The 144,179-nt window shown below is 42.4% G+C and overlaps 1 protein-coding gene across 1 annotated transcript; it reads left to right on the top strand.

Annotated features, from left to right (window-relative positions):
• The first annotated feature begins 26,314 nt into the window (after window positions 1–26,314).
• TRPM6 (transient receptor potential cation channel subfamily M member 6) lies at window positions 26,315–137,403 on the top strand. The gene is made up of 38 exons (XM_065405909.1): window positions 26,315–26,415; window positions 27,651–27,689; window positions 37,571–37,751; window positions 46,533–46,746; window positions 48,819–48,943; window positions 51,641–51,812; window positions 53,312–53,486; window positions 56,211–56,334; window positions 58,493–58,565; window positions 58,689–58,789; window positions 68,168–68,302; window positions 70,654–70,707; window positions 72,494–72,634; window positions 73,949–74,086; window positions 75,474–75,754; window positions 76,963–77,191; window positions 77,358–77,513; window positions 80,861–81,001; window positions 82,698–82,826; window positions 86,351–86,602; window positions 89,518–89,692; window positions 90,633–90,747; window positions 92,620–92,819; window positions 97,799–97,931; window positions 99,814–100,964; window positions 101,136–101,248; window positions 102,783–102,906; window positions 104,313–104,410; window positions 107,772–107,830; window positions 109,477–109,502; window positions 114,714–114,764; window positions 119,044–119,109; window positions 121,944–122,230; window positions 122,481–122,563; window positions 126,168–126,373; window positions 128,458–128,509; window positions 135,645–135,751; window positions 137,273–137,403. Exons 1-38 carry the CDS (start codon window positions 26,315–26,317, stop codon window positions 137,401–137,403), a joined length of 6,138 nt encoding a protein of 2,045 aa, XP_065261981.1.
• Window positions 137,404–144,179: the final 6,776 nt, after the last annotated feature.

The following is a 144,179-nucleotide window of genomic DNA, read 5'->3' as shown; positions in this document are numbered from 1 at the left end:
CCTCCTGTGAGTAAGGACTATTCATTCCCATGAGCATAGGTTTGTAGGATCAGAACCATGGAGAGGTACTAGTACTGTATGTTTATTACAGAAAGGATAGTTGCAGAAAGCAAAGTTCTAAATGTTAAACTTCATTTTTTACAGTTTTAAAACATGGATGGATTGCTCATTACAAATGGGGGGACCATTTGTGGCTGTGCCTTTGTGTTCAAGAGTTAAAGGTGCTTCCAAGTTTGTCCTCTTATGTTAGGATTTGCCTGGGCAGCTGTGATCATTTTTAGATAACTTTTATTATTTTTGTAAAGAAACAAATGCAGTTATGTTTTTTAAATGTTTAAATGAATTCCAAAATATTTTGTAAACTCAAACTTCTTTTGAGTCTAACAAAACATTAACTTTTACCTCTAATGACAAATATTGAAAATGCTGCTGATCAGTATCACGGTTTGGATGTCCTTGGTCCATGTAGAGATGTCTGGCAGCAACAACATGTGTTAACTACTGCTGTGTGAAGTGAATTTTCAGCTAATACACTTGGTTATATTTACTCCTTCAACAGCTAGGTGAACATTAGAACTAATTAAAATTAACTTTAAAAAAGTTCTAGGTATCACAAGGAAAGACAAAGCAAATTCAGGGTTTTTTTTTTTAATATATTCCAAATTAGATCTGGGTAAATATTGAAGAAAAAATTACAAATAAAATATTTGCAGAATTCATATACACAAATATTTTTGAATTATTCACCTGGCTCTATGGACCTGATTCATCAAAACTCTTAAGCATGTGCAAAATCTCATTGAAATCAAAACTCAAGCATGCGCTTTAATGCTTTACTAAATGAGGGCCTAAACAGTATTTATCAAATAATGTAGGGGGAAAATTACATTTTGATTAACTTTATTTGACCAGTTCTATCCCTGTTCCCAATATAACAACTTTTTGCATTACATTAAGATTGTGTAATGTATTTTAATGATGATAAAATGGTGTGTGTGTGTGTATGAGATATATTGCATTATGAAAAGTTTATGAATATAATTACCATTACATATATAAAGTTAATAGACCACTTTTATAGGAGTAATGGTGTAATCCTGTTTCCTGGACAAATTTCAATCTGAACATTACACTCTACCTTAGAATTCTGCCTGTGGTCTATCCTGACTCAGGGCCTAGAGCGCAGGATCTTTACTAGGATTAAAGATTTTCAAATGAGGGTTCATAGATGTAGAGATGAAGAAAGGAACCATATAGACAATTGTTACCAATAATTATTTTGTTCCTCATTCTTGTCCTTGCCTCAACCCTTATTCTCTGCCCAAGTACGTAGGAAAAGGTGAAAGTTAGAGATAGAGACTTGTAAAACCCTATTTCCAAAGCTTGTGTTCGGGGAGGAAGAAACAGAAACATGTTGGGAGTTCCCTATATAGCAGCTTTGTATGTATGTCAGAGTTGGGTGTTGGCTCTTTCAGCACAAAATTAAATATGGACATTCCTATAATAGATCTTGCCTGGCTAAAGCCAGGCTGGTGAAGTATCCTGGGTTTTATATATTTCCTGAACAACAGGCTTGATCCATCAGACCGTAGTGGACATATATATGTTCCAGATATGGCATGGAAACAAGTGGATATTAGTCTCCCTAAAATCATCTTTGTTTTGAAGAGAAGTTCTTATACCTTTAACAAAGCCGGAAAAGAACATCTGCTGTTCTCAAACTTATCTTTTTGGTGCAGTTCTGATTGTATGCTATCTGGATTGTGGTCAAAAGAAGATACTGCACTCAGGTGGAATATCAGAAGCAGGGAATGTGGCACTCTGAAGACTCGAAGCCCCTGGCTAAGCTCACCTATTGTAGATGTTATTGCTGTTAGTAATACCTTACAGATAAGAAATGATACATTGAAGACAAAGAATGGGTAAATGAGCTCTCTGGTCTAAAGGTGAGTCCCTTGAAATAGGATTGATTGATTTTCTAGGAAAATTGTAATAGGAACATCTCAGTAATTCAGACACAAGGAGATAATGTGGTAAAAGGGTAGAATATGCATAGATTCCTGATGGTTAAAATGATAGTTAAGTGGTCTCTGAGGGTATGTCTTCACTGCAATAAACACTTGCAGCTGGCCCATGTCAGCTGACTTATGCTTACAGAGCTCAGGCTGCAGGGCTGTAAAATTGTAGTGTAGATGTTCAGGCATGGGCTAACCCAAAGCCTGGGCTCCAGCCCAGGCCCAAACATTTACACTGCAGTTTTATAGCCTTGCAGCTCAAGCCCCACAAGCCAGAGTTAGCTGATGTGAGGTTAGATATATCCTGAGGTACCAAATATTGGGTCTTTAGAAAATCCTTGTATCAGATATTGGTGAATATGGTGGTAAAGTTTACAACAGAGTTAAGGTGATTGTGTTGGTGGAGTATACTACAAACGATTTTTTTTATTTTTATGCAATTAGTACTAGAGATGACCCACACTGAGCCCTGTCCAATGCCAGGGAAAACATAAAATCTGTCATGACTGAAAGAATTCATATAGTTTGTAATGAGGTGTGAGAAACATGGAATTGTGAAAATGCCAAATGCCCTCTGTCCTTCACTGAAATGAACACAGGCAGATGTGTGCTCCTGCTTGGACCCACAATGAAGCCTATGGGGCTCTATGAGGGTGCTAGGGTATACCTGTGCATAACTCATTGCAGAGCCAGGACCTACATTCTAGGCATTGCTAGTAGCATTGTCTGTTACTAAAGTTGTCCAACACTTCCCATTGTAAGTCCCAGTTTATAGGTTTACCAAAATGTAACTGTTTGGGCTGAAAATTTCCATGCTGGGTGTGTGCCTTAGGCTGAATTTATGTATTTATTGGAAAATGTCGCCCAGAATGACTCAGCTGATTCTGAGAATGAGGTTAGAGACAAATAACTATTTTGCCCATGGTAAAAAGTCATGGTGCCTTTTTCTTTGAGACTCTTTAGCACCCCCAGGTTTAGGAGTAAAAACTTGAAATTTGGCAGGGGGTTGCCTATATGCCTGATATAGAGGGTTACACAATTAAAAAAAAATAATCTTTTATGTCATTGCTCTCTTGTACAGCTCTGTGTTACTTAACAACCAGCTCTGGTAGAGCTGGGAAAGTGAGACGAAAAAGTAGCAAAAATTTGATTTTTTTTCGTATTTATTTTTCAAAAATTTGAAACTTCGTGGGATTTTTTGGGAACCTCCTCGCACTCAAACCTAGTTTTAAACCATACCTCGTTCCTTGTGAAATTTTGATTTTATCCCTAAACTGTAACTGCTCTTTCAAACACTCAACTCCCCCCCTCCCCTGCTTATACTTCATAATAGCAACGCGATGCTTCAGGGTGTGGTATGCTGGGATGGTTGTGGCAGGAGGCGCAGCAAAGACACTTCAGCATGGATGCACACCGTGACCTTGCTGTGACTCATTGCTAAACTGCTGTGCAAATGAGCCACAGCTTGTTCTGTGAGCGCCCTGCAGAGCCTTCTGATTGAAGATGAGCCATAAAGAGAGATTGAGTCACTGATAAGGGGAGTGGAACATTAACCACCCCCTCTCCAGCAGTGGTCCAAGGATCAAGTCTTTATGGAGCCCGGCAGGAGGAGATGGAGATGCCCGCTTGGAGGGACCTCCTCTTCTCGCAGCTAGGCTCAGTGTGCAGGAGCAGCAGGCGGGGAGGGGGATGGCGACACCCTGGTCACGAAGGGCTGTCAGAGGGGGATGAGCACAGAGACCTGCAAACCAGTCCAGATTCCCAGCCCCCGGCGAGCAGGAGGAAGCAGGACGAGATGAAAGTCCCGCTGAAGGTAAGGCGAGTCCCGCCGTCCCCTGGGGGGCAGAGGGAGGGGGCGTGTTAGGCTGCGATCCTTAATTGTCCTCCTCTTCAGCTTCTCCTCCCTGGTCCTAGGGCTCGCCTGCTTCCTCCAGGTTCTGCTGCTGCCACCTCTGCCCTTAACCCTTTACAAGTTGACCTACGTTCCAAGTGATGTAAAGTTGTTGCAGGCACCCCAGCCCAGCTGCTTTAGGCAGCACCAGGGAGGGAACGTGGGTGCGGCTTAATTTGCTTTGATGTGATTTATTGTATCTTGAAAGCTTTTCTCTCTCTCTCTCTCCACCCCCCAGTTCATTTTAATATCGTGGGGGGAGGTTCTGTTACTGCTCTATGTTTTGCTATAATGAGCCATGCATTGTGGATGTAAAGTGTATGTTTGGCGTTATCAAAATGGATTTACACAGACTGAACCCTGGGGGTCGCAGAGAAACGATCCCCCAACCATCCCGTGGCAGGGATGGAGATGAGGACAGATTTGAAGGGATTCTGAATAAACGCAGTCTTTAATCAGCCAAAACTCCCATTGACTTAAATGGGACTATCCTCTGAGTAAGGAATGGATATCCGGCTCCCTAGAGCAGTTGACCTAATGGATCTACAATGCCTTTAGATAAGATTTTTTTTTTTGCGCTGGTTGGGAATATTACCTGCTGTTTAATGAGTAGCTGTGTTTAATGAGTAACGTTTACATTCATTTGTAACCAACAACACATTTAGCTTGAAAGTGAAAAATGACATGGGGGAGAGAATGGGTTCCTTGGGTCTCCATGCTGTGAGAGAAAACATTAAACTCTAGCGTATTTAAATGTAAATCACTTTTCATGTGTTTTTTTTTTTTTAATAATTTTATGGCTTTTGGTGCTAATGATTGTAGATGTTTGTAGATATGGACTTGTACCATCAGATCCCCATTTTTAAATTTAATTTAATATTTGTATTGTGGTAGTAGCCAAAGGCCTCAAGCAAAATCGATGTTTCATTACACTAGCACTGTACAACAGTATTCCCAACCCCAAGTATTCAAATATCCTGAGTCAGGCACCAAAAAATCTTGTGGTTTTACACTATATAAAAATTGCCTTCTGGTTTTTGAGCCATTAGGATTTCAATTTTCTGTGCAACTGTGATTTCTAGAAATGACTTTAAAAATAAGAGATGAGTCACATGCTTCCAGGATCTGTGGCTTTAAGAAAAACACATATCATGCAGGTTTCAGAGTGGTAGCTGTATTAGTCTGTATCGGAAAAACAATTAGGCATCCTTGTGGCACCTTAGAGACTAACAAATTTATTTGGGTGTAAGCTTTTGTGGGCTAAAACCCACTTCATCAGATCCATGGAGTGGAAAATACAGTAGGCAGGTATAAATACACAGCACATGAAAAGATGGGAGTTCCCTTACCAAGTGGGAGGTGAGTGCTAATGAGGCAATTCAATTAAGGTGGAAGTGGGTGATTCTCAACAGTTGACAAGAAGGGATGAATACCAAGGGAGGAAAAATCACTTTTGTAGTGCTAATGAGGCCAATGTAATCAAGGTGGCCCATTTCAAACAGTTGACAAGAAGGTGTGAGTATCAGCAGGGGAAAATTAGTTTTTGTAGTGACCCATCCACTCCCAGTCTTTATTCAGTCCTTATCATGCAGTTTGTGTTGGTGACATGCTATACGGACCCATCTGAAGGGATTGTGCTTGTGATCTATTGTTGAAGGATGCGAAACAGTGTCAGTTAATGAAATTCAGTATTGTTTGTAGCCACTAAGATGAGAGATATATCTGCAATCAAATATGATGCCTTTGTGCAAACAATCATGTGTGTGAATCAGGAGCACCGCCAGCTTTTTTGCAGCCCTAGGCAGTGGAAGGTCCCGCCCCCGAAATGCTGCCCCCAACAGAGGCGGCGAAAAGTCCCGCCCCCGAAATGCTGCCCCCAACAGAGGCGGCGAAAAGTCCCGCCCCCGAAATGCCACCCCCGACAGAGGCGGCCGAAGATCCAGCAGCCACGGTCGCCGCCCCCCAAATGTTAGCGCCCTAGGCGACCGGGTTGCGCTGGCCCTGGTGTGAATATAATTTTAAAAGTATAAAATAAATCTTCTTGAACACCAGTAAAAATGGGGCCAACACTTTACATCTAAGGTCCAGGGCCGGCTCTAGGATTTTTGCCGCCCAAAGCAAAAACAATTTTGGCCGCCCCCGGTTTTTTAATTACCCCACCCCCGGCCCCGCCTCAACTCCGCCCCTTCCCCAACTCCCCAGCCCTGCCTCCTCCCCCCAGGCTCTCAAGCCTAAGAGGGAGGGAGGGGGAGAAGCGGCGCCCGCGCCGTGGCCACTCGGAATCTCCCCCTCCCTCCCAGGCTCTCAAGTCTGGGAGGGAGGGGGAGCAGTGGCGCGCGAAACAGCTGTTTCGCGCGCCGCGGCCGCTCGGGATCTCCCCCTCCCTCCCAGGTTTGAGAGCCTGGGAGGGAGGGGGAGACTCCGAGTGGCCGCGGCGCGCGAAACAGCTGATTCGCGCGCCGCTGCTCCCCCTCCCTCCCAGGCTTGAGAGCCTGGGAGGGAGGGCGAGTAGCGGCGCACGAGCGGCAGCAGCAGCGGAGGTGAGCTAGGGCGGCTGGGGCACATTTTTAGGGGTGGCATTCTGGTGCCGGCCATGCCGCCCCTAAAAATGTGCCGCCCCAAGCACCAGCTTGTTTTGCTGGTGCCTAGAGCCGGCCCTGCTTAGGTCTCTAAAGTTATTCCACTAAATTCATATCTGGGCACCTAAATAAGGGCTGATTTTCAGTGGTGCGGTGCAATACAGCTCTCATGGAAATCAATGGGAGTTGTAGTTCTCAGCACTTCTACAATCAGCTTACTTTTATTTAGGAGCTTAAATATGGCTTTAGGGGTCTAACTTTTAAGTATTTAAGATTGGAGTTATTGGCTATGGTTTAATTATTTTTAATGGAAAGACATTTGGTGTTTTCAAACCAATTTACTGGATTCCTTTTGAATTGCTTGTGGTATATTATAACAATCTGGGAACCTACTGTGTTTATCTGAAGTGATAAGGATCCACATAGTGGCACTTTAGAGCATTTGCTGCTTATCACATTGTTAAACTTCATCATAGATTTCCACCACAACTTCAACCCATCCATTAAACTGTCTCTAGAACACTCCCATGTTAACTCAACTTCCTGGACCACACCACAATCAGCTTCAACAATGGAACCCTACAGGCAACTATCCACCAGAAACCCACAGATCACCACACCTACTTTCATAGATCCAGTAACCAGCCCAAACACATCTAGCAATTTGTTATTGACAGCCAGGCACTGGGATACCACAAAATATTTTCCAAAGAGGAAGTTCGGGATACACACCTTAATGCACTTAAAACTGCCTTTACCAAACAAGGACACTCCACCACAGAAGTAGATCACATCATGGAATGGGCCACCTAATATACTGAGAAAACCTGCCTCAATACAGAAATGAAATCCTCTCCAATGGCCCACCTGTGGTTGTCACCTACCACCCCACCTATATGGGGTATCATTAAACATTTACAAGCTATACTTGATGGGAACCACATCCTGAAAGAAATCTTTCCTGAGGTTCCCCTGCTGGCCTTCAAACAAACCCGGAAAACTTTCTAACACAGGGGTTCTCAAACTGAGGGGCCTGACCCCTTAGGAGGGTCGCGAGCTGTCAGCCTCCACCCTCAAGCTCTGCTTTGCCTCCAGCATTTATAATAGTGTTAAATATAAAAAAGTGTTTTTAATTTATTGGGGGGAGGGGGGAGTCACACTTAAAGGCTTGCTGTGTGAAAGGGGTCACCAATACAAAAGTTTGAGAACCACTGCTCTAACATCATCACAGAAGCAAGCTCCCCACAGACCAGGATATGCCAACTTAAAGTGGCACCAGATTGTACCAGAACAACAGATAGAAAAACCCGCAGACACATCTCCTCTGCTACAATGATCAACACCCTCCACAACACACCTTACGAGATCCATGGGTCCTACAAATGCTTATCCCAACATGTGGTATACCTCATCCAGTGCACTAAATGCTAACAGACCACTTCACCTTGAATGGTTGGTCCCTTGAAATATGTACTATTCTAATCTGTTCCACCTCCTATTTAGTTGTAACATTCTGAGTACAATTCCCAGACCTGGACAAACTTCTGTTGGTGGAAGAGACAAGCTTTTCAGCTTACACAGAGTAGTCCATACCAGATGTTAAAGAGGAAGTGTAGGATATCTTGTAGTGAGCAGTTCTGGGGAAAAAGAATTTTTTCCCCCTTAACACACACTCTCCTGAGTCAATTTTATAAAATCATAGAAATGTAGGGCTGGAAGGGGCTTTGAGAAGTCATGAAGTCCAGCCCCCTGTGCTGAAACAGGACCAATTATACCTAGGCTAGCCTTGACACGTGCTTGTCCAATGTGTTCTTAAAAATCTGGGATTCCACAATCTCCTTTAGAAGCCAATTCCAGAACTTAACTATGCTTAGAGTTAGAAAGTTTTTCCCCCCTAGTATCACAGGTGCTGACTCCATGGGTGCTCTGGAGCTGGAACATGCACAGGAAAGACATAGTTGGTGCTCAGCTCCTCTCCCTCCCCCTGAGCACCTCCCACCAGCCGGGATTAGCTGTTCAGTGACATGCAGGAGGCGCTGAGGGGGAGGGGGCAGGAGTGGGAAGAGGCAGGGCAAGGATGGGGTGGAGGGGGGCCTGGGGCAGAGCAGGGGTCAAGCACCCCCAGGGAAATTAGAAAGTTTGTGCCTGTGTAGGATTTCTTTTTGATTTTGAGGTCATTAAAGAGCTCCTGATGGCCTCTTATATTCTTCCTATCTTTCCTTTGCAATAGGATAGTTTACAATTGTGCCTTAATATTGTATCCTTGAGAAACTGCCAGCTCTCCTGAACTCCTTTTTCCCTTAGATTTTCTTCCCTTGGGACTTTACCTAACAGTTCTCAGAGTCTGTTTAAAGCCTGCTTTTTTGAAGTCCATTGTCCTTTCCATAGGTGCCGACTTCCCCTCTTTCTGTGGGTGCTTGACCCACCTCTGCCCCGGGGCCCGCTCCCACTCCACCCCTTCCATGAGGCCCTGCCCCTTCCCTGCCTCTTCTCACTGCTTCCCCAAAGTCCCCCCCCCAACTCTGCCCCCTCCCTGTCAATATTCCAACTCCTTCCCCAAATCTCCGCCCTGGCCCCACCTCTTCCCCGCCTCCTCCCCTGAGTGCGCCACGTTCCTGCTCCTCCCCCTCCCTCCCGGAGCATGCTAATGCTGCCAAACAGCTGTTTGGGGGTGGCCAGGCAGGAAATGTTGGGAGGTAGGCGGAGGAGCAGGGGGGGAAGGAGGAGGTGTGGTGGGGTGGGGCGGGGGGGAGCTTGCTGCTGGTGGATGCAGAGCACCCACTAATTTTTCCCCATGGGTGCTCCAGCTCCGGAGCATGCACAGAGTCGGTGCCATTGGTCCTTACTTTACTGGTCTCATTCTTTTCTTTCCTTAGAATCTCAAAATCTGTCACTTCACGATCATTTTCACCCAAATTAATTTCCACCTTCAGATTTGCTACCAATTTCTCCCTGTTGGTCAGAATCGAGTCTAAAATGGCTGCCTCCTGGTTTCTTCTTCTGCTTTCTGAAACAAAAAGTTATCCCCAATACATTCTAAGGACTTATCAGAAAGTTTGTGTGTTGCCGTATTACTTTTCCAACTGATGTCTGGTAGATAAAATTCCCCATTGCTACCAGTTCATGTGGCTTGGATATTTCTGTTATTTGTTCTAGAAATGCCTCATCCGCCTCCTTCCTGATTTGGTAGTCTATAGTAGACCCCTACCATGATGTCATCCCTATTTTTTATCCATTTTATCTTTACTCAGAGTCTTTCAACTGGTCTGCCTTTGACCTCTTTCTGGACTGCAGAGCAAGTAAATATATTCTTGATGTGTAGTGTAACACCTCCTCCCTTTTTATCCTGCCTGTCCTTCCTGAAAAAGCTACACCCTTCTATACCAATATTTCAGTCATGTGACTTATTCCACTAAGCCTCTGTGATGCCAGTTAAGTCATAATTTAGCTTGTGTGCTAATACTTCCAGTTTTTCTTGTTTATTCTCCATACTCCTTGCATTTGTATATAGACATCTGAACTGTTGAGCAAATTCCCCCACTGATTTCCCTCTTGTTGCTCCTATGATCCTATTGTAATTTTTCATGTCTCCCCTCTCCCCAGCATTTAGTCCTCTGTTAATGCAGCAGAGAGTCCTGTGGCACCTTTATAGACTAACAGACGTATAGGAGCATGAGCTTTCGTGGGTGAATACCCACTTCTTCGGATGCATGTCGACATGCATTCGAAGAAGTGGGTATTCACCCACGAAAGCTCATGCTCCTATACATCTGTTAGTCTATAAGGTACCACAGGACTCTTTGCTGCTTTTACAGATCCAGACTAACACGGCTACCCCTTTGATCCTCTGTTAATGTCACCTAGGGTAACCAGGCAGCAAGTGTGAAAAATCAGGATGGAGGTGGAGGGTAATAGGAACCTATATAAGAAAAAGCCCCAAATATTGGGACTGTCCCTATAAAATCAGGACATCTGGTCACCCTAATGTCATCTGTTTTATACTTATGCTTTTGTCACCTGCCCCCTTTCAACCTAGTGTAAAGCTGTCCTCACTAGGTTGGCAAGTCATTGTGCGAAGATGCTCTTCCCCTTCTCTTTAAATGTAGCTGTCAGGGTTAGGGAGAACAAAGGAAGACAATAGCAGTTTAAAATATTTCTTTTCTATGTCTGTGACAATCCAGGTGAAAGTATAAAGGTCTAATAATAGTTTTAGAGACTAGAGGATAACCAAATTGTATGGGTCAATATTCTTTCTGTCCATAAAACAAAGTCTGATCTCACTAAATCTGTGTCTGGGTGCATGTGCACACTATTGCAAAGTACATACAGGATTCCACATTTAGCCTTGGGTAAATCTTCTAAAAGCCCCATTTTCAAAAGTGACACTTACGCCCCTAGGAGCCTCAGTCCCATTGAAAATCAATGAAACCTAAGGTCCTAAGTCTCCTTTGAAATTGAGACTAGTCACCTAAGTCACTTAAGCATTTTTGAAATTTTTACCCCTTGTTTCTGTTCAGATGCACCATTTTAATTAACAATGTGTTTTGAAATGACTTAGCTAAACTAGTGCAAAACACAGTGTGAACACTCTTAATTCAATTTAAATTTTATATTGATGTATACTGATTTAGCTTAATTTAATCACGTGTATATAATATATTATGTAAATAATAAATTATAAACATCAATCAAATTCAGAGTGCCACATTGTACTTTGCACTGGTATAATTAAATAGTTGAAAAAACTGTTTTAAAGTTGAACCTGTGCAGCTTTGGAAGATAGACTGCCCTTTCTGGCAATGATTCTCTGTTGCCCTGTATCTTGTTTAGTTATTTTACACCAGCACAACATGAGTTCAAGGTAGATATAAAGCACTACCCCATAGTGTTAGTAACTGAATAAGATGCAAGGCAAAAGAGAGTCTAATGTATTTGTAAAGAACTTTGGGATATCTTAAGTATTAAATGTACTAGGCAACAACAAATTCTATTCTGCTGTCATTCTGTTTTTCTCAGTTGCTTCTGTGTACCACAGTGGCTGGTGTCTTAACAAATCATAATAGATTTTAATAGTCCTAGGGCCAGGGCCGGATTCATCCCTGGATAGTGTTGGCTCTTGCTCTGTTAGTGCTCCAACAGGGGAAAGTCTGCCTATGGGAAGTTGCAATGATGAAAAGTGGATTCAATTTCCTTACTGAAGTTAAGTACAGAAGAACCTAAAATATACAAACACCAGAGTTATGGACTGACTGGTCAACCAGACACCGTGTGAAACTGGAAGTAACCAATAAGGCAGCAGCACAGAGACACACACACACACAAAGGCAGCAAATACCCTGCCTGTATTGCATCTTAAAGGCAGGCACATCTGGGCTGCCTGTCCTCACCCCCACACAGGGCAGTCACTTACAGAAAGACACTGGCCGGAGCCAGCAGAGCAGGAGCAGTGCTGGGGTCTGTGCTGCTTTCATCCCTCCCCCCGAAGGGGGATGCACTGCGCTGTTTTTACCCCCTCTCTCCCGGGATGGGGACATACTGTTCGTTCTCGCTCTCTCACACACACACACACACACCACACACGGCGGACAAGCTTGCAAACTCATGCTGGCACTGAGTAGGGAGCTCAGCTGCTGCTGAAGCCTGGCCTGGAGTGTTAGCTGCTGATCTGTACCCAAACTGCTCTTTTTTCAGAGTTACAGACAGCCTCCATTCCCAAGGTGTCCGTAACTCCGAGTTTCTACTATACAGCCATAAAAATGAGTAGTGCTGTATGGGAAGGGTGGGGCCAGAGGGAGTACTGATTTGGCATATCCCTTTGGTAGCCTTCATCACTATGATTTCTACTGAAGGTATATCTACAGTGAGCTGAAGTTGTAATTTCTAGCTTGACTAGACATACCCACACTAGCTCTGACTGAGCGAACATGTTAAAAATAGAAATGTAGTTATGGTGGTGTGAGTTGCTGGCCACTCCAAGTAGGTACCTAGGGTCTCCAACAGGTACATTCTCAGGGTGGTTAGTTCCTCATGCTGTGCATGCTACTGTAAATACTTCTATTTTTAGTGCACTAGCTCAGTCAGAGTTAGCATGGGTATGGCTATCCGAGATGGAAATTACATCTTCCAACTCCAGGGTAAGCAAACCATTATTCCCAATTGTCTAAAGCTATCATCACCCTGGGAGAAACCCCAGAGGGAGGGGTGGAGATGGTAGCACCACCTGTGCTCCCTAATAATGACTACCCCTGTCATGGGCTGGCTGGCTCTTTGAGGCAGGCTGGGCTCAACCTTGGCCATCACTTAGCAGCTATTCCTCAATCTCATTGAAGAGCTGGCAGCATAAGGGGTAATTAGTGACTCCAGATAGACGTAAAGGGGTTTAATTAGAAAGACTGACCCCAGCTGTGGTGATGAAGGCGCGCACGTGAGCACTACTTAAACAGAGCTGGGCACTTACTAGAGGAAAGAAAGCCCTGGATGGAGGAATAAGGAGAGTTCCCCTCTGGGAAGCCTGTAGAAGTCAGGCTAAGTCACCCACAGGGAGCAAGGTAGACTCTGGGGGATAGAGCCCTGAGTTAGGACTTGCAAAAGAGTTTCATGAGTAGGCTGCTGTGGGGGAGCCCTGAAATAGGGCCTAAAAGGATGAGGGGGATCCTCAGAGGTAAACTGCTGGAGTACCTGGCCAGGGAAAGCAGTAGGGGATTCCTTCTGGGGAAGAAACAAGATAACAGAAGCTCTGTAGGGGCTGGGAGAAGGGGTCAAGAAGCAGAGGACTTCAGTGTTACCTGAGGGGGCAGAAGAACTATTAGTGTGGGCATTTGATTTGGGCTTTAAGTTGGGCCTTTTTGTTATTCCAGAAGGGGAGTGAACTGTTACATGATTTGGCTGGAGGGCTGAGCCATAGAAAACCCAGAGAGGAGGTTGGGAGAAGATGCAAGCTGGGACTTACCATTGCAGACAACAAAGTGACCAGTGGGTGAGATGGAGGGGGATATGAAAGGCAAAATCTTTGCAATGCTACATGCAGGGATGAGTGGGTGCCCTGGAGATGGGGGTACACCTTTGCATCCCTACTGGGATGGAGAAGGGTGGGCTGGGGCAAATAAGTGTAACTTTTTTTTTACCTCTGTCAGCTTTGGAGAACTGCCCCCCCCCCCATCACCCTTCTTCTTTCATCCCTAACCCAGGGTGCTAGGCACTGTACAAACAACATACCAAAAGATAATCTTTTCCTCAAGGAACTTACAGTAAGACAAGGGACTACAAGGTGGATACAACAAAGAGGTGGAGGGAGCATAAGAAAACAGGGACAGTTATGATCAATGTGACATGATTACTGATATGATAATATTGATACTTAAGTAAACATAACTATACTTTTGTTCCAAAATATTGGAATGTAGTAGTGAGGCTGAAATATAACCAGACCTTCTCCATTTTCTACTATTAGTTGGGGGATAATCGGCTAATTATAAAATAGCACAAACCACTGTGACATTTGTATAACTGTCTTTGGCTTTATGTGTAAGGGGTTGCTGTGAGTTACCTTGTAACCCCCTGCCTCAGTGAGGGAGGACTTGTTGGAACTAAACTGTATGTCATCTCCATGACACTCCAGTCTGTTAGCTGTCCTCCCCCTCCCCCCCCCGCATCTCCTCAAAAGCTCTGCCAGCCTCTGTTTTGCCTTGCAGGTTAACCTTAGGTGCACTCTGACCCCAAACCTCATTAAAAAGCGTTCCTCTGATGTACCCAGCCCCTGTCACTGAACACTCCCAGAAATTACCAAATCTGCTGTCTCCAAAGCGACAGTATAAACACCACCCTGTTAGATCAGCTGGGGATCAGCAATTTAATATATTGCACTGTGATGAACTTATAGTAAAACCAAGAATAAGTTTACTAAAAAAGAACAGAGCTTAAGTGATACTAAGCAAAGGTAATAGAAACTGAAAATAGTTACAAATAAAACAAAAGTATAACCCACTTTCTAGAGATTAAAATTTAACAGGCTACAATCCTTGTCTAAGGCAATTTTTCCCATAAAGCCACCTCTCAGCATCACCAACCCACATGACTGGGGATCCACCATTCATGAACACAGAAGATGCTGACTTCTTTGTTCCCTTAGTGATGGATAACCACGTCTCTCTCTCTCCCCCTGCCTTTATAGTTCAGTAAACCTTTGAAAAATATTCTTGCTGTTGGTTCCCACAGTGCTGGTGCCAGGTACTCTTTTCTCATCCTCTTGTTATTTTGCTTTTCCTGTTGAGTTTAGATGCAAATGTTAGATCCCATTGGCTTTGGCCTACCCTGCTCCATTTATATTCCAGACTTAGGCAGACAGGCAAATCAAAATTCCTTTGTCTGGACAAACTTGTTTACCAAGCTTGCCTTGTTTCATGGTTTGAGCATATTTTAGTACATACCCACAACTTTTTAATTGTTACCTGTACGTACACCACGCAATGATTAGGATGACCAGTATAAGTTTTCATTTAATCCCTTACACAACATTGTTTATAGATAAATACCATGACAACAATGTGTTAGGTATAGTGAGTTTGTGAGGCCTGATAGGCAGTGCTGCTACATGACAGTGAACTCTTTGCCAGTGGGCATTGAGGGGCTCTTCGGGTCAGAGCTGGAACTTAAGGAATTTTGTTGACTCCACAGAAAAGTAAGAATCTAGTTTGCTTCCTCTCAACTGTGCTGATTCTGCAGGACCAACAGAAGTAAAGACTACTAAAAATATGTATTATCGATTATTTTATTTAATGAAATGTTGTTATTACAGCCCCCAGTCAGGATAGGGGCTCCATTGTTGTAGATGGAGTACAAACACACAGGAAGACTTTGTTGCTGCTCTAAAGAGCTCATAAACTAAGGCCTGGTATAGGCACAATTTCTGTACCAGCATAATTATTAAAATTAATGGCATGACTTTTTTTTAACCAATAGTTATATCAGGACAAGCCCTTGTATAGATGCAGTAATACCGGTATAAAGATGTCCTATACTGGTATAGTTTATTCCTCTTCCCTATAGTGATACAACTACACCATCCAAGAGAGGGTTGTATCACTTTACTGGTGGACATGGCCTATGGCCTTACATTCCTAAGTCACTTTGGAAAATGGGACTTAGGCACTTCAATTGCTTAGGTGTTACAGGATGATTGGCCCCTTGAAGAAGGAATGGGTCCTGTTCACTTGTGAGTAATTAGCTACCTCCCAATGGGGCCTGATAGAAAGCACCTGGCATCTCTAAAAACCCAAGAGGCAGTTCAGACAGGGAGGAAGAAGATGTAGGAAGGAGTAGCAGCTGCTGCGAACTGTTGAGGGTTCCTTGGAGCAAGCTGCTAGCTCTGCACTTGCTCTTTCCTGCCCCCCCCCCCCCAAAAAAGAGTAGGAGTTGGGAGCTGCTGGGGGGGAAGTGTTAGTGTACAGAAAGAACAGGAGAGAGTTGACTGGCTGGGGCTGGGGAACCTTACCAAGCAGCAGGACCGGCTCCAGGCACCAGGTTGGCAAGCAGGTGCTTGGGGCGGCCACTCCGGAGAGGGGCGGCAGGTCCAGCTATTTGGCAGCAATTCGGTGGACAGGCCCTCACTCCCGCTCGGAGTGAAGGACCTCCCGCCGAATTGCCGCCGCAGATCGCAATCGCGATTGCGGCTTTTTTTTTTTTTTTTTTTTTTTTGGCTGCCTGGGGCGGCCAAAACCCTGGAGCCGGCCCTGCCAAGCAGAAGGCTTGTGCAGTGGCCCCCAGGTAAAGGAGAAGATCTGGCTTAGCCAGGGGCAGGCTGAATTCAAGTGAAGAGGGTGATTCTGGAGGAATTCAGCAGGGATGAGACTTGCAGGCGAAGGAGGCCTAGAGAATGGAATGCTGTGGGGAGCCTGCTCACAGAAGCCCTGAGATGAGGTTTGTGGCAGAAGAGTTGTAAGAAGCTTGGAGAATGGCCAGCAAGGTGGAGGTCCTGGAATAGGGCACAAGTATCATGGAACAAGGATTGTGACCTCTCAGGTAGATGACCTGCAGAGGTGGGGTCCTGGGAGACGGATGGCAGAACTGGTGAACTGTTCTTTCTTAGCTTGTTTTATTTTGGGATTTGTGAACGGTTTCACTTTGAGGGACCTGCAAGTGGATGCACATATATTAATAAATGATGCCTGGAAGAGGGGTTTTATTAAACTCTTAGAGGGACATCATTCCTTTCAGGGCTGGCTCTGGCTTTTTTGCCGCCCCAGGGGCGGCCCCGTTCTTCCCTGCCGGCCGGAGCGCCGGGGGAGGGCGGTGAGCCCGCCGCGGCCCCGCTCTCCCCAGGTGAGTGCCGCCCCCCTCCAGGTGCCGCCCCAAGCACATGCTTGGAGGGCTGGTGCCTGGAGCCGGCCCTGATTCCTTTCCTGGGCTGATGAGATGGCCAATGGTCTGGTCTGTGGAGAAGAGGATGGGCAACTTGTCTGGCTTTAGGAAATGAAGCAAAGGAAACCATTGCAGATTGTGCTTGTTGTGCTGTGGTCAGCCACTTGAGCGTACCCTGTTTGACAAGAATTTTCAGAATTCTACTCTAAGGCCCATATCTTGTAATATGTATTGTGCAGGTGGACTGCTGTGCTCATGTGGAGCACAAGACTCAACAAATGAATATAACAAACAACTGGAGGAAGGGGTGGGGAGAATGAGTGACAGAAATAAAATCATGTGGTTACATAGGCTAACAATGTGCACAATTTGATGGCTCCAAATCATTTAAATTTTAATTATAATTAATCTACATTGAATCAGTACCTACTGTGCCATTTGACATTGCCCCCAATCAAAGTGACCCTCAGCTCAGTAATTATTTATGCCATTTAATTAGTGTGTATTTTGTTTTCTCCTTTGTCCCTGTCCCCAGCCACCTATCAGTCTTATGAACATTATGAGCTCCTCTTTTTATTTAAAAACAAACCCCCCCAGAAGTTAAACAATTCCCATGACTCCTTATCCAGTCTCCTACTCTGCCTCTCTATAAGCCCCACACCCCAAGGTTGCTTTACCCATCTGGAGATAGGAGGGATTTCCTACCCTCTGCTCCTGTCCAAGAGGACAGAGATGGGACAATGTAGGTGTCAGGTGAAAGAAGGAAGAAAGGTCTTTGTTGAAATGTTTTTGTCACTAAGAAATGAAGATTCAGTATGACTCTGAATACACGCAAAGAACAAATCTTTTGAGGAAAAAGATGGTGCCAATTTCCTCATTGTCAATGTTTAGAGCACAACAGAATTTTGAACAGCATGGGGGTGTATTATGGACTTCACTGGATACTAAAGCAGTGATTTTTAACCTTTTTTTCATTTGCTGTCCCCTAAAAAATTTCAAATGGAGGTGCGAACCCCTTTGGAAGTCTTTGACATAGTCTGCAGACGCCTAGGGGTCCATGGACCATAGTTTGAAAACCACTGGACTAAAGAAAGTGAAACACACAGAATTTGGCATGAAGATTGCTGACCATGATAATAGAAAGCTGTGACTAGTGAGGAAGGGGGGGGGGGACCACATAATGTCTATTGGTAAACTTTATTTGAAAAGCATAAACATACAAAACATGTTTTATAACACAGATAATAAAGTGATAGCCATATTTAACATAGTCTAATAAAAATAAACCATATAAGGCTCACCCAGAAACTATATGTAAATTGCTGAATAAAGATAACTTTGAACTATCTGGTGAAGCCCAGTTCTTCTAGGAACAGTAGAGGGATAGCTCATGTTTAGTCTAAGACATCTAGGTAAAAATCCAGGTTGTCCGATCAGCTGTCCAGGAGTAGCTTCAAAAATAGCGTGTGTTGATTGGAACCTCTTTATATTATTGACTTCACCAAGGAAAGAGCCTTTGGGGCTTTGTGAATAGCCACCCTGAGCAAGATTTGGAATTTAGAAGAAGCAAGCATATTACTGGCTAGCTCAGGGGTAGGCAACCTATGGCACGCGTGCCGAAGGCGGCACACGAGCTGGTTTTCAGTGGCACTCACACTGCCTGGGTCTTGGACACTGGTCCGAGGGGCTCTGCATTTTAATTTAATTTTAAATAAAGCCTCTTAAACATTTTAAAAACCTTATTTACTTTGCATACAACAATAGTTTAGTTATATATTAAAGACTTATAGAAAGAGACCTTCCAAAAACGTTAAAATTACTGGCACGCGAAACCTTAAATTAGAGTGAATAAATGAAGACTCGGCACACCACTTCTGAAAGGTTGCTGACCCCTGGGCTAGCTGAATAGTTGAACTTTATGCCCAAAGCATCAATACCCCAAGCCCTGACTGCATTTTGACTACACAGAAAAGCCACAGAAAACTACACAATCAGTCCAAAGCAGAGTGACCTGTAACAATTTATACACTATCCAAATTTGCAGAAAACTCATAATCTGGAAATACTGATCTAAATTATAGATGGAGAGCCAAATCCTGCTTCCCTTGTTTTTATAGGAGTAGCCCTATGATTTCAAATGGAATACTCAGGCAGGATTTGATGAGGACATGCAAAATGAAAACTACACTTGCTTTCAAACTACCAATCTGAAAATTAATAAAGCACCACTTTTCATCATAGATTGACATATTTGAAAATATAGTGAATTAGTCAGCATTTCTTGACCTAAATGCAGTGCCTTTGCACCTTGCTAGTAGTATGGGGGCCAGCTGTAAGTGTGTGTGAAATAATTAATTACAATGACTCTGAGAAATAATCTGTTTTTAAATTCTAGCTGCCAAATCCTGCAGTCCTTACTCAATTGTAAAATACATGCAGTATTCTCTAGCTAATCTTTTTTTCTGATCACTCAGTGCAAGTCTAGATGCCTCATCAAAGCATTAACTTAAGAAACAGAGCTCAGTAAACGTTATGGGCCAGATCCTTAGCTGGTGTAAATTGGCATAGACTGTTAATGCCAGCTGCGCATCTGGCTGTAAATGAAAATATATCAATATTTTCCATCTCCTTTAGCTCAGGAACTAGGGAGCTCACCTTCATTGAGAAGGATCGTTTCAAACCTATGTTTTATTTTTCCCAGTTTTAGTTTGATTATATTTACTTTGTTGGTTGGTTGTGATTTTTGTTTATATTACTGTCTAAGGAACTAGACAGTGTCTCATGAGCATCAGAACATCACAAAATCTGTACTGCGTGTAGTTTAATTTATCTTATTTCGATGTGAAGAAGTTCAGATTTATTGCATTTTGTTTTAACCACACTTCTTAAACCTGAATTCAGATGATCCTGCAACCCAAAGCTTATAATCGTTGCTTACTATTGCTGTCTCTAACATGGAAATAACACAACCACTATATATATTTAAATTCTGTAGAAAGGCCTGACCATTTCATCCCATAAATAAAAATGAAATAATGTAGAAACATTTGTAGGGGCGAATTTTCAATTCTTTTCTGCTCCTTTCTGGTGCAGGGGGAAACTTACTTATTCCCTCAATCCAGCTTTGAAATTGTGTAGAATTTGAAATGTATTATTGAGAGGTACTAGCGAATGGTTTAGGAGAAGCTACTAAGAGTTCTGAAGTGGAATTACACAAGAGATGTGAATGCTGCTGTAGGGGTTGGTGGGGACTCTGGGAATCGTATACCCTCTGACAGTTTCCCCAGCTTTAGAAGGAAATTCATTGATCCTGCACCATTGAGGTAAATGGGAATTGTGCCATTGACCTTAATTGAAGCAGGATTGTGTCTTTAGGGCCTGATCCAAAGCGCATTAAAGTCAATAGGATTTTTCCTATTGATATCTTCAGGCTTGGCTCATTGTGATTAGAATTAGTGTGGTTAGCTACCTGAGGATTAAGTTTTATGGGGGTGATTATTGCCATTATTGTTTTAATCACTGAAAAAAGTGGCTGTGTATTAAAGGAATGCAAATATGCCATGGGAAGTATCCAGAACATCTGGTGTCTATCTTTACCTTTTTTTTAAAGAGACGTACAAATCTAATGCTAGATCAGAATGGGTTGGTGGTGTGACGTTGCACTCCATATGTTTGATGGAAATATGCTAATGAATGTGAATATAATGTAACTGGAATATGCTTCATGCAAATGGTCTCTTGTAAGGTATCATTACAAAGCTTATAGTCTACTGAGTGTGTTCATCATATTTGTATGTATGTATCATTCTTGTATCTAAAACTAGAAATATGAGGTATAACTCTGAAGTCCTATTGTAATTACGCAAAATGTGGGTCACTGATGGTGGTTTAAGATCTTGATGGCTCCCATTAACTAGGACAGTTGGTTGTAAATGACTGTGTTTACTTGCCAGCCTTCCTGCGTTCCTGTGAGTCAGGCTGGGAAGAATGAAGGCTTGGGGTTTCACAGGACATGTGACCATGTCACCTGGTACTGGAATCCATCTTAAACCTGGTGCTTTTCCATTTAGAAGGAGGGGTGGGAACTCAAGAAACAAAAGATTCCCGCCTTGTGCCAAAGCTATAGAAGGGGGGTGAAACAGAACAAAGGGGGCTGCCAGTCATGAGAAATCCCTGAGTTATCACCTGAGCTGGAAATAACAAGGTCTGTACCAGGGGAAAGGATTGGGCCCAGACTAGGAAGGAGTCTAGTCTGTGAAAGAAGCTTATTGGAACATCTCTGAGGGTGAGATTTACCTGTATTCAGTTTCTTAATGTATTAGGCTTAGACTTGCATGTTTTGTTTTATTTTGCTTGGTAACTTACTTTGTTCTGTCTGTTATTACTTGAAACCACTTAAATCCTACTTTTTATACTTAATAAAATCACTTTTGTTTATTAATGAACCCAGAGTAAGTGATTAATAGCTGGGGGAGCAACCAGCTGTGCATATCTCTCTGTCAGTGTTATAGAGGGCGGACAATTTATGACTTTACCCTATATAAGCTTTATACATAGTAAAGTGGATTTATTTGGGGTTTGGATCCCAATGGGAGCTGGGTGTCTGGGTGCTAGAGACAGGAGTACTTGCTGAGCTGTTTTCAGTTAAGTTTGCAGCTTTGGGGGCATGGTTCAGACCCTGGGTCTGTGTTGCAGAAGGCTAGCATGTCTGGCTCAAAAAGACAGGGTTCTGGAGTCCCAAGCTGACAAAGAAAACAGGCTCAGAGGTTGTTTCAGCACATCAGGTGACAGTCCCAAGGGGGTCTCTGTGACCGAACCCGTCACAGGCGGTACTAAAAGCTGATAGTAAGGAATACAGAAAAATAAGGAAAACTACCTATAGTTACCTTGTCTAATGCATTTTCTTTCTATGCTTCCGGACAACATGAAACTGAAAGTTGTCCTTTGGCTTTGAACACTTCACCAAATGGCTATGATGTGGTGTTTGATCTTTTCCTACTCTTTAAAACTTAATAACTATGTTATCACTTGCATTGTGTAAGGTAATGAAGAAGAATTTAAAGTTAGGCAGGCAAAACTTCTCTTGATACCATTCTCTTTGGGCCCCAGCCTGAATCCAAAGCTTCTGTTTATAAATACTGTGATCTTTAGGGGCAGGGACGTTACTCCTGGGGGAATTCCGTGCCACTGCGCAATGCAGAATTTTGCAGAAATTAACATTGTGCGCGCAAAATTTCCTTTCCCCCACAGAAATGGGCCGCAGTACTGCCGGCCGCCACTAGGGGCCGCTGGACCAGGCAGAGCCCAGCTCACACATAAAAGACACTGCCAGGGGGAGAGAGCTAGAGGGTTCTTGGCAGTTGCAGTTCCCAGCACACACTGAGGGAAATTAGACAGCAGCACGCAGGAAACTCCGTGCAAGCCTGGGACCAAGCATCAGGCTGTTTCTCCCTCTGGATCCCTGGGCTTTGGGGGGAAAGGGGGTGCAGGTATCAGGGCAAGGGGGGGGAGGCGGTTTGGCTGTATTGGCTGGGGGGGCACCTTGGCAGGGATCTGGGGGAGAGGGGTTGTGGGTGTCTGGCTCCCCGGCTGGGCTCTGGGGGGAGAGAAGGGTACAGAGAAACAGAAACTTGGTTGTCATAGGGGGTTTCTTTAACTCTCTACTCCTGGGGGAATTTTTGTGTTTGTCCCTATTGTTACAGACATACTTGCTGACGGGTATTTTGAAATAAATTACCAAAATAATTGAAACTGGTGTGATTATGTAGTGTTATTTTCACAAATAGAATTTGCAGAATTTTAAAATAGTGTGCACAGAATTTTTAACTTTTTGGCGCAGAATGCCCTCAGGAGTAAGATGTCTATGGATGAGATGAGTACACTTGATCTCCACTAGAACTACATGCTATAGAGCTGGATCTGACAACTGGACCATAGTATTCCAACTAAGGGAATGCCTTTGGGAAATCAAAAGAATTGGTCTGGTTATACCTGGAAATAGTGTAGCCTAAGGAAAGTCACCTGACACCTTGAGTTACTAATCTCTTGATCTTGAAAAGGACAATTATTCTTATGACCTATTAGTGCTGCTCATAGATTGAAGTGAAAGCAGATTAGGATCTCACCTGTCTCTCAGGGCTGAGTATAGAAATATAAGGGTGGAAAGGACCTCAATTAGTTATCTGCTCCATCCCCCTGTGTTGAGGCAGGACCATCCCTCTTTGTTGAGGCAGTTTTCATCTAACCTGTCCTTAAAAACCTCCAGTGACGGGGATTCCACAACCTTCATTTAACTATCCTTAAAGTTTTTCCTAATATCTAACCTAAATCTCCCTGCTGCAGGCTAAGTAGATTATCTTTTGTCCTACCTTCAGTGGACACGGAGAACAATTGATCACCATCCTCTTTAATATATTGAAAACTTTTCAGTATCCCTCTCAGTCATCTTTCTTCAAGACTGAACATATCTAGTATTTTTCACCTTTCCTCGTATGTCAGTTTTTCTAAATCTCTGATCATTTTTGTTGCTCTCCTGTGGACTCTCTCCAGTTTGTCCATATCTTTTCTAAAGTGTGCCTTCCAAAACTGGACACAACACTTCAGCTGAGGCTTCACCAGTGCTGAGTAGAGAGAAACAATTACCATCCTTGTCTTAGACACAACAACCATGATGACACACACCAGAATATTACTCTTTTTTGCAACTGCATCATATTGTTGGCTCATGCTCAATTTGTGATCCACTATAACCCCCAATCCTTTTCTGCAGTACTACTGCCTAGACAGTTATTCCCAATTTTGTATTTGTGTGTTTGATGTTTTTCCTTCCTAAGAGTAGTACTTAGCACTTGTCTTTAGTGAATTTCATTTTGTTGATTTCAGATCAGTTCTCCTTTTGAATTCTAATCCTGACCTCCAAAATGCTTACAACCCCTCACAGCTTGATGTCATCTACCAATTTTATAAGCATATTCTCCACTCCATTATCTAAGTCATTATAAAAATTCTTGAACACTACTGAACCCATCTTTCTCTTGCTCCTAATGAATTTACAAACCCTCTTCTTATTGCTTTTTGTCCCTTGCTAGATGTAACTCATTTTGTACCTGAGCCTTTCTGATTTTGACTGTAGATACTCATGCTATTCTTTTGTAGCATCCTTAGCAATGTGTCCATGCTTCCACTTTTTGTAGGATTTCCTTTTTGATTTTCAGGTAATTAAAGAGCTCCTGATGGAGCCATATTGGCCTCTTACTATTCTTCCTATCTTTCCTTTGCATCGGGATAGCTTGCTGTGGTGCCTTTAATATTGTGTCTTTGAGAAATGGCCAGCTCTCCTGAAATCCTTTTTCTCTTAGATTTTCTTCCCCTGTTGCCTTTGTCAGTGCTTCCAGGTGTTGCCCACCAAGAGAGCAAGAGATTGATTCCGGATCTCTCATGTTGTACTGTACAGCACTAATCAAGGAGCTATTGGGTCACCCTAACATAGTAATTTTAATTAACAAGTTCAGCAAAATGAATTCTTCCTCAAGGCAGTGAGTAAAATTAATGGACATGCTGTTCTCTGCCACTTTTGATAGGCTTAGAATTTTATTTACAGGAAACAGTGGTGGATTTTTGGAATCCCCATACGCTATAATGGTGTCAATTCAATTTTTTGCTTGACTGCTCAAGAAATAAGGATGGAGTTGTTTGGGAGGCATGAAGGAGTAATGGTTCCTAATAGGAATGTGTCCAAATGGTTTCTGAGAACTGTATATACAAAACCTGCTATCAAATAATGAAACTACTCCATGCAACTCCTACTCAACATTTCCCATGAACTGCATTTCCATGCCTTCTTTTTAAAATTTCCAGTCAATGAATTTCTTTCTGAGATTATTAATATTCCTGTGTGTCTCTGAGCTCCTATCAAACTCTGAGGGTCATCTTCCCCATTCATCATCTTTCTAAGATACAACTAAACTAGCCTCAATTAAATGCAGCAGTTCCCAGACAAATATCCACACAAATAGATTTCTTATATTGATTTTCTTACAAACTCTAATATTAGTAAGTTCCTGATGTAGCTCCTATTATTCAAAGGAAAGAATCTCATTGCTTTCAAGGGGAGTCAAAAGGGGACCTTTTAGATATGTTTACACCTCGTTTTACACAGCTCTTGATGTTCTGTACATCAGTCAAATCAACAGCCATAGATTTGTGTTTGGAATGATAATATTTAAGGATTTGGAGGTGAATTTAAAAAAACAACAACACTTTCCTGATTAGCGGAAATATGATGCTTAATCAAACAAGCTGAAGAGGATTATTCTGGGTTATAACAGAACTCTGCCTACAAGACTCCAAATGGTATACTCTAGTAATTGAATTATTGGCATTCTCATTTGTTGTTATTTACTATTTTACATAGCTCTTAGAGTGTGATAGGCCCTTTACAAATACTGTAAGTATGAAGACACATCATTGCCCTCAATGTTTTATTATCTAGATAGACATTGTGTGGATGGGGCATAGGGAACTAGAAGTACCAAAAGCAAAGTGACAGAAGAGTGAAGTTTAGCATGAGATGATTTGGGGGTTTTTTTGGTCTTGAAATAAATCATGTGATTTGAAAAAAAATCCTGGGGAGATTTCATGAAAAGTTTACATAGCACAGTGCATATCTAATTCACTCAATTTTATAGCCCTTCTCTAGGAGCCTTATCCAATGGAAAGACTCTGGCTGACTTCAGTAAAAGTTGGATGAACTCCTTGGAGAGGCCTTTTTCAGCATTTTTCTGTAGTTTCATGTCAGTAAATGTTTAACTGGGACAACTGCAATTCTTAACATCCTCTATAAAATGAGAAATTGCAATCCTTTCTTTCAGAAAAGTTTATTATAATGATAATTCAAAGCCTGCACCTTTCCAGGGTTACTACAGACTTAATAAGATAGCTACATACTAGACATTTAACATATATCCTCCAGAAGGAGGAGGATACTGACAGATCAGCATTTATTTCATATCTCACCCCAGTTCTGGGTTGTCCTAGATACTTCTAGCAGATGAAGTAAGTCTTAAACCTCCCCTGAGTGAGCTTTCACATTTATTAATAAGAGATGGACTCAAACTACCAAGTTCAGATAGAACCCCTCTACGATTGGGAGTGGGGTATTGGAGTTGTTCTGATTCAGAGTTCTCGTTTGGGCTCCTTGATAATATTAATTGGCATTTGGTTTCCTGACATCATAGTGTAACAGAGAGACAAGGTGGGTGAGGTAATAACTTCTATTGGAACAACTTCTGTTGGTCCAGTAAAAGATCTTACCTCACCCGCCTAGTCTCTCTAATATCCAAGGACCGACATTGCTATAACTATGCTGCACACACATCACAGTGTAAAGCATTCTGAGATCTTTTACAGGTCCTGCACTGTAGAAATTATGTAGTAATTATTTATTTTGCTTTCTGAGGTACAGGACTGTAATTATGTTTGGTATTATTTTTCAGTCTCAGAAATCTTGGATTGAAGGAGTCTTCAATAAAAGAGAGTGTGCAAAAGTCATACCCAGCTCAAAAGATCCTCACAGGTATAGTTGTGGTTTTGGTTTTATTTTTATGTTGAAAGAGAATTGATAGATGTTATAGGGACACTGTGGATGCCGTTCTTACAGTTTTGCAGTGCCACAATTACATGAGTGCCATGCAGTTAGAAGCTCACACCAATGTTTTCTTTAAATATTAAGGAAGGCGCAGATACTGTAGAATCGATGCTGTTATATACAGGAGAGGTTTTAGTCACCTTTAGTCATAACCAGGGTAGGGCTGCAGTGTCATTCATTAAATGTTTCATGGACAGTTCAGTCAACACACTTGTAAAGTGATGACAGGCCCATTGTTTGTTGCATACCAAAACTGGAAGCTGTTGACCATTCTGGTCTTTCAGACATGTAGCTCTAAGTCCGGTAGCTGAAAATGCATCCTAGCCTCCACGTGAGATAGACTGAGAGGGAGAAGTGTGGTGCAGTTCACAGAACCGAATTACTGGTACATGGAAATTCTCCTTCCTACTCCAAAAATGTGACCTTGTGTCAAATAGTAAGGTAGAACCTGCTCTAAATAGAAGAAGAGAGCTACTATTAATCCCAGTATCCCTATCAGCAGGTCTCTGTCTTGAGGAGTGAGATGAATCATGTTGTTCTTCCATAGAACACTGGAAAGAGTCGGAAATTAAAATGCTCCAACCCTCATTTGAGGAATGGACAAAACAAACATTTTTTTCCTCGCAAGCTTTATGACTAATTAAGTGGTAGCTTTGACTAAATAAGGCCTGTAGAATCAGATCCTAAGATTGTAAACTTCTTGGGGATAGTACTATGATCATATAATTCTGAGTGCATTGATGGTACTCAATAAACAATGGTTTCATAGAGTTTAAGGCCAGAAGGAGCCATTAGATGATGTAGTCTGACCTCCTGTGTGTCACAGGCCATTAAATTTCACCCAGTTATCCCAATAACTTGGGTTAGATTAAAGCATTTCAGTCCTCAAGAGACTAAACTGTTTACTGCCTTGTTAGGATGATGATGACTCCAACTATGAAATACTAATAGTATAACAGTTTAAAATTCCAAATAAAACACTGAGCTTTTAGAATAGATCTTCAGATGATGACTACAGTCTTGTACACAAGTTTCAATGCCATTGCTTAAAATTTTTTCACAAGTCTTTTTATTACCCAGTATTTAATATATTTGATGCATCAAATTACAGATATTTTCTTGTATATAATAATACACTGTTTTACTGATATATATTCCTCCAGATGTCCTGCAGGATGCCAGATATGCCAGAACTTAATCAGGTAAGACCTTATAAATATGAGGCTATGCTTTCTAAAATGGGCTAAAGAAACAATTTGTGTTCTTAATCCAGCAAGCAATGGCAAAACGTTGCAGCCACTGAAACGATCAGAACATAATTTCTGGGGTCTGTTTGAAGAATTTATTATAGATTCTGCTAAAGTAAGTTGCATACTAAGACTGAATTCACACACACTAGGAAATGTGCAAAGAAAGACTTCTGTGGCAAATTGTCTTAATCCTGCCCTGATGGGTACCAGACAGAAATAGTACAAAACTCCTTCCTAGGCAGCTAACAATTCCAGCCATATGCTGAATGGCACAGGATGTGGAAGGGATGTGAGAGGCAGTAGGAATCAGATGACAGGGGAAGTGGTTGGAATGGAATCCTTGGGTGGGGGTGGGGGTGGGGGACAATGCAAGGACCACCACTTTTTTTTCCCCTCAAATTTTTGGGACTTGCATCTGCCATCAGCAGATAACATTGGTAGTTCAGGGCTCCTGCTTTGTAGAAACCAGCTTGAAGGTGTAAAGGATATGAGGCCACTAGGAAAGTTTTTGGTCTGTTTTCTTTTAATTTATTAAGGTGGTGTCCCTGTGCCTCAGTGGGTCACAATGGAGAATATCAAATTCAGGACAAGCTGCTGAGAAATAGGGCAACCATACCCCAAAACTGGTGGTTATTCTTCCATAAGATATACCAAACCAGCAACAAAAGTCTCCCCACACTGGCTAACAGGAAGTCAGGAATGCAGCCTCCTTAGGAATTCCAGTCTTGGATTTAACACCCAGACACTAGACTTAATGATGAATGGTTATTTAAAACCAATTTCATCAAACAAAAGGGTTCTTCTGATCCCAAAGGACAAGCCACACACCCAGGACAATATATAACTCAGATCTTCCCCAATAATCACGCTGTTGCCAATCCTTTAATATCTAAAGGTTTATTTATAAAAAGAAAGAAAAGTGAGAGTTAAAGTTGGTTAAAGGAATCAAAAACATACAATAATTGCAAAATTCTTGGTTCAGGCTTGAAGCAGTGATGAAATAAACCGCTGGTTTGTTAAGTCTCTGGTTGCTTCCAAATGATTTGGAAGGTCCTTGGTCCCTTGGTTAGAATGCTCCCATTAGTATAAATCCATAGCCCAGAGATTAGAGAAGGAAAGAGGCAAAATGGAGATGTTTCCAGGGCCTTTTATAGCTTCTGCCATGTGGAGGAAAACCCATTGTTCCAAACAAAGCCCTTAGCACAGTTTGTGGAAAAATACAAGTAACAAGATGGAGTTTAGGGTCACATGCCCTTGCATGCTTCGCTGAGTGATAGCAGAGGTCATTACCCATATTCTAGCTAGAATGTCCCCAGGAAGGTCCATCTGGTGGGGATAAGCCTCTTTTATTGTGAATCCATTGTGAGTTAAGTGTTCTTTGATGGGCCATTCAACTTGAATAGTCCCTTCACAATGTGCTGACCAAACTAGAAATAAACTCCCTTGTGGGTGTGACCACAGGAGCGAACACATTTGAAATACAGGCATACAGTCAATATTCATAATAACTTCAGATAAAAAAATGATGCATGCAAATAGGATAATCATATTCAGCAAACCATAACTTTTCCATAGACACCTTACATGACATACTTCTGCACAACCTTTGTTGCAGTTGTATAACAGTGGTAGCAACAACGATCTATATGGTCATATATTAATCATATAACATTGCAGATGGGAAAGGGGAATACACTGGACTTCACATTGTTTTGTGTGTTTTAACAGGGCAGTGGTCTTTTTAGGCAGCTGATATTCATACTACTTATGTTCATCATCAGATTTTTGATCCCTCCTTTGAAATTAACATTAGTGCCTGGGCACAGCTCGCATTAGTGTGCATTTAAGAGGCTACTGTAAAGGCTGTGTCAAGGCTGCTTCCCCACTTTGAACTTTAGGGTACAAATGTGGGGGCCTGCATGAAAACTTCTAAGCTTAACTACCAGCTTAGATCTGGTCCGCTGCCACCACTCCCAATGTGCTAATTCCCTTCCCTGGGTAGCCTTGAGAGACTCTTCACCAATTCCCTGGTGAATACAGATCCAAACCCCTTGGATCTTAAAACAAGGAGAAATTAACCATCCCCCCTCCTTCCTCCCACCAACTCCTGGTGGATCAAGATCCAACTCCCTTGGATCTAAAAACAAGGAAAAATCAATCAGGTTCTTAAAAAGAAGGATTTTAATTAAAGAAAAAGGTAAAAATCATCTCTGTAAAATGAGGATGGAAAATAACTTTACAGGGTAATCAAACTTAAAGAGCTCAGAGGACCCCCCTCTAGCCTCAGGTTCAAAGTACAGCAAACAGAGATAAACACTCTAGTAAAAGGTACATTTACAAGTTGAGAAAACAAAGGTAAACTAACACGCCTTGCCTGGCTGTCTACTTACAAGTTTGAAATATGAGAGACTTGTTCAGAAAGATGTAGAGAACCTGGATTGATGTCTGGTCCCTCTCAGTCCCAAGAGCGAACAACTCCCGAAACAAAGAGCACAAACAAAAGCCTTCCCCCCCCCCCAAGATCTGAAAGTATCTTGTCCCCTTATTGGTCCTTTGGGTCAGGTGTCAGCCAGGTTACCTGACCTTCTTAACCCTCCAAAAGGATTTTGGAGTCTCTGGCCAGCAGGGATTTTATAGTACTGTACACAGGAGAGCTGTTACCCTTCCCTTTATAGTTATGACGGGCTGTTAGAGCAGAATGTTGACCTTCCTTGGCACTTGTTCTACACTGAAAGTCTCCTTCCCAGTCCTCCCACTATGATGTTTGCTGAATCTGGAAACTGAAACAAAACAACTGCATGAGTTACTGCATGTTAAACCAATGGCTAACAAAGTGGGAAAAATAAGAACTGGGTCCAATGATTGTGATTTTTTTTTTTTTTTTTTTTTAGTGTGCACTTTTCAGTGTTTACATTTATAAATATAAAAATTGTATCCAGCTACATTTTTCAAAACAAAGGATTTTGCTTTTGTTGTTGTTGTTTTTAGCTGAAAGATATGCACAAAGTTTCATTCTGAAAGAATTTTTCTGGGAAAGTTCAATACAGACATAAATGTTACAACTGGTTAAAACTGTATTTATTGGGACAAAAATTCAACCAATTTAGGCCTACTTTGGTCTAGACATTATTCACAAATCATTCCAGATGGCACTGGTTATATTTGATATTTGTAAATATTGGCCTTATAGTTTGGGCAAATTACTTTTCAAATTCGGTTGTTTATGACATGTGGTCTCAAGGTTTGCAATCATTTTAGTGAGTGCCAGTGGTTATACAAATATTTTCAAATAATGAATGGCATGACCTCACAAATAGCTGTTAATCAAATCTGAGTAGTTTAATTGTGAATATATAAGTGACTCTGTCCATTATTCTACCAACTTTACTAAATACATTGGAAAGGCTGACACATGCTTCTGAGCAGCATTGATTTGCAAACACAACTCTATAATGGCTCTGTTACAACCCAGACTGACTTCCCCCTTTGGATGCTCACCAGGCTGCTGTATTGGATCCAAACCTTTGGATCTCATGAGCTTTTAAGTTTACTAATCTGAACAGAATTCAGGAACTGTCTCCAGGTCTGGCTCTTAAATGCGCTCACGAGATACAAACTGCAACTCCTGGTTTCCCTTCTCAGGGCATGGGACAGTAGCTGCTCTAGACCCCAAGTTTCCCCAGGAGGTTAAGCACACCTGCACAGCTCCACCCTTGTGGGTACTCTGGGTTACTGTCTCACCCTTCAGAGAGTTTGTGACAGTTAAAGGAAGTAACACAGAGACTTTGCAAAGGCACTTTTAAACACAGCTACAGCACAATAGATATACAGAGCGCTATATATACATATAACAGCATGCAAGACCCTGCCTCAGTTTCCCAACCCCTCCCGAGAGCCCTTTTGGTCATAGGCAGTGTCCTTCCAGAGAATCCTGGATTCTTGTGCACCCACTTTCCACCTACCCAGTCTTGTCTTCTGTCAGCCGATGGGTAGCTGGAGAGCAAGACCCAGCTCAGAGCAGAATTTGTCCTTTTATGATGTTCACGTCCCTTCTATCAGGTGACCCTTCTGAGGGGCTTCAAGTCTCTTTTCAAGTGATTCATTGCTTAGTTCCCACCCCCCCCCCCCGAAGCTCAGACTTGGAAAACTGGTTTCCCTGGGCTACAACCTGTTCCTTGTTCTAGGGAGCTTCCATTTATGGAAAGCCAAGATTGTTCTCTATTGTTAGAAGTCTGCTAGAAGCAAGAATTTCCCCAACACATTGTGGGTGTTTCAGTTCAAGATGGAGGCCGCAGTGCAGAAGTGAAGGCACAGCACAATTTTACAATTAAAATGGTGTTTACAAAACAGAGTGGGGTTTGATTGATATAACAGGCATACAGGCATATGCTAATCTGTCACAGGGTGTCTCTGTCTGTCTAACCTAGGCACTTGCAGCGCTCTCATTATCTGTGGAACATACTTTTTATGTTTATAGTGCATGTGTTATGCAGCCATTTCCTTTTCTGGAAATTGGCTCCCACCCAAGCAACATTTGTGAAGCAATGACCTTACTGACAATGACTCTCACTGTAATTGTCAAAGGGTTGTAGACTGTGTAAACTGCACTTTATATGACAGTGTTTCCTATGCATATCATTAAAAAAGGGCAACGAGAATGAGGAAAGCTCCTTGGTAAGGTCGGTCTGATCTGGCTGCGTCTGATGCCTCACTCATTTACTCTCTTTCTCCAGAGAAGATCTCCAAGTTCAGTGCTGCTGCTGAGGCTTTCACATTTTGCAGGAGGAGTGACTATTTCCCAGCTTTGCAGTGACCTTGTAGAAACAGCCTCTGTCACAACGATACTTGAGTGTTCGCTGCAGTCAGTTTCTGAAACTGAGACTAAGTTATCACAGTGGGGAATGTAATACTAGCTGTCAGCATTACATCATGGCCCCTACTTTGCGAACTCCCTGGCTCTGCTGTGGAGCTCTCAACCTTCCCCAGCTATCACAACTGGGCTTTACTGCCGCATCATTTAAATCTCCTCCTTGACTCTTTTGTTCCTGCAACGGAGGATTCCCCAAACTGGATCCTTCTATCGTTCTGCTCCTTCTGTGTGCTAGCTTGAGCTATCAGCCTAAATAAGACAAAGCAGCTCCTTTGAAATACATTATTATTGTTATAACACTTTCTTTTAAGTGCACGTTTGCATAGGGTAAATAACTGCATAATGGATGTTTGAATATATGGTTAGTCAATTGTTATAGAGTCCAGGAGGTTGCGTATAACCATCTATAACATCCAGGGAAGTGCGTATAACAGTCTGTACCCAATACTAACTTATAACATCTATCAACCATTTTTAAACTGTTTATAAATATACCCTTAATATAAGGTATGATTGTTGTAAACTGCTCAGCTTTCACTGGACCTATGAGCTTCAGCTTCAGGTCCACTGGAATAACTTATAGTGTCAGATGATGAATCACCCTCTCCATAGGGTAGGCTGAGTTTTCTAGCACCTGCAGCTATAGGAATAGCTGCTGGCATAGTTCTGTAATGCATAAGATGGTCAGTGTATGCTGATATTTTGATAGTGGTTTATTGTGTGTGCTGAAATTGCCTTTGCAAAACACAGTCAAGCTTTGGTGAACCGGATCACTTCTAAGTGCTATGATTTCATTTCCTGCATATGCCTGCTTAACCATTGTAAGTGCTTTCAATAGCTGGCTCATACAGGCCTTGGCTATTGGATTGGATTGTTTAACTGGGATTGCTGTTTGCTCTGTGTTATTCAGTATGATGCCTGAAGCAGTAATGACATAAGGGTATGTTAATGTGAGTCCCACTATACATATATACTGGAGCCCATAAGGGCTTTTCAGGACCATAGGAGAACAGAAGTATGTCCAGATTCTCCCTTTCTCTTTCTTTCTTTTAAAGATGAGCAACAAAATTTTTGCTAGAACTTAAAAATGTGTCTGCAACTTTTCCAAAGAAGTCAAGAGTATATGATCCAGACTCAGAGAAACTGGAACGGTGTGATTAAGAGCTAAGCCCCCAGGACTGCAGGGGAAATTCACTTCACTGCATGGCAATAATACACCTAATAATAATATCATCACTGCCTCTTCCTTGGGGGAATAATTGTAGTTCCTGCTGGTAGTCCTTAGGAGCCACTGAGAAGTGATGAACCAGCACACACTCTGGCCACATGCTCTTTCCAAATAGGCAGCATGGCTCACTTTTTGGACTGTGTTAGTTTCCAACGCCTCCATCCTCACAATAACTGAATTTGTGGCTGGTTTGTGCTGCTACAACTTCATACCCTGGTGGATTATCTGCCTCTGGAAGGGCATAAGCCAACATAAAACCTGGGTGAATCAGATCCAATGATTGTTTAAAAATTTACCTAAACGTATTATAGAAAAATTACTTCCATGAGAGTCTAACGGATTTTGGTTCCAGTGTGACACCACAACTTTAAAAAACTAGAGAAAAGGTATGTGTCAGCTGTGACTGCCACCCTTTTGCTCTTTAGGCTTTCCCAATGGTGCAGCTGACATAAGCCAGGGGTTAGATTTCCATTGCCTATGCTTTTGACTTGAGTGACCCAGGCGGGTATTTCTGTGTACCCATTCTGACATATCTGGATCCAGGGGTTTGTTTTCTTTTTCTCTGACTCTAGCTTTCGGAACGTATACCAAAATAAGTTAACAATTCCAAAATTATCTTTAAAAGCAAGTTAAATAAGAGAAATACAATCAAAGCTATGTAGGATATATCATAAGTATTCTAAGAATAATGAAAGTCTCCCTTAGGCAGGATAAAATTGTCCCATTACACTACACCTTAGAGTTTGTATTTATGTGTGCGTTCGTCCGCCCGTCTGTCTGCCCCTGGCCTCTTTCTGACAGGTCTGTGTTTTCTGTTGATACGTCAGGGTTTGTCCTGACTCAGAAAAAGGCTACATTTAAACTGAGTTTAGCTAGCACTTGTTAACGAAGCCCAACTGAAACGGAACCACTTTGCCTAATCAAGACAAACCCCTAGGGTCTGTGTGGCACATCCTTGTTTCAGAGAAGTTCTCTGTCCCCCACAAACTTCTCTCCACTGTTGTATATTGAATCAGACTGTGGAATGCTTGTTTGTCTTGGAGGTGAACACTTACTAAGCAGTCTCATTATGTTTTGTTCTTCAAGGGTTGAGTCCTCATTACCTTCTGACTTTTAATCAAGCATCATTGTACAAGCAATAGTGAGGCTAGTTACATTTCTACAACTCTTCAATTCTCCATTGTGTGTACCAGTTTACTTTCAGTATCTATGTGAGTTTTCATTCCTCCAAACTCATCCTCCAATCTGCATTTGTAGGACACTGAATAGCTCAAATTTTATTAAGCTTATTTGCTTATATCAAAGAGTTTTGAATGCATGTATAATTAAGCAGTCTCTAGGTGCCAAAAAGTACCTTCATAAACAATGACCTTGCTGTGCTGAATACAATGTATTAGGGTTCAGATGTGGTAGCTTTACATTCTCTCTGTGGCAACTCTGTTTTCCCTAGCTTAATTATTAGTTTAATCAGAGTATTATGTGAGGAAAGATTAATATCCTGTTACTAATTATGTATCTCAAACATGATTTCCCTCAGATGATACTCCAGTCTGTCACAGTCTAAAAAGGGAGGTTTAAAATGCAATGGTTATTTCAAACTTTGTGGTAGAGAGACAAGGAAGTCTGCATTTCAGATTTCTCAGGATCTGCAGGAGGTGGTGATTGTCCTAAATTTTGTGTAGAACAACACTGCTATTGTGTAGAACGACACTGCTATTTTAAACATTGTTGATGTAATTTCCCCCCCTCTTTTTGGAATCTTACAAAAGAGAGTTGGTGATCATTTAAAAATATTTTCTTATCTGCTCTTTTTCTTCTTGCTATTTCCTCCTTCACTTGGTTAGACTTATTTTTTATCTTCCACCTTTGTTTAATGTCTTTGCCTCTCTTTTGTAGCTATTTTTCTCTCTGTAGCAAACCATTCCCATTTGTAATAATTTTTAAATCTGCTTTTAACAGTGTTGGAAAAACCTTAAAAGATTTGGGGTTTTGGCTCAGATAAGTGGTAAAAAATTGAGATACTTGTCTTTACTTACACAAAGTAAAACTATTTCCCCATGCTCCCCCACCCCCCACAGTTCCTCACATCATCTTGTCAATTGCTGGAAATGGGCCATTTTCATTACCACTACAAACAGTTCTTTTTTTCTCTCCTGCTGATAATAGCTCACCTTAAACTGATCACTCTCCTTATAGTGTGTATGGTAACACCCATTGTTTCATGTTCTCTGTATGTAAATGTATATCTTCCTACTGTATTTTCCACTGCATGCATCCGATGAAGTGGGCTATAGCCCACGAAAGCTTATGCTACAATAAATTTGTTAGTCTCTAAGGTGCCACAAGTACTCCTGTTCTTTTTGTCTGAACTATCCATTCCAACCCATCAGTTCTCTTCTCCCATCATTCCCTTTTGCAGTAGAACCCAATTCTGTATCCCCAACTTTCCATGTTCAGCTCCTCACAAGTAGAGCCCTGCTAATGTGCAGATATCCGCATACCATGTTTGTGGATTGGATGCAGATACAAAATTTGTATCTGCGCAGGGCTCCACTCACAAGATTCCCTGTCTCTCTGGAAGACTTCCATAAACCTCTTAACTTTGATCCCATTGTGGGGTTTTGCATGTCTGGTCTTTACTGTGGACCTTGGATCAACTATTGATTTAAATTGTACATGGTCTGTTGTTTCAGAGGTGCTCAAGAATTCATTAAGTGCAAATATTTTGTGAGCTGCTGAGGTACTACAGAGAAGGAAAGGTTTGGGGAAGGTTTTTGGCTGGATGGCAAAAATTGAGGGACATGGTGGGAGCTTGCTGGGTGCAGATTTATGAAAGCAATCTGAATCTTTAAAATTTTGGGTTGATTCGGGGAAAGGATTGGAATTCAGAATAGTTTGTCCTCTTAACTGATTGATTTGCTCATCCATGATTTTTAGGACACTAAAAATACTCCTATCTTTTAATGCTGGTAGACTGGCCAGATTTTCCCTATAGAAATAGACGGGATTAGAGGGAGAACATTGCTAAACCTAAGGGCATGGCAGATTTTAGAATATCACAAGAATATTTTAAAACCTGAAATGTTCCCAGAGAAGATGCCAGGTGTATTAATAAACTAAGCTAGAAAGCAAGACTAGGAACTTGTTGAATAGTAGTGTCTTCTGCTGTGGGTTTTCTATGCTAAATGCAATTCTGCTAATGTCTCATTAACATTCTACTTCAGTGGACGTACTTTATTACATTCAGTTAAGTAGTAGTCAAGAGATAAAATAGCATAAAGATTCTTCTTAATCTCTATCCAGTTAAAGGGCAGCCCTGTCCTTGTGATGTCCTACTAGTCCATGACTGGAACTCCTAGGTGCAACCACAATACAAATAAATTCATCATCATCATCATAATCCATTTTAGAATCCCAGTATTTATCTTAACATAGGCATCCACAAGGCTGCGCATGGTTAGCCTGAAATTCAACTTTCAGTTTAATTCATTAATAGCTTATGGATGTGGCAAGCTGTACAAGCATTTGCAAAGTGTAAGAAAGAGACAAGACCCAGAGACTACAATTTTTCAGTATAGGAATCAAGGTGTTTTGGTTGATTTTTATCCCATGTCTTTTTGTCCTTATTAATTGTTTTGATGGCAGATTGCTATGTAGTGTGATGACATCTTTGCAGATTTAACAAGTGGTATTTGAGATAAGCTATGTAATGCATGATTTTATTTTTAATTTGAGATGTTGCTGTGGACGGCTGATTGGAGACCATCCTGGGATAGATTATAGTTCTCCTGTCTACCAGCCTACCAGAGAGAGGGAGAATGAAGAATGGTCTGTCCAGAAGCATACACATACAAGTCCTACTGACTCATTTGGAACGATCAATTTCCAAGACGGAGATCACACTTACCATGCCAAGGTTTGCCTGTAAACTGCAACTTTATTTGATTTTAACAATGCTGGATTAACATGACTTCTCTTTTTACTATTCTAATGATAAAGAAACTGGACAAGTTAAAATTAGCACTGGGTGAACCTCAAACTGTTTGGTTGAAACAAGAAAACAGACCAAGTTCAAAGCGGCCCAGTAAAAGCATGCATATAGTGCCTTCATGTTACACTATTAGTCTGGGAACAGAATGTAGTAAAATCTCATTCTGTGGACAAGTTAATGATAGAGAGATAAGGGGGAGGTGTCATTTGATTTGTAAAAAGCCACAGAATTATCATTTTAATGGTGTCACCATCTGCGGCATGGCATGGGAAACTCGCTGACGTCCAGGCTCTCAGCCCCGGATCCTCTGGCTGGAGGAAATTTTGATAATACAGTGTCATCTGACATGGGTCAAGTTGGGTATCATTCGAAAGTCCTTTTTCCCATGAACACAATACCAAATACGACAAACCTAGGACAAATATGTATTTGAGAAGTTTAAAAATCAATGTTTTTTAAATTATATCATAACACAGGGATGCAGTGATTACACAGAGAAAGACATTGATCTTTGGTAATCCTAGGAAAGTTAGCCTTGAGAAGTAGGATTCAAAACATTTATTCATCAAAGTCATATCTTCTCCATCTAGGGCACCACTCCTAGCCACATTGTCACACTGATCCTTGTCTGGGCCACATTCACACATTTCCCTACAGGGCAGGCTGTTGGTCAAATGTTTTCAGGGAAATGAGCATCTGAGCTTTGCACACAAGCATTTCATTTGCTGAAGAATTGATTTGGGAGAACATGGTATTTCACACAAGACAGGGGGGATCAGTCCATCCTCCAAGACATACCCATGCCCTATAGGGGAGGGTAGTTTTAGATGCATTCAGTCATCCTGGAGCCATTCCACTTCTTGATAATTTGCCTTCTTGATAGCAGGTAGAAATGTACCCCTTGTTGGCCATTTGTCTGCTTCTTGGAAAACAACCACTAATGTAACTTTGCAAGTGTTGTAATGTTGGTCTTCAAATGGTAAACTTGACATATGAATGATTCCAGTGCATTTATGACCTCATCAGTGACTGTCTCAGCCATTCCAAGCACTTTCAGAGCGAGGAGAGTGTCTTTGGAGGTTGAATCAAATGCCTTCTGATAAAATTTATGCAATTTATGAATTTGGCTGAGCCACACAATTTGCATTGGTAAAATCAGTATTTGTTTCTGTTGCTTTTACCTTTTGATGCAACATGTTACATACATTCTTAGGCCTGGTCTACACTAGGAGTTTATATCGAATTTAGCGCCGTTACATCGAATTAACCGTGCACCCGTCCACACCACGAAGCTATTTAGTTCGACATAGAGCTCTCTTAAATTCGACTTCTGTACTCCTCGAAAACGATATCGAATTAGGCTAGGTGTGGGTGGAAATCGACGGTAATAGCTCCGGGAGCTATCCCACAGTGCACCACTCTGTTGACGCTCTGGACAGCAGTTCGAGCTCGGATGCTCTGACCAGCCACACAGGAAAAGCCCCGGGAAAATTTGAATTCCTTTTCCTGTCTGGCCAGTTTGAATCTCATTTTCTGTTTGGACAGCGTGGAGAGCTCAGCAGCACTGGCAACGATGCAGAGCTCTCCAGCAGAGATGGCCGTGCAATCTAATAGAAAGAGGGCCCCAGCATGGACTGATCGGGAAGTCTTGGATCTCATCGCTGTGTGGGGCGATGAGTCCGTGCTTTCAGAGCTGCGCTCCAAAAGAAGGAATGCAAAGATCTACGAGAAGATCTCTAAAGCCATGGCAGAGAGAGGATACAGCCGGGATGCAATGCAGTGCCGCGTGAAAATCAAGGAGCTGAGACAAGGCTACCAAAAAACCAAAGAGGCAAACCGACGCTCCGGATCCCAGCCCCACACATCACGTTTCTACGAGGCACTGCATTCCATCCTAGGTGCGGCCGCCACCACTACCCCACCAGTGACCGTGGACTCTGAGGATGGGATATTGTCCACGGCCGGTTCCTCGTCAGAAATGTTAGCGGACGGGGAAGATGAGGAAGGAGATGAGGAGGACGAGGCAGTCGACAGTGCTTGCACCGCTGATTTCCCCGACAGCCAGGAGCTCTTCATCACCCTTACCGAGATCCCCTACCAACCGTCCACAGCCGTTACCCCGGACACCGAATCAGGGGAAGGATCAAGCAGTGAGTGCTTTAAACATCTAAACATTTAATTTTAACATAACTGGAATATTTATATTGTTAAGAATGGGCTTTTCATTCACTCATTTAAACATAGAAACTTTTATTTATAACAAAACAGGAATATTAACTATATCAGCAATTTGGTGTTCATGATTTCTTTGGCTTAGTCAACTATTTAGTCCTAACTATGTATAAAAAATCAAATAATGTCCGGATATTCATGATTAGGCCACCACAGGACGCTCCACTCTGTAGTCCCTTCTACTGCAGTTAAACAAAAAGACGGTCAATGTGCCCGGGAATTGACAGAGAGTCCTCCTGGGATAGCTCAGCATAGCTCTCCTGGAGGTACCGCTCAAGCATGCGCATCAGGTTCCGTGGCAGGGCGATCTCGTTCGGTCCACCGTGGTAACACACGTTCCCACACCATGAGTCCATTAAGTAGTCCGGGATCATGGCACGGCACAGCATGGCGGCATACGGCCCTGGCCTCTGCATGCTCTCCCGAAGCATCCGTCCCCTCTCGCTCTCCGAGATCCTCATCAGAGTTATATCACACATGACGCCCTGCTTTAAATTAGGGAGGGGAATGTTAGTATTGGAACTGCTTTACAGCCACGCGGTGGAGGCGGCAGAGGGGCAGCATACAGGGATATTTCCCGGGGACAGCCGCGAGGTGGTGGGACGGGGCAGAGCTCATGCTTCCCTGATTGCTGCCAGCAGAGAGTGGCCTTGCTTTCAGTGCGAAAGGAGCCCAGTGCTACTATTACATTTTTAAGCTGCCACAAGTCTACGGCTTACCATGTTTTCCTGCAACAAAAGTAGAGGTGTCCTGCCACGCTTCTATGATCGCAACTGCAAGACCCCAGGCACTGAAGGCGAGGGCCGAAAATTCAACCTTGTCCTGAGTGCGCATGTGAAAGGTGCAGTGCATGGTGTTGTTCACAGAGAAAGACTATGTTCTTTGTTAGAAACTTCATTTATCTGTCTCAGGAATTCACTCCCTTTTTCCCATTCCCACAGACACATCTGCGACTGTCTCCCAACCCAGCCTGGCATCACACTCCCAGAGGCTAGCGCAGATTAGGAGAAGGAAGAGGAAGACGCGTGAGGACATGTTTTATGAACTTATGGACTGCTCACGAGAGCAGGCAGCCCAGACGACACAGTGGAGGGAGAACTTGTCACAAATGCACAGAGCAGTCATGGAACGGGAGGAGAGGTGGCGCCAGGAGGACCAGCAGGCTACTCAAACCCTGCTTGGACTAATGAGGGAGCAAACGGAGACGCTCCGGCGCCTAGTGGATGTTCTGCAAGACCGGAGGCAGGAGGACAGAGCCCTGCTGCTGTCTATCTCTAACCGCCCTCCCCCGCCCCCAAGTCCCACACCCCCCTCACCAAAAGTCCAAAGAAGGAGGGGCGGCAAGGGCCGTTAAAACTTTCAGTCAGCCCCTGCACACTGCTGCAGCAATGTAAGGCTCTCGTTCCACAAAGTTTGAAAAGTCCTTTCCTACCCATCTCACACAAGCCCACGTCCACGTTTCCTCCCTCCCCTTTTCATGTGCGGTTCATAATAAAACATCTGTTTCTGTTAAGTACTGTTTCCGAGAGTGTCTTTTAGAGGGGATTCTGTCTGAAGGGGGGGGAAGGGGTTTGTTACTTGGACAGGACAGTCACCTTTAGCAGGCTACAGAGGCGGGGGCAGGTCCAGCATCAGGACACATACACAGTGCAGTCACCAGTTGCCCTGGTCAGTCTGGGAGGCGGTTTTCATGTTCTGGGGTGCGAGGGGGTTGATCTGTGACTTTGTGGCGGGGGAGGGCAGTTAGAGATCTTATGCCGCGGTCCTTATCCTGGATCACAGAGCCACGCAGCAGGGGGTCTGTTACCCTCCGCCCCCTGCCAGAAAGTCACTTGGCCGACACATACACGCAGTCCCGCCCAGGACTGCTGGCAGGCTGCGTTGAAACAACCAATCCAGCACTGCGGAGCCTGTCATTCCCGGAGTTTAGAAGCATCATTTGCATCAGAACACTAAACCCGCCCCCCGCCACAGTCTGCGTCCCCGGTTTAAAACATTCCCACGAAAACAGTAAGAAAGAGAACCTTGCTCATTAACAAAACGGAACAAATTTTATTTGTTGGGAAGGTGGTGAAGGGGGTATGTAACTTGGAAGGATAGTCAACAGTAACTGGGTAAAGAAACGGGGGCAGGTTCAGCATCTGTGTCCACAAAGTAAACCGTCACTGGAGACCCTGCTCAGTCAGGAACCTGGCTTTCAAAGCCTCCCTGATGCACAGCGCGTCCCGCTGGGATCTTCTAATCGCCCGGCTGTCTTGCTGGGCGTAATCAGAAGCCAGGCTATTTGCCTCAACCTCCCACCCCGCCATAAAGGTCTCCCCCTTGCTCTCACACAGATTGTGGAGCACACAGCAAGCAGCTATCACAATGGGGATATTGGTCTCGCTGAGATCACAGTGAGTGAGTAAGCTTCTCCATCTCCCCTTGAGACGGCCAAAAGCACACTCCACCACCATTCTGCACTTGCTGAGCCGGTAGTTGAAGAGTTCTTTCCCTGAGTCCAGTGCGCCAGTGTAGGGCTTCATGAGCCAGGGCATTAGCGGGTATGCAGGGTCCCTGAGGATGACTGTAGGCATCTCCACATCCCCAACAGTTACTTTGTGGTCCGGGAAGTAAAGACCTTCCTGCAGCCGTCTAAACAGACCAGAGTTCCCGAAAACACGAGCGTCATGAACCTTGCCCGGCCATCCGACGTTGATGTTCGTAAAACGTCCCCTGTGGTCCACCAGTGCTTGCAGCACCATAGAAAAGTAGCCCTTTCTGTTAATGTACTGGCTGGCCTGGTGGTCCGGTCCCAGGATAGGGATGTGAGTCCCATCTATAGCCCCACCGCAGTTTGGGAATCCCATCTCGGCAAAGCCATCTATGATGAGCTCCACGTTTCCCAGGGTCACTACCTTTGATAGCAGTACCTTGACGATTGCCTTGGCTACTTGCATGACAGCAACCCCCACGGTAGACTTGCCCACACCAAAGTGGTTCGCGACTGACCGGTAGCTGTCTGGCGTTGCAAGCTTCCAGAGGGCTATGGCCACTCGCTTCTGGACAGTCAGGGCTGCTCGCATCCGGGTGTCCTTTCGCTTCAGGGCAGGGGACAGCAACTCACACAGTTCGAGGAAAGTCCCCTTCCGCATGCGAAAGTTTCGCAGCCACTGGGATTCATCCCAGACCTGCAGCACTATGCGGTCCCACCAGTCCGTGCTTGTTTCCAGGGCCCAGAATCGCCGTTCCACAGTATCCACAAGACCCAGTGACACCGAGATGTCCTGGGCGCTGGGTCTCATGTTTTCTGAGAGGTCGGAGCTAGTGTCCGACTTCATGTCGTCACGGTGGTGCCGTAGCCTCCTCTCCTGATTTATCTGCAGCTGCCTCTGGTAAAGGTGGATGAGAAGCTGCGAGGCGTTGAGAACTGCCACAACTGCAGCGATGGTCGCAGCGGGATCCATGCTCGCACTGCTGTGGCGTCCGCGCTGTCAGTAATCAGAAAAGTGCGCGAACTGATTTCCCGCCGGCGCTTTCAGGGAGGGAGGGAGGGCGGGAGTGACGGACGGATGACGACAGGCACCCAAAAGCACCATCGACACATTTTTTTACCCAGTAGGCATTTGGGGCTCGACCCAGAATTCCAATGGGCAGCGGGGACTGCGGGAACTGTGGGATAGCTGCCCACAGTGCACCGCTTCCAATGTCGACGCTTGCCCAGTTAGTGTGGACTCACAAAGTCTCACAAAGTCGAATTACTGTCCGTAGTGTGGACACACACGTTCGACTTTGTAATATCGATTCCACATAGTCGAATTAACTAAAATCGAAGTACTCTCGTAGTGTAGACATACCCTTAGTGTAGCACTCGAGGTGATACACAATGTCATTTGCGTGGGTGTCTTTTACAAATATTTTCTGGACTATATATCTACATAATTGTTCTAGGTTTGTCATGGTTGGTACCATGGTGGTCGTGGGAGAAAGGGCTTTCAAAACACCCAACTTGACCCATTTCCAAGGACATTGTGCTATAAATTTTCCACCAATTGTAGGACCTGGAGCTGGGAGGACAGCAAATCCTCCCCCTGCCATGCCACCGAGGGTGACAGCATTGAAATTATGACTGTAGATTTTTACTAACCAAATGATACCTACCTTACCTTTCTATCATTAACTTGCCAATAGAATTACACACGTGCCCAGACTGTACACTGTGATCAAAACAGGCTGGTTCTTATTCACAGTGGGGTCCACAGATCCATGACTGTTTCTCTGCTCTACATAGGCAGATCAAACCTGTCAATCAGAGGCAGGGGAGGGTAGTTCCACCTCTGAGAAACTGCTAGATTTCATCTTCCTCTCCAGTTGCAGGCAGGCAGACCAGCTCTTCTCCTACTGCAGAGCAAATTTAAAGAAAAAAAAAAAGCTTTAAAATCTCCAGACCATCAGGATCTGCCTTTATCAGCAGGACCCGAGCGGGACAGGGGGGCTGGGGCCTGCTGGCCCCACTCCGGGGCCGCCCGCGGGATTGCACCAGCTGGGCAGCCAGCCCAGACGCGACTGGCCAGGGGCTGGGCGCAGCGTGCGCGCTGCTGGGTCCCCGCAACAGGCCCGGGTTCGGGCCCGGGCGCCAGAGCCGCAGCCGCCGAGCTTGGCCAGCGGCCGCTTCCTCCCCCCGCGGCAGTGGGAGCTGCAGCAGCGGCTGCTCCCGAGTCCCACTGCCCAGGTGGGGAGAACAGACGCCGCCTGGCCACGCGGGCCACCCCCCTACTCTCCCTACCGCCCGACTGAGTCCTGCCTGCTCGGGGCCAGGCCGGACTCTCACTCACCCTGGCCCCGCGCTTCCCCTGCGTCTCCCGGGCCTCCCTCCAGTGCTTGCGGAGGGAGGAGGAAGGGGGGGAGGGGGGTTGTTGTTTTTTGCTCTGCCGCTGTTTTTTTTTTTTTTTTGCTCTGCCCCCCCCGCATCCCTATATTTGACCTGGGTGATCTGGTCACCCTACGCGCACCTCCCTGCTGATTAAGTGCCTGCATGGAGATCTGTGCCTCTTTCGTGGAGGCCCAGGCCTCTCTCAAGTGCTCAGGTTGTGGCAGGGTTTTGGCAGGGTTTCCTGCAACCTCTGTCTCCAAGCAGGAGTACTCCTAAGAAGCAGTGGCAGCACCTCAGCAGCAAAATCCCCTGGGTCTGGCACAGACAGGGACACCAGCCCTCCAATCAGCAACTCTCTTCCTCTTACCCCATCCCTCCATCCCTGAGGAGTGAAGATTGAAGTACTGTACCAAAGGGCCAGGGAAGCTTCCTGCTGAGCTGCTGGAGCCCATGCTAGCCACAACTGTTGGCTGTGGAACAGCTGCCCAGCCCCTCACTCACACCGCTGCAGTGGCAGGGGGCTACCAATAGTGTTCCAGAGCAAGGAGAGCCTGGTAAGGGGCCCTCACCCCAACCCCTCCCTCCATTCTACAGCTTGGCCAGCCCTGCAGTAGCCCAGAACTACTCCTGGCCAACAGTGTCAGCCCAGCTCTGTCTCCTAGTGTAGCAAGTGGCCCAAGGACTCACTTTGAACCTCCAGGACTGAAGCCTGGTGTGCTCCTGGGGTGGGGTCAGCTTATCTCAAGGCCACATCTAAGAATTTCCCTTGAACAAAGCATGGGACCCAGAGAAGCCCCCTCGGGACCCAGTCCAGCACAAACCTCGCACCTGAACCCCCTCTATCTCAGGGTAAGAAAGCTCTTCAAAAAGTAACCACACAGTCCCTCTTCACAGGACTGTCAATATGAAATATCACTCTGCATTTGAGAGTCACCCCAACATAAAGCACACACACAAAAATAGCCCCTCGATCCCCTTCATCTTCTGAAGATCCTGACTTGGGGGATTTCTGTAGGCTGTGCTCTGAGAAGCACAAAGTGACAGTGAAATGTGTTTCCTTAAGCTGCCTAAATCTGCAGAGTATAACAGGTAGACATTTCTCAGCACTTCGTTCCTCTGCTCACCTTCATGGAGTGCAGCACATGGGATATTCGTCAACACCTAGTTCCTCTGTTCACCCTCACATGGGATAATCATCAGTGCTGGGTTCCCCGGCTCACCCTCACAAACTGCAGCCTGGCAAATCACAGATGTGTTGTTTCCTCTAGGTGGGCCATACATACAACCCCACAAAGGGAATTTTCCCTGTTTAGGGCAGGAAGACCATCACTCCAACTCAGAGCTAGAAACTCAAATAGTAAAATATTTTTGTAAAAAAACAAGAAGAGACAAAGACCTTGCAAACTCGGGAGATTTACATGGCTATATGTATGTCTCAATGACGTGGACTTTTATGCTATTCCCAGGAGGTCTCATTTTTTAAAGTCCCTTTGTTTGTGAAACATTAGAATTTTCACAACACGGTCTTGAAGATTTTAGAAATGAGAACTTTCTAAGGTTCCACCATGTCTAGTTTTGGTTATTTAAGAAACATGCAATATACACGAGTGTATTTCTTCCAGTATATTAGAACCTCTTATGACACCAAACTGGACCAGCTATTACATCTGATGGTGAAAGAATGGCAGATGGAGCTGCCAAAGCTAGTGATCTCTGTTCATGGAGGCATCCAGAACTTCAAGCTTCCATCTAAGGTCAAACAGGTTTTCAGCAAAGGGTTGGTCAAAGCTGCTGAGACTACAGGAGCATGGATAATAACAGAAGGCATCAACAGTGGTAATTCTTTTTATCTATCTGCCTCTTCATCTAATACTTGCTCTTCGTTTTTCTCATATGTACAGGCTTGAGGGATGATACAATGTATTGATGTAATGCAGTAATTTGGGGGTACTTATAACACAAAATAAGAAACTATAATTTGGAAATAAAAATAAAAGAAAACAGATATTTTGAGGGCATAGTAGACACGGGTGTGTCATCAGGCTGCTCCAGTTTTGACCAGTATTCTTAATACTTTCTGTGAAAAAAGACCTGATCATGTTATGCATGAAATAAGAAGCAAACTGCAGACCGGTTGGAGCTGGCTGGAGTGCTTGCCTTAGAATAGATTTTGATCTACTTTAGTAAAATGGTTAGAGCCCTAATACTGTATCGACTGCTAGCTATTTTGGTCAAGTGTTTGTTTTAAACAAAATTTCATTTATTTAGATTTCATTCAGTTTTATAATTATGAGCATTTTAAATGATGGTGCTCTGTTAACTAACCTGTGAATGCACTGAAACTCCCTAAAGAGTCACTCTTTACATTCCTCTTTAGTTGTAGTCATCTCACATAGGGAACGTGCTGATTTTGATGCATCAAGGAAGATTTGGATCTAAGGGAAGCTCACAAATGACCTATACTACTCTGCTATTGTGCAATATCCTGTAATGGAAATGGCAATAACAGTTAGTTTATAAAATCTATGGGAGGGACTTTTCCATATCACTGAATTCTTGGTCTTGAGACCTTTAATGGGAGTATGGCAGAGCAACTGTTCATAACCTATACATTATTAGATGAATTTAATCATTTTTCTGTTATCTGTAAATGCTCTGCAAACAGACTTTTTTTTAAAAACAGATTAGCTTGTTCAAAATTGTTGAAACACTTTGTCTGAAATCTGTGTGCTTACAATGAGTTGTTTGCAAACTATTCACAATGGGCCAGATCTTCAGCTAGTGTAAATCAGTATAGCTCCCTGAAAATCAGTGTAGCAATGCTGATTTACACCAGTTGAGGGTCATGCCTTTTGAGTAAGGGCTTGTCTGCACATGGACATTCAGGCAAATTAATCCAGATTAACTAAAGATGTAAATTTGAAGTGGATTACTTAAACCACATTAAATCCCTGTTTGGAATAAACCAAAGGCAGGTCGGGAATACTAACAAAGTGAATTGGTGATGTTTTTATACTCATACCTTTTTTATAGCAATTTTCCAGTTCTAAGTGTGAGTGCTCACCATTGATCAGGATCAGGCCTTGAATCACTGGCTGGCATTCATCATACTGTGGCCTGAGTTTTGAAATTGCTGTTTCAGTGTGTATTAGAAGAGGTTGGAAGGGGATAATAGACAAGAGAAAGAAAGATGCATTAGTTCTCTTAGTTATTCTATAATTCAAAAATCAGAAAAGGTCACAGTCCAGGTATTTTTTTATAATAATAAAATCATTTTTAATTGCTGTTAGTTGTAATAACCGCTTGGTAATTTGAAAGTGAAATGTTTCCTTAACAATTTCTTTTTGTTTTTTACTCAAGTTATTTTGTTAAGTGTAGATCTTCTCCTGAGTATGAGGCTGCTGATTTATTATGTAGGACTTTTATAAAATAACAAGTTTCTTCTGGGTGAAAATTATCCAAAAATAATAAGTTAATTTTTGAAAAAAGATTCTCAAAATTGGGGCACATCAACTTTGATATCCATTTAAAGTTATTTAAATGGTTAAAAATAAAAATTAGATTCAATACTTTTAAAAGTAAATCCTAAAGAAGATCTCCATTTTGGCCTTATTTCTGAAAACACTTGTGCTTAACATTATGCATGGGAATAGTCCCATTGGTTACACACACATAATGTTAAGCATGAGCAAGTTTGGAAGAATGGGGCACTATATTATTGTCTCAATCAATTAAACCTCACTATTCCTATAATCCATATGAAGTGTATCAATAGAGTGTATAATTATACTTGCATTTAAATAACTACAGAGTAAAATAGATGATGGAAACAACTTTGGAAGTGTTGATCACAGTTGTGTAGCAGGAATCTAAATGTAGAAGAATGATGATGATGATTATCTGTTTAGGAGTGTCCAGGCATGTGGGGGACGCATTGAAAGCGCATGCCTCTCAATATTTGAGAAAGATTTGTGCCATTGGAATCCCTCCTTGGGGTATCATTGAGAATCAGAGGGACCTGATTGGAAAAGATGTGAGTTAATTAACTTTTCGTTCAGTCAGTTGTACAAGAGTCTGTCAGCTTTCTTATCCACTTGTTGGTTTCCACTGTAATGTATCTTAATTTTTGGTGGCCAGATGGGAAACTGCCATGCATCATGGAAGATGTAGTCCAGCCCATGGGGGGAATAAAGGCATAAAGCACAACATTACAAGCGCTGATAAGGCACTACAGTAGCTCAGTCATGTGTAGACCTGAAATGAAATGTTTGTTTCAATTTTTTCAAATGTCAAAATTGAAAAAATTAGGAAAAATTGACTTTTTTTTCTGTGGAAAATTTCAGTTTTGTAAAAACTACATTTTCGCCTTAAAAAAATATTGATAGCAAATTCCCAACCAGTGCTAATAATATTAAACCCATAAAAACTTTGTTTAATGACAGTTAAGGATGACTTGGAATGCCCCACCAACTCAAAACCTAAAAAGTATGGAAATAACAAGGGGAAATTCTCCTGCATTTCTTGTTGCTTTCATATTGTCTGCAACACTGTTGATAACTCACTCCTGCACTCCATAAGGCTTTCACTTCCATTTCCAACAGATACAAAAAAAAATGTATGCCAACGTCATCAAACGTGCACTTTAGAGCATGATTAGGCCTCCTAAGTGTTGTGGTGGTGGGGATGATGATGATGATGATGATAATAATAATAATAATGCCTTAACATTGCTGAGGTTACCATTAAGATTTTGTGCTAGAGTGCAAGGTATCACTTAACTATCACTAAGAGAAGTTTGTGTTCATTTCCTAGTTTGTTTGTTTTTTAATATAGGGTTGGTGTACCTCACTGGGTTGGCCCCTAGGGTCAAAGAGAGAAGAGGGGGAGATGCCAATGGCTGAAATATAAAACACCTGTATTTTGGTGTCAGAGTAGCAGCCGTCAAATTGTAGTAGTCCTTAATTACAAATATGTGTTACAGGATATTTTCCCATTGTGTGACTTAAATAAACCAGTTCTTTTTGAAAACAAAACTCTAAAAAAAAATCTGTTATATGTGGATGTCCATAAAAACGTCTCAGATAGGGGACAGCAGGGTTTGAACCCGTGTCCCTTAGTTTAAATCTCTATCACTTGGGCCTGGTCTACACTACGACTTTAATTCGGATTTAGCTGCTTTAATTCGAATTAACGCTTGACCCGTCCACACAACGAAGCCATTTAATTCGAATTAAAGAGCCCTTTAATTCGATTTCTGTACTCCTCCTCGACGAGAGGAGTAGCGTCAAAATTGGTATTGTTAATCCGAATTAAGGTTAGTGTGGCCGCAATTCGATGTTATTGGCAATTAGATGTTATTGGCTACCCACAATGCAACGCTCTGGAAATCGATGCTACTACGGTAGCTTGGATGCACACCACCGAATTAATGGTGCCTAGTGTGGCCGAATACATTCGAATTTATAAAATCGGTTTCCTAAATTCGAATTATATAAATTCGGATTAATCCTGTAGTGTAGACATACCCTTGATGTACAACAGTAACTGCTAGTGTCTACTTAAGGCTCAGCTGCTAGAGGCGGATTTGGCACGAACTTTTTCTGTGGGTTACACAACTGTTTGTTAGATAGCCAGAGCTATAGCACAGCATTCCTGATATCTAGCTAAGAGTATGATTTAGTGGTTAGATAGGATAACCAAAGCACATTCATCGTGAAAGGCAGTGAGGCTGACTAGCTAAGATATGCGCTGACATGTTAGAACCCTGGGTTCTGTGCCCACAGTGTCGTCCTTGTATAACTTCTCTATTAACTTATTTGTAAAATGAGGTCGCAGCTCATATTAGGTTGCCTTCTAGGATGGGGTTCATAACTGATATTTTATTAATCAGCAGATGAAGAACAATATGTGGTGCAAAGCACAGAGTGCTATAGGTTTTTTTGCAAAGGGATCCCAAAAAAGTTAGATAATCCTGTAAAATACTTTAAGAAAGGAACTACTTTGGAACTATTATTTTTTCTGAAGGAAGCCAATTTTCATCAAAACACCATGGAAAATTTAAATAGTGTTCAAAGTTTACATTTGTAAGTTTTGTGTTTACCATTTTATTAAGATTTTTACAAAATAAGCTGAAATTTCTGACCCCTTTAACTAGGGGGTGACTCCATAATAATATCTTCCATTCACTATATATTGCACAGACGTGAAGATTTACTATTTTTTAAAGATTTCCATTCATCTAGAATTCAGAATGTAAAAACGGTCATGAATGAATGAATAAATAATCTGTGATCATGTATGTATTCTCTAAAGCAATACTAAGGTGGCAGAGTTGTCTTTCACAATATAGGGCCAGATGCTAATACTTTTACTCACATTTGGTAGTTTCTTAATCCTCAAATTGACTTCAACCGGGACTTGACATGGAGCAAGGTACTATTCAGTGTGAGTAAGCGTACCACAATCTGGTCCACAGTGAGGCCAAGCAGCAGTACACAGAAAAAATAATTTTGTACATTATCTTCCAGATCTTGATTCCAGTGTACTTTCCACTGGAGTTCCATGAGTGGTGAGAGGATAGACCAGTTGTAGTCTCCCATAGAATGATGTGGAGAATTTTCTCCTAGGTGTGGTAGGAACTTTTAGAAGTTTACCAAGTAACAATGAAGTATATAAAAGTCAGGTCACATGCCAGGTGACATTACTTCAGCCTCCTTTTGATTTTTTTCAGGTAGTTTGCCTATATCAGACTCTCAGCAATCCTCTTAGCAAGCTGAGCACCCTCAATAGCATGCACTCCCATTTCATCCTGGCAGATGATGGGACAGTGGGGAAATATGGCAATGAGATGAAGCTCAGAAGGAATCTCGAGAAATACTTAAACCTTCAGAAAATACACACCAGTGAGTATTGTGATGTCTAATTTATCACAGGTTGAAAGGTTATTAAGATGCTGAGGACTTCCTGTGATATGCTGGGTGTCTTCAACTTCCATGGATTTCAGTGGGAGTGAGGATGGCTCAGCATCTTGAAGGATCAAGCCATAAATACTCAGGGAAAAAAAAGGAAAGGAACAATTTTTTTTTCAAAAATCACTAATGACTTTGGGTGCCTCCATTTTTGAATTCCCAGTTTGGGACATCTATGATGAGTCCGATATCACACACTGAAAATCAGACCCATCTAAAGTCTGTCAAATTGGGCACCCAAAAATTGAAAATGTTGATCTGGAGTTTTAGAATGCCAGAGTAGAGCATGGCTTCTGTTTCACTCTTTATGACAGCACTGGTAACTTTCGCAAATATTTGCCAGACATTTACAAAGAGAGAAAAAAATGTCAGATACAGTGAAATTCAAAGAAATGTGTTCACGTTTTGCAGTCTCACTGTGCAATTCTTTTGTATTGCACAACTGTCACTTTTGCTGTTGGCAAACAGTGCAATAACTGGTTGCAAAAGAGGAATTGTCAAAATGTCCAATCAATCTTTTGTGTCTGTGAAATAAGCAAAAGGCAAGTTTCACAACTTTCATTTTCATTGTGGAATTGTTTGCACGTGTAATACCTCATTTATGTCTGAGTTAAAGAAACCATAAAATATGTATTTATAGCCTGTGTAAAGTACTTATTTTCATGTAATAAGACCATCATCAGTGATTTATGGAAAGCTTGATACTGGTCTAATGATCAAATCACAAGGTATGTTAGAAAGAAACACCATTAGGTCAATTGTAATATTTAAGTTCTTGGTTCCTTTTACCTACTCACCTCTTATAAGCACAGAAACGTATCCATTCATGTTTTTTGTTTCCTGTTCAGTTTTAGATATAAAAAAAGAAAATTCGTAACTATTGTATATTAGGTTTTCATTTGCTATGTCCATTTTTGTTTACTGTAATATTACCCAACTACCAGCTATTTCAAATTATTAAAATCACCTCTCCCTAGAATACATAGCATATAGACAATTTTTTTTAAAAAGCACCCAGTTGCTCCTGAATGTGTGCAAATATTTATATGCACAGTCACTTTTTCTATGCATGCACAGATTTTGCAAGCAGAACTCACAGGAACTGCTATTGCAGGCCATGCAAGAGAAGGGAAGGCTGCTTGTGCCCCATTTCCTTCCTCATGAGTCCATGCCCAGGCCTGCTTATAATCTTGCCCACAGTTTCTCAATAATCTTTTGTTTTAATGACAGAGTTCATTTGAGACAGCCTTGAATTGCCTGACGCAAGGTGGGAGAAATAAAGGCATTGTTTTGTTTTTATCAATTAAGACGTATCTCTCATGGTTTCTAAGAGATATTTTTGTAGGTACAAGTTGACAGACCTATGTTTATGATGTGTGCTGTGGGAGTGATAACTTTGCTCTTAGTAACTGGTGGTGTGTGGTTTGAAACAGGAATGGGCCAAGGTGTACCGGTGGTTGGGCTAGTGGTAGAAGGAGGCCCAAACGTGATCCTAATGGTTTGGGAATATGTGAGGGATACTCCTGCTGTCCCTGTGGTGGTCTGCGAGGGCACTGGCCGAGCTGCAGATCTTCTGGCTTTTATTCATAAACACACAGCAGATACAGGGTGAGTAGCTGCAGGCTGCACCACTTTTTTTTTTTTTAATTATTGTGTGGTGGTAGTGAAAATGCCTATCTCCAAATCAAAGACGATTGTGAGAAATGTAGTGAAGTAGTCTTTGCCAGGAGCTCCAGATTTCTGATACCACCCCGATGACAACCCCTCCAGCCCCTGTGACCTTTCCCTAGACTTACCCTTTCGTATGGAATTTCCCTTGTGATTAAAAATAACAAGATTTGCACAAAAATAATGGATGATTGTTAAATGGTTAATATATAAAATGTAATTTTTTGGTGATCCATTTTTTAATTTTTGGAATCCCCTTGCACATCATCAGTGTGTGTTTTATTTATAGTGTGAGACATTTAGCGTTGCCCACCATCCTAAATATATTGGGCAAAGTGATTTTTGGCTGCTACTGAAAGAGCTCTCATTCACATATCTGCTTGTCCTATGTCCAGCAATTAATTCTGTCCCCCCACAATCCCCACCCCCATTAGGTCAGCCCATAAGTTCATTCCCCATCCCCTAGCCTCTCAGTTCACCCCATGTCAATTCAGCTCCCCCAGCCTCACATCTGCTCCTCCTGGGGTTCTTCACATTCCTATGTGTAGCCCTTGCTGGGCCAGGGTTAGAGTTGAAGGTCTCCTTATTCTGGAGTTAGTGTTTGAATGTATAGGTCTCCATGTGCTATGGATAGGGTTTGGGCCCGTACTCTTCCCTGGCCCAGGTTTAGGTTGGAGACCTCTGACTTCAATGGTCTAGGGCTAGGGTTGGAGGCCAGAGGTTTTCCAAGGTTAGGGTTGGGGCTTGTAGGCCTCTCAGTGAGAGATAGAGTTGGAGACCATAGAGGTCCGTGGGCTAGGGTTAGTATTGGGACGCCTAGGCATCTGTGGGCCAGTATTAATTCTTGTGCCCATAGTTCTGTCCAGTCTATATAGTTAGAGTTTGTGATCCTAGGTGTCACTCTATCCTGAAGTCATCAACTCATTTCAACGCCGACGTCCCAGGGATGCCTGCAGGCTTCAGCCCCAATCTTATCCCCATGGACCTGTGGGCTCCATTCAAGCCATAACCCTATGGACACCTGCAGGCCCCAAACCTGACCTTATCCCTGGTGAGCCCCACAGGTCCTGCTCTGACCCTAATCTGCAGCCACTGACCAGCCCTGGCCTTAACCCTGTTGTGACCTTCAGCCATGGCCACCAACTGACCCCAGCCCCAACTGTAAGCCAGGGCCATAGACCAGCTTGATCCTTAACAGAAACTTACTCTATAGAATACAGTGTCCAGTACTGACCTTGACACTGATTGTGGGTGCTGGACGCCCAGCCAGTCCCAACCATAACACTTGGCAGTGGCTAGCACTTGACTCCAAGTCCAAACCTAGCCCAGGATCACCATTGGCCCTATCCCTAACCCACCCCCAGGGCCAACAATCAGTCCCAATCTTTGCCCAAGGCTAATAACCAGCACCAACTCTAACCCCAGCCCTGCATCACCAGCTGATTTTCCCTAGCCCAGGGCCCTATCTGGTCCCATACTTACCCTACCATGGGGACTTCACCCTGTCCCAGTCATTTTCCTGCGTTGAGGCTCCCATCTGACCTCATCCCTAAACCTAATTTGCGGCCCCCATCCAGATCAAAACTGAACCTTAGGTCTGAGTTTCCAAGCATAATCCTGTCCCCTCTCTACACTTTTCAGTACTAACAACCTGGGGCCCACATCTTCCTGGGGCTGCCATCTGGCCATATTGTATCCCTGTCCCTCATCTGCAATCTGTCCTCAATTCTGAATCTAGTTTGGGGTCCCCTTTTGGCCCCAATATTAAACCTAGTATGTTGCCCCAACTTGCCAGGAGCCTCCAATTAAAGCCCACATTTATGCCCAACCCCAACCTTAGCTCAGGGCCAGAAATGCACCTCAAATCTAAACAAAGGTGGATATTTAAAAAAAAAATTTTTTTTCATGAGAAAATGGGCTTTTTTATAAATCAAAAATGTTAATGAAAAATTGTCCATTTTTGAAAATTTTCATGGACTTATTCACAATGTTGTCATTATTTAAATATTTGTAATATATATTTTGTTCTATACCTCTCTTTGATGTTGTTTGTTAGCTTTTAGAGTATAATTTTTTTTGCTTGTTCTTTTTGTTTTCTTTCCCCCTTCTCTTCCTTTTTTTTTCCATTATTTTTCTTGTCATTAAAAAGAAATTTATTTTCCATTAAGTTTTTTTTTAATTAAAGGAGAAATGAGAAAAAAGATAACAAGAAAAAAACCCAGAAAACAATAAATGGAAAGTACGATACCAAGCAACTTTAATTAAATTTTGTGAACATAATTTAAAAGGTAGAAAAAATTGCAAAAGCAAGTTTAAAATCTGTTTTTCATGAAATTGTTTTAATTTTTTACCATTAGTATTCATAATACTTTTCAAACTAATTAGCTTTGCCATTGATTGCGTTTACATTGGTTCATAACATTTAAATACAGTATTAAACAAATATTGTATATCGGTCTATGCCCTGCCTTTGTTATGCATGAGTGATGCTGTGGAAGGTGAAGGCAATATCGTACTGAAGACAAAGTATGCATTGCTGTATCCACTAGCCTACTGTGTTCTCACAAGTTTCTTCTGTCAGAGTAACAGCTGAGAAAGAGATCAGTGAGATGAGGCATCCTACGGTACAATTTATTCTTGTCTGTGTACTTATCTGTTCCTCAGAGATTTGCCCCCTCAGCTGAAGGAGGAGATCTCAGTAATGATTCAGAACACCTTTAATTTTGGGCAGAAACAGTCCATTCATCTATTTCAAATGCTGATGGAGTGTATGGAGCACAGAGAATCTGTGAGTATGATGGGTTGTTGATTTGTATTATGATCTCTTTCATTTGCTATAAAACTATGATCTTTTTGTTGATTATGAAATATATTGGCCTGGACACAGAGGTTATTGTAATAATATTATCTCTGATATAAATATAGGAGGCCAAAGTTTGTCCTCAGTTACCTCTGTACAGTCTGATTGGTGTTAATGGAAGTTTCATAAGTGTTTCGTCTCCCAAATTGACTTTTCCCATCCCTTTTATGAGACCCAGGTGTTTCAGCACAATTAGTCCAGTGCCCTTAGGCTGGGAAGCAGCTAATTCTGGTACAGGCAGGCTGATTGAACAGAGCTGGCTAGCAAGCCCCAGGTCTCCTGGCCCTTAAAGGGGCAGGCCACCCTGCTACACATCTCCTTCCCTCCTTAAAGCTTTGCTTGGCTGCAGGGCAAGTTCTACCATTTACAGCCATACGTCAAGCTTGGACAGGCTGTTTTTCTGGCTGCCATCCCTCTTGCACTTTTCTTAGCTGGCTAACTTCCAAGATCAATTGGTCTTTTTCCCAGCACGCTTTCTCCATGCTGGAAATCTGGAGACAAAATCTTCCATGTCACATTCCAGCATCATTACTTGTAATTCCAAGCACTGTTTCCCCTCAGCTAGCTCCTTTTTCTCTTTCAGAGCCTGCTGTGTGGCTTTCTCCAAGGCAGCCAGTTCCACACAGTGGTTCTCCTTCCCCAGGTCAGCTCCTGCTTTATGGCTTGTGCCACAACACTTGCATAGGAAGAGTGTATCTCTGATCATCCTAGCCCCGCCCCATCCCTGAGGCCCCACCCCCCACTCACTACATTCTCCTTCCCTCAGTGGCTCGTCGTCCCCTACCGTTACTCACTTTCACTGGACTCGGGCAGGGGGTTGGGGTGTTGGAGGGGGTGAGTACTCCAACTGGGGGGTGCAGGCTCCAGGGTGGGGCCAGAAATTAGGGGTTCAGGGTGCGGGAGGGGTTTCCAGGTTGGGGCAGGGAGTTGGGCTGTGGGAGGGGCTCCCGGCTTTGGGGTGGGGCTGGGGATGAGCGGTTTGGGGTGCAGGAGGGGGCTGGGGCTGAGGGATTTGAAATGTGGGAGGGGGCTGTGGGTAGGCATGTGGGAGGGGATGAGGGCTCTGGGATGGGGGTGCGGGCTCTGGGTTGAGGCTGGGAATGAGGGGTTTCGGGTGCAGGAGGGGGATCTGGGTTGGGGGGGCAAGGCTGGAGTAGGGGGTTGGGTTGGGGTTGGGGCGTGGGCTTACCTCGGGTGGCTCCCGGTCAGCGGCGCAGTGAGGCTAAGACAGGATCCTTGCCTGTCCTGACTCCAGCACTGCACCCTGGAAGCGGTCAGCAGGTCCATGGCTTCCCCCATCTGGGAGCTAGACCTGCTGGCCGCTTCCGGGGCACAGTGCGGTGCCAGGACAGGTGGGGACTAGCCTGCCTTAGCCATGCAGCATCGCCGACCGGACTTTTAACCGCCTGGTCGGCAGTGCTGACCGGAGCCACCAGAGTCCCTTTTTGATCGGGTGTTCCGGTCGAAAACCGGACACCTGGTCACCCTAGCCCAAACATCTGCACCATAATTAAACAGCTCCGCAAGCTTGAGTCAGCTGGCACAGGCCAACCGCAGATTTTTAATTACAATGTAGACCAGGGGTCAGCAACCTTTCAGAAGTGGTGTGCCGAGTCTTCATTTATTCACTCTGATTTAAGGTTTTGTGTGCCAGTAATACATTTTAACGTTTTTTGAAGGTCTCTTTCTATATGTCTATAATATATAACTAAACTATGTTGTATGTAAAGTAAATAAGGTTTTAAAAATGTTTAAGAAGCTTCATTTAAAATTAAATTAAAATGCAGAGCCCCCCGGACCGGTGGCCAGGACCCGGGCAGTGTGAGTGCCACTGAAAATCAGCTCATGTGCCGCCTTTGGCACGCGTGCCATAGGTTGCCTACCCTGATGTAGACATCTCCTAAATGGTACATTTTCATTGTGGTGTACAAGGAGAGACATTCGTTTATAGATCCCTTTGTGAATGTTGCTGAGAGCTGTGCAACTTATTTCACTGCACACTAGGTCAAGAATGAACCCCCCATATGTTTCTCTGGAAGGGCTTTTCCACCTTCCCCCCAATAACATGCTTTTGCAACACTGACAGATAACCATATTTGATGCAGAGTCAGAGGAGCAGCAGGACATTGATTTGGCAATCCTGACAGCACTCCTGAAAGGTACTTATCTAACAATACTTCTGTTTTCCTATGACCTACAGATTCATTGACATGCCCTTTCAAAGAAAGGAAGGAAAAGAAGCTAATGTATGAAAGTTAATGGAGCCTTTTCTTGTTTTCTAGGTACAAATATGTCTGCATCAGATCAGCTAAATTTGGCGTTGGCATGGAATAGACTGGACATTGCCAAGAAACATATATTGGTTTGTGGACAAGACTGGAAGGTACTTTTCAATTTTATTTTCCAGCATGTGTTTGTTTTTTACAACGAAGCTTTTTAATTTTCCTTGTGTTTTCACCATTGCTTTGCATCTGATGAGTAACTTGGGAGTTTGAGTTCATATACCTGTCTGGTGGTGTCAGCATCTTTAGTATTTGGAAATGCAAAGTTTTCCTAGGGGGGGCATTCAACATGGAATGTTCAAACTAAGTTTTGTTCCTAACTTCTGTTTAGGTTCCTAACTCCTCTCTCCCCCCCCCCTCCCCCGGGTCTTCCTTGGACACCCACTTAAGGTTTTAGGCTTCCCAGCAATCACTTCTGTAGGAGCAGAGACCAGCGTCTCTCTCTCTCTCTCTCTCTCTCTCTCTCTCTCTCTCTCTCCCTTCAGACTGAGGGTTTAGGCTGGCAGTCCCTCTGCACACTATTGTGATTTTCCATCACGTGTGACCAGAGTCTGGCACTTGTGTTTAACTCTTTCTCTAGGGGCCATAAGAACATACACCAGTTGCCAACCAGCCTTCTCAAAGCAAACTGCATTTATTCTTAGGACAAAATCATCATAGAGAAAACATATTAAAAACAATAAAAGAACCTGCACACATGCTAAAAGCTTACCAGAGGCCATCCCCATCTCCAACATAGAACTCTGGTAGGTGTCAGTGTTTCAAACAAGTCTGATGGTATTAATAAAATATGCTGGTTTCTTACACAGGTGACTCATTTTTTGCAGTTAACATTTTTCTGGTTGCAGATGCAAATCTTTCAACATAAACAGTTCTAGTAGGAGCAGGAGGAATAGGCTTATATCTGCTCTTCCTATTCCTTTTGCCTTCTTTTTTCTTCTCTCTCTAGCTATTTTCTGTCTTTCTATCAGATCTTTGGATTCTCCTTAAGTGAAAATGATGCCATTTACAGGGACATTGTCAAGGTTGGTACATTCAGACCAAAATGACAATACATTGTTTTGTTTCCAAAACAGATGCTTAGATATTTGTATTTTTTAAGAATAGCCCAACATAAATTAGTGACCTTCAATAATACACCATTGTAAGCTAACAAAAGAGGATAAGCAGTTTAATTAAAAAATAGATTTCATTTTCAAACTGTTATGGTATTTGTTAATAGAGTACAAACATAACTCCCCCTCTCCCCCCCCCCGCAAACTTAAAAATAAGAAAAGTGATATACACATTTATTTGCATCTTTTTGAAGCAATAATTGTATGTTTCAATATCAGGATTACTTATTGAGGTATTTTTAATTCTGTTGGCATCCTTTAATTTAATTGAAACACATTTTTGGCTGCAACACATGGTGAAATCCTAGCCCCGCTGAAGCCAGTGGCAAAAATTCCATTGACTTCAGAGGGGCCAGAATTCACTCATTGCTTTTAGGGGTTAGGGAATTCATTGTTCCAGACTCCAAGGAGCTAAATGTTTTTGTTTAATTGTTCTTTTTCTATTTGCCACTTTCCTTCTTCAAACTGCATTTGATTATGGCAGACTTTTTTTTTGGTTAAAAATAATTAGCAACTTAATAAAATGTGTCAGAATAGAGAGAACAGATACAATAAATTGTATTATTTACTATTTAGTTTGAAAAAACCAGCTAGTATATCATTATCTAATCAAGCTCTTTATCATGCTTTCAAATCAAGCAAGGCAAAGTCCTTTAATCACAGTCAATCTCTGACTCATTTTATGGGCCCTAGTTATGTTAAAAACACTCTTGCACACACAAAAACACCAATAGTGGTGATTAGTGGACTGTCGTCTGCAGTATCTACAACTGGTTCTTTTACGTTGATACCTGGTTAAACCTAACTGCCTATAATACATAGGATTATACATTATGCAAATTGCTGCTTTTGGCTACTTCAGACTTGGGTGGGGCTAGACACTGGAACTGAGAGCAGGGAGGATGACTCTCCTGTGCTCTCAATGATGGTCTTGCTGGTGCCCAGGCAGCGCGGAGGAGGAAACCTCCTGACTTGAAGAGGGGATAAAAGATGGACTGGGGGAGGGAAAGGAGTAGAATGGGACAAGGAGTGTGGTGAGACTGGGAGCCTGGTGAAGGAAATGGGGAAGGGAACTAAGAGCCAGTTGGGGAAGACTAGGTCTGACAGGATAAGGAGATTGGGAACCAGTATATATGTGTAGGGGGGAAGGAGGGAAGGAGGTAGGGAGACAAATCTGGCAAGGAGCCAGGATGCAAGGGACCACTGGGACTGACTGATTGGGCTAAGAGACTGGGACAAGGAGTCATGGAGAGTCAACACTGGGACTGGATAGGCAAGAAGAATGGGGCTGGGATGAGGAAGCGGGTGTGGGGAAGAAACAGGTCTGGTATAGGGACAGATTGGCGGGGATGGAGTATTAGAGGTCAAGTTTGGGGTGCATAATGGAATGTTAAACTGTATTATACTGTTCAGCCTCTAGGTGGTGCAGTGAGTAAAATACCTTATTTAAATGAATCTCAGCCATATCTGGCAGAGCATTAAAGGATCTTGTGATGAACACATCTGGTGTGTATAAGAAAGCTCTGTAGCCATATCTGGTGTAAGGACATGATGGGGAAACAGGCAGAAGGGTTAGTGAGGACTGGAGAACATTCCTTTCCAGAGACTGGAATGGAACCCAAGATTCCTGAGTCTAGCACTTCCTCTGCTTTCAGCAAATTTATGTGGAACCCACTGGCAAAGTGTGTGCTGGTCCCCACAGAGAAGGACAACCTGTTATTGCTATCTGTTACTCTGTACAGAAGTGGCAGAGGTCTGCTGATGACCCATATGGGTCACCGTATGATTCTACTGGATGGAATTTTGGTTTTTTTTTCAATTTGCTTCTTTAAAAACCTGGAAATTGCACACAAATAAACTTGTTTTAAAAGAACATTAAGGTTGCAAAGTCAGGCATTCAAAAGTTTGGAAATGCCAGAATTAAAGTTGCCTATGCAACCTTGTGCTTATGTGTTATGATATGGTCTTTAATTACATGATCACATACTATATTTTCCACAGGTCCTCTGTCTCATTCAGTGCACAGGTTAGACTTGCTCTGGGGATGAATCAGGGTTGGTTAGTGAAGGAGACTATAGTCTATAGGACCTCTGTTTCATTTGGATAGCTCAGTGGTTTGAACATTAGCCTGCTAAACCCAGGGCTGAGAGTTCAATCCTTGAGGGGGCCATTTAGGGAACTGGGGTAAAAATCTGTCTGGGGATTGGTCCTGCTTTGAGCAGGGGGTTGGACTAGATGACCTCCTGAGCTCCCTTCCAACCCTGATATTCTATGATTTGTTGCAGAAGTTGGAAGGGGTGTTGTGAATGAAGCAGAGGATTGCAGGAAGAGAAAGGATGATCTCATGATTAAGGCAGTTGAATGCTGCCTTGAAGAATTAGATTCTCTCCTTTCCTCTGCCAAAGGGTTCCCATGTGATGCTAGTTAAGTCACTTAAACCAAACTTTTCACAGGGTGGTCACTCATTGTAGTCTGAGAGCATGTGTAATTCTGTGGGTACATTAATAACAGAAAGGTAAGGGAGGTGTCATCTGAACTGTAATAATCTACAAAATCATAATTTCAGTTGTGTCGTCCTCTGTGCCTCTGAGCTCCAGGTCTTCTGGTTGGTGGAAATTTTGATAATACAATGTTGTTGGAAATGGATCAAGTTGGGTATCATTCGAAAGTCCTTTCTCCTGAGAACACAATGGTTCCACACATGGCACATCTCGAACAATTATGTAGCTATATAGTCCAGCAAATGTTTAAAAATCAACATTTTTTAAAATTATACTTTAACACAGGTATGTCAAACATGTAGCTTTCACAGTGTTAAATTGTGGCCCTCGACTGACAGTACTGTGTTATCAGTTAATGCTCAGAACATGATATCTGATTCATGTTAATATTGCTGATTGCTATAAATGGAACACTTCAAATTGTTTGTTTGCCATCATCGGGAAAAAGAAGGTGTTCAGTGGTATTGATGATCAGCTTTGCTTATTATGCCAAAAGAGTTGTAATGAGGCACTGTTCCAGCCAAAAATTACTAGAATCCATCTGCAAATGGTATGCACATAGTTACATAACATACTTAATTACACTCCCAAAGTAATTTTATTACAAAACCCTTGTTTTTCTTTTGGTCATGATCATTTTTAGGCATTGATGGGGAAACATATTACTGACTAGTAGTATCCAAAAATTCAGCTACTACTGTGGAGGACCTGGTTAAACACAACACTCAGTGGCACCTTATAAGCTGTAAGAAGTGCACTCATAAATTGCATTTGGCAATGTTGGAGAGGAAGTACATCGAGCAACAGGAAAAAGTTGAAGATGGGAGGAGTTTCAAAAAGGAAATGCGGTTGTTAAAAGATTGCCTGTTCCCTTCTGCGCACTTGGTTCAGACGAAGCCCAGGAACATGAAAACAGATGAATTAAAATCATTGGGGTAGGTGGGCAAAACACAACATCCAAATGCTCTTCCTGACAAGTTCAGAACTCCACCTAGTTTTGAATGCAATATTAAGTGTAGCTGGGATGACTTCCTCAGAAGTGACCAAGCACCATATAGAGTCATTAGGTGCTGTTAAATGCCAAGAAGGGGCAATTTTAAAGCTACTGGACAAACTTACTCACACTGGCAACCTATTTGCGTATGATAGACCAGAGCTCATTAATATGAAAAAAGCAGTCTTCAGTGATAAGATAGCTAAAATGTCAGTGCAATGGATACTTTGGGTCATGACTTGCATGAAGCCATCAAAATCCAAAGAATTATCCAAGGCTCCATCAATCTGTGGGTTCCAATCAAGAAGGACAAACTAAAGCGGTGCTTGAATGCAAAGTAAAAAGTCAGAGTGAAGGTGGCCGGGACTAATACAGAGGTAACTGCACATAGATCATTGTTTGGTCTTCTCATGTCCAGATTTCAGCGTGATGTTGATCTTCATGAGGCTTTGGGAAAGTATGAGTTCTCTGTGGTACCACAATTGATGTTCTAATGTGACAGCACAATGCGTAGGTGCCAGGCGAAAAACAAACTTGTGTACATCTTGCCACATCTTCCTAAGCCAGAACCTACTGACAACATGACCAGACCAGTACCTTATTCCAGCAGAGGCCTTTCAGCATAGCAATCATAAAAGGTATGGATGACGTACAAGCTCTTGACAAACCAGAAACTGCTAACACCTGCTGAGATTCGGCTGAACACTTCATTATGAGGTCACAGAGAAAATATTAGACCTATGATGATGTCCACCTCGTGTTTGACACTTATGCAGAGGAATCAATTAAAATATCACCAGAAAGAAGAGACTTCATGGTATTGCACCTGTCCCATACAAAATCATTGACTCTATGAATATCTCCAATGTCACAATGAAGAAGCTACTATCTCATATTTACATGAAGTACAAGTTAACTGGATGCCCTGTAGGAAAAATGCTCCTGCATGCAAATAATTGCTCGAAGAATTTTGTCATTGCATGGCATAATGAAGCTGCTGACTCACACTGTTCAGAGGAGTTTCTTCCTAGTTGCCATGAGGATCCTGACACTTAAATTGTCTTGCATGCACAGAGAGAGATGCTACTGAACTCCTGATTTTTGTGCAAGACACAGATGTTGTAGTGATCTCTATAAGACTCTACCCAAGATTCTGTTTTTGTGCCTGCTGGTGGTGAACAGAATCGCTGTATATCCCTCAGAAATGTGTTCCTATCATTTGGACCATAAAAGCTGCCACATTGCCAGGTCTCCATGCTCTTTCAGGATATGACACTACTGGAAGGTTGGCTGGAAAGACCAAATTATCTTACAGGAAGCTATTTGATTCAGCCTCCAGAGACTCTCTCCTCTCTATGAAAGTGCTCGGTATGGCTGAGACAGTCACTGAAGAGGTCACAAATGCACTGGAGGCATTCATATGCTGAGCTTACCATTTGAAGGTCAACATTATGACACTTGTAGAGCTAAATTAGTGGATGTTTTCCAAGAAACAGACAAATGGAGAAAAATTGCCTCAGCTATGGGGTGCATTTATATCTGCAAATTATTAAGCAATGAAATGGTTCCAGAATGACCGAGTGCATCCAAAACTCCCCTCCCTTATCAGACATGGATGGGTCTTGCAGGATGGACTGCTCACCCCAGTGATGTGTGAAATACCATGCATTCCCAAATCAGCCCTTCAGCTAATGCAATGCTCATGTGCAAAGATCATATTCTCCTCACCCTGCAGATGTTTGGCCAGCAGCCTGCCTTGTATGGAGATGTGAGAGTGCAGTGTGGATGAGAATCAGTGGGACAATGTATCTGGCTATGGTGCCCTAGATGAAGACAACACTGACGATGACTATGATAAATAAATGTTATCAGTGCTATGTGTCAAGGTTAACTTCCCTAGGATTACCAAAGATCAATGTCTTTTTTATGTAAGCAATGCATCCCTGCATTAAAGTATAATTTTAAAAACACGATTATTATATATTTTCTCGAATATATTATCTACATAATTGTTCTAGGTTTGTCATGTAGATATGTGCTGTGGAAAAAGGGCTTTTGAATGATACCCAAATTGACCCATTTCCAATGAAACTGTATTATTAAAATTTTCACCAATTGGGGGACTTGAAGCTGGGGTGGGCGGGCATGAGTCTCTCTTGCCATGCTGCGGAGGGTGACACCATTAACATTGATTCTGTAGATTTTTATGTATCAAGTGACATGTCTCTTACCCTTCTATCACTAATTTGTCCATGGAATGAGATTTCACTACATTATGCTCCCAGACTATTGTGTGTTCCTCATTTCCTGGGTCCCTGCCTAGAGACCTTGGAGTCTCCTTTGCAGAAGTGCTGAGCATTCACAACTGTCGTTGAAGTCGATGAGAGCTATGCTTTGAACATATGAAGTGCTAGGCATGGATTCAGAAAGGGACTTAGGCATTCAGTATTGCAACATTCAGCATTGTAATTCCTAACTTTTAGTTGCCTGGAAAATCACTGCAATACATAAAGCCTGAATTAGGCCCCCAAGCTCCTTATACAATGAATGGGGACAGATAGGTGCCTAAGAATGGGATCCACAAAAGTTAGAATGATAGGCGGCTCCCTGCCTAAACTAACCAATAGGAGATGCCAATTATATGGGTGTGTCCTAAACCCCACCTCTCTCTTGGACTTAGGTGGTCCAAACCCTCTCTGTTTGGACTCCAACCCTCTCCTGGAGTCAGGTGCTTAAGCCATTTTTTGAAAGAAACATTGTTGATGAAGTAGATGATGGTGCTGCCTCCCTTATAACTTCAGTGGTTATAGCATTCCTCCAGGATGTGGGAGAGCCTGGTTCAAGCCCTGCCCCCCTTCCCCCCACTGATAGGGAGAAGGGATTTGAATATGGGTCTCCCACCATTCAGGAGAGTGCCCTAATTACTGGGTTATAGGATATTCTGGGGTAGGCCTGTCTCTCAGTCTCTCCTGTTGAAGCTGTTCTACTTTGGAACATATTTATATAGTCATTTGGGCCGAGTGAGAGCCAGCGTGTGAATGATTGGTGAATGAGTGTAAATTATGAAGTTAAAAAGTGAAAACTGGGCTGGTAAGAGAAGAGATTTTTAAATTGAGATTGTGGAAACTTTTTGGCTTTTGTTTGTTGTTGTTCCTACCTATTTAAGTTCAGTCATTAATTAACATTTTGAGTGAGGGAAACCTTTGTTAAATATTGAATATCTGCACCCCTTCAGTTAAAGCCTTAAGAGTTCACAATAAATAACTCTTAATACTCTCACTTGTTCTCCAGTAAAAACAGAGGGCTTGTCAGCACTCGAAATACTACAGTGGCACAGCTGTACTGCTGTTGCATACTCCCATCAGCATAGGCAATCCTCCTCCCTGAGAGACAGTAGCTAGGCTGATGGAAGAATTCTTCTGTTGACCTAGTGCTGTCTATACTGGGGGTTAAGTCAACTTAACTACACTGCACAGAGGTGTGGATTTTTCAGTAATTAATTTTCTCGTGTAACATATGGCCTTCCCGGGCCTGGTCTACATCCCTGATATTTCAAAGTTAAAAAACAAGCAGAAAAAAACCTTCAACGGCAACATTTTCATTACACACCATAAAGAAGCAAAAGACAGGCACAAGCCCATTTAAAAAAAAAAAATCCTCTGCTGGTGACCTTTAAAAGACACATTTTTAATTAGTGGGGCACAAAGTCAGTACACAACTGGGAGGGTCTACATTTTTGTGCAGTTATCCTGATTACTGGGTATTCAAATTGCCAGTTATGAAAGCAGCAATTTCCAAGTGATTTGTGTATACTTTCATAGTATTTGTCTGTACAAATGAAAGTGCACACTTATGCATGGATTGTGGACCATTTCCTTTTAAAAATGTTGTCCTAAAAGTTCAAAAGGTAATGATTATAATCAGCTGTAACTACATTTCTGCATAAATGTAAGCTCAGCATCAAATAGATTGTACAACAAAGACTGAAAAATTTCTGAAACCACAGTAATTTAATAATGTTATATAAACTTTGCACAGCCATAATGTAACAAATTTTTTTAACGCATACTAGACATCTGTTAATATATTACATCCACAAAATATAAACCTGCACATTGGAAGAAGTATTTGTGTGTGCAAAATAGGTATTGGCTATTTCCCAGTTTGCACACCAAAACATGCATTTTGCACACACAGTTTCCTATTTGTACGGATGTATGCATGCATGCATATTTTGTAGAAGCAAAGTAGATATTTTTGAAATCAAAGCACTCCATAGGCCCAATTCCTTAGCTGCTGTGCATATGGAAATTCTGTTCAGGTAAATGAAAGTACTATGCTTGGAGCACTTTTGGAATTGGGTCCTCCGTTTTAATGTAGATACTGTTCTGTGTTACATAGTTTGTTTTTTACCATCTTCAAATATAATTTTCAGAAAGTTTATCTTATCATAGATTCTTTCTCTTTTTTAATATAGCCTTCCTTTTAAATACCTTGGTCTCATATAGTTCCTTTGTTTTTTGTTATGTGGCAAATCAGAAAGTCTTTTCATTATGACAGATTAAATACTGAAGTGACTTAAAAAGAAGGCCAATAGGAAATGCACTGTCTAGTGCAATGATTGTAAAGGCAAATTTGAAGATGTCTTTGTTAAGGTTTGGTTTATGCAGAATCATTTTCCCCACTGGATTTTTACATAGGTGCATCTTCTAACATATTTTTATTTTCTACAGTACACATGAAACATAAGGACAAAGCATTGAGATAAATAGATCCTTAACTCTTGTTCAGGGTTTATTTTATTTAATCCAGAATGATTTTTTTTCCTCATTTTCTTCTTTTCCTCCCCTTCTCCCTCACCCTTTAAAGGTTGGCTCCCTGGAACAGGCAATGCTGGATGCTTTAGTGATGGACCGGGTGGATTTTGTAAAGTTGTTAATAGAGCATGGAGTGAATCTGCACCGTTTCCTTACTATATCCCGACTGGAAGAACTCTACAATACAGTGAGTACCTAAAACCCCACTGCAAAGTAACTTCTGGCTAGATAGCTAGGTATTGGATGGATACAGACAGACTAGATAAAAATGGCAGAATTGGAAGGCCTGATTCCCTGTTGTGCATCTTGTGTAGTCACACCAGTGTAAAGTGGGTGTAAATGCTACCATTTATATTGCAATCTGTGGGGCATAGTGTTTTATACCCTCGTTTCACTGGTGTAAATGTCTGAACAAGGACAACCAAACAGGCTCACGGTTCCTGAGCTGTTCAAAAAAAGTGGCTGTGTTTATTAACTGAGGCTATGTCTACACTACACAGCTTTTAGCGACATGGCTGTGTCGCTACAGCCGTGCTGCTAAAAGTTGCACAGTGTAGCTGCTGTTTGTCGGCTCTCCTGCCGACAAGAAACTTCCACCCCGAACAAGTGGTGTTTGCGTTGTCGGCAGGAGAGTGCTCCTGCTAAAAATGCTCTGTTCACATTGGCGCTTGTTGCGGAAAAGCTTTTGACTTTCGGGGGAGAGGGGGTTTAACACCTCTGAAAGACAAAAGTTTTTTGTCGTTCAATTGCTAGTGTAGACATAGATACCGAATTCAGAAGCGTAACCTTTTTGAAAATGTAGCTCATAGGACCTGGCTCTCCCCTGCCCTGCACTTTGCATCGTCAGTTACATCCAGGCAAAGTGGGTATATAAAACTGCCAAGTCAGACCGTAAGTTGTAAGTGGCTACCGAAGGTGCAAGAATGTAAATATCACTGATGCATGTCACCTTTCCTGCAGCACTGTCATCTTGCAATATGGGGCCAATAAAAATGTTTAAAGTAGTGTCTCATCTAAATAATAACAACTGATTTAGAGTTTTCTAGGCCAAGACTATTTTCTGCAACTACCATAGGGAGAATATTTTTTTTTTCCCAAATGGAAGGCCTCTGGCAAGAAGCTGGCCCACTTGAATTAAATTTTCATTTGTATTTGAAATCCTAAAAATATAGACCTCAGTTTTCTATTTTGAAAACGTTCATTTACTGCACTAGTTTCTGCAGGGCAGCCTGTTATACTTCTGTCAACTCTAATAAAATTGGTCACAAATCTGGGAAGCTGTGGCTTTTACTGAATGATATTGCAATTTATGGGCCATATTGTGACACCCTTATTTACACTGAATAGTATGTTACTCCTGGAGTACTCCCATTGAAATCAATGAGCGTACTCTTGAAGTAAGGTACTACTTAAGATGAGTAAGTGAATTACAATATAGCCCAAAGGATTGATCTTTAGCTGTCCCCTAAGATAAGCATTACCCTTGAAGTGTAATTTCAAAGCCCTTTTTACAATGACCAAACTCTACTCTCTGCCTAAGGGCAAAGCCCATTTCTCCATCTTGGACTCATGGGAATGAAAGAGGGGAAGTGAAAGACCTCCAGCCACACAATGCATGCCTTGAGTGAGAACATCGCTTTGAGGACCCTGCTCCTGCTTCAGTTCTCTATAGGTTAATGCAGCTCTATGCCTGTAAAGTCTGCACCCTCCGTTCAGGGCAAAAAATAGACAGAATGCGCAGAGGTTCTACTCAGGAATGGGAAGGGATGGGTACTCTAAAGCCCTTTCCACACTGTGCCTGAGTGGTAAAATCTATTGTAACTTGCTTTCATTCATGTGTGAATAAAAGGTACCCAACACATTTTAACAAAGGAAAACAACACATTTTCAATGTTACAATGGTACTATTGCTTGAGCTGATCAAAAATGGTGAACATGTCTGAAAAAATTTTGGTTCCAATTTTTTAGAAAAAAAGGAGTGGGGGGGGGGGGGGGAAGACCCCCCCCCCCACCACCACTAAAATCTGAACTGAAAAAATCTGAATGTAAAAATATTAACAAAAAAATCAAGAAATTGAAAACAAATTACATTTTTCATTGTTGAAGAAAGGCCATTGTTCCTCAGAAAGTTTTAAATGAAATATTTTGATCAGCTGTAATTATGATGTTAAGATTTTGAGGCAGGGGATACTTGGTTCTATGTACCAGTCTTTCACTTCTTGACAGCTTGTTTCAAACTGAATTTCATGAAAAATGAATTTAGATTTTAACCTGGGCTGGTGTACATTCCGCATATTAAAAATTGTCATACAGTTTAGCAAAAGAGACAATTAGTCTCGTCTTAGGAGAGGCCCAGGACTGTGAAGATAGTGTGCTGGTTGCAGATTTGGATTGAAGGCCATTTGTAGAACTGCAGGAAGCTTGAATAACTACTGATTATCCTGTGGATCTCTAAACATCTCTCTTTCACAGATTTTGAAATTAAAGCATAAACAGGCACATTTGTTTAATTTCTTTTTCTTTTGATTAACATCACAGAAACAAGGACCAACAAATCTACTTTTGCATCATCTTGTTCGAGATGTAAAACAGGTAATCTAAATCTGAAAGCCTGGGAATCAAAGAGTATAACTTAATATACCAGGATCTAGTGACACAAATTGCTATCAGATAGTATTGTAGAAGGTTTAGAATTGGAAATGATGGTTTCATTTTTATATCTACTGAATGAATTGTCTTTAGCCCATTAATTCCCCAAAGCTATGGAATGCTCTCCAGGGTTCTGTACCTTAATGTAACGGCTTGCACTCACAACTGTTCAAACTCTCATTATTAAATACATCAAGGATTTGGGGAACCATTGCAGTAACCCTGCCACAGTTCATTGTTTTAACCATTTTTTTTCAGTCAAAAGAATTGCCTTGCTCAACAGTGACAGCAAAATATTCCGATGGGTGCAACACTCTTTTTTTGTAAACTGTACACTCTAGGAGATCAGAAGGTGGCAGTGAATAATTACTGCGTGGAGAGGAATTAGCAACAGCTAGTCTGTTTCAAACTTTTGTTATCTCTTGTATCTTGTGACATTGCTAATATAGGAAGCGGTGAGGCTGTTCTTTTTGCATCTGATGTCAAGTGCGAGAGATGGCCAGATCTAAGACTGGATTAATTTCACCGTGTCTGCCAAGTATACGCATCGTAGAATAAAACAAATTCTTCTGCTGACCTACCCACATCTACACTGGGATTAGATTGTCTTAAGTATGGTGCTCAACCTAGACCTTAGGCTAATCAAATTTTAAGTGTAGACCAGGCTTCAAAGATGACCTCTCTTAAGCAGTTAATTTTGATTGGCCCAGTGAGTGGCTCACTTCAAATCTGTTTTCACTTCTGGGTCCTACTTATCTGAGGGCCTATCTATTTGACTGTGTTGGGGATTATGTTTTAACATGTTCCTCTCCTGATTGTTACAATGCAGTTTGGTCTTGCCTATGTTTGAACTATGTTACAAAATGCTGTTGTTGTAATATACATTCTTATAAATTTTAGAGTGCAATGGATGGTAGACATTGTTTTACCAATTTTGGCACATAACATGTTGACAGGTATTTAATTGTCTTACTTTTATAGCAGCGTCATATGCCTGAATCTATGTGCTCTCTGTCAGACTTAAGAGTTTTATACTAAGATTTCACAACTCAATTCATGCTAGCCGGGTGTCAGGGCCTGTAGAAGATCGGTACCGGTGACCAAGACTTGGGCAGTGTGGCCTGGAGGTCAGCAAGTTGTTCAGGAAGTCAAGGCCAATGGACAGGTCTGGAGTCAGCTGCCATGTATCAGAACCGAAAGTTGGGGCTGGGGTCAGACAGAAAACAGGAGTTGAAGCCAAGGGCCAGCACTGAGTTGGAAGCCAAAGATCCATAGCCTAGGGTTGGAGCTGGAGCAGTCAGAAACCAGGGCAATAGGGTTCAGGGACTGGAATGAGGCTGAAGACAGGAGTTGGGAACAGGACATGGTTGAAGTCACGAACTAGGACAAGGCCAGGAGTCAGGTAGTGGATGGCAGGCTCTGTAGCAACTACAAGCCAGAATTCACCTTGTACACAAACAACTTTGTATGTCTCTTTCTGGATTAAATAGTATACCTGGCCCAGTCAGGGACTATGGAGCTCCTCCAATCAGCTCACTATGGGTGGTACCTTTAGTTGAGAGTAAGCCTTAGGGGTCCCGATTCTTCAGTCACAAGTAGAGCCATCAGGTGGTGTTGTGAATGCAGCAGCGGCCCAGAAGCTGGGTTCAGGACCCATGGACCTCACACTGTGTGAGTGGGTTGCTGTATAAAATGGCATTATAAAATGTTGTAAATGTTTGTCTTACAGAGTGCCCTTCCTTTGGACTATAAGATATCATTGATTGATATCGGGCTGGTGATAGAGTATCTGATTGGTGGAGCTTATCAGAGCAGCTACACAAGGAAACATTTCAGAGTTCTGTACAACAGCCTTTACAGAAAACGCAAGGTAACATCAATGAAATGGCTATTTGTGTCATTGGAAACAGCCAAAATATAATAATCAGAAATGTTTAGGTAATAATAATCATAATACTTTTCACTTCAAGTGTGGTTTTGCTCTGAAAAATTACCGTTAAAATGACATTAATGGTAAAATGGCATTTAATGTCTTTCAATAATTTCCCTATCAATCTTGATAAGTTTACAAGTAAAAAGGTGTTTCTTTAAGTTAACTGCTTGTTCAGCAAACTGATCCTGGCCTCTGAAAGCCAAGTTGGGTTTTTACTTTCTCATTCATCATTACCTGTAAGAAAGGATTTGCAGGCCATGATGTCCCCTCATTTACACCTGTGAGATGACATTATCTTCCCAGTATGTTATTAGGGAGCTGATCCAAAGCGCAATTAAGTCAGTGGGATTCTTTCCACTGATTTCAGTGGGTTTGGATTAGGTCATTAGAGTTGCCTATACAGACCCATAACTTTCATTAATGATGCACGAGAAAAATATAGAATCCATCTCACTCTCATTTTCCTGTGGACAATTGAAAAGCGGTCCAAACTTTTCAGTAAATTAATCAGGTATAACTCTGGCTACACAAAAAAGTAATCTATTGAGTAAGAAGGTGTCTTTTTTCCATACTGAGTTTTCAGAGTAGAACTTTATGTACAGTAATTCCATAAGCCAAACTCACAATGTATTGCTGTCAGAATTAATGGAAATGCTCAAACTGGTATGAGGAAATCAGAGGAAAATTATACAACACAATTATAGAATTAATGGAAAAAATGAAGAGATAGCAACCCAATTACGTTTCTGAATTGGGATATACTATACTTAATCAAAAATATTGGAAGTGCCGGTTGACTTTCTGAATACAAAACATCAATTTTTTGCAGCCATAGCACTCATCAAATTTCACAAGTTTAACATGATTGAGTGGGATCAGTTCTTCAAAAAACTAGGAGCTGCAGGAAGTGGTATTAACAATTCAGTAGGTAGTCATCTTCTCTTGGAATTAATATAGAATAAAGTCCCCAGAGATAATAGAGATGCTTTCTGGTAGAAGGAATGTAAATAAGAGGTTCTGACGACTTGAGATTCTTACATATCTTATGGCAGTTTTTTACAAGAGTAGGGTTATTATCAACAAGAGTTCTCACCAAATTCAAAATAGGCCATTTTTCTTTGATGTCATAAGTTCCAGAAATTGCACAGTAATTATTAGGCTGGCAGGTAAATTACCAAGATAAATGAAGGCAAATTTCATCCCTAATTTATATTTTTCTCTTTGTGTTTTGTGGGATATCTTTGGAACTAGAGTGTGGTCTCCAGCTTTGCTCAGAGCCTTTCTCATCACTCCCTTTGTCATAATAATCAGATGGGTAGCAGAGTTGAATCTGCTGAAAACACCTTGCATTCTCAGTTCATCAGAACAGCACAGCCTTACAAATACAAGGTACTGTCATTGCTTGCTTATGCTGGGAATACGTTAGGGGTACAATAGACTGAAAAATTAGATCAGTTTGTCAAGAGAGTTATTTTAGACATGTGAGATGCAGGCTGGATGCTTATCATGCTTAACTCTCCCTAAACACCGAAGACGTCAAGGTTGTATCACACACAGCTCAAGAAGTACAATTACTGCTATTTTACAATATTACAGTAAAGCTCCAGTTGTTTTAATGAAACTCATTAATCTCCATCCCCTTGTTGATAAGGGCTTTCATCCCTTGAAATGTAACATTGCCAAAATCTCCTAATATAAGGCACAGATGAAAAACCCTCTTATTTGGATGCAGGCATAGGAATTCAAAGCAAGGAATTCATTGCCCCAAACCTCTTAGAAACTTTTATGTAAGTGGCAATAATAACTCCCTTGAGAAAAGAGCTGATGTTGTAAATTGCAAGCAGATGGCAAAATATTTTCTCTTGAAACTGTGTCAGGTACAGATAACAAAAAGAATCACATTCTTCTCTCAGATAACAGCATAAAACTAGAGTTTTCCCCCAGGTCTGATTGGCAGAGAGACTGGGAGGTTTTTCACCTTCCTCTGCAGAATGGGGCATGGGTCACTTGCTGGTATGAACTAGAGTAGATGGTGGAGACTCTGTAACTGGAAGTCTTTAAATCATGATTTGAGGATTTCAGTAACTCAGCCTGAGAGTATGGGTCTATTACAGGGGTGGGTGAGGTTCTGTGGCCTGCGATGTGCAGGAGGCCATACTAGATGATCATGGTCCCTTCTGGCCTTAAAGTCTTTGAGTCCATGGGACTTCATTAGAATTCCAGAGGGCCAGTTTGTGAACCTCAGTGGTGAGCAGCTACTCATCACAGCAGTCTTATTGAAGCCAACAGGATTCTCCCACCCCCTCCCCCCCAATTTTAATGTGAGACAGTTCAGGCCGAAACACAACATACCATAAATACACAACTTACTGTAAACGTGACACATATATTAAAAATCAAGATAGCTGTCACAGCTCTCTTACTGATGTTTGATTTTACTAGTCCATTTTCTTCCATCAGTGTGACATAAGTAGACTAGTGCACTAGTAAAATTAGTTTAATGAAATCAATGGGAGTGGAGGGCACTGCCCATTTGGTTGGATCAGGATCTAAAAGCTGGGACACAGGTTCAGAATGTGGAAATCACATTTAATTTCCTCAGTGCATTTTTTGCTTTTGTTGATCCAAGCAACTGCTTATATTCATATTTTGAATGTTATCTTAGCCATTCTTCTAATGTCCATCTATATAATGACCGAGGAACAACCAAATTGATAATGCATTACATGTATTCAGGATGCAGCAACTTGCTCAGATTTTGTCTGCTATTTTACAGGAAAAGTCAACTGCTTTTCATAAGTCTAGGAAGAAGTCAAAAGATGAACTCAGCTTCTTAGAGGACCATGAGTCAGCTGGCTTTATTTACCCCTATAATGACCTCTTGGTTTGGGCAGTGTTAATGAAGAGACAGAAGATGGCAATGTTCTTCTGGCAGCATGGAGAGGAAGCCATGGTCAAGGCAGTCGTGGCTTGCAAACTCTACAGAGCAATGGCACGTGAAGCCAAACAGAGCAACATGGTGGATGACACCTCAGAAGAATTGAAGAAGTACTCAAAGTAGGAGTTCTCCCTTCACTACAGTTAATAAAAATCTACAGTGTTTAGAATAGTTAGGTATTCTTCTTTCCATCAGCTAACTTGTAAGATCAGTGGCTGCATATGCTGTGAAATGTACAAGAAGCACTTTTTGCCATCTGCTCACTTTAATATACGAAGGAGACACACTAAGACTTCATCTACATGAGGATTTAAAGGAGTGATGTTAGCATATATTAGCTAACTAACATGTCTGAAAAGTCTAAAGTAGACAAGGACAGTTGCCTTTAATACCAAGTTAAACTGGTGAAGTTAAAGCCTAGACTTCCCTTTAGGCTTTAACTTGAATAGTTTAGCATGTGTTAAGGCCAGGTGCCTTGTCTACATAAGGCTTTTCAAATGTATTAGTATATATGTGTAACTTAACATTTACTAATATCCCACCTTAAATCCTAGTCTATTTAAGGCCTAAAGGAGAAATGTGCTGATATCATAGCTGAGCGACTCAAAGAAGCTACTTTGTTGAACTGCCCAAGCAGTTTTTCTATGTCCTCCAATTTTTAAATTTTAGTTTCATTCTTTGAATACCTGTTAAACATTCAGTATTTAGGTTTTGTATCATGAAATCAGGAAATGAACAACTGCTCCCTATTCAGGTAGTGCACCTTGAAATTTATTGATGTAATGTACTGTAGTTTCATAGCCATAATGGAACAGATTCAGAGCTTAAGGACAAATTATCATCTTTGTTTACATGCAATTATAGGGCTCTTTTCAAAGCAAAGTTTATTCACTAAGGGTGCTGAGCATGTTCAACTCCCATTGAGAGGTGCTTAGGATCTGACTCAGTCTGAGGCTGCTTCTGCAGTTGAGCACAGTGCCTGTGTACCATGTTGGCAAGTGCATTACTGAATGAAATAATAGGCTGAACTATATGGCATGTGTGTGAAACTACACAATGAGGCTAATTAAAGATCAGGGACCAGGAATGTAGAGTAAAACCTGTGGTTAGGAGGAGAGATTTAGATTTACTGCCTGAATTATTTTTCCTCTGGGTGCAATGCTGAGACAGTGTGAAGAGATGAGGAAGTCATAGTTAATACAATTTCATATCTTACCACATGTGAAAGAAGCTTTTGAACTAGAGATGTGACCTCATGATCATTTTCAGTTGTGGTTGTTCCTCCGTATTGTAAAATGGTGATTTCTTTTTTCTCTGTCTGTCCTAGTGAATTTGGGCAGCTTGCCCTAGATGTGCTGGATAATGCATTCAAACAGAACGAGCAGATGGCCATGAAGCTACTGACCTCCGAGCTGAAAAATTGGAGCAACTCAACTTGCCTGAAACTGGCTGTGTCAGTGGGGCTGCGGCCCTTTGTGTCTCACACTTGCACACAGATGTTACTAACTGATATGTGGATGGGACGCCTGAAGATGCGGAAGAACTCCTGGTTTAAGGTAAACTCACTGACTTGTGCCTCATCTAAACCCGCAGAGTAAGCTTATGCTGAAGCATACATTCTCCTTACATGTAGCTAGGTTTTGTCCTGATCTAATGCAGACACACATCAAAGACAAGCATGTATGCTGAATGCACCTCCTCAGACTTGTGTTTCTCTTTTAGGTCATTCTAAGTATTCTTCTGCCTCCCACCATCTTGATGCTGGAGTTTAAAAGCAAGGCAGAAATGTCTCATGTGCCACAGCTCCAGGACTTTCATCAGTTCACGTGGCATTACACTGATCAGAGCCCATCCACCATTAAAGATGAGTTGTCTCTGGTTAGTTTGGCATCCCCTTTAAGCATTTATTTTCACAAAACAGGGATAACATCTGGGTTGGTAGTTTTCCATTGAAAGCTTTTTGTCTTAAAATGTTACAATGGTTATAAGACTTAGATTAGAAAGCTTTTTACCATCTCCCTTATTCAATGTGTGTAAGACTTCACTCTTCAGCTAATCCCATTGAAATCCGTGGGATCAGTTGTAGTTATGGTACTATTCATTGTAAGTGAGTTTGACACACACACACACACACAAACACAAGACTATGGGGCAGAGGGCGTAAGGAACGGATGAGAGTTGGGGGGGCATATGTTCAGGTGATTTCAGTTTTGGAATTTCTTTCCCAAAGGATCTTCCCAGTCTTGGGTTGAGCTTGGACATTTTCAGACTTTACCACATTGTACAACAACCTTGAGCCTGTGGTGGGAGGATGCTAGCAGAGAATTGGTGGTTCAACACACTGGAAAGGGGACAATAAATGAAAGGTGCTGCCTGGGTAGCTGGTGCAGGAGTGGATGGGATCCTCCAGCTATTAAAAAAAGGTGGCAATTTGAAATCAGTCTACCCGGGCAGCTGGCCACAGATCTGTCCACAAGAACAATCAACACGGCACACATTTCCCCCCATCCAGATTCTCTCTCCCCACACCAGGACAGGCAAGTCTGGCAAGATCTGTTCTATCACTTTATAAACAATATATATTCCTGAAAAATTAGGAAGGATAGGGTACTGGACTGGAACTCAGGGGACATGGGTTCTATTCTCAGCTTAGGCACAGAGTTCTTGTGTGACCTTGGGCAAATCACTTAATGTATCTTGTGTATCACTTCCCCATCTGTAATACTGAGGTAATACCGCCCTACCTCACAGCAGTATTGTGAGGATAAAATCCTTTAATGATTGTGAGGAGCATGGTTATGGTGTTTACATGGTGATAGCAGCCATATAAGTATCTAGATAAATAAATGTATGTATATTTATATATCAAGTGTGTGTGTGTGTGTGTGTATATATATATATATATATATATATATATTATATATATATATTTCACACAGACAAAAATGTTAGAACATTATTCAAGTCAATTGCTCAAAAGTTAGAAATGCCAGTGTTAAGGTTGCCCGTGCAACCTTAATTTGGTCCTCTTGTGCCTATGCATGCATTATGATACAGGCTGTAATTACATGACCTCATACAGTCTCAGTCTCCTCCACCTACCTACTGGCTCCCAGTCCCCCATTACCTTCCCTGGCTCACAGTCCAAATATCTTTGCCCAGTCAGTCCCGATCTCTCCCAACCCCCTTATACCAAGCTGCTCCCCATGTCTCCCTCCGCAGGCCTGGCTGAATCAGGGAACATCTATCTCCACACTGTCTCAGCCTGGATGATTGACAGCACAGCAGAGATAATTTCTTTATCAGTTTAGGTGCCCTGACCCAGCACATTTCACAGCAGCCCAAAGCTGCAACTGCAAGGAAATCCCCTGGCTGTAGCATGCCTAGTGCGAACAGAATCTTCTGGGAATTTTGTTGCTGAAATCTAGGAAGTTTCTCCTGAGCATGTACTTATAATTTGGCCAAATTTAGGCAGCTTTTCATAGGGACAGTAAAAGGCACATCCCTGACACAAAGGCCACCCCCAGTCAAATTTCAAATTCCTACTCCAATACAAGGGAGTACTAGAGCTCTTCAAAGAAAAAATTACCAGAATTTATTATCATTGGCAGTTTTGTCCCCTAGCCTCATTTTTGGAAATGGCTGAACCATTTTGGCTGAAATTTTCCACAATATTCCAGCCTGAACCAGATACCTCTCATGGAAAATTTCAACCCAAACTGTTTAAGTTTGGCAAAATTAAAAGCATCTGATAAGAGGGTTTTATAATAGGAAATTATTAAGGCAACGGTGCTCCCAGCCTCACCTATGATAAATAAAAATAGAGAAATGTTTGGGACATTTCTTTCACAATTAACTGTCAATTTGCCTAAAATAAAATAAATTTCTCCAGAACTTCCTCAGAAACACTACAGACATGGCAATGCCAATTCTGAAGTGTCTCTCTAAGAGGCAGAAGAATGTGGATGCACTTGTGCCCTGCAGTGTCTGAATAATAAAGTCAATTCAAAAATGGCCTTTTACTGGTTAGATAACAGCTACGATTCAGAGGTAAGGCCAATTATAATTATGGGCAGCTGGGACCCCTTGCAGGCACGTAAAGGGAACAAAGTAGAATGAGTGTTATCTGACTTGAATGAGACAGGAAGGTTTCCTTTCTAGAGAAGCACTGTTGTTAGCTTCATCATTTATCGAGTGTTGAGTGTTCATTCTTTTTCCATAAACTGGAAAGATTAGCTATGAATTTTCTGGAACTGAGTTGAGATGAACAACAATATAAAAAAGCCACAGGAGAGTTCCAGGATATACAGATTCAGCACAAGTGCATTTTTCACACGTGGTTGTAAATTATACTTCAGTCTGCTGAAACTAGAAGTTGTATCCTCTCATGGGACAACTTTCTCTTCTTCAATTGGCAGAAGCCATTATTAAGACTTTAAGAAAATTGTATGGGCTGGTGGTGGGTAGTAATATATCGAGGGCAAATTATGACTTCCCTCCTGTACCTGCTCATCTGCACTGGTCAGTGGGTGGAGGGCTCTGCCCATCTGTTCCTTGGAGGTAGCAAAGTGGACACCAACACGCCTATGTGCCCAGATCTGTGTAAGAATGGTGCTGACTCACTCATGCTCCCTTAATCAGGCACATTGTCCAAATCACAATAAATTCCCCAGGTTAATAATTTTGCAATCCTTTAGTTTTTCTCTATATATATATATTCCAAATTTTTTTAGAACTGTTCTGTGGTGCTCATCACTGTAATATCTGAATGTCTTGTGAACATCAAAGGATTCATAGTCACCACATTTCTATCAGATTGGGAATTATTACTATCCCCATTTCACACATTGGGTAAGTGAGGTACAAAGCGATTTAGGGACTTGCCCAAGGTCACACAGGAAGTCTGTGTCAAAGCTGGGAATAGATTCAGATCTCCTGATTCCCAGTCCAGTGCTGTAACCATAAGACCACCTTTTGAAACTCAAAAGAACCTTGTGTATTCACAGTTAAGTATAATGCTAAGAATATTATCTGGTGTTGCTTCTTGCAAAAGACAGTTGCAACTGCATGTGACTGAGATATGCTAATTGTTTCTGCATATACCACACAGCATTTACTGTAGAGTTGCCTTTCCAAGTTTCCCTGTGTTTCTGTTAATGTGGCTGAATTGTTTAACTCGTACAACATGTTGTCTGACTTTAAAACTCTGTTTCTTTTTGAAAAAGGATTATGATGCAGAAAAGGGACCCGAGAAGCCAGACAAAAGCCAGACCTTTTCCATCAACAGTGCGCACGGAAGCCTTCCGAGGACTAGAAAAGTCTATGAATTCTACAATGCCCCAATTGTCAAGTTCTGGTTTCATACGGTTGGTCATTGCAATAAGAATAACTAGATATTAATATTGCCTCAAGCATCTTTTAAACCTTTAACGGAATATATATGTATATAAAATAATCACTTCACCTACCACTGAAATGCAGCCACTCTTGGGGTGGAAGGTGGCTCCTGCCTGCATTTTTCATCCTCACAATTAATTGTAGGTACAAAGCTTAGCTCTGGGTCTGGAGAACCAGCAGGATGAGCTCATAACATTGGTTTGACTTTAGTGGGGTTCTGCACAGCTGCAGCATTTTGCCTGCACGTTGTAAATTGCAGGATTGGAGCCTTTGTGGTTTTTGAATGTGTGCTGCATATAACTTGGAAAAGTAGGTTTTTTTACCATGTCTTCTGTTGAATATTTTGGCAATACAGCAAAGAGACTTTTTTTTTTTTTTTTTTTTTTTTAAAGATGCAGCCAAGCAGGGACTCTTGCACTAAGGGAGGGGAAGGAGTAAAACGAAGCCCAGTGGGGGGCCCCTCCTCCCCCAACTCCCTCCTGGACATAGATCTGTGCAGGGGAGACAAGCCACCCACACATCTTGGGGGCAGTTGGACCCTTCCCCCCACCATTGGCCTTGGGGGACAACTGCAGAGAGCAGCCATCCAGAAATACCATCCTGTAGGAACAGAAGCAGCCAAAGCCAGGACCGCTGGACATGCCAGTCAAAACTGTAGCATGTTCCCTGACTTTCTTTGCTCTGTGCTGATTAGCTATTTGCACCAACCCTTCTCCTCCCTCACAGGCTATGTCTGCACTTGGAGCTAGTGGAGTGATTCCCAGCCTGTGTAGACGTGAGTTAGTGTGCTAAAAATATTTGTGGTAGCCACGGTAGCACAGGCAGCAGTGAGTGGCAGCATGGGCTAGCCACCCTGAGTGAGCAACCCATACATTTGTATGGCAGCTACACTATTCTCATTAGTGTGCTAGCTCCAATGAGAGCTTGTGTGAGTATGTCTTCTCATTCTCGAGCTGGGAATCACATCCCCAGCTCCAAGAGTAGACATACTCACAGTCTCCTTACCTCAACTTCACTCCACAACTGCCCCATCTCCCCTGCCCTGTCCCCCTCATGCTTTCCCCTTCACTTTTCTTTCCATTTAGCTGATCCCCTCCTAACTAACTTCCTCCCCCCCTCCCAAAAAAAGCCAAAAACAAAAACGGTATCACAGAACTAACATGACATTTGCCATCACATTGTTCACTCTGCTTATGTCTTATACCCCTTCCCTCACTCTGTGTCTGTCTGGTCTATTTAGACAATATCAGCTCATTATTTCCTTGTTACTTCCCCATCATTCCGTCTGCACCCATCTGTTGTCTTTTGTCTTTTACGAGGATTCTAAGCTTTTTGGGGTAGGGACTGTCTTTTTGTTCTGTTTGTACAACACCTACTGTAATGGGGTCCTAGTTCATGAGTGGAGTTCCTGGGGGAGACAGTAATACAGATAATTAAAAAAATGATGATAAAGCTATGGAGGACATTCTGCAGAAGGGCATAGCAATCTGAAGGGCTGACAGAAATTTTTGGAATCAAGCGCTTGATAGAGTCCCATTAATTTGACAAAATTTTGTTTCATTATATAGCACACTTGGTTTTCCTCTTAGCTGTGTTTCTAGAGAGTTTCTAATTTCTTTGTCACAGCTACCTATGCATATGGAATGTGTATTATGTTTTCTGCAGATGGCGTACTTGGCATTTCTCATGCTGTTCACTTACACTGTGCTAGTGAAGATGGAATCCAGGCCTAGCGTGCAAGAGTGGCTTGTAATTATCTACATTTTCACCACTGCCATTGAGAAAGTCAGGGAGGTGAGCTCTTCCTTTTCTACTCTCTCTACTCTACATCTCTAGAGGACAAATGATAAATAATGACTGCAGATTTTTTGATTCCTTTCCAAAGGGTTTAGCAGAAGAAATATGTATGATCTTTACTTTTCAGTGGTGCTAGTCAGGGCCGGCTCCAGGCACCAGCCCACCAAGCTTGTGCTTGGGGCGGCACCTGGAGGGGGGCGGCGCGGTGCTCCGGCTCCGGCCGCCGGGGAGAGCGGGGCCACGGCCGGGGCTCGCCGCCCTCCCCCCAGCGCTCTGGCCACCAGGGAGAGCGGAGCCCCGGCCGGGCACTCCGCCCTCCTCCCAGGGCTCCGGCTGCCCTCCCCCCCGGCGCCCTCCCCCCGGCCGCCGGGGAGAGCGGAGCCCCGGCTGGGACTCGCCGCCCTCCCCCCGGCGCTCTGGCTGCCGGGGAGAGCGGAGACCTGGCCGGGGCTCGCCGCCCTCCCCCCGGCGCTCTGGCCGCCGGGGAGAGCGGAGCCCCGGCCGGGCACTCCGCCCTCCTCCCAGGGCTCCGGCCGCCCTCCCCCCCGGTGCCCTCCCCCCCCGGCCGCCGGGGAGAGCGGAGCCCCGGCCGGGCACTCCGCCCTCCCCCCGGGGCTCCGGCCGCCCTCCCCCCCGCGCCCTCCCCTGCCGCGCTGGGGGGGGGGGGGGGGGGGGGGGGGGGGGGAGGCTTTTTTGCCTGGGGCGGCAAAAAAGCCAGAGCCGGCCCTGGTCCTAGTTGATTACAAACTAGGGACTGTGTTTCTAAGAATATGTGCCTAATCTTTGCCTCCTAAATCCCTATGTAGGCACCTAAGCTAGTGGGTACAATAGTTTGGCAGGAAATATTTTTGAGAATTCAACAATGTTTACATTCCCAAATTGGGACAAAAAGTCAAAATCTTGAAAATTTTCACAAACCAAAAAAAATTTCGTTTTTGGTTTGGGTCAGTTGTTTCATTCTGATTGTTTTGAAATGTTTCATTTCAATTTTGACCTTTTTAAAAAAACAACAACAACCACACCACTTTTCAGTTTAATTAGCTTAAATTTCATTACAAAAAGTCATTTCAAACTGGAAAATTGGATGGTTTTGTTTTAAAATGTTGCAATGGAACATTTAAATTATTCTGAAACTTTAAAAAAAAACCACCACCTGTCCAGTCATGAGATTTATCAAAACCAATGTTATGTCATGTCAACAGTTTTGGTTTTGATAAATTGACATTTTTCGATTAAAACAGTTATAAAAAAATTCCTGACCAGCTCTAATGGGAACTGTTAGGTGCCCAGCACATTTGAAAATTAATCCACCTATTTAGATGATTAAATATGGAGGTAACAGCCTTAATCAAGACACCTATTTTTGAAAATCTTGGCTTAGGCCACTGGTTCATTGATAATGGAATATGGATTGTATCTCTAGGTCACTGCTTTGATTGTGGCATTGACTGGAAGTTATTACCAATTAACAGCTGTTTGGTGATCTATTGCATGTAAAATACATTGGAGGTCTCCTTCCAGTCTCTGTGGAGAAGAGTCCACATAATAAAAATGAAAGTTGGTTGAAATTTTTCAAAATTTGAAACAAAGATTTTTTTTTTTTTTACAGATTTTGATTTTTGAAAAAATGAAGCAATAATTCAAAATTTATTGCAATTGATTGCTTAAATCAACTGGCATCTCTGGTGGATGTCTCAGCCTAGAGCCAAGTTTTGAATGAGCATGTAGTACATTTTCTGCTAAGGAGGTATTCATTGTAGACCAGGAAACTTGCACTTCAGCTATCTATACTGCATTATGTTCTGTGGAAACATAGAGGACTTTAGCTCCCCAAATTGACAATATGGCACTTCACACACAGACACATCTACAAACATACTGTTAGGTGAAAAAAAACACATTACTGAAATTGGATCCTCTATGCTAAGTACAATCTGCACTCCAAAGCCATAGATGATTTTAGTGACAAAAACAATGGCATGTTTTCTACATTATTTTATAGGATAAGACAGATAATCCAAAATTCTCTTCATCTGACTGTAGTATTACCTAAACACACAAACAAACATAAATAAAATAAAAATAAGTACCATAAATATTTTTAATATTATGTTGGAATGCTTTACTTACTGTTGGAAGCGTAGTGGATACCTTTAAATATTTTACCAATTTGAGACAATTCCTTGTAGTGAAAGTAGGGAATTCTGCTAGAACACCGTTATCTCTCACAGCAGAAGAAACTTTTGAAGTGTGACCCCTGCAAAAAGAGGAAGAGGACATTAAGGCTTTCAAAGGGAAGCCCAAATCTAGAGTAGAAAATGGAGTCTGGAACACATGTGGAAGCTATATGACTGGATATGAGGTTAAAAATGACAAAAGGACACAAAAGGGTTATCTGAGTTTAAAAAAAAATAAATCACAGTATGAAACACCAAGCATCTCAGAGGTCACAGTTGTGCTATGGCACATCTTGTTTGTGGGTTCAGGAACATGTCAATCAAGACTATTAAACAGAACTTACAGGAGAATTTCTTAGTCCATATATCAGTTCTGGTCTACTGGAAAAGTAACACTGTGTCTTACACATGCAACTGATTGATTCCTCAGGGCCTTGTTATGTTTGACTGTGCAGAAGTGTTTCTCTAGATTGTATCAAGGAACTGTTACAGCCTTAGGGCCTGATCTTTGCAAATACTCATGTAAGTAGCTGTACACATGTGAGTAGTCCCAGATTTGGCATTTACATGAAGTTACTCATATGAGTAAATTCTTGCAGGATCAGGGCCTAACATTTCAAAATCTCTTTTATTTGCTCCTTATCAGTTTGATCTTCCATAGCAGTGCATAATTGGCCTCAGTCGTGCAATGTGTAAAGGTCTTATTTATGGCCTTGCAAAGATTCCACTTCACACATTTGCTTAGTGAAGCTGAAAATCCCTTTGGGGCACCCTTACAGTTCAAGAAGCAAACATTTCAATCTCTACCTTCCCAGTTTCCAACATTCCCTTTTCAGGATTGGCATACATAGATCTTATTTTGTATTTCAGATCTAAACTAAAACACATTAATTACTTTCATGTCAGCAGGGTTGGGTTGGTATTTTCCATGACTGTGGGGCTTTTGAAAGGGTTTCTGTAGGTCATGACCATTTCTCCTCCAAACAAACCCTATACTTGTTTACAAAAAAATACACATGCTTAACAATTGTATACTACTTGCTCTTTTCTGCTATGGAATATATTCCTCAGTGAATGAATTAAGAAGCAGAATTCATTTATCAATAGAGAGAACTAACCTATTTGGTGTGGCAAGAGGGGTTCTTGAGCACTATGACCATTACTGTTTCATTTCAAATTCCAGCAATCATGGAATTGCAGAGCACTGACCTTGTGAACTTTCATTGTAAAAACTTGCCATAAATCAAGTATTTCCATGTACCAATTGATGGTTCAGACAGGGTGGGGGCTGAAGGGTGAGGGTTTTATTGCTCTCCGTTATTTTCCCCCCCACTTTCTTTTTAGATATTTATTTCAGAGCCAGGAAAGTTCAGCCAAAAGGTGAAGGTGTGGATTTATGAGTACTGGAACTTCACTGATTCCATAGCTATCATCCTGTTTGTGACTGGTTTTGGCTTACGCTGGGCTGATCCTCCTGTTCAAACAGTAGGAAGGCTAATTTACTGCTTGGATATAATATTTTGGTATGCTCGGCTCCTTGACTTCTTTGCTGTAAATCAACATGCAGGCCCATATCTGATGATGATTGGGAAAATGGTGAGTATTTGACTGCAGGGTAGCATTTTTGCACTTATGACACCTAATATGATGGACGAGTAAAGTTCAGAAATGGACACAAAATAGAGTGGTGGCCAGACTAGCGGGGCTAATAATTCATAAGTATTTTACCAACAAGTTGTGCCTCTCTTTCTGATGGCAAGTTGTCCGTGATCAGAGCACAGTTTTTGCTAATTTGTTCATTATTTGAATTTATCCACAGAAGTCATTTTCTCTTAGTTCCTCAGAGAAAGGCTGCATTTTAGCTGAGCTTTCTGATAAACAGTGAGGAAAAAACAAACAAAAAAATCCTCTCTAGCTGTGGCAGACAGTGACTTAGTACCTTAGGTAATTCCCCTAGGTCTTGGAAACTGTCTCAGGATTATTTTATATCTAGATTAAAATAATTCTATCTCATGTTTAGCAGGCAAACTTGCCCTGAGATCAAAGTTTTTTTTCTGCATGAGAATTGAGACTGCACTACTGTATGCTCTTGAGAGAGATCTGTGGACTCCTGTTGTAATTTCCCTCCATTATTGGGAAATGTCTTGTTAATACTTTAAATTTTGTCTCACATAATAATTATAGCACAGTATTAAAAGGTGAAATTATTTTCTGTAAGATTCATTGAGGAAGACCTCATGACTGAAATTCACCCCTGGACAGAGGACCAGCTGAAGGCCTGTGAACCGTTCAAGTCCTACTTATGCCTTCTAAGAAGGACTTGAGTGATGGGTAGGCCTCATACTGGCTCTGTGAGGTGGCATGAATTTCACCTCTGGCTTGACCTTATTATCCACTAATTTATGGAACTAAAACCTGGACTTTCCTCTCCCAAAGAAATGATGATATTACATAAAAACGTAAGAACGCCCATATTGGGTCAGACTAAAGATCCATCTAGCCCAGTATCCTGTCTTCTGACAGTGGCCAATGCTAGGTGCTCCAGAGGGAATGAGCAGAACAGGTAATCATCAAGTGATTCATCCCCTGTTGCCCATTCCCAGCTTCTGGCAGCAGAGGCTAGGGACACCATCCCTGCCCATCCTGGCTAATAGCCATTGATGGACCTATCCTCCATGAATTTATCTAGTTCTTTTTTTAACCCCATTACAGTCTTGGCCTTCACAACATCTTCTAGCAAGGAGTTCCACAGGTTGATTGTGTGCTGTGTGAAGAAATATTTCCTTTTGTTTATTTTAAACCTGCTGCCTATTAATTTTATTTGGTGACCCCTAGTTCTTATATTATGAGAAGGAGTAAATAGCACTTCCTTATTTACTTTCTCCAGTCTAGGGTTGTCAATTTTGATTGGCTGTATTCCTGAAGGTTTCATCACATGACATAATCTTTTATTAAAGATTAATTTTTAATTCCTGGAGACTTCAGGCCAATCCTGGAGGGTTGGCAACCCTATTCTCCACAGCAGTCATAATTTTATAGACCTCTATCATATTCTGACTTAGGCGTCTCTTTTCCAAACTGAAAAGTCCCAGTCTTATTAATCTCTTCTCATATGGAAGCAGTTCCAGACCCCGAATAATTTTTGTTGCCCTTTTCTGTACCTTTTCCAATTCCAATATATCTTTTTTGGGATGGTCCAACCACATCTTCATGCAGTATTCAAGATGTGGTCATACCATAGATTTATATAGAGGCAATATGATATTTTCTGTGGTGTTATCTATCCCTTTCTTAATGATTGCCAACATTTTGTTACCTTTTTTGGCGGCTGTTGCATATTGAGTGGATGTTTTCAGGGGACTATCCACAATGACTTCAAGATCTCTTTCTTGAGTGGTAACAGCTAATTTAGACCCCATAATTTTATATGTATAGTTGGGATTATGTTTTCCAATGTGCATTACTTTGCATTTATCAACATTGAATTTCATCTGCCATTTTGTTGCCCCATCACACAGTTTTGTGAGATGCCTTTGTAACTCTTCACAGTCTGTTTTGGACTTAACTATCTTGAGTAGTTTTGTAACATCTTCAAATTTTGCCACCTCACCGTTTACCCCTTTTTCCAGTTTGTTTCTGAATATGTTGAATAGGACTGGTCCCAGTACAGACTCCTGGGGGACACCACTATTTACCTCTCTCCATTCTGAAAACTGACCATTTATTCCTATCCTTTGTTTACTATCTTTTAACCAGTCACTGGTCCAGGAGGGGACCTTCCCTCTTATCCCATGACAGCTTACTTTGCTTAAGAGCCTCTCGTGAGAGACCTTGTCAAAGGCTTTCTGAAAATCTAAGTACACTATATACACTGGATCACCCTTGTCCACACTTGTTGACCCCCTCAAAAATTCTAGTAAATTAGTGAGGCATGATTTCCCTTTACAAAACCATGTTGACTCTTCCCCAACAAATAATGTACATCGATGTGTCTAACAATTCCGTTCTTTACTATAGTTTCAACCAGTTTGCCTGGTACCAAAGTCAGGCTTACTGGCCTGTAATTACCAGGATCACCTCTGGAGCCTTTTTAAAAAATTGGTGTCACATTAGCTATCCTCCAGTCATCTGGTACAGAAGCTGATTAAAATGATAGGTTATATACCACAGTTAGTAGCTCTGCAATTTCACATTTGAGTTCCTTCAGAACTCCTGGGTGATACCATCTGGTCCTGGTAACTTATTACTGTTTAGTTTATCAATTTGTTCCAAAACCTCCTCTAATGACACCTCAATCTGGGACAGTTCCTCAGATTTGTCACCTAAAAAGAATGGCTCAGGTTTGGGAATCTCCTTCACATCCTCAGCCATGAAGACAGATGCAAATAATTAATTTAGTTTTCATTTATTATTATTTAAATACATATATGTGAAAGCTGTGATTTGTACTCCCACTCAGAATGAATATCACTATTTTAATACAGCTATCTGTATTTAATTTTTCCATGCAGACAGCAAACATGTTCTATATTGTGATTATGATGGCAATAGTGTTGCTGAGTTTTGGGGTATCACGAAAGGCGATCCTTTCTCCAGAAGAGCCTCCCACCTGGACTCTCGCACGAGATATTGTGTTCCAACCCTATTGGATGATGTTTGGTGAGGTCTATGCTGGAGAAATAGATGGTAAGTGATCTTGATGGGACTACTAATGTGCTTAAAGTTAAGTATGTGCTTAAGTGCTTTGCTGGATTTGGGCCATACAGCTTGGGCCAACTATAAAGTCCATACTTCCTCAAAGCATGTTGGTTTCAGTGTGCATCTTATGTTATCTGGCTATATCATGCATGATCAGAAAGGAGAATATTCCCTTTCGGATCTTTGTTAAATCAGCTTTAGACAGGGCCAGCTCCAGGCACCAGCTTAACAAGCAGGTGCTTGGAGCGGCCAAGGGAGAGGGGCGGCACCTGCGGCAATTTGGGGGCGGCAGGTCCCTCACTCCCTCTGGGAGCGAAAGACCTGCCGCTGAACTGCCGCCGCCGATCGCGGCTTTTTTTTTTTTTCCAATTGCTGCCGCCGATCGCAATCGCGGCTTTTTTTTTTTTTTTTGCTTGGGGCGGCAGAAATGCTGGAGCCGGCCCTGGCTTTAGAGCCTTAAATTTAACCTTGTAAATGAAGTCACAAAGCCCATGACAGAGCATGTGGGAGCTAGTGACAAAGCATTTTTCATTCAGGGGATCCTGCTTTGGAATGAATTTCTGGAGGAGATTAAGTCAATCCAAAATCTGACCATCTTGAATAAATACTGCAGAGCCTTTTCACCACAGCAAGAATTACACTCATAACATCGAAACCCCCATCTACCCAAACCGCCCCCACAAAAACCTGTAACAAACAAATGTTTGTTGATTTGTGATTTGAAGAGGTCTAAGATTTTTCTTAAAAACAAAAGGGAAAACTCCTCAGTTGGTATAAACTAGCACAGATCCTCTAAAATTACTAGGGTTTCCCTGCTTTACACCAGATGAGATCTGTCCTTCTAGAATGAAACGCGTATTAAATATTAACCTACCAGGGCTATGCTGATTTATGTGGTAACTGTGGTTTTCATTTCCTTTCTGTGAAGCTTGTGAATTAAATGAAGACTGCCCTCCTGGGTCCTTCCTGACGCCATTCCTCCAAGCTGTATACCTCTTTGTACAGTACATCATCATGGTCAACTTGCTGATTGCTTTCTTTAAGTAGGTACCAATGAGATGTTGTTGCAAAACCAAACCAGTGGCTATGCTACAAATATTTCTACAGGAGGATCCAACAAAAGCCCCCCCTTTAGCCTATGATAAACCCCTAACTTCCAGGGTGTACTTGTGCTTGTAAACAGGTGGAGGTTCTGTCATTTGGTGCAGTCTAATCCACCCTAAATAAACAATGCTGCTTTAATCATTATTTTTAAGAATCATAGGGTGAATTTATCTCTGGCATCCTTTGCATCCAGAGATGGGAAGTGCCATCAAAGACAGAGTAATCACCCCAATTTCTCTTCCAGTTTGGTGGTGGAATTTTAATAAGAGGCTCCCTGGAGACCCCTCCATTGCACTGAGGTCAGTTTCTCCTGACTGTTAATGCAAAAGAGCAATGCATATAACTAGAGCACTGGCAGTGAAGAACAATCCAAACCTTCTAAACAGTTTTTTGAATTCTATAATTTCAATATTTCAGTGGAGAATTTCTTTCAAATCTATTCCCAGCCATAGATTAAAAAAAAATCAACTTGAAGAAATGCAGTGATTAGAGTTCAAGGCAATTGAATGATCAACATCCATCTTTGTTTCCATTCCCAAACAGAAATTCCTGTGCTGAAATTATGGCAAGGCAGGATTTCTTTTTCATATATAGCTGTGAACAGGGCCGGCTCTACTGTTTTCAACGCCCCAAGCAGCGCGCCGAATTGCCGCCGCGGATGGCGGGGGCAGTCCGTGTGCTGTTAGGGCAGCACGCGCGTTTCTGCGGCGGCGGCAATTCGGCGGCAGCTTCTGTCTTCAGCCGGAAGATAGAAGCCGCAGAATTGCTGCCGCGGGCAGCTGAACATAGAAGCTGCCGCCGAATTGCCGCTTCCGCGGAAATGCGCATGCCGCCCTAACGGCACATGGACTGCCCCTGCCGTCCGCGTTGGCAATTCGGCCCAGAGCGGCAAAACACACGGACTGCCGCCCCTTGCAGATTGCCACCCCAAGCACCTGGTTGGAATGCTGGTGCCTGGAGCCGGCCCTGGCTGTGAAATTGCAGTGTGAATTATTTCTATATTTAAATCTTCAGTAGCAACGATGTGCTAAACCCAACATTTCTGCAGTTTGGTTTCTTTCTCATTGGACAAAAATTGGTTATCCTCAGTACAGACTTAGCAGTACATCTAATTATTCTCTCAAAAACAGAACTGGTGTTGTTATGATTCACTTTTGGGTCTTCAAGAGCCAGGTGTGATCAGGAAATTATAAATAGATTGAAATGAAAGCTGTGCCTCAAGACTGAAGGTCACTTTCCAGAGCATTGGCCTGTTGTTGTACAATAAACTGTTGGATGTTTTTTTCAGTGCCAACTTTAGCAGTGTCACTGACCCCAAAGAACCCTTTGCAGGAGAGCCTTTTGAACTGCTGCTGCCTGCTGTAGGGTGTTGGTGGAAGGAGACATGGAGAGGGAAGTGGAGGAACCAGTACTGAAGAACAATTTCCATTCTGCAGCATTGTTTTGTTACAACCATTTCCCTGGCTGCCAGTCCTGATTCCGACATTTAATCCAGTTCAGATATTCAGGCAATGTTGAATTCTTGAGATTATTTGACGGGGAGGAGGGAACTTGAAACACTCTGAGATTTTCAAAGCCACCTCAGTGGATGTCCAAATCTGTGAGGCAACTTTGAAAATGTCAGCCTCTGTGCATTGTCTGCCTCTACCTGCTGCTGCTTTGTTAAATTAAAGTTGCTAAACTGATTTACCCCATTTTAGGATTGGGCCCTTTGTTTCAATAGTGCAGTGTATCTGGAGACAGGCATCTTGTGTTATCATGTGTTCCTCACATGAACCTCTCTCTTTTTCTCCCCTCTCTCTGTTTTACAGTAATGTTTATTATGATATGAAATCCATATCAAACAAGCTCTGGAAATACAACCGTTACCGCTACATCATGACGTATTATGAGAAGCCATGGCTGCCACCGCCTTTCATCATTCTGAGCCACATTGGCCTCCTCATAAACCACATCTGCCACCATCGTCCCCCAAATGAGCTGGATCAAGAGGAAGGCGATGTTGGACTAAGTAAGCAGAGGGCAAGTTTTCCAGGCCTTCTGCTGGGGGGCCTACAGGAATAAGTGATCAGGGATGTTTTGCTAGCCTTCCATCGCCTTGTTGGTGGGCTTGATAGTGAAAGGGACACTTGCTGAGGTTTGTACTGTAAGATCTAATTTGGCTATCAGCCCAGACCAGTAAGGGGTTGTGTCACCACCTGCCCTGCAACTCTGGGTGCCTTAAATGCTATGCTGCTGTGCCTCACAGCCCTGATGCTAACAGCCCACATACAAGTATGCAGGTCACACCCTGGCTTCCACCATCCAGTTACTTTTTGCAGAGTGAGCCCAACACCACCCCAGTTCTGAATTTCCCCCATATCTGCTGATGTGACAATCTGCTGAGGTTCAGTGTTTCACTTGCTCAGGCAAAGGGGGTGAGTTTTTGCTACTGCTAACTTTTGTGATAACTCCCTGACGCATCAACTTGTCAGCAAACTATTAGGATTCTGCCAGTCCAAACCTTTCCTTGCTGGCCACAATCCGTGAACCACAACTCCCGAATCCCCCAGTGCTGACCAGTCCTCTCCTGGAACATTGACAGACATTATTAAGTTCATTGCTCCTTTAAAGAGACAATATGCTGCAGCTCACTAATTTAACTGGGGTTTGACAAACACTCTTATTTCAATCACAGCATTGAAATGGTTTATAGTAAAATTAAACCAAGTTTATTTAACAAAAGGACATGGGAGTGGGTGATACCAAATATAAGGAATAAAGGTAGACTGGGTTACAAGCAAACAAAAGTAAAAATACACTTATAAGATTAAAAATTAATTTCAGCAAGTTACAATCTTTGCCTCACCTATATTTGGTTCCCAAAGACTTCAACCCTCTTGGTTGAAGGATCAAATGTTCTGTGGTTTCAAGAGCTCTGGACCCTTGAATCCCTCAAGTGAGAGACAACTCAAATGTCTTTTTGCCCCATCATATCACCCCAAAGTTCATTGTCTCTGTTTCAAGGGCCAGGAAGGCTTTCTGCTATTCTTTCCTTCCTGTGGACATCCCACCCCCCTGCTGATTCATGTGTGTTAGGGTAGCCTCTGACACCTTATCCACTCAGGGGTATGTTAGGATGGCTTCTGAGACCATATCCACTTGGTAGCCCCTGAGACTTTATTCACTCGTTTCCCAAGAACTCAGCTCAACTCCAAACTCATCACTGAGGTTCATTTATTAGCATACAGTCAAACTATATGGAGCTGATAAGACTCGTGTGGGGATGGGTACAGTGTATACCACACATACAGAGTACAAAATTATTAATCAGTTTATATACTCATTCAGAAACAAACTGTCACATGTGCCTTCTATTCTACATTGTATCACATGCTCTGTAACTGGTTCATTAGTTTCTGGGAAACAATCTCTACACAGATCACAAGCTGTTCATACACCGTACGTATGCTATCTCTTGCATATTGCTTATTGCCCTACTATCTCTTTTCTACTAGCTACATATTTTACATATTTACAAGGCTACTGTGAATGCATACTTTGTTCATTGTTGCACGCCCTTGCTCAGAATAAATCTACATTCCACACTTTTTTTTCTTTTATAGATATAACTTTTTCAGTTTAATCATATTTCTTTCTCTTTTTGTTTTTGTTTTTAAGATGTATTATTCAGCAGCATATTCCCAGGACCACAATGGTGGCTATTAATTGTATACACATTAATAATAAACTTATTGTTTGAATTCTGGCTTGGAGGTTAACCTCCTCTAGGATAGCCCACCATAGGTTAACTGGTTTTGCAATGCTGGTATAACCATCTCACCACTTTGTTTGGATATGAGTTGGGTGATAGGTACCAGCTGTTCCAAAGTGCATTCTGCGAAACCCTGATTTTATTTCTGCTATTTCCTGAACCAAATGAATTACAAGTTTATTACTGTATATACCACATGCAATAGCCTTGGACATATTATTATCGTGATCAGCAGTTCTGGCCATTAAGTTTTTAAGATCCAGGCTTAAGGGAGGATTCCCAAACTTGGCTACTACTTTTAAACATCCTTTTGCCTATATTTCAGTTACATTATTAAAAAAAAAAAGATAGGAGATATAATGTTTGTATCACCACAGGAAACTAAGGTGTGAAACAGCACATAGGCCAATTAAAATAACATTCCTTGGGTCCATACTGGAAGTGGCCCCCTTCAGCTGCTACACACTACTTGCCATTCCCAGTATACATAGTGCTTATTTCACCAACTTCCCAGCATCTCATCTATACTGTGCAATTTGCAGACTGTTGCACCACAGTGAACCCATGTGCCGGCAACTCTGTCTGTAAGACATTACACATGCACATGTAAATGTGCCCCAGGTGCAAACAGCAATACAAGTTGCAAATGTAGTCACTGTCAACAACTTAGGGCGGAAGGGTAATCTAGTGAATATGGCACTGGACTGAGACTGAGAACTCCTGGGTTCAATACCCAGTTGAGCCACAGACTTCCTGCATGATCTTGAACAAGTTGTTTAATTCCCCATCTGTAATATTGGGATAAAATGTCCCTATTTCACAGGATTGTACCTACATTCATAAATTTGAAAGCCAGACAGGGCCATTATGGTCATCTAGTTTGACCTCCAGCATAATACAAGCCATAGAACCTCACCCAGTAAGACAATACTCAGTATTAAGAGGATAAAATCCATTAATGATTCAGGTCCTAAGATAGTATGTGATGAGGCCATATAAATACCTAAATAGACAGAGATGTCCAGTAGTTAATAGTGGTCAGGAATCTATGCCTGATTTTTCAGGAAATGCAATTTCTGACCCGTGCACCTGACCTATTGTGCAGTGCTGTACACAGGTGGAGTTTTCCTTCTTGGCTTCTATAGCAATCAGGCAATGATGACAAGAAGCATGACATTTGATAACCCCTATCTCAGCGTGAGTAAATAAAAGCTGCTTATAGATTTAAAGGAGCCATAAAATGAAACCATTCAAAAGATTTGGTTATGCAAGTGAACAATATAAGTAACAGGAAGTCCCTGCCTAGCTAGTTTCCTGCCCACATCCAAAATATCCTCTTTAAATGAGACAACAAAGTTGCTGTTACTTAGCACCAGGATGCTCTACTCCATAGTAATGGACAACTTTATGCTTTTTGGAATACAGTGCATTGCAGTATGCATTCTTTATGCTTATAATGGGGTGTTTCACAAACACATCCCAGGTTATTGATAATCTGTGCTTGCTGTGCTGAATATGTATCCCTAAAGATATCAGTCATGGTCAGAACTGATAACTGACTCCATATTCAGGATTAACTAGTTAGAGTTTAACCACTTCACTGCTAGTCCTTGTTTCAGCTCCTGTGCTGTGGAAGGATGCAGCATCATTCCTTTGAAGTAGTAATGTTCCTCTGGAATATTTGCATGCCATAAGTGAGTAAACTGGCACATGGGACAGCTTGTTTGTAGGGCACAGAAAACCTAAAAGAGCTGTTTAGCTCACTTAAAGGTTCTTTGAATAGAGAGGCTATTGACTTGGCTTCACACATTTTTTCAGACAGTTATTTCAGGTATTTGAATTTGCTTACAAAGCCAAAACTATATCGAAAACAGCTTGGCAAGTTTTTTTCTGCATCAAGTTAAAGTTCTGTAGATCAGTGTCTATCCAGGACATAGGGAAACTGTGCCACCCAGTGGAAAATGAATGCATATACAAAGGCATGGTAAATGGAATCATCCAGACAAGTACAGAAAGATCATGGGAAGGACCTATTAGATTATTGAGTACATCCCACTGCAAAGAAGGATGTAGTACTCCAATAGAGGATGTACCATGTATTACAAAGACACAATAAAATCTTTTAATGTCAACCTTTGCTAACCATTGCCTCACAGTTTCCGCACAGTTACCACAGTGTAGTGGGAAACTATGGTATCTCAGACACCACTATGTGGTAACTGCTGACAAATGCTGTCCATTGCAGTATAGTTGCTAAAGACCATGGCAAAAGAGAATTTGAAGACCAAGTAAAAGGAATTTAGGTCTATTTTTTAAAGAAAATTTTTGCCAAATGCATTGTGTGAATGGAGATATTATAGTTCCCAAATCTGAGAATCCCAGTGCATGAAGAAACATATCTCTGGAGTGTTGAAATTCACTTTGAAGTTGCTGGAAACCCCCCTCCTCCCCCCCCCCAAAAAAAGAATTTGGAAGATGTGGAGAAGAAAACAATGAAATATCCTGAAGAGAAGTTCTCCAGATACTGACTAATTGTTTGATATTGTTTACATGTCTTAGCAGTAGCTTAGACTTGACCAATTCTGTGAAAAAATCTTTTATTGGCCTACTGTAAGAATAGTCTCAAAGCATGCCAAGCTTGTTACATATATCTGGAGTTGTACATTTAAATATGTATTGCAATATCCCTTGGTTAATATTTGTATACATATGAATGTTTGAAAGCAATTAAGTGAAAAAGAACTCCATGACCACCTATCACACTGAATGTTTGAAAGAGCCCTGGTTGCTATAGCTGGTGTAAATTCTCTTTAGAAATGTTTTGAGACAAGGTAGAGCAGTCATATGAAAGAAGAGCCTCATAAGTAAGTCATATAGTGGAAAGTATTGGGTATTAGGTATAACTATATAAACATAATGCATGAAAATACTGGAGAGAAAAAGTATCTCTAAGATCAGTTATTTGGCTGTGCATTTTCAAATCTTTTTATAAAATGAGTCAACATGCAAGAGGGCTTGTATCAGCTGCCCTTTTTCTCCTTGGATTGAGAAAGATGCTATAAAGCACATATACACATGTTTGGAATGTACACACATCACTAGTCTCCATATATAAGCACAGTTTCAAGAAACGAAAGGAAATATATTTTAACAGTTTCTTTCTTTTTTTAGTAAAGCAGGGCAAATGAATTTCTTTGTCAGTATGTTTGGTACCAGCTATCATATTATTTGTTTAGAACTCTACCTGAGTGATGAGGACTTGAAGAAACTTCATGAGTTTGAGGAGCAGTGTGTGGAGAGGTACTTTCATGAAAAGAATGAAAGCTTGAATTCCAGTTACAGTGAAAGGATCCGTGTGACATCAGAAAGGTATGAGGGATTTGCTGCTGCTGAAACCTACCTAGAATGGGTATAAAAGACTGTTGGCTAACTAATGTTTTGAATACAAAGTATAGTTGCTCCAATATATGTGTGCAGGGAAAGAGGAAAGGGCTTATATAGCCCTTTCTCCCACCCTGCATCCATAATGTATCTATTTAAACTAAGTGCAAAGTGTGACTGGTTAATGGTTCTGGCAAAAATGCACTCCCACGTGTGCAGTACATGAGCAGTTGAGGGTGTGGCTAGGGAATCACACCATTTTACCTTTGCAAACTATGTACCACTAAGAGGATGGTAGCGGGGTGGAGCATGTGTAACACATTTTTATTTGCAGGTTTATTAATTACCAGTGATGAGCATTCTTCTCACAGTGACCCTAGATGATGTATACCTATCATTCATGATATGGAGACCTAATAGCTACAGCCCGTATGGAATTACCTTTGTTATACTTTCAGCTACACTTCCTCCCTCTAGTCATAATGTGTCAAAGGTGTGCTCGTTGGGACTTCCAAAAGCACAAGTGCTGTCCTAACTCAGCTTCCTCATTCCCCCAAACTCCTATTGACTTCAATGAGAGCAGAGTTAGACCAATGATGAGTGCTTTTGAAAATCTCACACAAAGTGTCACCATTGAGCTATTAGCATAAATTTATTTTGCCTAGTGAAATGTAGCCCACTTAACACATTACCTACTCATGGACTTCATTTTCCATATACCAAACCAAAATGCGTACAAGAAAATGAATGAGTCTTGTAAAAAAATGGCCGATAAAAAGATAGATTTGTTCATATAGCGAATTTCTATTATACCAGGAAGATCTGAGTTAATTGAAAACTGAAGTGATAAACAATAGATCAGTTAAATGAAAATGTATTTAGCAGAATAGAAAGAACCCCTCTTAAAAGAATACTGCTTAGATGAGTAACATTTTTGGATCACCAAGGTTTCTTTGTAGCATGATTTCTGTTCAGCACAGCTGCTGGTTTAGATTCTTGGAGGTATCCAGATACGCTGCATCCTTTAGATACCTTGCTGCTAATAGAATGCAGTTACTCTTGTGTACTGCCTGCTTCTAGTTTAATGCCTTTGTACATTGGTGGGATGACATATGGAGAGATTATATGATCTAATCTATCTATAGCTAAAACTAAGAAAATCATTTAGTTTAAATTAACTTATTGGATCATTTCAGGTTGGGAACTTCTCACAATGTACATTAAGGGTTTGAAGGCCTTAAAATACTTTGCTTGACTGGCAGATGAATTCTACAGAGAAAGTAAAAGGTAGCATTCAGATGTATAAAATATGAACCAAGGTGGCAAATAGATCCTCTGAAAAAAGTTCTTTCCCCACCAGGCTTTTATATGTAAGAAATGAAAAAAAACTAATCTGTAGTCCTGTGAGCCCTTTTAGAGTGGTGTTTTTTTGTTTTTGTTTTTTTTGGTACAAGAAAGAAAGAGACCTCTGAAGACAGAAGGGCTCACAAACAATTTACCCATATTTTCCAGTTCTCTCTTGTTCTCCATGATCATTAACTTTGTGCCAGCAAGCGGTGGTTGATTTGAATGTGTTAATTATTAGAGTAGATTACCCCCCATTGAAAAGTCAGTGTAAAATTCATTTTAGGCTCTCTAGCTTTTAGCCCAGTAGTTCTGAATGTAGATCATGAATCAGGTTAGTTTATCATCAGATGGAGGTGTTTATGAAGATGGAAACCACGGTAGAAAAATAGGAGTGGATTGTTTAATTAGAGAATGGTAAAGATTTTCTCTGTTTTAATGTTTTTATTCATCATTTGGAATAAAGGAATAAAATAATACAAAGATTTCTTCCTTATTATTTTAATATGGGTGTGTTTTTCCCTAGAGTGGAGGAGATGTTTTTGCTGCTGAAGGAAGTGCATGAGAAGGTGTTCTACATCAAAGACTCTTTGCTGTCCCTGGACAGCCAGCTAGGCCACCTGCAGGACCTCTCTGCCTTGACTGTCGATACCCTAAAAGTCATTTCTGCTGTAGACACGTTGCAGGTAGAGGAGGCCTTGCTGGCTGAGACAAAGCACCGAGCCTGTAGGAAACTGCCACATAGCTGGAATAATGCCATATATTCGAAGACTTTGAGCAGTTTGGAATGTTTGAATGATAAGAATTACAACTACTACAGCATGCCTCCTTCCCTTCTAAGGAGCTTGGCAAGAAGTCAGTGGTCATCAGAGTGCCATAGCCACATTGTTGAAACTGGGGACTACAAGGACGTGAAGATAGCAGGTGTCCAGAAAAAGCAAGAAATAGAAAGTGACACACTCACTTCTGGGGTATCCTCTGAGAGTAAATCAACCCCTGGATATGGACAGTTCCTCTTGGTCCCACATCAGGGAGCAGCTTCCACTGAAGAGGTCCACTTGAATTTGTCCCTTCCAAGCACTCCTGCCAAGTACAGGCGAGATGAGTTGGCAGCTAAGCAACAAAATAACCACGGTAGCACTGCATTGCACCAAAGTTTGCAGAGTACTAATCTCACTGAAAAAAAGGCAAAAAATTGCCAAGAGAGACAATGGGACTCCATTATTCAGTTACCATCTGAGAAGGATAATGGGATTGTGGTGGAGCACTCTGTGAGTCCCCAGCCATCTGCCACTGACAGGGAGACCTTAGTGCCCTCACACAACTCCAGTGAGGAAACCAGAGGTGCTTATGTGAACTGGGGGTTCTCTGAAGGGGATGAAAAAGGAGTTGTATGCAGTGAGAAAAGGCAGCAGTTGTGCATGCATTCCACCTGTAACAGTGACTGCAACTGCACCCGTGGTACTCCACAGCATGTCCAGATAAAAGCATCAAAATCCTTCTCCTACAACTCAGACAAATCAGGATATGACAGTGACACCTCAGAGCCTGAGCCCATGTGCCAGCGTAGCACCATCTTCTGGATCAACCCACTCAGGAGAGACTGGACTTTCCACAAGAGCAGCAGCTTTCAATCCCGCAAGGGAGAGAAAGTGGGGAAGACCTGCAAAACCAAAGGTAGTAATATTAAAATATTATATTATGATAGCATCTTTCACTGAGGTTTGGGGAACTGCACGGGGGAAAGGGAGGGGACTATTCTTCAGTTTAATATTATTTATTGAACCTTCACTTTCTAATCAAATCTCTGTTGTATAATAATTTAATTTTGTTTTTCTTTACCCTCAGAGCTATCAAAATCTGCAGAGTTGATCCCGTCTGTGTGGACAGAAGCAAAACAACAGAACAGAGACAGACAATCCCAGAAGGACAAGAAGAAACAAAAAACGCTTCAGGTGCCGGTAGGTACAGGTGTAAGCTGAATGCAATGTTCTCAATCTGCCTTGGTAGCTCTTTAGTGACAGTATTGTAGTAGGGGATAGTAAAGTTAGCATTAACGCCCACTGGGGTTTTAGCCCTGGAAAAGTACTGCAGTCATGACCAAACTGGAAAGCCCCTAAATAATTAATCCCAAATCTATTGTCTTGGTTTGTTTTTGTTTAAATTCTCTTTATTTATAATGTTTAGTGACCCAATCCTGCACCCACTGAAGTCAGCGAGAGGTTACCATTGACTTCAAAGGATGCAGGATCAGGCCCTAAATCAGTTTTGTGTGGTAAGGACTCCTGTCCTCACTTCCTGATTAAGGCCAGGGTTTGGGAGGGTGCACTTGAATAATGGGACAGAAGGAAGGAGCAGCTTCAATCATGCCATCAGTTGCTGACAGTCAAGATCCAAGCTTTTCTGACGGGAGCTTGCACAGAAAAAAAGAAAAGCCCCTTCTTTGCCTCCGACCTACAGCAATCCAATGCCCCCTTCCCTGAGTCCTAGCTGCTTTTTAAGGGAATGTGGAGTGCATCAGTATTTTTTTACAGATTCCCAACATCTTTGTGAGCTTGAGAACCGTTATCCCAATTTTAGTGATGAAAAAGCTGAGGCAGAGGAAGGTTTAACTTCATTACTTAATAATGGCTTATTGTGCAGGCTTAGCAGAGTTATGAATAGAACCCTGAAGTGCTGATTCTCATCACTAGACAGCATGATAAACAATTCTATTTTAAAGATTGTGTATTAAAAAGTCACAGGACTTTCATTTTAAATATCAGCTGACCAGCTTTGTAACATTTTCTATACACGTGCAATGTGTTTTCTGCAACATGTAGCAAATACAGAAAATATTTTTCTCAATTATTGTATTTCATAGTGGCTAGAGCTGGAATCTAGGAGAGAGAAAACCCTAGGTTTCATCCTCTGCCCTGTCACTTGCCAGCTAATATTGATCAATTCTCTGTGTTTCAGTTTACCAGTCTATAGTAAGGGAAGAATAATACATTGTAATCTGAGTTATCTGAAAGACCCATAGGACACCAAAATCTTCAAGTTCCTTTCTGCTCTTCCACAAAATATTATGTGCGGAATTGCTTTACCATATAAGCACTTCAGCCAGCTTTGCTTCCCTCACAGCCTCTGCTCTTCCTTGTCCCTGCACTTCCCCTGTTCAATTGTTTGGCCTTGGGCAAAGCCCGGTAAACCACTTCTATTACTTGAGCATCATTTTTCTGAAGGTCTGAAATCTGAAACAGGATACCAGGGGCATTCCAGGGGTGTTTGCATAGGGGAGGTTAGGATAACTAAGGGTACGCTGCACTCGTCTTTCTCATGGAGGTATTTTGAGACTTATTTCACATTGTTTGTAAAGCATTTTGAGACCTTATGCAAGTGAAAATAATTATTGTTGGTATTCCTCTTGCAATGATTCTAAGAATCATGCCACAGAGGAGCTGCAGAGCTGCTTGTCTTATAATATTGAGTACAATTTTTTCTGTCCCATGCCAGGTGATTACAGTGGATGGTTGTCCCCAGAGCACCCAAATGAGCTCAGAGCCAGCAGAAAGCTGTTTCTTGGGTGAAGACAAATACAACAAGAACTGGCTAACTGTATCTAATTTCAGTCAGCTAAGTATGTAACATTCTTCAGCTGATGAAGCTCAGAACTCTTGAATAAACCAGTAATAGTTCATGAGCCTAAAGTGTCACCAATCACTACCACCTAAGGAGGCAAATTATAGGGTCAGATTGTGAACACACACTGTACACACACTCATTCCTGCCACTCAAAGGGATGGGCAGACAGAAGCATGGAGTGGGTGGAGTCTGGGCTCCATCTTCCTCCAGTTTGCTGGCCACCACAGCTGAGCTGTTCCAGGAGATGGGGTAGTAACTTGCTATTGTTGTGGTACTGTAGCAGATTACTACTGCTCAGGAGTAAACAGGGATTAGGGAATGGAACTGTGTCTCTGTGAGGCATGATTCCTGGCCTGGGGAATTTCTGGAGTATCACAGCATCTCACTGTACAAGCGCAATCTAGCTGCTATTGGTAATTTTTGAAGAGGTTTATGGTCATAGGTATTACTATGATACTGTATGCATTGGTAGATTAGCTGGTTTTTGGTAATTTTCATCCATTTGATGTACCAACCTTCCATTTTCCATTTGCAGCATAATGGATAATCAGCCATACATTCTTAGATTACGCAGATGTCATTGCTCAGAATACATTCTTCATTGAGAAGTAAATTTATGTCACCTGTATTTGAGTGATAAGTTCTAAGTAATGCGTCCACTGTAGCTGTAGCCATGTTGGTCTCAGGATATTAGAGACAGAAGGTAAGTGAGGTAATAGCTTTAATTGGACCAACTTCTGTTGAGAGAGACAAGCTTCTGAGCTACACAGAGCTCTTCTTCAGGTCTGGGTCAAGTTCTAAGGAATGTCAAGTATCAGGGGGTAGCCGTGTTAGTCTGTATCTACAAAAACAACAAGGAGTCTGGTGGCACCTTAAAGACTAACAGATTTATTTGAGCATAAGCTTTCGTGAGTAAAAACCTCACATCTGAAGAAGTGAGGTGTTTACCCACGAAAGCTTATGCCCAAATAAATCTGTTAGTCTTTAAGGTGCCACCAGACTCCTTGTTGTTCTAAGGAATGACATTTTGGACTCTTGAAAGAGCTAGAGAATCACTGCTGTACCTTATTTTAAGAGTGAGATGCTCCCACAGATCACCTTATCTCCTGACTCTGTCTCTACACAGCTCTTAGATTACATTTTGCAGACCACCATGAAAAGCATCATGGAGCACTGATGCTCTACAGATCACAGGCCTGGGCTACATTGGAACCTGTAGGTTAACAGAAAGTGGGAACAATCTACCGTACTTCAGTTTTGTGAAATTCCATTGTTGCTTTTATATTGTTGGCTTCTAGAGTAATACGTCATACAGATATTTTATGGGTGTTTATTTTACAGTAATAATGCTTTTCATTTCAGTTTTAGAAATATATTTTCTCTGATTACTTTCTTGGTTAGGTTTGGAACGTCTCAGTTATATGCACCAGAAAATGAAAAATCAAGAAACTGATAGGCACTCTTTGCAAATCTGTGACTCTCTGAGGCAGTCTCAAGAGGTAAGACCTGAGGACATATCATGGGCCAAATCTTCATATAAATTATTGCAGCTTCCATAGAGCTACACTGATTTTCACCAGCTGAGCTTCTGTCTAATGAGACACATTTTGATGTGTGTGAAATTTCATTTCATGCTGGCAAGGCACATCTATGGTAGTAAATGAATACTTAACAGCTATTAACACTTAGCAACAATTAATAAAGTAGGATATTAAACTAGTGAATCATGAAATGGAAGTGTGTATGAAGACGATGGTCAGAAAGGTGAGCATTTATTAGTAATTCTCTAGGCCATTAAGCAAATACACAGTCTGATGTTGAATGTATGAGCAGAGGTGATTAGAGAACTAAGGCAACCTTTGGCAAGTTCATCATCTTAGCTCTTAGGTGACAATATTTATTTTATGCGAAGTGAGAGTTAAATATTTGTTCTAGTGCAAAGGTGTTTCCTACTGTATTTAGTGTGGTTTTTTTAATCTCTGGCTTTTAAAAATTATGATTTATCAGAACTGATTTGCAACCTTATATGACCGACTGGCTAAGCGGCAGTTCTGCAGAAAAGGACCTGGGGATTACAGTGGATGAGAAGCTGGATACAAGTCAGCAGTGTGCCCTTGTTGCCAAGAAGGCTAACGGCATATTGGGCTGTATTAGTGTAGGAGCATTGCCAGCAGATCAAGGGAAGTGATTATTCCCCTCTATTCGGCACTGGTGAGGCCACATCTAGAGTACTGCGTCCAGTTTTGGGTCCCCTACTACATAAAGGATGTGGACAAATTAGAGAGAGTCCCCCGGAAGGCAGTGAAAATGATCAGAGAGCTGGGGCACATGATTTATGAGGAGAGGCTGAGGGAACTGGGCTTGTTTAGTCTTCAGAAGAGAAGAATGAGGGGGAATTTGATAGCAGCCTTCAACTACCTGAAGGGGGGTTCCAAAGAAGATGGAGCTAGGCTGTTCTCAGTGGTGGCAATGAAAGTAGACTAGACAGTTGAACTTTTGTTTCTAGTCAGTTTCACTGTTTGACTCTCCTGTTTGACTTCCAAACACAACAGAGCAAGTTTAAATTTAAACAAAAGAATTTTATATTGAAGAAAAGAAATTATAGAAACATTTCTACTGATCCTAGATTCTGTAAAACATTAATTTTTGGATTAAGTCAATTTGACAATAAATCTTTAAAACAGGGCATAATATATTTTTAAGAAATGAGTTTTCCCTGAGTCAGTACTTCTCAGACCGATCTATGGATCAACATTGGTCCACAGGTCTTTCCTTATGCCTAACAAGATGAAACATTTTGTGAACAAACCAATGGATTGTGGGTGGGGAGGTGACCTGTTACCAGAGGAACTTTCATGCAAAAGGTAATCTCCTGGATTAAAACATGGGAGAACATCTGAGATAGTTAATTTTAAAACTAAATTTAAGGTAATAGTTAAAGATGAGTTTTATCTAGTTTGTCTTAAAAGCTTGTCTCTGATCTTTTTATTTGAATCCTGGTGCACTCTTTTTGGGGAAAGGAATTTGCCTTGGTCAGATTTTTCAGACGAATATTGACATATCTGAGTAATACATGAGGATATTCCAAAGTCAGATTGTCCTATAGGAGCATTTTCCCTGATGAAGCTGGAAGGTTTTGCACTATTAAAGGAACTAAGAACCTTAGACTGACCAAAATGAAATATATAAAATCTAAATATCATATTGACAAACTCCAAAGTTCTTAAAAAAACACCGTGCTTGGTGCGTCAAACTGTTAGATGTGTGATGTGTTTCCTTTGTGTCATGACCCATGCTCTTTCAGTTCTGTATGGTCCCTGGGAGGAAACCTCTTCAATTTGACAGCCCGCCTCAGGAGTCACACTCTGGGGCATTAAGCCTTGGGCTCTACCACCTCTTGGAACTGCACCTCTGAGCAGGAGCGCCGCCAGCTTTTTTGCCGCCCTAGGCGGCGGAAGGTCCCGCCCCCAAAATGCAGCCCCCGACAGAGGCGGTGGACGGTCCCGCCCCCGAAATACCGACAACGACCAGGGTGGCCGAAGATCCAGTCACCGCCCCCCAAATGTTAGTGCCCTAGGCGACTGCCTAGGTCGCCTAATGGGTTGCGCCGGCCCTGCCTCTGAGCCTTCAACATGCCTATATCTCTCTGTGAGCTCCCTCAGGGAGTCCATTCGCTCTGGAACCCCGGGGCCTCCACACCCTGACAGAGCAATGCAACTCCGATCTCTAGATTGCAGTCACTCTCAGCCAGTGTAAAAAAGAAGGGTTTATTGTACATCTGAACACAGCACAGAAAGTTCTCAGGGCCTCAAACATAGAAAATTTCAGCATTGTTCATCTGGGCCTGTCCAGTGTCCAGGTGGGCTCAGGCTGCTCTTTGTACCAATCCAGAAGTGACCTCTTTCCAGCCAACCACCCTATATCACCTTCCCCAAAAGCCCTTCCTTCGTCTTTTGTCTTCTTTCCCGGACAACCAGATCACCTGGACCTTCTCTCTTCCGTCCTTTGTTCTCCCAATGTCCAGAACCAGCTGGCTTCCAAGATGGGGTGGGCCTCCCGATCACCAGTTGCTAAGTTCCAGATCACCTGGAACCAGCTGCCTTCCAGATCACCTGGACCCTCTCTCTTCTGCCCTTTGTTCTCTCACTGGGCAAACCCAGCTGGCTTCCAAGATGGGGTGGGCCTCCCGATTACCAGTTGCTAAGTTCCACTGTTTCCAAGCCATTGTCTGGGGTCCAGGCAGCTAGGCGAGGTCTCACCTGGTCCTCTGCAACAACAAACACCCTCTCCCACCACCTCATTAAACATGCAGCATATAGGGAAAACTGAGACACAGTAAAAAGAACAGGAGTACTTGTGGCACCTTAGAGACTAACAAATTTATTTGAACATAAGCTTTCGTTAAGGTGTGACCAGTTGGGGGGATTTGCTTGCTAGTGTAACACTGTAGGACACATTTTAAAGAACTTATCCATGAAATATTTATATTTCATATATTTCATTTTTCTGCTATAAAGGGAAATTCCCTAATAGTTTTTAAACTGTAAAATCCTTCCACATACATTTAGAATTTTTCCACAATGCAGTCTGATATAACTGGATCACTTAAATTATTCTACTATCTACCTAAATGCATGGAGATTCTATGGAAAATTGTAACCAGACAATTTCATGTTCCAAATCAGTGTAGGCTTATTAGTGCTGTGAAACCCTTAGATTTCTGTGGGACCACTCATGGTAGTCAAATTAAGTACATGCATATGTGTTTGCAGGATTGGCAGCTTTATGAGTTGCTCTGATTATGTACGTAGGACAGTGATATATAGAATGCACCTGTAACATCATTTTTCTTCTTCTCAGGATTTGAGTAATAGCATGATTGGGACCACCAGGAAGAATAATCTGAGCAGGAATTCCTCGTATGTATTCCTTACTATTTTAAGATACTTGCCGCATACCTACAAAAGTAGACTCTATTGTAACCCAGTTCTGTAGATATTGCAGATTTCCATTTTAGTTCTATAGCACAATTAGCATGAGGAATTTGTGCATATGTAAAATGAAGGATTCAGGCAATAGACTTTTTTCAATAAAATAAAGGTTTATTGTTTAATTATAAAAGGTTATTAATTCCAATATAACTTCTAATTTTAGAAGGAACATCGATACTTTTATCTTTTTTTATCCCAGTATTATCTAATTTTCTCATGCAGTCACCACAGCATCTTAACTACTTATTCTAATCTTTTAGAGTATGAAAGGCAACATTTGCTGTTGCTGAACAAACTGTATATTTCTTTTTAAAATAACAAAAATCCTGAAAGGCTGTCATTCTCTGATTAAAATCCTTTGTATCAACTCTGCATTAGCAATAAGTCTGTCTGCATTTGCAAAATATTTGGCTTGCTTTCTATAAAGAGATTTTGGTGGTGGTTAAGCTTTGATCAAAGTGAAATAAAATCATACTGGCTTGAAAAGTGACTTCAGTTTTCCTGTTTATTTCTTCAAACCTCTTGGATGTTTTTTCAGCTTGCTTGATAATTGTCTTAATATTTGGGATACTTTCATGTGTGCTCCTCTCTCTCTCTCTCTGCCTCTGTCTCTCGAGTTCATCACTGCAGTATACATCCCCACTACTTAGTAACATCCCTGATAAAATAAATAAAAGGCACAAAGCAATTGCCACATTCCACGCGATTTCAACATGGGATGAGGAAAAATACTGTTCTTTTTAACAGTCCATTGTGGCATACTTGCAGGCAGTAGGCAACCTGCATACATGCTAAACTGAGAACTGAACTCACAGGGCCTGATTCTGCTGTCACTTACACTGGTCTGACTTCAGTAGAATTACTCTTGATTTACACCCGTGTGAGAGGAGAATCATGCCCATAATGTTTTGTCTTTTTACCCCCTCCCTCAAGCAAAAAGCTTCCATCCAGATGTCCTAATTTTATAGGGACAGTCCTGATATTTGAGGCTTTGTCTTCTATGGGTGCCTATTACCCTCCACCCCCTGTCCCGATTTTTCACACTTGCTCTCTGGTCACCCTAACTTGAAGCAACAGAGACTGTTAAATATCAGTAGCAGTAGGGTTTACAGTATAGCCTCCCTACAGATCAGCTAACAAAGTGCAAGGCAACTGCAAAAAATTGAGCAAGTCTGATTTCTTCCAGTAGAGGGCAGTGGGACACATACCAGCCAGTACATCAAAACGTAGGTTAAAATTAAAAAGCAAACAAACAATCCACCCACCCACCACTCATATCTGATTGAAGTGCTCTTTAAACAATATTGTTATTATCTAAACAAGACAGTGACCCAGAATTGTAAGCACAAATCAGAGAGGGGAAAATGCAGAGAAATACTGCTGTTCCTTAGTAACAAGTGATCAGCTTTATGTCAAAGCAAAAAACAACTTTATGCTAGTGGTTCTTGTGTTTTATGAAGGGAGTTTAAATCTTTGTGAGTTTGAATTCACATAGTTCAAATCCTTTCATGTCATTGCTTGTTTAATCACAGAAAAGTTTGAAGCATAATTTCCTATGCTTGATTCTAAAACAGGTTGAGAAGTTCAAACGGCATTGACAGTAAGTTTTTGATTGATTATTACTTGTCTTTAATTTTTATTTGTAAATCCTACTTTCACAATTCTGAGATACATAACCAGAGGAGAAGTGATTCCATTGTAAGCATGGAGGGTAAACAGGAAGAGGGTTAACAATAATTAATACCCAACAGAAAGAATAGTATCTTTACAGTTTACTACAAATAATGTGATAATGTTTCCCCCATGCACGGCTGGCTCCAGGCACCAGCCGAGCAAGCTGGTGCTTGGGGCGGCAGATTGAACGAGGCGGCATGGCCGCCTTTTTTTGTTGTTGTTGTTCCGCTCCGGCCGCCCTTTAAGGGGCGGTGGCGCGGAGGACGGGAGCGCCCTGCAGCAAGCCCGGCAGGGCAGTCCTTGTCCTTCCCTCCCCGCCGACCGGAGCGGAGCCCCCGCTGTAGCCCTGGCCACCCCCCTTCTCTCTCTCCCGCCCGCTCCCTTCCCCTCTCCCCCGCTAGCTGGTCCCCCTGCACCCGCGCTCCGGCCGCGCCGCAGGTTTTTTTTTTTTTTTTTGCTTTGCCGTTCTGGCCGCCCCGTTTTATTTTTTATTTTTTTTTTTTTTTGCTTGGGGCAGCCAAAAAGCCAGAGCCGGCCCTGCCCCATGCTAAAGGAAATGTCCATCGATTTTGCTCAGCCCAGCAATATAAAATATCTCACACTTTCCAGCAGGAATTAACTGTGCTGTACTTAAAAAGAGACAGATGAATTCTATCCTTTGGATTGCAAGAGCGTTCCGTTGGGTTAAATGGGAAGCTTGACATATATCTGAGGGTTAAGGCTAGCATAACATTTCTGATTACAATGAGTGTTTCTAAGCACAGTCATGGTTGCAGCCATCTCTCTGGTAAGTGGTATTGGGTTCAGTTCTACAATTCCTCTGCATGTGGAACTCTCATTGAAGGATCAGGTCCACTGTGGAATTGTCAGTGCAGGAGTTCAGTGTCAAAGATGGTAAATACGTTTTCAAGCTTCTTTGATATTCACTCAAGAATCTGAAGGATGACATTGTCCAACAAATGTAGAACTTTTGTATGTAGCCTTTTTTTGGTCAAGTTTATGTTCACAGTTGGTAGTACAATGGGTATTTGGGCTGAAGATGCTACAGTCACATATTAAAGAGACACCGTCAAGTTGAATTTTGTTGCAACTGATTATTTTTAAAAATGCAAGTTTCTCAAGGTTTTCAAGATATTTTGTGTCCTCCTACCATTACAAGAGAATTTTGGGTGGAATCAAGAATGGGGTGCCAGAACTTTTTGAAAGTGGATGGGCCTGGCCCATCCACTTTTCTCCATGGGCCCCGCCTCGCCTCTCCTCTCCCCTCCAAGGCCCTGCCCCCCAGCCAGGTTGGCAACTGGAGCCCGGTTGGGGAGCCTGGGCAGCTGTGGGCTGCCATGGACCCTCCACCTGCCCAGGGTGGGGGGCCGAGAGCAGCCCCTGGCCCGTGTCCTTGCCTAGCAGGCCCCCCGCCCAGGGCAGATGGAGGTTCCGCGGCTCCCCACTGCCTCCCTGGTGGCTCTTACCATGGCTGGGCTGTGGCAGCGGCTCCGAGGCCCCACCCCTGCAACTAAAGCTGGGTTGGGGTAAGAGCCGCCCAGGCAGCTGTGCGGAGCACGAACCCTCCACCTGCCCTGTGCAGCGGACTCGGGGGGTGGGGACATAGGCCGGGAACTGCTCTCGGCCCCCTCACCTTGTTCAGGTTGAGGGTCCACAGCTCCTCGGCCCGCTCTGGTTTCCGGCTTGGCCGGGGGTGGGGCCTTGGGAGGAAGGAGGGGGCAGAGGGCAGGGGTGGGGACACAGAGGGAGTGGGGGCCGGGGTCCCTGCCCCCCCACTTTTGGGAAGGCTCTGCCACCCCTGGTCAAGAACAACACCAAATATTTTGAATGCTCCCTCTCCTTCCTGTACTCACGCTTGCCTGCTGCGACTTCAGTTTCAGTTTCAACTCTGCTGCTGTTGGCAGAACTTGCTGAATGAACTTCAGCATCACAACAACTGTGGAAATGTGCTGTCAAATATACAAAGTAAAAAAATAAACAATTTTTGGCAAACTTCTTTCAATTATAATAATTGTACAAAAATTGTTTGTACAAAACAATAGTAGAAAAATTGTAGACAGAAATATGATTTTCAAGTTGATAGTGTCCCATCAGTGCAGTCAAGTAATTGTTTTTCTTAAAGTGTTTGTCCCTATGGGTATTCACTCTGGGCACTCAGGGTCTGTGCACCCAGAACAGAAATTTTTCAATAGCAGTATATGTGGGTCTGCTGCGATGTCAGCTTGTGCTGCAAAGCAAGGGCATAAGTGGCACCACACTGCGACCGCCTCTTCAGTTCCTCTTCTACTGCTCCTGGTCTGGGACTGAACTCTCCTCTGTAGCTTGTTCAAAACTCTATTCTTGTAAATAGTCTAGCTAGTTAGAAGTCTTAGTGTAGTTAGTTATTGGGGTTTGGGATGTTTCCTCCTATTATTCCCCCAAAGCCTGGGCATTTATCCCTAAGGTCTCAGGCTTCAAGCCTTGCCTTCCCTGCCCCCAAGTCTTTCTGGTGGGTGACCTGCAGGAGAACTGCCTCTACTGCCCAAGGGAATCACACATCACATTGAAGTGTGAGATCTGTCGCTCTTTTGTCCCATGCATTAGACAGTCTTAGGAGTTCAGACTCCACTGGCATGAAACGGTACTCGCCATGAGACCACAGTCAGATCATTCCTTGCCTCATTGGCCAGAGCTGCTGAGCAGTGCCCCATCAGTAGTGGTGGACTCCTCTACCAGGCCCAAAGACTCTGTGAAGCGGAAGCATGATGAGGCTAAGCAGAGGCACCCTCCTAAGAGGTGGGTCAAATCTGCATTCCACACCTCAGAGTCTGAGTGCTTGGAGCTCAAGGGTAATGCGACAGGCACCAATGGTATCAGGCACTTCCTGTGCTCCAGAACCAACCACCAAAGTGCACAAGGACTATAAAGAGTGCTCACCGTTTGCACTGGCAGTACTACCCCACATGGCCAAGTCTGCATTGACAGATTCCATACCAGAGACTCCAGCAAGTTTTCCTCCAGCCCTGCTCAAAGACCTGGCAATCTACACGTATCCTGGACAACCACACAGCTCAGGGTTCCTGGACGCCACAAGACTCCATGTGCCACATCAACCACCTCCAGCTATGAGCAGTACACAGAACATGTCAGCAATTCCTGCCTTTCATCCAATTCACTCATAAAAGTCAGGTCAAACAATATGACCATGGTTTACTATATAAAGAGGGGGAGCCAGGTCCACACCATGCTGCAGGGAGGTGGCACAGATATGAAATTGGTACTTCCACAGTCATATCACCCTCTTGGTAGTGCACCTACCATGGATAATCACAGAATCACAGAATATCAGGGTTGGAAGGGACCTCAGGAGGTCATCTAGTCCAACCCCCTGCTTAAAGCAGGGCCAATCCCCAGATGAGCCAGGGGTCCCAACTACTCCACTCCACACCAAGTAAGAGTGCACAGGAGTCCAGTGACCAAGCATAATGAACTCCCTAACATACAGCCTCATCAGGCATTTTCATGAGAGCCATGAATGGAAATACCACTCATCCATGGCACAACAGATTTGTCTTCAGTGGCAATTCCCACCTTGGGACCTCTTTGCCAACCCAGGCAAACAAGAATTTACTGTTCTTGCAACGCACAGGGATTCAGCTCCAGAGGGCATGCCGTCCTAATACAGTGGTCAGATCCACTGATGTATGCCTTTCCTCCCATCTCCCTCCTACCATGCATCCTCAGGAAAATCAAGGTGACAGTAATCTTAATAGCTCCCTGGTGGCCGAAGCAGTTTTGAGTTATAATGGCTCTCCAGGTGACCTCCCATCCATGCATTCACTTACAGACATCACCAAATCTACTGTCACAGAATGGGGGCAGAACCAATCATCCCAACCTTGCACATCTCCATCTGACAGCATGGCTTTTGGATGGGCAATGGGGTTAGAGAGATCCTGTTTGAAGAAGGTTGAGCCATCTTCCTCAATAGCAGGAAACCCTCCACAAGGATGTGTTACATAGCCAAATGGAAGCTCTTTTCCCTTTGGTACCATGAACATCATTTGTTCCCAGAAGAGATTGGAATTCCCGTTATCCTGGACTATCTTCTCTCCTTAAAATCTTTGGGCCTCTCACTGAGTTCACGCAGCCTTTAATGCTTTCCATCCCACAGTGGAAAAAAAATGTTAAATTTTTACCCATCCTACAACAATAATTTTTAAAAAAATGCATTATGGGAACATTCCCACTAGTGTCAAGGTCAGTGCTGGCTAGGAGTTTGAACCTGGTTCTCTGTACCTAAAGGAGCTCACTGTTTGAACCTTGGCCTCCTGCTTCCTATTACATTTATCAATGAAGGTAGCTCTCCTCAGGGTTATCACCTCAATCAGAAAGATAGGCAAACTTGGGGCCCTTATTACAGATCCACCTTATACCATCTTTCCCAAAGATAAAGTATCGCTGATCCTGGGCACATAGAGAGCATGTGCACCCATGGTGAATACAAAGAACTCCAGTTACTATAAGGTAAGTAAACTTCCTTTTTCACTGGAACAAAATGAACTAAAATAGATAATAGAAACATTTCTATTAGTCTTAGGTAATGTAAAAGCTTGTTTTATAAAGCATAGATTTGGGACCAAATTTGACCTGACAGTGTCTCTTTAAATTAATTTTGCCAATAAATTACTTGTTTATATTTTTACAGCATTTTAGATGTCATGGGTTAATGGACCTGTATTATTATAACTTCAATGTAATAGTACAGTTAATGGAATGCGTAATGACTGGGTATAGAGTTGCAAAAATCATGCCTTTGGGATTCTGTGAAGCATGATGGACAGCAAAGTGCTTTTAACATCCCAGAGGTGTAATTGGCTTAGAGAAACGACATGTCCTTGAGGTTAATATTGCTAGTCTCCCTTCATTTCCTTATATAAATAAGTCGGATGGTTATATTAAATTGATAACTGAAAACTGCCAACATACCATACATTATAACATACTTAACGTCAATTAGTGATTCCTCTCTTTAGAATGCTGAGCCAGTAATTCTGATTAATCTATTTCATGACAAACTTGAAGGGAATACATTCAAAATCATGCATTTATCTCTGCTACAATAATTAACATAATGATCCTTTTAAAATAATTTCAGAAATCTCAGTCTCCTTGAAAACACCTCAGGACCTGCAACATCATTATTCTGGTAAGCAGGAGGTACTTGAATGACAGCTGAGCAACTGCACCCATTGTTAAGCTATAGAAATTCTGGTCATATTTTTGATTCTCATGCATGCCTCAGTTTCCCTCCGTGCTTTGTACTAATATGAATTGAATATAAACGAAAGGGACAAGGTGTTGGACTCATGTAGCTATCTGATTGGAGATCAGAGTCACTAACAAACTGAATACAGCCTATGCATTGAATGGAGGATCCAGAAGAGACAATGGCAATCCTAATGTCTGGGATATTCTACACGTAGGGTATGTCTACACTGCAATGTAAGCCCAGGTTTCGCACTCAGGCTCAAGCCTAACCCCCTTCCATTTATCTACACATAAACTGTGCTAACTAAGGGATCGGACCCAGAGTCCCAGGATCCCATGTGAGTGAAGGGTCCAAGCCTGTGCCAAGATGGGACCCAGGGTTCAAGCCCTATTGCTTTGCAGTGTAGATGCAGCCCCACAGGACTCGTGCTCTGGGCATCCACTAAAAGCATTCCACAATCCCACAATTGGACTTGTTCTCTGGACAGTCAGGTTTGGTGGACAGTCAAGTTTTCCCACACTGCACAATGAACAAAGGGCTAGAGCAGCCACATTTTGGGAGGGCGATAGGAACCGTAGGATATGAGTGGTTGGACTCAAGTCCACATAATGCAGTGTAGATGCTGGAACCCAGGGTTCAGCAATTCCTATCCTGAGGTTACAAATGTGTGTAGACACTAACGTCCTAGGTTAACAAATCCAGAGTCTGCTAACTCAAGTTCTACTAACTCTGGGTTTACATTGCAGTGTAGACATGCCCTTAGGCACTAGTAGCCAAGAGCAGAGCAAAGGCCCTGGAGAACAGGGGAAAGGTGTCAAGTAGCTGTGTTAACAGATGAGCTCATAGGGTATGGCTAGTCAGCAACTAGACACCTGTGGCTGGCCCATGACAGCCGACTTGGGCTCGGGCTGCAGGGTTGTTTCATTGCTGTGTAACTTCATTCCGGGTTCAGGCTGGAGCCCGAGCTTTGGGACCCTCCCACCTCTCAGGCTCCTACAGCCTGGGCACCAGCCTGAGCCCAGAAGTCTACACAGCAATAAGACAGCCCTGCAGCCCAAGCACTGCGAACCTGAGTCGGCTGGCACAGGCCAGCCCTGGGTGTCAAGTTGCTGTGTAGACATACGCCTAGAGATACAGGCTTCTCACCTGGGTTGAAGACAAAGGGACAGAGAAAGGAAGCAGAAATGGTTCCTACAGCAGCATGGCTCAAGGGCTCACTGGATTTAGACTGTTTAGACTATGTCTTAACCTTTTCTTTCCTATAGACCTAAGGGATTTCAGAGTCTATATGTCAGGTGACTAATAAATTGTTACCTTGCTTTGAAAAGGCTGCCCGGTGTCACAGCAAATACTTACTCAGAACATTGTGTCCTGAAAGGGTAAAGAACAAGTCTCCCACAGTTGGCTGGACTCGCTGCAGGGAGCCACAGAGAGAGAGAAAGAGACAAGAATTGCTAGCATGCAAAGGCCCAGTTTTGGAGTCATGGAGGCCAAGGGCCTGCCCATATGGAACTGTGTGGATCCTTGGGGTCTGGCACACCAGACCCTGTGAATCCATAACACTAGGGTTACCATATTCAAACATTTAAAAAAGAGGACACTCCACGGGGCCCCGGTCCCGCCCCCGGCCCTGCCCCAACTCCGCCCCTTCCCCGCCCCCGGTCCCGCCCCAACCCCACCCCTTCTCCGCCCCCATTCCAACCCCTTCCCCAAAGTCCCTGCCCCAACTCTGCCCCCTCCTCTGAGCACCCCGCATTCCCCCTCCCGCTCTGATCTTGGTTGGGGGTTGCTAAGTGCTTCCCTGCTCCCCACTCGCCCCCCCGCCCCTGCAGCCTCTGCGCCCCCTGCTCCCCACTCGCCCTGCAGCCTCTGCACCCCCTGCCTGCCCTGCTCCTCCTCGCCCTGCAGCCTCTGCACCCCCCCACCCCTGCAGCCTCTGTGCCCCCTGCTCCCCACTCGCCCTGCAGCCTCTGCACCCCCTGCCTGCCCTGTCCCTGCAGCCTCTGTGCCCCCTGCTCCCCACTCGCCCTGCAGCCTCTGCGCCCCCTGCCTGCTCTGCCCCTGCAGCCTCTGTGCCCCCCGCCCCTGCAGCCTCTGTGCCCCCTGCTCCCCACTCACCCTGCAGCCTCTGCACCCCCTGCCTGCCCTGCCCCTGCAGCCTCTGCACCCCCTCGCCCCTGCAGCCTCTGTGCCCCCTGCTCCCCACTCGCCCTGCAGCCTCTGTGCCCCCTGCTCCCCACTCGCCCTGCAGCCTCTGCGTCCCCTGCCTGCCCTGCTCCTCCTCGCCCTGCAGCCTCTGCGCCCCCTGCCTGCCCTGCCCCTGCAGCCTCTGTGCCCCCCCACCCCTGCAGCCTCTGTGCCCCCTGCTCCCCACTCACCCTGCAGCCTCTGCGCCCCCTGCCTGCCCTGCCCCTGCAGCCTCTGCACCCCCCCGCCCCCTCTGTGCCCCCTGCTCCCCACTCGCCCTGCAGCCTATGTGCCCCCTGCTCCCCACTCGCCCTGCAGCCTCTGCGTCCCCTGCCTGCCCTGCTCCTCCTCGCCCTGCAGCCTCTGCACCCCCCCGCCCCTGCAGCCTCTGCGCCCCCTGCTCCCCACTCGCCCTGCAGCCTCTGCGCCCCCTGCCTGCCCTGCCCCTGCAGCCTCTGTGCCCCCTGCCTGCCCTGCCCCTGCAGCCTCTACACACACCTCCCGCCGCCTGCCCTGCTCTCCTCTCCCCCCCCCCCCCCACCAGGCAGAGGGAGAGCTGCGGGCTCCACGTGGACTCAAACACTGCCAGCTGCTCTGTGGGGGAGGAGGGAGCGGGGGAGGGACTCTGGCTGCTAGAGTCCCTAGTGGCTGCGAGCGGCTTTCAATCAGGCCAGGCGTCCAATCAGCCGCGCCGCACTCCGCAGGAGGGGAAGGGGGAAATCCCGGACATTTCTTCTTGATTAGAAATCTCCCCCCGGACGGCCATTTAACACTGAAAAACCCGGACATGTCCGGGGAAACCCGGACGGATGGTAACCCTACATAACACAAGCACATTAATTCTTTTCCCGTCATCTTCTGTGGCTCCCACTTTGTAGAGTCCCACTAGAGTACCTCCCCACAACCCAGTCAAAGCTGTATATTAATTTCATACCTAACACTGTAGTGAGGCCATTTCAGGTATTTGTTGGCAAATGATAAAGAAAAAAAATAGGCCTTGGCAATAAAAAACTTAGTTTCACAACTGATGAAAACTTAAGGAACTGAGCTATAATGCCCAGAAAAGACAGGGGCAATGGTTTGTTCATAGCTGTCACCTCCCATCTTGATGAAGTACAGTATTCACTGCAATTTCCCTCTTTCTTCCTGCTTGCTGGAGTGGATTTCTTCAGTTAATTTGTACTGTACTACTTAATCTGTGTTTATATACTTATGAACTCACTGGAAGTCTGTCAGGGAATAAATCATTTGGACACTGATTGCCCACTATGCTGTTTTATTCCTAAATTGAAAATACGCAGAGATTGCTACAAAGCTGCAGGTTTCTGTGCTTTCGGGTGAGAATTGTCCAGAACCTACCAGCAGATGTCCCTGTAGACCACACTACCTTAGACCTTTTCATGAGAAACCTTGGATAAAACATAAGCCAGTATACAGCTATCTGAAGTTCAGAGATTGTGCCATAGTTACAATGAATAGTATCCAATTTTTTCATTCCGTGGACAGGCACAACTCCACTGACTTTGATAATATTATGCCAGCGACAAATTTGACTCAGCATATATTTGGGCATGTTATTTAATTAGGTGATATTTTTCAACGCAATCTAGACTCTGACAAAAATAAGATGTTTTTGGAGGCTTCTGGGTTAATTTTTTTCATTTGTAATGCAAGGATGGACTTGTGTCTGTGGCAATGGATGGGACTCAAGGAATCTGGGTTCAGTTCTGGATTTTACCACAGAGTTCCTGTGTGACTTTGGGCAAATCACTTAATCTCTGTGCCTCAGTTCACACCTCTGTAAACTCGCGCTAACAGTACTTCTCTGCTTCTTAGATACTGTGAGGATAAATCCATAATCACTTGGTTGATGCTCAGATGTTATAGTGCTAGAGGCGATATACATAGCTAGAGGAATGGCCGGCCACAACAAAATGTACTTGTTTTTGTAATATTACAATAAAACACTGTCAAATATTTCTGAAAATCAGCCAAGCCAACATAGCGGAACTGTCTATTTTGTTTGCAGCTGTTGAAAGGAACAACTTAATGAGGCTTGCTCAGACTATACCATTTACACCGGTCCAGTTCTTTGGTGAGTGCCAGTTTCTCTGTTCTGTTTTGAATGTATTATAATCACAGCATGGATTATTTTTTAAAGAATACAGTTAAGAAACCTCATAGGTTGGATTAATTTAGGTATATATAATTTACATTTATTTTCTGAAGGAACAACTTCTGTGACCACCAATCTGGACCAAAGGGAATGACTCTATAGCCTGTTGGTTAAGGCATCCACCTGGGAGACCCAGGGTCTAGTTCCCCTAGTCCAATGACTCCTTAATTATTTATCCACAACTTCAACATGAGAGATTGAGGGAGCCATACACATCAGAAGTACTTCTTTGGAAGTGGGTTGTAGCCCACGAAAGCTTATGCTCTAATAAATTTGTTAGTCTCTAAGGTGCCACAAGTACTCCTGTTCCTTTTGCGGATACAGACTAACACGGCTGCTACTCTGATACACATCAGAATATCCCATAGCTCAGTGGCTAAAGTATTCTCCTGAGAGTGGGGAGACCTCTGTTCATATCTTTCCTCCCCATGAGGCAGAGGGAGAAATTAAACCTGGGTTTCCCTAGTGAGTGCTCTAACCACTGGGATAGACAGATAGATAGATACCTCCCTACAGCCGTACTTATGTGCCAAATTCCCTAAGAGGAGCGGGTCTTAGGATGCACCCCTGTTGTTGGCATCTCCCATTTGTTAGCTTAGGTGGCTCCCCACCTAGCGTGCTGGTTTTTGTGGATTTCATTCTTTGGCCACTGTCTCTCCCCATTTATTGTGTAGGGAGCCCAGGTGCCTAACTCAGGCTTTGTGGTTCGCAGTGTTTTTCCAGTGATTTTTCTAGGTGCCTAAAAGTTAGGCATTGCAATGCTGAGTGTTGCAAAACCTAAGTTCCTTTGTGGATCCAGGTCCTTCTTCCAGGCCACTTCGTGAGATGAGACTCTCCTGTGCCGGGTGCTCCGAGACTGAAACCTACTGTGCTAGCTCATGTCTCTCCTACAAGTCTCCCCTTTCCTCTTGGCTTCTCTTCACCCATGATTTGTGTGGCTTTTTTTATATGGTTTTTAAATCCACCCTCCACTTGCGGAGTTCCTTTGTGTGGAGAGAATTCCAAACAATAAAACTGATAGATACATAATTTGAAGGATTTTTATTCTTTTATCCATTTTATTAGCAGTTCCTATTTTATTAAGGAAATAGTGCAGTATTCTACAGTAATCACCCTCCAAACACTGCCACATCTTGATAAAACTTAGGGCCTGATTCTCCACTCTCTTAAATTGGTTCAACTTTAACATAGCTGATGTAAGATCTGTGTAATGGAGTGGAGAATCAGACCCCTCGTGTCTGGGACCATTACTACAGAATATGTCCATTGGATGTTGTATAAAATGCTTAAACATTTACAAGTACCATTTCTATGTCTTAATTATTCTATCAATAATTCTGGTCAGTATTCTATTCAGTTGAACATTTGTACACAGTGGGCCTGATTTTCAGCCTGGCTCATACCTGACCTCCTTTGTGGCATCTGTAATTATTTGTGTATCCAGGCAATGTTAGATATGAAGTACCTGAAGGTGCTCACGGATCAGGTGCTTGTATGTCTGTTACATCAACTGACTTTGCAAATAATCTCAGTCACAAAAAGGGAGGGCAGGCTTTAAAACTCTGGCCTGTTATATTAGTTTATCGAAGATAATAATGAATAGTTTTCCCCTGTCAGAGGCAGAATACTGTTTAACTACATAGTGAGACAGAGTGTAAGATTGAGCTGAATCTCACCAGATGCCTTCTGCATGCAAAATGATAGAATTTCTGAAATTTTGTGCAATAGAGATGACACAGGAATTTCTAGGAACAAGGTCAAATTCTTAATTTAAAATAGTAAACTTAAATCTCCATGCTTATTTGTCTTAATTTCTTCTCATTACCCTTAGTTTATATTAAAAAGAACCCTAAATATTATAGGAAAGCTGATGTTCTTTCTAGATTCGGAGGACTCACTTGTTCCCAGCTGTGTGTGTTAGTTTGGGCCAGACTCTGCTTCTCTTGCTCATGTTGATTAGTGTCTGATTTCTCAAATAACCCAGTTGAAATCTATGGGGCTGTCATGGATCAAAGTGCTACTCAGTGAGAGTAAGGGCGGCAAAATCCAGCCATTAGCTTTTACAATTGTCATGAAGATAAAGGTGTTACTTCTTACAAGCAAGCAAGACCAAAAGGGAAAAACGGTATGAGTAGTATCGATTTTAATTGTTTTCTGTAAGATAAAAAAATCTTGCTAAATAATCTTCTTCTTTTGTACAAATACAGACTAAGAGGGAGAGAGAGAGTCTCAGCATATTTTTATTTAATTTCAATTCAACCAATTATAGATAAGAGATTGGTGTTTAAAAGCAAATATTTAGACCCAATCATCCCTAAAATCCAGTAAGTCTGCTGACACTGAGAAAAGCCACTGAAAAGAAGAAAATGACCACAATTGTATTCAGTAAGATCCACTGGTTTAAATCAAAGCAGTTTGCTTGTATTGAAGCACTCCTGAAGGCTGGAATTCATCCCTATGAAGAAGGCCAGTATAAACCCTATGTACCATATATATCCTCAAAATAGAGAGACAATGTAATTTAAGAGGTCCATAGTTGTTGTGCTGGCCCTCTGAACAGGGTTGAACATCACCTTAGTGAACAATAGAAGATTTGGATGATATTTCAGGAATATGGTAGCATAGTGGAAGCCCATATTGTTAAGTACTGTAAAGTGAGAAAGTTATATGCTATTTTAGGGGAAGAAAGGTAAGTCTCAAATGGTGTTGCTGTGATTTGTGATATTTATAAATAAAACTTCTTTTGACCTCAGCTGGAGAGGAGGTGACAATCTATAGGCTAGAAGAGAGTTCGCCTATGAACCTAGATAAAAGCATGTCATCCTGGTCACAGCGTGGGATGGCTGCAATGATCCAGGTCTTGTCCCAAGAGGAAATGGATGGAGGTCTCCGGAGAGCCATGAAGGTCATTTGTACCTGGTCTGAGAATGATGTATTGAAGTTGGGACAAGTCTTCATTGTGAAGTCGTTTCTTCCTGAAGTGGTTCAGACATGGCAGACGATCTTTCAGGAGGGTACAGTGCTACATCTGTGCCTGAGGGTAAGTATAAACCTGCAGGGAAACTGTCCAGCCCAGTTTGGCAGGTATGAAATGGTTTGGTACATGTAAACATTTCCAGCCTGGAGTGACTTGCTGTTTAATTATTGTTACTATCTTATTGGAGAGAGGGGTGTGGAAAAAATCCATCTCCTATTTACGATTAGTAAGGAACACTCCCTTTCTTTATATATTCTGGCCTTTCTTTATAGGCTTATATAAAAGTAATACCTATAAATGTGTTTTTGTTTAGGAAATACAACAACAAAGGGCTGCTCAGAAGCTGATATATACCTTCAACCAACTGAAGCCACATAGCATTCCATATACCCCAAGGTAGGGAAACTGCCTTTCAAGAGTGAGGTGGAAAAGACTAAATACAACCTTCTGCAATATTTGGGTGCTGGGGGCAGGGGTTTTTCAGCGAGACCTCTCAAGTAGGGAACTTATTACCCTTCTCTGTGATCTGACGAAGCCCAGCTTTGTTGACTGTCTTTCAAGGCCTATTTTTTCTGTGTAGTTTTTTATGGAGGGGGTAGGTTGATAACATCTGACTGGGTGGGTGAGGGAATTTGGGGGAAATATAAAGGATTTGGTGGAGTGCATTAACTGGGGCAGATGAGGGAGGCTTTTTTAATAGATGTCTATCAAAAAGAAATTGTGTCCATGCTTTTAATATTTGTAAAGTGTATAGAGCTTATGCCTGGCATTAATTAAACTGAAACAAATAAATAAAATAAATATACATGAATTAGAGACATTGCAGAATTTTCCTAAATTTATCTGTTGCTTGTTGGTGTTGAAGAAGTTTGTGAAAGAAGAGTCTGAAGCAAAGTCCATTGAAAAATAATTGGAAAGACCGTCATTGACTCCAGTGGCCTTTGGAAAAGCCCTTACTTAGCAAAAAGGAAAGCAAGGTGTTAGTGAGAGAACAGCTGGTCTCCAGTTCTGCTGAGCATGCTGCTCTGAGATGTAGCTGCTTTAGTGTGGGGGGAAAAATTCTTTCAGGGTTGAGAACTAGTTTCCAGTGGCCTGAAGAGAGAGTGCATGTAAAGAATCGCTTATGTTTGGAACATCCCCATAGATCTGTATTCATATGGTAAAGCAGATCAATGTTTGCTACTGAGTCCTTACAGTAAAGTTTTACTGTTTCTTTTACAAGGAACTTTACAGAGTATGACAGGAAACATGAGGCCTTCTGCTCATCAAAGTTTTATCAAAGTGAAAATGGCTTTCCACTTCAGAAAAGCAAAACCTCATGTTTAGGAGGGATGAGCAGGTCTGGATTGGAAAGTATGAGGGCCCAGATGTTTGAAGACCCATAATTAGGGCATATATTTTGTCATGTGCACCAATACTTTTCCTTCTGTTTTGGACACAGCCCTGTTTTTTCTATACCATCTCTAGAAATGCCACTATTAAAACTTGTGCTTCTGTGGGAATGATGACCTCATGTGTATTACAATCTATGAATGTATGTAAGGCCTGATCTAGAGCCCATTGAAGTCAGTGGGAGTCTTTCTATTTAATTCAGTGGGCATGGATATGATCTCTTTGTATTACATCATTAGTACATCGGGTGAATATGCACCATCAGATGTGGAAACCATGAGCATTTGATCCTGTCCCAAAAACATTCCCATTATCCAGTACCCAGAAATACTCTTGGGAAATACTCTTGCTTGTTCAGTAGCAGCCACACTTCTACACAAGCCAGTTCTGTCTCACTGTATGCTGTTTTTTAGTTACTTAGCTTTATGAGCATATTTTTTCCTCTTAGGAAATGTAGAACTGTGGTTCAGTATTTGGGGTCGGGAAGGAATTTCCCCCCAGATCAAATTTGCAGAGATCCTGGAGGGTTTTTTGCCTTCCTCTGCAGAGTGGGACATAGGTCACTTGCTAATTTGAACTACGTTTAATGGTGGATTCTCTGTAACTTGACGTCTGTAAGTCTAGATTTGAGGACATCAGTAACTCAGCCAGAGGTTATGGGCCGACTACAGGAGTGCGTGGGTGAGGTTCTGTGTCCTGTGATATGCAGGAGGTCAGACTAGATTAGTGGCTCTTTAAGCTTTCCACACTACTGTACCCCTTTCAGGAATCTGATTTGTCTTGCGTACCCCCAAGTTTCACCTCACTTAAAAAATACTTGCTTACAAAATCAGACATAAAAATACAAAAAGTGTCACAGCACACTATTACTGAAAAACTGCTTACTTTCTCATTTTTACCATATAATTATAAAATAAATCAATTGGAATATAAATATTATAGTTACACTTCAGTATATACTATATAGAGCAGTATAAACAAGTCATTTATGAAATTTTAGTTTGTACTGACTTTGCTAGTGCTTTCTATGTAGCCTGTTGTAAAACTAGGCAAATATCTAGATGAGTTGATGTACCCCCCTGGAAAACTTGTGCATACCCCCAGGGATACGTGTACCCCAAATTCAGAACCACTGGACTAGATGTTCATGATGGTCCCTTCTGGCCTTAAAGTCTATGAATATTCTCCCTGTTCACCCCATTACTTAGATGCTGTGGCATCTGTGAGCATTACTGCTCACTGGATATCTTTAGACTGGCTTATTTTGAGGAAAGTTTTTGAGTTTGAGAGGAACCCAGCCCCTCAAAAAGACAACCCCCCCCCAAAACTGCAGAAACAAAACAGCTTTTTCCCCCTCACAATAGTAAACTGCATACATAAATTTACTCCTTCCTTTCTGCAGAAGAAAGGAAGATTTGAGCCATCTTAACAGAGAGAACCTAGATACTAAATATCCTCTCACATTAGTTTTACACAGTAAACCCCAATTCCACTGACTTTAGTGGAGTTTCTCCTGATTTACACTGAGTAGATTATCAGGTGTAACATAGTGCATCCTATGAGCCCAAGTGTGCCTTATAAAAATGAGGATTTTTTTTGTTATTTTGGAGAATATCATCAGGTTTTTGCAGGGGAAGGAGTGCAACTTTGCACCTCTTTTACAAAATGGTGTGTGATGGTAAATTAACTTTCCAAAGGGGTCCTGACTTAGCATTTTATAGCACTTGTTGTTCAAGGGCATTTCTTTAATTAATCTTAAAGATTTCAGTCCATCTATTTATAATATTCTTGCACTACGAGGTAGGGGAGTGATTCCCCTGCTTGAGAACACATACTTGTGTTCGCTCTCCTCGAACAAGAGCAAGTGTAAATAGGAGTGTTACTGTGATAGCATGCATAGCGGCAATGGAGGCATGGCTTAACTGTGCCAAGTACAAACCTGCCTGAAACTTGGCCTGTGCCTCCACTGCTGCTACCCGTGCTAATGCAGCTACACTGCTATTTATACTTGTGCTAGATCAACGAGAGCTAGTGCAAGTACACCTCTACTCCGATATAATGCGACCCGATAGAACATGAATTCGGATATAACGCGGTAAGGCAGCACTCCGGAGGGGCGGGGCTGCGTGCTCCAGCGGATCAAAGCAAGTTCGATATAACACGGTTTCACCTATAACGCGGTAAAAATTTTTGGCTCCCGAGGACAGCGTTACATCGGGGTAGAGGTGTATGTGAATAGGGGAATAATGCCCTTAGCTCGTAGCCTAGACGTTGCTGTAGAGATTAGCTAGTGTAACAATGGCATTTCCTGGTTTACTCAGCATACGCTTCTTGTTCACTGACACTCCTGTCCACAGAAGGGCTTTGTTTTGAGATCATTCTCTGAAATGTCTTCTCCAGTAGGTTACATCTCTCAGGAATGACTCCCTGCTATCTACCATTTGTTATCTTCTGCGGCTGAAAGTTTTCTAAGAGGCTTGAAGTTTGTAAGTGGTGGAGTAGTGTCCCACTTTTCAGTATATTTGCTTTGTTCCGTAATAATTGTGACCTGACTGTGAGGACACTCATCATCCTGCCAGCTCCTGACTGACAGCATTTTTACCCACAGGTTTCTGGAGGTTTTTTTAATATATTGCCATTCAGCCAATCAGTGGCTCACCATAGAGAAGTACATGACGGGTGAGTTCTGCAAGTACAACAATAACAACGGGGATGAGATTTCCCCCAGCAATTTGCTGGAAGAGATGATGTTGGCCTTCTCTCACTGGACCTACGAGTACACCCGAGGGGAGCTCCTTGTCCTGGATTTGCAAGGTGACTGCCAAAATGCAACAGTTTATTATATAACTTAGAGATGCCACTAAGAAAACAACATTGAATTCAACTTAGAGAAAAAGAGACAAATTCTGCTCCTGTTTACACCCATGAAAATCCTGAGCAATTCCAAAGACATCCATGGAGTTACTCTGAATTTATATAGGTGTAAATGAGAACAGTATCTGGCCCTATATATCTAGTTTAGGTGTACAAGCACCGTGTACTAAAACAGTGCACAGTAACATTTCAATTAGCTGTATAAAAACCACTTCACATGTTAATGTTGATGAAGATTGTTAAATATTTGTAACAAAAACACATTTTTCTCATCGGAAGGCTGAAAACTGGCATCAGTTGTTTATATTTTTCATTAATAAAACTGTAAACAGTTTAAGCTGCAGTTCTGAGAACTATTCACAGAGCCTGGTGGCTCCTCAAAAGAGCACAGAGTGTGGTATGATCACTTTACAATACATGTGTAAAGGGGAACATGGTATATTTAAAAAAATAAACATTTGACTGTGTACAGAAAATGAACACCATCCATCAAGCAGTTTAAACATCATTGGCTCTCATTCCTGTCAAGGGCAATTTGTGCTGCTTAGACATAGGCTTATCATATTTACATTTTACAGCATTCAGAAACTGTGAATTACAGTAAGACTTCCTGGTCAAGCGAAATCAACCGTTAAATCCATGCTGGCCTTCATCTGATTTTATCTTCACATTAAGAAATATAAAAAGACTTTGTGTATCTTTGTTACAACATATTGGAACTGAGCCACACTTCCTCCCTTATTTTTAAAACTTGGTTTAGTATAGTACTCCTGAAATTGGCAGACCAGTACCACTGGTTTGAGCCTGGAAAAGGGAAGTATGTGCATAAATCTTTGCAGAACTGAGGCCCTCATTTCCATCCCAAACCAGGAAAGAGAAGTGTGAAAAAAATGGAGTAAAATTATTTACAAAATTCTTTTAAACCTCAGAAAAGGTCTGACTCAGGCATGGGTCAGCGTTTGGGTTGTCCATACTGATTGGCTGTCCCTAAACTGGAGCTCTCTAATCAGAGCACAAAATCTGTTCCAGTTGGAATTCCAGGCGGACAAGTCTGTCTATTGGAGACCTGCAACTAAAGGGGTGTGTGTGTGTGTCAAAATCTCTCTCTCACACACATAATATCTATAACTATATTTATTATACTTTTATTTAAATATATTCTGTATTAACGAAGACCCATTGTCATTGGAACGTGTTACAAATTTTCAGGTGTTTTAACATACAGTGAGCACAATAGTTATAGCTGTTCTTTACCTATCTACCTGTATCCATTGCAGCACATGAGTTCATCACTAATGGACCATGGGAATTAAAATAATTGGATGCTAATGTTCATGGAAGTTTTCCTGTACATCAGCAGCCCAATCATTTACTCAGATATAAGGCAATGACTTTTTAAAGTAGAATCCCATAAGCCCTAATGGGGCATTGGTTAGAGGAGAGGAGTTTAGCACAAAGGAATCTGTTCTTCCATTCATTTACCACGAAACGCCTATTAGCACTTATTGGAGTTACCTATCTAACTCTACTGTAACCACCACCAAAGGGGAGAATAGACCCCAGCATCCTCACATCACAACATCTAAATAAAGGGACATATTCTGATACCCTTGCTCACCTTGAATAGCACTTTTCCCCTGAGTGGTCCTAATAAAATCAACAGGATTTTAATAATGAAATAAGGTGCTATTCAACATGAGTACAGGCCTCAGGATCTGGCCTCATTTTACTGTAGTTACAACAGTTTTGGCAACTCCTTCCACGGTTTCATAGTATAGAGCCATTTGGGTAAGTTTCTAGCCTATCCATTCATAAATCCACGAGCATGTAATATCAGGAATGGGGTGAGAACAATTAGCATTTGTTTGTCTATTTTTAACAAATAGTACAGCATTTTATTTTTAACTTAAGTATAAATTTAGAGTCTACAGAGGAAATTGATATTTACATTGGTTATGATTTTATAACATGATATTTAAAAAAAACAATCTTCGCTTGTAACACTCTCTTCTAATTTACTGTAGGTGTTGGGGAAAACCTGACAGATCCATCTGTTATTAAACCTGAAGGCAAGCAGTAAGTTTGTCATTTTATTAGCTGTCATTTCAGAACATGGTGTGTTTGATGTAATTCACTTCAGACAATTGATAGCTAATGGTATATTTTATGTGGATATTTACATTCTCAATGAGCGTTTTTGATTTTTTTTTTTTAAGTCAGGAGTTAAATACTTGATTTGAATGTAGTAGTTCTGTTTTTTTCCAGATGGTGTAGTTCCAAATTAATAATTATACGTGATATAGGAGAATGGGGAGGGGACTAGGCACACAAGATTTCTGGCTTCACAATAGGATTGTTAATAGTGCTTTTTATATAAACAACACTTCATATACAATGGCTCTGATCCATGTGGGGAGACAAAATGGTTTTGTTTCTGGCCTGGAGGTCATACTAGATGATCTAATGGCCCCTTCTGACCTTAAATTATGACACTTGGGGCTTGTCTACATGAACACTGAGTTCACAGCAAGCTGGGGTGTGAATATACTGCATACTATCTGTTCATGTGGACCCTGATAATGTGCACCAAAAGTTTGTTAGTGCACTTTAATCTACTCCTGTTTCAAAGCGGAGAAGATCAGGGCATACTATTATACTGTTAGGTCCCACGGAATCAGTTAGTGCAAGGCAGGGGTATATTCACACCCCAGCTTCGTGTGAACTAAATGTTTATGTGAACAAGCCCTTAATCCTGCACGGAGGTCCCAGGTCAGTGGGGCTCCACACAGACCGACGACTCTTACTGTATGGATCAGAGTGTCGGATCAAGTCTTGTCTCCAGTTAGATGTCACAGCACCCTAAGTACTAGGTACATATCATTAACCCAATTTCACAAAAGGGGAAACAAGTTCAGAAATATTAAATTACTTGCCCAGGACACAGAACAAGTCAATTCCAGAATTGGGAGTAAAAACTTGATCTCCTGTCTCCAAAACGACTATTATTACTAATATTATTTGTATTATCAAGAACATTAGTAATTAATAAACATTTGCACAATATTAATAAGTAATTACTATCACATGTTAATTATAGATACTATAGATGTATTATTGCAAATATGTGCTAGATGTTTCACAACAAATATAAGACAATCTACTTTTGACCCCTCATACTGGCCTTATTTGGGGCCACAGTACCCAGAGTCCGTATGAGTCAATAGGGAGTCTTGCCATCCCTCCCCTCCCAGAGGTCAAAGGGAAACTCCTGAGCCTATGGAAGAAGAGGAGGATGAAGTGGTTGCTCCAGTCTCGCTGTCTCTTCCTGATGACCACAGACAATTCCAAGAGCTGGTTCAGAGTGTGGCAGAAGAGCTGTAAATGCTCTTAGAGAAAGCCCAGGACTCGCAACACAACTCCCGTTTGGTCTAGCAACTACACCCAGCATCTTTACAAAATTATTTTCTGTAGTAGCCACACAATTTAGACTGGGTGGTTCTACCATCTTCCAGTGTCTAGATGATTGGCTTCTTACAGACAGGACATATTCAGAAGTCATAACATCAGCCTCATCGCTGCTCCATCTCCTAGAATCCCTGGGAATCTCTGTGAACATGCAAAAGTCTATGCTGGCTCTGGCTCAGACTAGAGATTTCATAGGAGTGACCTTAGATTCAAAACAAGGGCTCAGCTCCCGATGGACAGATTCCAAGTCATGGGCAACCCAATAAATCAGGTTATGCACAATCACAATCCTCTGACATTGGTCTGGATTTGCCTTACTCTCCTAGGTCACATGCCATCATCTACTTATGTACTGCTGTTCATCCACCTCCATGCCTGTACGCTTGGCTTCAAACAGTATGTATACTGAGCAAACACAGCATGAACACTGTAGTGATAATCCCCAATAAGATAAGGGCCTCTCTGATTTGGTGGAAAGATTCTGCACACATATGCATGGACATTCCTTTCCTATCCCCCACACCCAACAGGACAATAATCACAGCTGCCTGCTTGTTAGGTTGGGGGATGCACATGGACAGTCACATAGCACAGGGCACTTGGATGGCCTAGGAACCAGACTGCACATAAATCTCGTGGAATGCAGAGCAGTCGGAGAAGCATGCAGGGCATTCTTACCATTAATCCAATCTTACGTTCTCTCATAATGTCAGACAATATGACAACCATATTCTACATAAACAAACAGGGAGGAGTAAGTTGCATTCCCTTGTGTATAGAAGTGGTCAATGTATGGAACTGGAAGAATCACAATCACCCTATCAGCAGCGTACCATCCTGGAGCCCAAAATTCACTGGCGGACAGCGTCAGCAGGTACTTTGCCACTGATCATGAATGGGTGTCACACAGCTCAGTGGTAAACAGCATCTTTGCTCAGGGGGAGCCTACGTGGGACCTGCTCCCAGACAAATGGGAAGTACAGCACATACTGTTCCAAAGGAGCTCAGGGCCAGTTCTTCAGAGGTGATGCTGTCCTACTTCTTTGGGTAGACCATTTGAACTATGCCTTTCCTCTTATACCGCTACATCCTCAAGTTTTGCGGAAGATTTGACGGTACAGAGCATGAGCCATTCTCATTGTGTTCAAATGGCCTGAACTGTTCTGCTTTCCAGGTCTCCTGCGTATGCCAGCCCAGCCATTCATCCCTTCCAGGTCCTCTTGACTCATGATCACGGGTTGGTATTTGGATGGGTGTTGGATCTAGAACATTCCTATTCAGAAACTGTGCAAGCCATTCTCACTAAAGCAGAAAGGACTCCACCAGAAAACATTCTCTAGCCAAGTGGAAGCATTTTTCTGTCTGGGCCCAACACCACAGTATGTCTCCTGATAAAATAGGTAGTCCTGATATCTTTGATTACTTCCTTACACTCAAGAAGATGGGTCTTTCCCTTAGCTCGATGCGGGTTTTCCCATAGGCAATCAGCTCATGTCACCCTCCAAAAGATGACTCTCTGTATCTATCCAATCACCTCCAGGTTCTAAAAGTGTTTAATTAGAGCTTTCCCACCAACAAGAAAACTAACCCTCAATGGGACCTTAATTTAGTACTTTCAACACTTATCAAGCCACCTTTCAACCCCCTGGCTACCTGTTCAATGCTTCATCTGTCTATGAAGGTTGCTTTCCTCATTGCCATCACCTTGGCCAGGCAGGTAGGTGAACTGGGGTTCCTAATGGCAGATCCTCATTACACACTATTGGTTGCTATGACTACATCCAAAATTCACCCCTACAGTAGTTTTGGAATTTCATATAAACCAGACTATCCACTTACTTCTGTTCTTCCCAAAACCCCATGCTGCCAGCAAAGGAAAAGACTTCATTCCCTTGATGTGAGAATTGGCATTGGCATTTTACCTATAGAGAAGAAAACAGATCGGAAAGTCACCCCGGCAGTTTGTTGCCATAGTGGAATGAACGCAATGGTTCTACAAACAACCAGACCTCCTCCATCATCATGCCCTCCTTCTCGCGGAGTACTGCTTGTCAGTCACCCACAGTGGAATACACATAGGGACGAGCACTCAAAGAAGAAAGGGAAGTTACGTACCCTTCGTAACCAGAGTTCTTTGAGATGTGTGGTCCCTATCTGTATTCCACTATGTGCCCTCCTTCCTCTCTGCTAAGGATCATTTCTGATTTGTGGTAAGAGGAGGAACTGGAGAGGGGTTGATCCACTTTTCCCTTACACAATCAGCACAGAGCATCAGCAAGGGCATGGACCAATGGATACTACTGTCTCAGGTACATGGAATGCATGTGTACCCACAGTGGAATACAGATAGGAACCACACATCTTGAAGAACTCCAGTTATGAAGGGTTAAGTACCTTCCATCATTTCTGGGCACTTAAAGCATTACACCCAGATTAATAAAAATGAGTTATATAGTTTGCATTTAAAGGTTAAACAAAATCCTTTTTGTTTGCTCTGTCATCTCCAAAAATAGCCAGGTATTCGATTTGCTAGCTAAAGATGAGTTATAGCAGACTGATTAATGAAGCAAAAAACCCAGCTTGCGCTTCATGTGTTAGGGAAAATCTTAAGAACTGCAAGAAGCAAAACAGTGTTGTTTTGACTTAGTGATCTGAGAGAATATAACAATGAAGCTACAGATGGAGCCTGTATGCAGCTAGCAATATACTTGTGTAAAGTGATCATTCCAGAGATATACTTCCTAAAAAAAAAAAATCTTTAAAATGCACTCTTAACTTTCTCCTTCACTCACTCACCAGGGAAAAATTCCAGCAGTATCGGGGTCTGTTTTATGTTTTCATTTATCAATGACTTATTTCTCCAAAAATTGAATGCTGCTTGAAAAGTTGCTAGCAAGACTCAAAGGCATGTCTTTGAGCTCACATTCTCTTAGATACCAGAAGAGAGTGGGTGACATCTGTCTGATGGGGCTGATGCATATTTTATTACTACTAATAATCATTATAATTATTATTAATGTGTTGTTTCTTTAGTTCCATTGATTCTGGGGTTCATTTTTAAAGTAATTTGTGTGGGAGATTTATGCCATTATTGCATAATGGGTCTTTTCTCTCATGCATTCTACCATTACCTTTAAAATGGAGTTTTTAATGCCAAGACCCACCCCCCTATGATGGTCTGATGCTATTTCTCACAACAGTTCTGTAGTTTTCTATACACTAGTTCAGTGATTACAATTACAGAAGTATTTAGAAAGGGTGGCCAATGCTAAACCCAGGACCAGATCTTTAGCTGCTGTAAATCAGCATAGCTTCATTGACTTCAACAGAGCTAAACTGATCAAAGTCAGCCAAGGATGTGACCCAGGTGTGCGGTACATGAGGTGTGCAGTGTGAAAATTGATGCAGTTTGGATTCTAGCCCCAAATATAAATAGCTGAAACTTTATTGCCAGGAAAATACAGGGCCAGTGTCCAGACACAGTTTCAGTCCCTGCAATCTCATGTGTTTTCCTGTACACCAGAACTCTGGGAGGCATTCTCTGAAGAATAGTGCCTCCTGGTGCTCCTGACAGGATGTAACAATTTTCACTACCAACAGCACAAGGCTATGCCTATAAGGCATGAGCAAGCACTGTAATTGCATCATGACAGCGATGCAGATTCAGAGGTGCTGTAAATAGGGGTTTATGTTTCGAGTTAGTAAATAAGGATGAGCTGCATTAGCCTGGCATAACTTACATACTGAGAGAGCTGACGAACAGGATTGTAGCAAGAAAAATATGCCACAGGAGGGTATCAAAAGATATAAGACAAAGAAGATGGCTGTGGTTAGAGGCAGTAGGAGTTAGAAGAACTCCCACTATCTCCATGCCCAGGTAGGTGGTTGGGGCACCAGCAAGCAGAGGTGTCTGAAGGGCCATCAGCATGTGTCTGAAGGGCCAAAATAAAACTTTTCTAGTGCATTTGTACAGAACTGGGCTTCCCAATGATGTGCTGGACAGGCCATCTACATGGATTGAATACAGGACCTCCAGTTCTAGAAGCATGAGCCGGTATAGCTTGAGCTGACAGATGAGGTCCATTAGTTCAGAGGCAGCTGAGACTCCTCAACTTTTTTGTGGTCTAGGCACTGGGGGCGGGGGGATGGGACGGGACGGGACAGATTCACATTGCATTAGCACAGGCATGCTGCTTTACTTACAAGAGTGCCTTGTTGGCACTTTACCAGATTGGACCAAAAGCCAGAAATGACTACCACGTACCATGTTATTTAATACTATGCAGCTTCTACTCTACTTCTGTGACACTAAGGAGCCATAGAGGACACTAGAACGAGTCCTAGTTGTGTTATTTCCTTGAATGAGCCAGGGAACAGTCACTGCTTGTCAGCCAGACATTAAATTATCAGGCCTTCCATTCTAGGTTTGGCGTATCTTCATTGTAGCCACTGTACTTCTCTCCAGGGGAAATGGAGATTCATTATATATATATAATGAATATATATATATATGAAAAGTCAATTTTTGTCCATGCCCTTTTTGAAAGCTGCTCTCCTTGGAGGTGATTGATGTGTTTTTGCATGGAGAGTAGAGATTTGTGAGAGTCAGATTCTTTTTTTCAGGCCTGCTTTTCTCAGCTATAATTGATTTCAGATTTTAAAATGTGTTGTTTCCACTCTGCATGTCATTAAAATAAAATATTAGCTTTCATAAAGTTTCTTTGGAAGTGTTCCTTGTGTGCTCTGTTCCATGATGTCTAGAATGTCAATTAAATCCTCGAGAATAATGGTGGAGAAATATTAAAATTAATGAACACTGATCTTTCAGACTACATTAAGAATCTGTTATAATTATGCAGTTCTTCTAATACATGTCTGGTTTATCTTACTTCTATTTGTTATTTTGTCAGCTTCCTCCAGAATATGCTGTATGCTTCCACAGATGAATTTAGTTACATTGCTGAATTGCCCAGAAAGTGTAGGAATACAGAAATGAGTACAGTTGGAAGCAGATAATTGAAGAGCCTTGTTTACTAGCAATGTACTGTATTCTTAACAGTCCTATACTTCTAACAGGTGTTGGCATAAATAGAGCTCTGCTTGTTTTAGGAAACCTCTTTCTGTTTGCAAACGCTGGAACTGTATTTGTTTAAATGATCTGTTCCTAAATCCGGTCAAAGTTGCATTGAATTTGACCTCTTTGGTAGCTCCGGTTTATACCCTAATGTCTCCCACAATCCCGTTCATTCGGTAGGCCTGGAGAATACTTGGTGCAGCACAACCATGCTGGTTCTGTTGTGGGGTAGGTGGAGGAAGGTCCACACCAGGAGCCCATGCCCCCCGAGCAGCATAGAGCACAATTCTGTCAAGAGGGTTTTAGTGGGGACTGAGTAGATCCACCAGGGATTCCCCCAGTGGAGATGGAGCACAGTGACCAATAGTATTGCTGAACCTCTGAGGTTACAGAAATAGCCAGGGAGTAACCTGGTACTGCTCCATAGGCTGAGTTGAAGGAGGATAAATTCATTAATCTCCCCAGTTGTGCACTGGAGGCAAGGTTTGACCCCATTTATTTAAAAGGGTTTGATTGTACTTTGGTTTGTTACATAGAAAAATTGGTCTCACTGAATAACTTATCCCTGAAACAGCTCCATTACATTCTAAAGAGTAGAATTCCAGGGGGTAATGCATATAGAGCATCCTTTCTTTAACTTTCAGCTCACTGATATTCTGTTATTTCTTCCAGATCTGGAGGGATGGTGTTTGGACCAGCAAACCTAGGGGAACGTGCAATTAAAAACTTCATTGCAAAGCACCGTTGTAACTCCTGCTGCAGGAAGCTGAAACTTCCTGGTATGAACTGCAAGATTGTATATGTTCCTCAGCAAATCCATCTTAAGAACAATGTTCTGTAGAAGCTGGTATGGGTGGCATATTGGACAATGGGCATACTGTTGTGACTTATTTCCAGTCCACGTCTAACTTTCTAACTGCAAAATAACGAAGGTCCTGAAATGACTAAGGACGGGTATTTACTTAGAGCTCTGGTCAGTTGTGATTAAGTAACACTGACACATTATCTTTTTCCTGAGTAAAGCTGATGATCTGGAGCTCCCTTTTCGAGCACAGGTGAAGCTGCGCTGCACTGATTGGCACTCCATTTCCCTTTTCCTTTTGCCTGGCTATCACTTTTAAATTAGAAGCCATCAGTCAGAGGTCTGGAGTTCATGATGTAAACCCCTACCATTAAACACACATTCCATTATTTTCTTCTCCATGTAAAATAATAGATTACTTTCCAGTGGTATCAATACAGTTACCACAACAATAATTGTTAGTGTTTAAATAAGGATCTGAGGAACTCCGTAAAAATCAGCAATGCATCAGCCCACAGAGAGATCTCCGTGAGTCTTTCTCTTTTTCTTGCGGATGTTGCCTTCAAACCTGGCTCCATACATCACAGCTTTTGCTTTCCATATATTTGGAGCCACCAATCACATACATTATATTTGTTAGAAATGTACTTTTCATTGTGATGCAGATCAGATCCGTTTTATGGGGCTCAGAGTGTCAAAACTAATTGCAGTTCTGGGTGAAAAGTGTTGTAATATGGTGTTGGATGAAAGAGAGAGAATTGCCATCTATGTATTTTTTTTCTAATGAAAAGTACTTTGATTTCAATAGCTGCCTCATTCTGAATCAGGAGTTGTAATATTATCTTTCAGATTGCTTGCCTCTGTGGCCAATGGATATTGGGATGGGGGAGGAAGGGGCAGGACTTGCAAATGATTAACTAGTAGTGTAGGACAGTGGAGAATACATTTGTGTAAGTTCCCCACCCCCTTCTGCCTCTGCATGGGTCGTCCTCTAGTGCATCCAGGGGTGGCTCCAGGCACCAGCACAGCAAGCGTGTACCTGGGGCAGCAAGCCGCGGGGGGCGGCCTGCCGGTTGCTGTGAGGGCGGCGGGCAGGCGGCTTTCAGCAGCATGCCTGCGGGAGGTCCGCCGGTCCCGCGGCTTCGGTGGTAATTCGGCGGCGGGGACGTCGATGGCGGGGCACCGGCGGACCTCCCGCAGGCATGCCGCCAAATCCGCGTGACCAGCGGACCGCCCACAGGCGCGCCGCCAAAAGCCGCCTGCCTGCCATGCTTGGGGTGGCAAAAAACATAGAGCCACCCCTGAGTGCATCTCCTCCCACTCTGGTCTGACCTCTCTTAGGAAGAGTCAGGTCAGTGCAGCATCTCCCTCTCCCCCAATACACAATATAGGGTTCACGTGCCCCTTACTCTCACCCTCAGGATCTGGCTCATGCTTAGTCTGTGTATATTCTCCAAACAGTTACTGTCCATGTCACTGAATTTGTTTCCCCCCACAGATATGAGAAGAAATGATTACACCCCTGCAAGGCTCAATCCAGCTGTCAAAGTGGAGACAGAGACAGAGGCAGGAGCAGAGAGTGCTGTTGCTACTGATGACAAGCCTCTGGAAAATTACACCCGTTTGTGAGCAAGCAGGGTGACTTCTGGCCTTTTGAACACTGGAAAACACTCCTTACTTAGTTTTGCCACCTGTCCGTCTGAAAGGACAAAGTCTAGGGTATGTCTATACTGTAACCACAGGGTATGACTGTAGGTCGAATAGGCATTCCTGAACTAGCTCTAATGTAGGTCAGGCCCTGGAGCAGTGAAGGTGTGGCAGCAGGAGTTTCAGTGTGGCTTGTGTGAGCCTGCCTAGAACCCCGGGTAATTATTCATGGGGGAAGCTCACGCTACTGAGGGTTTACTGGTCTGGGACCCAAGCTAGCTAGATTAGATGGAGTATGTCTACTCAAGCTATAAGCACATCCTTTGATTACAGTATAGACACACCCATAAATGCACAAGAGTGATATTGCTCCATCTTCCATAGCTGAATATCCTATGGGCAAGTGGGGCACATGTTTTCCAAAGGACATTCTTTAGTTACACACCTCAGTGCACTGAATCTTTTTGTACTTCGTTGTAATACTGATTAGTAAAGAGACTGGAACAGGGGGCTGCCTTACCTGCTAATAAAGTTCATTTGTACTTCAGTGCCTTAGCTGGAAATATGGTATGAAGCTGAAAGGTGTTTATGTTGGAAAATAAATGGGGCTGCTTTTTTAAAGCTGTATTTCCCCAAGTAGGAATTATATGGTGCTTATTTCCCTGCTACCTTACCTGATCCTGCTTTCAGTAAAACAATGTATGTATGCTTATGCATAAATAGTTCTATAGCCGTATAGATGGCTGCTATGTGTTCAGTGTGGAGAAACCTGGGAAAATGCTTTTTAGTGATTCTGTAGTGCAGTTTGGATGCAGTGATGGGCCATCTGAGAACAACGATAAAGATCCTCCAATGTATCTAGGTGCCTAAATCCCATGGGATTTAAGTGCTGAAATACCTCTGCGTATCTGAGCTCAAGAGTTTAAAAGTCATGTAAACAAAAGTCCTCATTCCGTGAGTTTGGGAGAGGACTGCCCTGTGCAATAAGGGCCCATTCCTGCATTCTTTTCACACCCCAAAATCCCATTAAAGGACAAACTGGCAGTGTAATGAAACTGCATGTCTTTCCAAATGTGAACAGGTGGGAAGGTGAATTCATCTGCTGCAAAAACACTATACTTTTTACAACCAAAATGTTTCAATTTTTAAATAGGATTTTGTCTTTCTTGAAAATGTCTGTAATTTGAAAAAAACCTCTCAATTCTTTAAGTTTTAAGATACAATAGAAAATTGAAAAGACCTAATGAATAATATAAAATTACACTTACTTGGGTGTTTAGTTGAATATTGTAGATACTTGGGTTTTCTCCCTTCATGTGATTGATAGGTGTATAGATACGTTTTCTTTTCGCTCTTTCCTACTGAGACCCAGTGTTAGATCAAAGACTTACGCTTGTGCTTAAATTGTGCAGTGTGATTTCAGTGGAACTACTCACAGCAGGTACAAGTAAGTATTGCTTGACAGGATTGGGGCCGTAGTGACCCCAGTGTTGCACTACCTAAAATCTTTAACACATCCAATCAATTCCAAATCTTGCATTAGCTGATTTCTTCTTTTTGTTGTAAATAGTTGATACTAGAAATGCCAAATTTTGGAACTTAAATTGATAGGAAACTTCAAAAGAATGAATCTTACCTTTCTATTTTTCTCTACACTATATTTTGTAGCTGCTGAACCACTCATTGCAGAAGTCATCATGAGACTTTGAGTGTCTGAGAGCTGCGAACAAAGACACTCTAGTTTACTCTGTGGAATATTATTGTAATGTCACGTGATTGCACCAGTAATTTTGTTTCCTTTCAGGCAGCATATCTTTCTGAATCATGCACTGAAGCGGACCATTACAGGCAAGGCCGGTGAAAGGATATTTTGTGCCCTAGGCGAAACTTCCACCTTGCGCCCCCCCCCCCTCCTCTGCCCCCGGAGCATCGCTTATTAAAAACTTTCAAAAATGAATACTGCATAATGTGGCATTGTTCATTAGAATTAATACAAGGGGGTCAGAGAAGATGATCACAACAGTCCCTTCTGGCCTGGGGGAACCTATGAGCAAGAAGGAGAATGAGAATGCCCCCAGCTCGCAGAGTCTCTAAACGTTCCCAGGCTCTGAGTACTTCGCCCTCCAGGGGGGACCCAGGGGCAAGGAGGGCAGGGCCGGGCTCTCCCAGGGAGCAGGTGAGGATCTCCCTGGGGATCAGGGCCGGCTCCCTACATTGGCACAGTGCCACCGGGGTGTGGGTGTGTCGGTGTTTGGAAGCGGCACCTGCGCCAGCCCTTTCCCCTCCGTCACGCTGCGGGGTTTAATTTCACTTTCCCTCACCCTAGGAGGTGGCTGCGCCAGGCGCGGCGCGTTGGAGGGTGAAGCTCACCTGAGCTCAGGACCGCATCTTGCCTCCCCCAACAGCTCTGTCCCTCGGCCGCAGCCTCCCACTGACCATCCTGCGTGGTGCCCCTCGCTGCGGGGGCGGGTTTGTTATGGAGGCCTTGCTCCCTGCCCCACTCAGCTGATTCCCGTGACTCCGGACACCGCTTTTTGGCGCCCCCAAATCTTGGCGCCCTAGGCGGCCACTTAGTTCGCCTAGTGGTTACACCGGCTCTGAATTCAGGTCAGTGCATAGCAAAGCTACCTGGTGTAATATCCTAACTCCATTGAAATCAAAAGGAATTTTGCCATTGACTTCAATAGGTTCAGGATTTCATCCTGGAAACCAGTGTTTTTCATTTATTGGGGCTCGATCTTGCTGCCATTGCAGTCTGGACAAAACTCCCATTAATTTCACTGAGAGCAGCATTGGGCCTCACTATGACTTGACATGAATTTGGTACATTTAGAGAATGTATATGTAGATGTAAGCAGGGTCTGAATGAGTTTCTCCCCTGACAGCTAGCTGGGAGGGGGGAGAGACTTCAGGAGCAAACTGTATTTACATGAGCACACCCACTCTGCCTAGATATCCAGCAGATAGAGTGGTGTTGCTCAAAGTGATCATCTTTGGCTTGTGTTGGGTTAAAAATCACTTTAATACTAAGTACAGGGGTAGTGAAAAGTTATCAGTATTGTTGTCTTTATTGTATGAATAAAGGGGAGCAGAACTGTGCTTAACCTGTTCTGAATGAGGGGGTCACCCTCAGCTGAAAGGACCTCGTTAAGTCTGGGGCTCGAATGCCAGACCCCGTGGAAGTAAGAGGGGTGGGGACAGGTGTCCAAGGCAGGAAGTGTGGACTCTCCCTAAGGGTCCTCTTAAGAATTTGTGGCTTCTGAAAATTGAAGTAACTCTCATGAGTGGTTATAATTATGTGAACTGCAAACTGTTACTTGCTTATTATTTTCACATTACTTTTCAAATGTACATGCGTGCCCATGTAAATGTATATCAAAGTAATCATGGATTCTTTTAACAGTGCCCAAGAAAATCACGGATGTTTTTAAAGGCAGTTAATCTGAACACGTACAATGTCAAACTCTGCTTAATCTCAAATACTAATACTATAACCGCAATACAGTGCCTGCCTTTGCAACTGTTTGAGGCTGCATTTCCAACATAGTACTCATCTTTTCCATGTATGCACTGTAGTAAACTTTCAATAGCTATAGCTGTTAATTACTTTTACCTTAACTTAAAATACACATTTGAGAAGGGCTGATTTCCATTTCATATAGTTTTAAATCTGATATTTTGCTTAAAAATGTCATTTTCTGTCTCTTTTATAGTGTATAGTAAATTGTAATGAGAACAATTAGAGAATGTTTTTTTTTTCTTTAATCCTCAGTGTCAATTTCAACTATTTCTGAGATTTCCAGATTCTGCAAACTCCTGTTAACATTGTCCCATTGAAATCAATGTCAACACTCCGATTGACTTCAATGGGGACAGGGTCAGGCCCCTTATTAACAAGGATCATTCCTGTGCACAAAGAGTATGCAGGATTGGGCTTTTTTTTCTGGTTACTTAGTGCCAACCACTGCACAGTAAACAATTCATTTCAAGGCTTAGAAGTGTCTGATTTTAAGTTTCAAGATTTGTTTTAGATTAAAAACACATTTGGGAGAGTGTTTACCTTGCTTGTGGGCTCAGGGCCAAATCCAACTCACCTTACTCACTCAGAAGCAGGATTTGGCCCTATATCAGAATTCATTACATAGAAACATTTTTTAATAAATCAGAACCAAAGAATTTACAGGCACATATCAAAAATGTGAGTGAAAGACCCTTATTTTGGTAAGGAAGCAAGTTAAGATTACTCAAAGCTAAACGGTACACAATAGTCTCGGCAGCCATTGCCTTGGATACTTTTGCTTAAACATATGAGAAGTTTAAAGGTTTCAGACCTTGTTCTCAGGCAGTCTTTTCTCATGTGCTTTTGTAATGGTCATGGCATAGTCAGGGTGACTTCTTTTCTGTTGGTGAAAAAAGATAGGAAGGATATAAGATATATAATTTCCTATGAACATACTTATGGTTTTTGTGATTTTATTGGTCTGGTTTATTCTGTTCTGAAAACAAATAAAACAGTTTCTTCATTGATAAATGTACAACCACAGACCATGTTTCTCAAAGGTAATGGAAACAGGCAGCAAGCTACATACAGAAAATAATGGGAAGTTATTTTTCACTTGGGAATTTAACCTTGGAATAATAAATAGATTTTATTTCTGTCTCTGTCATGTGCCTTTTAATCCCCCCCCATTATAGTAATTCTTCTTTATACACACTGCTCCATCTAAACAAGTGGAAATTCTGTTTCCATTAGAATTCCACTATGTCTTTTTAGTTACAACCAGAGCTAGTGAATACAACTCAGTTCATAAAATAAGCCTCTGATTTTACACTTTATCTGCGTACATTTTTAACATGTAAAAATCTTGGTAATCATTCTCTAAACGAAGAAACTGTTATAAACCAAACATGAATTAAATTGAAGTGACTGCATAATTCCTAAACCATAATTCTGGAGCTGTAGTATGAATGGAACATAGAGCATTTGGTATAAATAAACACCTTTGGGCCAGATTCTCAGTTGATATAAATCACTGGAGTGCCATTGAAGTCAATTGGTTACGCTAATTTACATCATGAGAGAATCTGGCTTTAACGCTGTTTGTTGTTCTTAGAAGGGAGATGCAAAGAGGTATTTCAATTTGTGCCTTGACATGGTCATCCGGAATCTAAGGACGCTCTAGGACTCTGTGAGATGGGAGGGTCCCTGGAACATCTACACTGCAAGTAGACATACCCTTAGCCTGAGCCCCATGGCAGTGGCATGGGCTAGCTGCGAATGTCTAATTGCAGTGTAGACATATTGTTACCGGGAAGGAAAACTTGGCGTGCCTAGTTGGCATTAGTTTATTTTTTCTTTCTCTCCAAACATGTTAAAAATAAATGATTTTCCTCCAGATTGTGTCATGTAGCCATGTAACAAAAAACCCTGAAGTTTAAAAAAAAAAAAAAAAAAAGAAGAAAAACGCACTCAACAAACAAAACCAGCTACTCATTTCCATTAAAGGAAGCTTTTGACAGGCTTTTTATGTCAGGGATTTAGTTAGGAAGCTGAAACCTTCTATTTCTCAGTCTGTCACAGAACAGGGTCAATGCAGGGTCTTGACAGTGCCCTGCCAGTCTGATGCAATCACAACTGGTAGGCCGGGGGGAGGGGAGAGCGGGTGGAGCAAGGATCAGAAAGAGGACTTTGACTTCCATAGCCATTCTACTCTTAGCTTTCAGGACTAAAACTGTAATCCTGCTGAGCTATTGCCAACTGTGTGTGTTGCCCTTGTGATCTGGGCTATGCACAACAAAGGGATTAAGGGAGTGTTAAATTAGAGAGTACTGGTTTCTGTATAATGCCGACACAGAACGTTTGTGTCATGCTAACATGCCTTCGGGATTGGAACAAGCAGATAAAGCAATGGTGACCTCCCCACTAATACTGGCAATTTACTATGGTAAATATATTGTATCAAAGAACCAGGAGAGAAGATATTGAATTCAGGTGAAAGAAAGGGACATAGTGAAATACAGTATTAGTGTGGAGAGAGCAGGGAACTGGTTGTCTGGAACCTCTCGGTTTCTATCAGCAGCTGTAGTGTAACTATGAGACCACCTCCAACCGTAGGATTAGCAAAGTACCTTAGTATTGTTCTATTTGTGATATCTTGGACAATGCTATAGTCGATTAGGTCCAGATGCACAAAGGTACTTAGGTGCCTAAGTCCCAGTTTTAGGCTCTACTGTGGTCCACAAAACTCCCGCTGAACCCTGTAGGCACCTAAACTCACTCAGCACCTAAATTTTCAGGGTAAAAATTCCCTTAGCACCTAGGTTTCTGCCTCTGAGCATGCACACTGCTGCCTTCCTCTTGGCATCTGGACGCCTACCTCCCACCAAAGCCACAGAGCAACTTTTTGTGAACTCAGACTAGACTGATAAATAGTAAGTTCGCAAGTTCTGAGAGTAGAATATGGGTGAGTGGTGAGACACTGTGCAATCCAATGTAAGGCTGGCCCTGCTTGGGATGTCTGTAGAGAATGAATCTGGGACTGCTAAATCTGAAAGTATGAGCTTCTATTAGTTGAACTAAACGACCAGTCCAAGCAGTATGGTGATGGTAGCAGACTCAAACCTCTGTATAAGGTCTAGCTACTACAGATGGCCAAAGAGCCACACTGTGTTAGCCTGGGTTACACAGGAGGTAGTTTGCCATATTTCACCGGACAAAGATTTAGGTTCTATGCCTAGTTCTCCTTGTCCAACCTCAT

Source organism: Emys orbicularis, chromosome 6, assembly GCF_028017835.1.
Source record: "Emys orbicularis isolate rEmyOrb1 chromosome 6, rEmyOrb1.hap1, whole genome shotgun sequence".
NCBI classification, from domain to species: domain Eukaryota; kingdom Metazoa; phylum Chordata; order Testudines; family Emydidae; genus Emys; species Emys orbicularis.
Note: the sequence above shows the minus strand (reverse complement) of the source record. Positions and strands in the feature narration are given on the sequence as shown.

Excerpts from the sequence above, each read along its gene's own strand:
- TRPM6 (XM_065405909.1), top strand. The coding sequence starts at position 26,315 with ATGTTTGGTATTATTTTTCAGTCTCAGAAATCTTGGATTGAAGGAGTC. Across the intron at positions 70,708-72,493 it reads TTGTTCGAGATGTAAAACAG|AGTGCCCTTCCTTTGGACTA; the intron begins GTAATCTAAATC and ends TTTGTCTTACAG. Across the intron at positions 92,820-97,798 it reads GGAAGGCGATGTTGGACTAA|AACTCTACCTGAGTGATGAG; the intron begins GTAAGCAGAGGG and ends TTATTTGTTTAG.